The following is a 134,802-nucleotide window of genomic DNA, read 5'->3' as shown; positions in this document are numbered from 1 at the left end:
CAAGAAGGTAGGGGAGAGGTGAGTATGGGCATGTTCTGTCAGTCATTATCAAGCCAGAAATCCAGCCTAGCTACTGTACCGTGATGCAGAGTCAAATCAAATCAAATCAACCGTGATGCAGAGTGACATCAATGTAATGCTGTTGTATACAGCAGCCAGAGACCACATGACACATTACACACATCTTGGTGGCAAATGAAACTAGGTAATGAAACTCACACAGATTAAACATATAGTCCATAAACTGTCTGCTTTCTCTCCCTGTGTTGGTGAGTGAGTTGAGAGTGAATAGAGCTGCATAGTAAGAGGAGACAGGCAGTGATTGGGCAAACCCCACCCACCAACTGTAGACATCCTTCCCACCTTTCTTCCTTCCACCTCTCCTCCTCCACCAGCTGCGTGGGAGGTGTTCTCTCAGAAGCAGGGAAATTGTGAAATGATCTTGAATAGAAACACACTGTATATTTGGGAGAAATCAAAAGGAGACTCAAAGTTAACGTTCTGTTTCTCTGGAAACTGAGAGAGGCTCTTCGACACGTGGGCGTACCTACCCTCTAAGGCGCCAATTCTTTTCGTACCTCCAGGTCAGTGACGTACTCTACTTAAGCGTTGGCAGTTTGAATGGACAGTGAGTAATCTGGATGTCTAGCAAGCGCTCATTATGGACTGACTGCACATTGTCAGGGAGTTTATGATGGGACAAGACATTTGAGAGAGAGTGCACTGCAAAGCCTCACAGAGGAGAGAGGAACCCCCAACCTTGCAGCTCCCACTTAGCTCAGGGGAGGGGTCAAGAGCCCTGACCTCACTTCCTGTTGGGGCTACTCACAAGCATTCCATTGTCTGTGAGAATGTGACTGGGCTCTTGAGACTCCCCACATCTGGCAGCTGTTATTACGGCCCCAGCATGGTGAAACATCTGTCGATGTGCCCTTGAGCAAAGCACAACCCTAATTTCTCCTGAAAGTCACTTTGGATAAGAATGTCTGCTAAATGACTAAACAAATGTGAAGTGCCTTTCTTGTAAGTGAACATGGATTGTTGTGACACAGTCTGTGGTGACCTGACTTGTCTCTAGCCCTATGGAGTTATGTGAAAGTGAGCGAGAGCGAGAGACAGACAGACATTTAGAGAAACAAAACTATTTCTTGTAATGTCTAGCAAGCAGACCTGGCCAGAAAAAGTAAGTTTGTATTTTGTAGTTTATTAGAAAACACCAACATTTCAAATAGTTGAGGTAGTCCAACAGTAGTCAGATATAGAAAATCAACTACAGGCAATTATTTCCTTTGATATTCAAATAAAGGTCTCAGAAAAACAAATCACCTTTGACAGTATTTTGAATACCTCTCAGAAAAACACAATATTGAAAGGTATTTTATATGCAAGGTATTAAAAATATATATACTGAACAAAAATATAAACGCAACAGCCAACAGTTTTACTGAGTTACAGTTAACATAAGGAAATCAGTCAATTGAAATAAATACATTAGGCCCTAATCTATGGATTTAGCATATTTAAAACTATAGTTATCCCAGGACTGCTAGCAAGCAAAATGTCCCATTGAGTAAGAGCAGATATTGTGACTCCTCAACTCATCTCCATACCTCATCTCAGACCCAACAAGGCAGAGTGGTATTAGAGGGTCTGAGGATCTGAGTTTCCTTTGTATCTACTTTTAGATGCTGGCCAGCCTTCACTAGGGAAGTCATCACAACAGTCAAGCGTAACTGTTCTCATGCTCTATTTCAGTGAAAGGGGACTTTCCATGGCTAAATGGTATACATTTAACCTATTTTCTATGCTGTTTACAGATGCAAGGATGTTGTCAACGTCATGCACAGGGATTTCAATTAGGGTTAAACCGGTTAAGGGGGACCATTATTTAGTGTACACTGAATGCACAAGGTCTAGGTTTCCTCCTTTGCACAAAGATCAGGCAAGACAATACTAAGAAAATATTCTGTTACTATTCTGCATGAGGATTGCTGGGTGAAATCCACTGTGTATTCCTATTAATATGACCTTGTTTGGATTTGAAAAAGAGATGTAAAGAGAAAAGCAGGGGAAGGATCTCTTACTCACATCACTTCCTCTTCTGAAGTCAGAGAACAGCTCCACAAATCCTGGACATAAGCCTTCCTCTTTCCGCCACAGATGCTTCAAAGTACCCAAAGTTAGACTTTATATTTTTAGCACTGTGAATGTTCCTTAAGTCATGTGCATCTGTAATCCATTATTGTGATACGATGAGATCTGATGGTCACAATGACATGAATAATGAGTGTTACTCTGAGTGTTCTCATTCAGGTCAAAGGATGTGGAAATTATTTTGGTTATGTAACACCTTTGTGACCATTCGTCTCCAGAGCGACATATTTCTCACCAACTGATGATTGAGACAGAAGGGGCACAGGGTTCATTTTAGCATTAGCTCATAGCCTCATTTTAGTTTAGGTTTACCAGTAACTTTTCTAGTGCAATTTTCTAGCGCAAATATGCTTTACCACAAAGCGGTTATACTACATACAATACTCCTAATTTGGTTCTATCTTGGTACTAGGGTAGTGCTGCAAACAGTCAGAACATAAGAGAACAGGACACAGCTAAAGGGGCTTTGCATGCTTGCATGTGATCGTGGTTCAGCACCATATTCTACACTCTATTTTATGAATACAGCATAGGGCATGTTCTGAGAATTGTCAATATGAGTTCTGGATGTTCAAATCAATAGTGTTACTGTAGATGAACAGGCATCCCAGTCAGAGGCCTCAGCTACAACTGCTTCCAGCCACTCTGAAAAATCACTAAAACCTGTGCTTTTAACCATCAGTAAGTATCCTGATGCGCTGTGTGATTCAATCAATGGAGCAATGGGACCGAGTGGCGCAGCGGTCTAAGGCACTAGTGCTAGAGGTGTCACTACAGACCCGGGTTTGATCCCGGCTGTATCACAATCGGCTGTGATCAGGAGTCCCATAGGGCGGTTCTCAATGGTGCCAGCGTCGCCTGGGTTAGGGAATGGTTTGGCCGGGGTAGGCCGTCATTGTAAACAAGAATTTGTTCTTAACTGACTTGCCTAGTTAAATAAAAGTTCAATAAAAAAATAAAGACAGCAGGCTGTGTGTGCTGCTGGTTGTAGAGGAGGTGTTTGTGTGTCATTGCCGGGTGTTTTTGTTCCCCCCATACCCCTTAAAAAACAGAGTAAACATTGTCGCTTGGACGTCTGCTGATCTTCTCCTCTCACCAAATCACCCATTAGTGGCTTAAGTGTTGGTCATGCCACATGTCTCTCTCTCTCTCTCTCTCTCTCTCTCTCTCTCTCTCTCTCTCTCTCTCTCTCTCTCTCTCTCTCTCTCTCTCTCTCTCTCTCTCTCTCTCTCTCTCTCTCTCTCTCTCCTCTCTCCCTTTCTCTCTCGCTCTGTCTGTCTGTCTGTCTGTCTGTCTGTCTGTCTGTCTGTTTGTCTGTCTGTCTGTCGTTCACAGGTTATGTGGTAAAACAGGTCCCCCTGCTCCCCCTCCTCCAAAATAACCTCTAGTGTTACCTTCCACTCTTATCTCGAACCTGATCTTCTAGCATTCCCTTACCTACACAGGAGACTTATAGTTGTTAGAAACATTTGATCTCTTCGTTGTGGGGTGAGGTTCACCTCATTGTCCACACCACATGGAGGGCGCTTTGTTTCCCCCCACACAAATGAATCCGTATATGCTTTTGTTAGTTATGTACATGATGGGTACATGAAGCCATGTGAAGCCACTTATAACACCAAATTTTATTACAGGCACATTATTATTATAAATATTTTATAACTGCCAGGCCTTGTTGTACCCATCTTCTGTTTGCTTCCTGTGTGTCCTTTGTTAGTGTTTTCTCTGTGTGTCTTTGTATTTTCTCTCTGTGTGGCTGTGTGAGGGGAGTCTCTTTGAATGTATATGATCTGTCTATTTATTTTTCTAGCAGAGCTCTCTGTGTGTCTTTGTATTTTCTCTCTGTGTGTGTCACACCCTGGTCGAAGTATTTTGTGTTTATCTTCATGTATTGGGTCAGGCCAGGGTGTGGCATGGGGTTTTTGTATTGTGGTGTGTTTTGTCTTGGGGTTTTGGTGTGTATGTATTGGGATTGTAGCTAGTGGGATGATCTAGCAAAGTCTATGGCTGTCTGGTGTGGTTCTCAATCAGAGGCAGGTGTTTATCGTTGTCTCTGATTGGGAACCATATTTAGGCAGCCATATTCTTTGAGTTTGTTGTGGGTGATTGTCCTTAGTGTCTTTGTAACTATCTAGTGTTAGTGTGCACCAGTTTAGGCTGTTTCGGTTTTCATTATGTTTATTGTTTTTTGTATTGATTCGTGTTTACTTTGTTTTTATTAAACATGGATCGCAATCTACACGCTGCAGTTTGGTCCGACTCACCACATGAAAACCGTTACAGTGTGGCTGTGTGAGGGGAGTCTCTCTGAACGTATACGATCTGTCTATTTATTTCCCTAGCAGAGCTCTCTGTGTGTCTTTGTATTTTCTCTCTGTGTGGCTGTGTGAGGGGAGTCTCTCTGAACGTATACGATCTGTCTATTTATTTCCCTAGCAGAGCTCTCTGGGTATGAGTGAGATGTTTCCGTGGTGCAGTGGATCTCAGTGTGTAGTCAATGTTAAAGGGCTCCACCCCTTCTGCCCAGGAATCTCTCTCAGGAGTATAGAGTTATTATAGCCTGGACTCAATAGACTGTTCCCATGTTCAACTTTATTCATGTGTGTGAGTGTGTGGATGTGTTGTTGTGTCTCTGTGTGTTGGTTACTCTACTGGTGTATTGGGCCATATCTATTATGTTCCATTTCCGTGTGTGTGACTCTGCCATCACCTCTCTCCCTCTGACAGGGTGGGGAAAGAAATGAGGAGGGCAGGGAGGTCCAGAGAGCTCCATGGTGAGGGACGGTATGGACACAGGGATTGGGAGATGAGGGACACAAGGTAGGGGTTGGGGGCCATGAGTTTTGAGGCTTCCTGGAGCTTAGGCCCTGTGTTTCCAGAGCCTTGCTGAAGTACCAGTATGAAAACACATTCTCATCTGCACATTCATTATTAAACTAGGCTCTATGAACATGATAACTCAGAGATAATGTTTTCCTAAACAGGACCTGTCATTTGTGCTGTCATACAACTCTTGTCAGTCATCTTAGATCACCTTCTCTGTGTAGTGTCTGGTTGAAAGATAAATACACGTACATATCAGAGGCTGGTCATTGGAAACATTTAACATTTTTAGATACATCAATGAGAAATATCTGTTTAAAAATACTGTTCTGAAATGGTCTAATCTCAATAGCGCCCCCCTCATTTGAGGACGGATTGAATAATCTCTCATACTGTAGGCATGTGCGATTTGGACGTTTTTGATGAACTGGTTAACATTTCCAAGGCCAGATATAGCAAGCATGTTTCACATTATTTATTAACTACCAAAAGGGAGGCCTTTGTGTTTTTAATTGTGGTTCCACTATGCCCACATGAGCTTGTCAGCTATCTTCTAGCCAGCTCTGATCCAGGGCGTTACTTACGTGCGAGATGTAAACAAATCATTTCTAACAACTGGAATAAAAAAATTGAGTTATTTCCCCAGTCATTTTCACCAGGCAACTTCTAAAGTCTAAAACAGGCATGAGCAGCAAGCACAGTTAAACAGGAACAACAGACTGAGTTTAGGAGTCAGTTAAGCGTGAGAGGTGACAGTCATGGATGGGGCTCTATTATATTCAGAAGCATCAGAGAGGACAAGGGCAAAATCTGAAAGCACATGGCAGCCATCAGCGTCTCCCCTTGTCATTGGTAGAGAAACCCAACATAGAGATTTACAGATCATTATTTGACCTGTGTGTGTGTGTGTGTGTTTTTGGACATATGGGTGGATGTAGTGTGTTTGAGATGTGTAAGATTGTCGCCGAATACTGTTTTGCATGTTCTCCCGCTCCAGCTGTGGAACATCTGGACCCATAGGTTGACCTGCAGTATGTAGCCTACTAACTGGTTGGGCAGTCTTAGAGACAGCTACATGTGTACTCAGATAAAAGAGAAAGAAATTGGAGCACAGATGTTTCACAGCGTTGGCACAGCTCAGCAGGACACCCCGAAGAAAGGAACGCTTGGGCTCTCAAATGCACTCATGCAGACTGTTACTACCCTGAAGATTTTTGGAAGGAAAGGGTGGGGGGTGGGGGTGTTTTGGAGGATAGTAAATGATGTGTGAGGATGGGGGAGCTGAGGGAGTTGGGTGAAAATAGGGTAAGGAAATAGAGGAAGGATGAATGGATGGATGGATGCAGAGAAGTTGAAGGAAGTGAAGTGTGTCAGTAGAGGGTAAAATAAGCTTTCAGTAAGCAGGTCAAGCGTGAGCCTATTGGAATCTCACCTCCAGGAGATTGTACACACACTGCCAGTTGTTTACCTGAGAGATCGAGCAGAAGATCAGTGTGTGTGTGTGTGTGTGTGCGTGTGTGTGTGTGTGTGCGTGTCTTACTCACTTTGTGTATTTGTGACAGGGATGACTGTGCATGCAGGATTTGTTTGTATAAGTGTGTTTACAAAAGAGTGTTTGTGCAGACTCATGTGTCAAACACACATCTCTCCCCTCTCCACTTCCTTATCTTCTAATCTCTCAGGGCAGGATTGGCTGGTTGACTGCAGGGGTCAATGTTGGGGTCATCAGATAACAAGGATCAGGGTCAGGCCATAACAAGAGCACAGCTTTAATATCTCTCTCTCTCTCTCTCTCTCTCTCTCTCTCTCTCTCTCTCTCTCTCTCTCTCTCTCTCTCAATTAAATTAAATTAAATTAAATTCAAGGGCTTTATTGGCATGGGAAACATGTGTTAACATTGCCAAAGCAAGTGAGGTAGACAACATACAAAGTGAATATATAAAGTGAAAAACAACAAAAATTACCAGTAAACATTACACATACAGAAGTTTCAAAACAGTAAAGACATTACAAATGTCATATTATATATATATACAGTGTTTTAACAATGTACAAATGGTTAAAGGACACAAGATAAAATAAATAACCATAAATATGGGTTGTATTTACAATGGTGTTTGTTCTTCACTGGTTGCCCTTTTCTCGTGGCAACAGGTCACAAATCTTGCTGCTGTGATGGCACACTGTGGAATTTCACCTAGTAGATATGGGAGTTTTTTTTAACTGGATTTGTTTTCGAATTCTTTGTGGATCTGTGTAATCTGAGGAAAATATGTGTCTCTAATATGGTCATACATTGGGCAGGAGGTTAGGAAGTGCAGCTCAGTTTCCACCTCATTTTGTGGGCAGTGAGCACATAGCCTGTCTTTTCTTGAGAGCCATGTCTGCCTGCGGCGGCCTTTCTCAATAGCAAGGCTATGCTGAGTCTGTACATAGTCAAAGCTTTCCTTAATTTTGGGTCAGTCACAGTGGTCAGGTATTCTGCCGCTGTGTACTCTCTGTGTAGGGCCAAATAGCATTCTAGTTTGCTCTGTTTCTTTGTTAATTCTTTCCAATGTGTTAAGTCATTATCTTTTTGTTTTCTCATGATTTGGTTGGGTCTAATTGTGCTGTTGTCCTGGGGCTCTGTAGGGTGTGTTTGTGTTTGTGAACAGAGCCCCAGGACCAGCTTGCTTAGGGGACTCTTCTCCAGGTTCATCTCTCTGTAGGTGATGGCTTTGTTATCGAAGGTTTGTGAATCGCTTCCTTTTAGGTGGTTGTAGAATTTAACGGCTCTTTTCTGGATTTTGATAATTAGTGGGTATCGGCCTAATTCTGCTCTGCATGCATTATTTGGTGTTCTACGTTGTACACGGAGGATATTTTTGCAGAATTCTGCCTGCAGAGTCTCAATTTGGTGTTTGTCCCATTTTGTGAAGTCTTGGTTGGTGAGCGGACCCCAGACCTCACAACCATAAAGGGCAATGGGCTCTATGACTGATTCAAGTATTTTTAGCCAAATCCTAATTGGTATGTTGAAATTTATGTTTCTTTTGATGGCATAGAATGCCCTTCTTGCCTTGTCTCTCAGATCGTTCACAGCTTTGTGGAAGTTACCTGTGGCGCTGATGTTTAGGCCAAGGTATGTATAGTTTTTTGTGTGCTCTAGGGCAACAGTGTCTAGATGGAATTTGTATTTGTGGTCCTGGTGACTGGACCTTTTTTGGAACACCATTATTTTGGTCTTACTGAGATTTACTGTCAGGGCCCAGGTCTGACAGAATCTGTTCATAAGATCTAGGTGCTGCTGTAGGCCCTCCTTGGTTGGTGACAGAAGCACCAGATCATCAGCAAACAGCAGACATTTGACTTCGGATTCTAGCAGGGGGAGGCCGGGTGCTGCAGACTTTTCTAGTGCCCGTGCCAATTCATTGATATATATGTTGAAGAGGTTGGGGCTTAAGCTGCATCCCTGTCTAACCCCACGACCCTGTGTGATGAAATGTGTGTGTTTTTTGCCAATTTTAACCGCACACTTGTTGTTTGTGTACATGGATTTTATAATGTCGTATGTTTTACCCCCAACACCACTTTCCATCAGTTTGTATAGCAGACCCTCATGCCAGATTGAGTAGAAGGCTTTTTTGAAATCAACAAAGCATGAGAAGACTTTGCCTTTGTTTTGGTTTGTTTGGTTATCAATTAGGTGTGCAGGGTGAATACATGGTCTGTTGTACGGTAATTTGGTAAAAAGCCAATTTGACATTTGCTCAGTACATTGTTTTCATTGAGGAAATGTACGAGTCTGCTGTTAATAATAATGCAGAGGATTTTCCCAAGGTTACTGTTGACACATATTCCACAGTAGTTATTGGGGTCAAGTTTGTCTCCACTTTTGTGGATTGGGGTGATCAGTCCTTGGTTCCAAATATTGGGGAAGATGCCAGAGCTAAGTATGATATTAAAGAGTTTTAGTATAGCCAATTGGAATTTGTTGTCACCACAGGCCTTTTTGGGTTGGAGGGTTTTTATTTTGTCCTGAAACTCATTCAATGTAATTGGAGAATCCAGTGGGTTCTGGTAGTCTTTAATAGTTGATTCTAAGATCTGTATTTGATCATGTATATGTTTTTGCTCTTTATTCTTTGTTATAGAGCCAAAAAGTTTGGAGAAGTGGTTTACCCATACATCTCCATTTTGGATAGATAATTCTTCGTGTTGTTGTTTGTTTAGTGTTTTCCAATTTTCCCAGAAGTGGTTAGAGTCTATGGATTCTTCAATTGCATTGAGCTGATTTCTGATTCTGATTTCCTTCTTTTTCCGTAGTGTATTTCTGTATTGTTTTAGTGATTCACCATAGTGAAGGCGTAGACTCAGGTTGTCCGGGTCTCTATGTTTTTGGTGGGACAGGTTTCTCAATTTCTTTCTTAGATTTTTGCATTCTTCATCAAACCATTTGTCATTATTGTTAATTTTCTTCGGTTTTCTATTTGAGATTTTTAGATTTGATAGGGAAGCTGAGAGGTCAAATATACTGTTAAGATTTTCTACTGCCAAGTTTATACCTTCACTATTACAGTGGAACGTTTTACCCAGGAAATTGTCTAAAAGGGATTGAATTTGTTGTTGCCTAATTGTTTTTTGGTAGGTTTCTAAACTGCATTCCTTCCATCTATAGCATTTCTTAATGTTACTCAGTTCCTTTGGCTTTGATGCCTCATGATTGAGTATTGCTCTGTTTAAGTAGACTATGATTTTGCTGTGGTCTGATAGGGGTGTCAGTGGGCTGACTGTGAACTCTCTGAGAGACTCTGGGTTGAGGTCCGTGATAAAGTAGTCTACAGTACTACTGCCAAGAGATGAGCTATAGGTGTACCTACCATAGGAGTCCCCTCGAAGCCTACCGTTGACTATGTACATACCCAGCGTGTGACAGAGCTGCAGGAGTTGTGACCCGTTTTTGTTGGTTATGTTGTCATAGTTGTGCCTAGGGGGGCATATGTGGGAGGGAATGCTGTGTTTCCAGGCAGGTGTTTGTCCCTCTGTGTGCTGAGGGTGTCAGGTTCTTGTCCGGTTCTGGCATTTAGGTCGCCACAGACTAGTACATGTCCCTGGGCCTGGAAATGATTGATTTCTCCCTCCAGGATGGAGAAGCTGTCTTCATTAAAATATGGGGATTCTAGTGGGGGGACATAGGTAGCACACAGGAGGACATTTTTCTCTGTTAGGATAATTTCCTTTTGAATTTCTAGCCAAATGTAGAATCTTCCTGTTTTGATTAATTTAATGGAGTGAGTTAGGTCTGCTCTATACCAAATTACCATACCCCCTGAGTCCCTTCCCTGTTTCACACCTGGTAGTTTGGTGGATGGGACTACCAGCTCTCTGTAACCTAGAGGGCAACCAGTGGGTCCGTCTCCTCTATACCAGGTTTCTTGCAGGATGACAATGTCTGTATTACCGATTTCTTTGGTGAAGTCCGGGTTTCTTCTCTTTAGGCCAAAGGCAGATGACCTCAGGCCTTGGATATTCCAGGATAATATAGTGAAGGCTTTTTGTTCCATAGAGTGTCCAATGTTGTTGGTCGTGGTTTGGCCTCAGGCCAGTAAGTGTGAGCAGAGCCTGCTGAGCATCTGGTACATGCCATTGGCTTGGGCGAGTGTGAGAGTGGGGGTTGGGACTGTTTGCCCGCTCACTACCTGGGCGTATCTCACTCTCACTCTCACTCACTCTCACTATTGTGCCGTCCTGAATCGTACTGTGCTGGCTCAGATATTTTCTTTCCACTCTGTCCTTTCCAGCACAGTTACAGCAACTGTGATGGATGGTAACCAGGCCAGTGAAGTACAGCTCATCTCAACTCAGTAGGTTAAAAAGAGTACTTCAGTTAAGAGGGAAAACGAATGTGAAGATGACTAAGGGATATCTGTGAGTGTGTATGAGTGTGTGTCTATGTTTACTTGTGTGACAGACAGAGTGACAGGGTGGTGGAATGTCCGTATCTTAAAATAACAAAGGCTGTGAGAGGAGATGACTGGGCGAGAGTGAGGGTCTAGATCTCACTCTCTGCCGACACAGCCTGGAGCAGTGCAGTCTACAGACATCTCAGACACTCTGCCGACACAGCCTGGAGCAGTGCAGTCTACAGACATCCCAAACACTCTGCCGACACAGCCTGGAGCAGTGCAGTCTACAGACATCTCAGACACTCTGCCGACACAGCCTGGAGCAGTGCAGTCTACAGACATCCCAGACACTCTGCCGACACAGCCTGGAGCAGTGCAGTCTACAGACATCTCAGACATACTGCCGACACAGCCTGGAGCAGTGCCGTCTACAGACATCTCAGACACTCTGCCGACACAGCCTGGAGCAGTGCAGTCTACAGACATCTCAGACACTCTGCCGACACAGCCTGGAGCAGTGCAGTCTACAGACATCCCAGACACTCTGCCGACACAGCCTGGAGCAGTGCAGTCTACAGACATCTCAGACACTCTGCCGACACAGCCTGGAGCAGTGCAGTCTACAGACATCGCAGACACTCTGCCGACACAGCCTGGAGCAGTGCAGTCTACAGACATCTCAGACATACTGCCGGGGCGGGACACAACACCAGACATTCACAATCACCTAGACAAGAAAATGGCCATAAAGGACACCAATTGTGCAGCTGAGACCATCCATGACACAGCTATTTCAGTTTTACCATCCATGTTCATGATCAGTTGATATATACAATTTTGCCTTCTTTTCAGTGCAGACTTGTCTTTTCTTGTGCATGTCTCGGCACTTAGCCGTTTGCAATGAAAGGGACCATGGCATTAGTTAGCCTCCACCAGGGATCTGTGAGTGGTGTTGTTATTGTAAATCACACTTGAAAGACACTTGAAGTTGAGCAGAGATTTACTGACTGTGCAGCGGTAGCTCCCCTGCTGCACCACAACACACCATCACCACCACCCTGAGGTCTGGTGCTTTGATCTCCTACACACTCTACACATTCTTCCCTTCTTCATGTCACTTCACTTCCCTCTCCCATGTTTACGAGGGCTGGCAGACAGGAACTGAACACTTCTCCAGTCCAGTTGCCCAGACCTCTGTCTTCACGGTCACCAGGGTCACCACAACGGTCACCCTGACAAACCACCGCTGCTGTTGGCCAAATAAGTGAAGATCTTTTCCGACTCTCGTTTTCATTTCACACCTTTACGCAATCACAGGAGGGCGGGAAGGAGGGAACGTATTGTGCAACAATGGAATCATCACACGGCGTTGTAAATGTTTCATGGCCACCCATTTTCCATCTCACATGAGATAGCGGCTATTTTCATAGTCAATAATGGCACTGTTTATTTTTTGCACGAAGGTCAGGAGTTTTTATAGCATGGGACGGTGGGAGATAATCTCTCTCTCTCCCCCTCTCTTCCTCTCTCCTGCACTCTCTCTCTCTCTCTCTCTCTCTCTCTCTCTCTCTCTCTCTTTCCCTCTCTCTCTTTCCCTCTCTCTCTCCTGCACTCTCTCTCTCCCTCCTGCACTCTCTCTCTCTCTCATGCTATCTCTCTCTCTCGCCTGCTTACTCTCTCTCTCTCTCTCGCCTGCTTACTCTCTATCTCGCTATCTCTCTCTCTCTTTCTCCCTCCCCCTCTCATCAGGTTGGGTCTGTTGTGTTGATTCTCCTCCTGGTTCCTGCTGCTGCCTCCACTGCTCTTTCCTTCCCCTGACCTGTAAACTGGGTGTTGAGACAGTGAGCAGGGAGCAGAAAGGCCTCGAGCAGGAAAAGGCTCCTCTGTGCTGCAGATCAGAACAGGCCAGACCAGGGGAGGGGAGACCAGAGTGGAGGACGGACGAGAGGGATGGATGGAGGAGGGGAAGGAAGGTTTTGGCGAAGTTTGGTGATGCTGATGCAGCTGTGCCGTAATTACATTATGACCTCACCGGTCACATCCAATCAAAACTGAAATAACACAGCGGTTGGTATTCAAAGGAAAGGGGTGAAAGACTAGGAGCCCAAAGAGAATAGAAAATTGAATGGCAGCACCCTTATTGCATACACTATAGACACTACTGTATAGACACAATGTTAACTGTAAACACTCACCTATTACACAGTGTGCTCTAAATACTCAAAGCTAAGATTCCACCCACACATGGTCTACTTAAGCAATAAGGCCTGAGGAGGTGTGGTATATGGCCAATATACCATGCTACGGGCTGTTCTTACGCACGGCGCAACTCGGAGTGCCTGGACACAGCCCTTAGCCTTGGTATATTGGCCATTGAACCACAGGGTTAAATTCTCGGGCCGACTCTTTTCTCTGTGTATATCAATGATGTTGCTCTTGCGGCGGGCGATTCCCTGATCCACCTCTACGCAGACGACACCATTCTGTATACTTCTGGCCCTTCCTTGGACACTGTGCTATCTAACCTCCAAACGAGTTTCAATGCCATACAACTCTCCTTCCGTGGCCTCCAACTGCTGTTAAACGCTAGTAAAACCAAATGCATGCTTTTCAACCGTTCGCTGCCTGCACCCGCACGCCCGACTAGCATCACCACCCTGGATGGTTCCGACCTAGAATATGTGGACATCTATAAGTACCTAGGTGTCTGGCTAGACTGCAAACTCTCCTTCCAGACTCATATCAAACATCTCCAATCCAAAATCAAATCTAGAATCGGCTTTCTATTTCGCAACAAAGCCTCCTTCACTCACGCCGCAAAACTTACCCTAGTAAAACTGACTATCCTACCGATCCTCGACTTCGGCGATTTCATCTACAAAATGGCTTCCAATACTCTACTCAGCAAACTGGATGCAGTTTATCACAGTGCCATCCGTTTTGTTACTAAAGCACCTTATACCACACACCACTGCGACCTGTATGCTCTAGTCGGCTGGCCCTCACTACATATTCATCGCCAGACTCACTGGCTGCAGGTCATCTACAAGTCTATGCTAGGTAAAGCTCTGCCTTATCTCAGTTCACTGGTCACGATGGCAACACCCACCCGTAGCACGTGCTCCAGCAGGTGTATCTCACTGATCATCCCTAAAGCCAAAACCTCATTTGGCCGCCTTTCCTTCCAGTTCTCTGCTGCCTGCGACTGGAACGAATTGCAAAAATCCCTGAAGTTGGAGACTTTTATCTCCCTCACCAACTTTAAACATCTGCTATCTGAGCAGCTAACCGATCGCTGCAGCTGTACATAGGCCATCGGTATATAGCCCACCCAATTGACCTACCTCATCCCCATACTGTTTTTATTTGATTTACTTTTCTGCTCTTTTGCACACCAGTATCTCTACCTGCACATGTTCATCTGATCATTTATCAATCCTGCTCAATTGTAATTATTCACTCCTATGGCCTATTTATTGCCTACCTCCTCATGCCTTTTGCACACAATGTACAGTGCCTTGCGAAAGTATTCGGCCCCCTTGAACTTTGCGACCTTTTGCCACATTTCAGGCTTCAAACATAAAGATATAAAACTGTATTTTTTGTGAAGAATCAACAACAAGTGGGACACAATCATGAAGTGGAACGACATTTATTGGATATTTCAAACTTTTTTAACAAATCAAAAACTGAAAAATTGGGCGTGCAAAATTATTCAGCCCTCTTAAGTTAATACTTTGTAGCTGTAAGTCGCTTGGGGTATGTCTCTATCAGTTTTGCACATCGAGAGACTGACATTTTTTCCCATTCCTCCTTGCAAAACAGCTCGAGCTCAGTGAGGTTGGATGGAGAGCATTTGTGAACAGCAATCTTTCCACAGATTCTCGATTGGATTCAGGTCTGGATTCAGGTCTGGACTTTGACTTGGCCATTCTAACACCTGGATATGTTTATTTTTGAACCATTCCATTGTAGATTTTGCTTTATGTTTTGGATCATTGTCTTGTTGGAAGACAAATCTCCGTCCCAGTCTCAGGTCTTTTGCAGACTCCATCAGGTTTTCTTCCAGAATGGTCCTGTATTTGGCTCCATCCATCTTCCCATCAATTTGAACCATCTTCCCTGTCCCTGCTGAAGAAAAGCAGGCCCAAACCATGATACTGCCACCACCATATTTGACAGTGGGGATGGTGTGTTCAGGGTGATGAGCTGTGTTGCTTTTACGCCAAACATAACGTTTTGCATTGTTGCCAAAAAGTTCAATTTTGGTTTCATCTGACTAGAGCACCTTCTTCCACATGTTTGGTGTGTCTCCCAGGTGGCTTGTGGTAAACTTTAAATTACACTTTTTATGGATATCTTTAAGAAATGGCTTTCTTCTTGCCACTCTTCCATAAAGGCCAGATTTGTGCAATATACGACTGATTGTTGTCCTATGGACAGAGTCTCCCACCTCAGCTATAGATCTCTGCAGTTCATCCAGAGTGATCATGGGCCTCTTGGCTGCATCTCTGATCAGTCTTCTCCTCGTATGAGCTGAAAGTTTAGAGGGACGGCCAGGTCTTGGTAGATTTGCAGTGGTCTGATACTCCTTCCATTTCAATATTAACGCTTGCACAGTGCTCCTTGGGATGTTTAAAGCTTGGGAAATCTTTTTGTATCCAAATCCGGCTTTAAACTTCTTCACAACAGTATCCCGGACCTGCCTGGTGTGTTCCTTGTTCTTCATGATGGTCTCTGCGCTTTTAACGGACCTCTGAGACTATCACAGTGCAGGTGCATTTATACGGAGACTTGATTACACACAGGTGGATTGTATTTATCATCATTAGTCATTTAGGTCAACATTGGATCATTCAGAGATCCTCACTGAACTTCTGGAGAGAGTTTGCTGCACTGAAAGTAAAGGGGCTGAATAATTTTGCACGCCCAATTTTTCAGTTTTTGATTTGTTAAAAAAGTTTGAAATATCCAATAAATGTCGTTCCACTTCATGATTGTGTCCCACTTGTTGTTGATTCTTCACAAAAAATACAGTTTTATATCTTTATGTTTGAAGCCTGAAATGTGGCAAAATGTCGCAAAGTTCAAGGGGGCCGAAAACTTTCGCAAGGCACTGTATATAGATTCTTTTTTTCCTACTATGTTATTGACTTGTTTATTGTTTACTCCATGTGTAACTCTGTGTTGTTGTCTGCTATGCTTTATCTTGGCCAGGTCGCAGTTGCAAATGAGAACTTGTTCTCAACTAGCCTACCTGGTTAAATAAAGGTGAAATAAAATTTAAAAAATATACCACAAACACCCGATGTGCCTTATTGCTATTATAAACTGGTTACCAATGTAATTGTATACACTACCGCTCAAATGTTTGGGGTCACTTAGAAATGTCCTTGATTTCCATGAAAACATACATGAAATGAGTTGCACAATTAATAGGAACTAGGCAAGAACTTATTTAACTAGGCAAGTCAGTTAAGACCAAATTCTTATTTACAATTACAGCCTACCAAATGGCAAAAGGTCTCATGCGGGGACGGGGGCCTGGGATTAATATAAATAAATAAATACGCCCTGATCTGTCTCACCTGTTCTTGTGATTGTCTCCACCCCCTCCAGGTGTCACTTATTTTCCCCAGTGTATTTATCTCTGTGTTTCCTGTCTCTCTTTGCCAGTTCGTCTTGTATGTTAGTGAAGTCAACCAGCGTGTTTTTCCCATTTTCTCCTTTTGCTATTCTCTTTTTGATAGTCTTCCTGGTTTTGACCCCTGCCTGACTCTGGACTACTTTCCTGCCTGCCTGATCATCCTGCCTGCCCTGACCTTGATTCTGCCTGCCTGATCATCCTGCCTGCCCTGACCTTGATTCTGCCTGCCCTTTGGTACCTTTTGGACTCTGAACTGGTTTTGACCCTTTTCCCTGTCCACGATCATTCTCTTGCCTTAACCTATTGGATTAATAAATATTGTAAGACTCCAACCATCTGCCTCCTGTGTCTGCATCTGGGTCTCGCCTTGTCATGATCGTACGAACTGGCCATGACAGACCCAGCAGACTTGGGCCAGCTCCGCCTAGCTGTCTCCCTGCAGGGAGCCAACATTGGGAGACATAGGGAGTTGCTACAGGGCCTTTTGGAAGGGCTCAGTTCCTTGACGGCACGCCACGACCATGGGTTAAAGGCTATTATGGTGCAAATCAGGGAGTTAGCTCAGACTGTCTGCCACCTCTGAAAAAACCCAATCACCCAGTATTTTTTTCCGTATCTGTGGTGAGTGAGTTATCCCCACGGAATACCATGACCTCCTGGAAGTGTTTAGCAAGGCACGTGCTACATCCCTTCCCCCGCACCGTCCTTATGATTGTGCCATTGATCTTCACCCAGGCACTACACCACCTCGGGGTCAGTTGTACTCTCTGTCCCGACCAGAGACCATTGCTATGGAGGAATACATAGTCTCTGGCTACTGGGGCCGTCCGTCCGTCTGCATCTCCTGCTGGCACAGGGTTTTTCTTTGTGGAGAATAAGGACAAGACCCTGCGCCCATGCATTGACTACCGGGGACTTAAAGATATCACTGTCAAAAATCGTTAACCCCTACCTCTCCTTTCCTCAGCGTTTGAATCTCTCCAGGGGGCTACTATGTTTTCCAAGTTGGACCTTCGGAATGCCTCCCACCTGGTTTGCAAACATGAGGGGGATGAGTGGAAGACAGCCTTTAACACAGCCAGTGGACATTATGAGTGCCAGATCATGCCATTTGGACTCCCCAAAGCCTCCGCTCTCTTCCAGGCTTTGGTCAATGATGTGCTTTGGGACATGCTAAACCGGTTTGTGTTCGTAAAACCTGGACGACATCCTGTTTTGTCCCGATCTACCCAAGAACATGTACTCCATGTCAGATAGGTCCTTCAGCACCTCCTGGAGAACCAACTGTTTGTCAAAGCCTAGAAGTGTGAGTTCCACCACTCTTCTATCACCTTTCTGGGATATGTCATTGCTGAGGGCAATGTTCAGATGGATCCTGGAAAGGTGAACGCAGTGGTGGATTGGCCTCAACCAACATCCAGGGTTCAGTTGCAACGGTTTCTTGGTTTTGCAAACTTCTACAGCCATTTCATTCAGGATTACAGTACCCTGGTGGGCCCCCTCTCGGCACTCACCTCCCCCAAGGTACCATTCAAATGGTCTTCAGCTGTTGACAAAGCCTTTGTGGACCTGAAGCATCGGTTCACAACAGCACCCATCCTCATCCATCCGGACCACTCACGTCAATTTGTGGTGGAAGTGGATGCTTCGGATGTTGGAGTGGGGGGCCATCCTGTCCCAGCGATCTACCCAGGACCAGAAGCTTCATCCTTGTGCTTTCCTGTCCCATCGTCTCAATCCTGCTGAGAGGAATGATGATGTTGACAGCTGAGAACTCCTGGCAGTGAAGATGGTGTTGGAGGAGTGGAGGCACTGGCAGGAAGGAGCAGAACAGCCATTCCTGGTCTGGACCGACCATAAAATGTGGAATATCTCCATTCAGCCAAGTGCTTCAAGGCAGGCCCGGTGGGCCCTCCTGTTTAGCCGATTCAACTTTACCATTTCCTACCGTCCTGGGTCTAAAAATGTGAAGCCTGATGCTCTTCCGCCTATACAGTTCCTCTGCCACACCCTCGACCTCTAAAACCATTCTCCCTACCTCATGCTTTACTGCCACTGTGGATTGGGGTATTGAGAACTTGGTTCGCGAGTGTCAACGCTCCCAGCCTGGACCTGAAGGGGAACCTAACCCAGTCCGGTCCTGGAATGGGCTCATTCCTCCAGGCTGACCTGTCATCCAGGGACCCGTCGTACACTAGCCTTCCTTCGACAATGTTTCTGGTGGCCGACAATGGTCTCTGACGTCTCTGCCTTTGTCGCCGCTTGCACAGTCTGTGTTCAAAACAAGACTCCACGGCAAGCTCCTTCTGGCCTCCTGCAGCCACTACTGGTTCTTTATCGTCCCGGTCTCTGGACTTTGTCACTGGGCTCCCTCCGTCTGATGGCAACACTGTCATTCTGATGGTAGTCGACCGGTTCTCCAAGGCCGCCCATTTCATCCCTCTCCCCAAACTATCTTCTGCCAAGGAGACGGCCCAGCTTATGGCGGTGTCCACTCAGGGTTCTCGTCTCAGTTCTGGAAGACATTCTGCACCCTTATTGGGTCATCGACCAGCCTGTCATTCGGATTCCATCCCCAAACTAATGGTCAGTCGGAGCGAGCCAATCAAGACCTGGAGACCACCTTAAGGTGCCTGGTCTCAACCAACCCCACTACCTGGAGTGGTCAAGTGGTCTATGTGGAGTATGCCTGGAACACTCTTCCCAGTTCTACTACGGGACACTCCCCTTTCGAGTGCTCCATGGGGTTATCAGCCTCCACTCTTCCCTGAGCAAGAGGTCAGCGTACCCTCGGCCCAGATGTTTGTCCGCCTCTGTCGACGTACCTGGAGAAGAGCCAGGGCGGCTATTCTCAAGACCAACTTCAGGTTTCGTCGACAAGCGGACTGCTGCCGGACCCCAGCTCCCCGCTACCGCATTGGGCAGAAGGTATGGCTTTCCACTCGGTATCTGCCCCTTCGGGTAGAGTCCCACAAGCTGTCTCCCCGGTTCATTGGTCCTTTTTCCAGCTCTAAAGTCCTGAGTTCCACTGCTGTCCGTCTTGTTACCCCGTACCCTCCGTATTCACCCTACCTTCCATGTGTCTAGGATTAAGTCTGTGTCTCACTGTCCTTTGTCTTATGTCTTCAGGCCCATCCCTCCCCCGGGTTATCGGTGGCCAGCCAGCTTATACGGTGAGACTCCTCCTGAAGGTTCGACCACGGGGTAGGGGTTTTCAGTACCTGGTTCACTGGGATGGTTATGGCCCAGAGGAGAGGTGCTGGGTCCCTGCTCAAGACATCTTGGACCCGGCCCTCATTGCCGATTTCCACAGCCGACAACCCGGTCAGCCAGGTATGTGCCCAGGTAGGACGCCAGGTGGCGTCTCTAGGAGGGTGGGTACTGTCATGCCCTGATCTGTTTCACCTGTTCCTGTGATTGTCTCAACCCCCTCCAAGTGTCACTTATTTTCCCCAGTGTATTTATCCCTTTGTTTCCTGTCTCTCTTTGCCAGCTCGTCTTGTATGTTAGTCAAGTCAACCAGCGTGTTTTTCCCGTTCTCCTTTTGCTATTCTCTTTTTGGTAGTCTTTCCCGGTTTTGACACCTGCCTGACTCTGGACTACTTTCCTGCCTGCCTGATCATCCTGCCTGCCCTGACCTAGATTCTGCCTGCCTGATCATCCTGCCTGCCCTGACCTTGATTCTGCCTGCCCTTTGGTACCTTTTGGACTCTGAACTGGTTTTGACCCTTTTCCCTGTCCACGATCATTCTCTTGCCCTAACCTATTGGATTAATAAATATTGTAAAAATCCAACCATCTGCATCTGGGTCTCGCCTTGTGTCATGATAAACTATAAATATAGGACAAAACACTACATAGAGACCTAAGATAACATAGCAAGGCACCAACACATGACAACACAGCATGGTAGCAACACAACATGACAACATGGTAATAACACAATATGTAACAAACATTATTGGGCACAGACAACAGCACAAAGGGCAAGAAGGTGGAGGCAACAATACATCACACAAAGCAGCCACAACTGTCAGTAAGAGTGGCCATGATTGAGTCTTTGAATGAAGAGATTGAGAACTGTCCAGTTTGCGTGTTTGTTGCAGCTCGTTCTAGCTGCAGCAAACTGAAAAGACGAGCGACCCAGGGAAGTGTGTGCTTTGGAGACCTTTAACAGAATGTGACTGACAGAACAGATGTTGTATGTGGTGGATGAGGGCTGCAGTAGATATCTCAGGTAGGGGGGAGTGAAGCCCAAGAGGGTTTTTATAAATAACCATCAACCAGTGGGTCCTGCGACAGGTTTACAGAGATGACAAGTTTACAGAGAAGTATAGAGTACAGTGATGTGTCCTATAAGGATCATTGGTGGCAAATCTGATGGCTGAATGGTAAAGAACATCTAGCTGGTCGAGAGCACCCTTACCTGCCGATCTATAAATGATGTCTCCGTAATCTAGCATCGGTAGGACGTTGACAAGGTTATAAAGAACTATTTTTAATTGAAATAATTGTGTCCTTCAAACTTAGCTTTCGTCAAAGAATCCTCAATTTGCAGCAATTACAGCCTTGCAGACCTTTGGCATTCTAGTTGTCAATTTGTTGAGGTAATCTGAAGAGATTTCACCCCATGCTTCCAGAAGCACCTCCCACAAGTTGGATTGGCTCGATGGGCACTTCTTACATACCTGCTATTACATACCTGCTCCCACAGTTCAATAGGGTTGAGATCCGGTGGCCCCTCCATTATAGACAGAATACCAGCTGACTGCTTCTTCTCTAAATAGTTATTGCATAGTTTGGAGCTCTGCTTTGGGTCATTGTCCTGTTTTAGGAAGAAATTGGCTCCAATTAAACGCCATCCACAGGGTATGGCATGGCGTTGCAAAATGGAGTGATAGCCTTCCTTCAAGATCCATTTAACCCTGTACAAATCTCCCATTTTTGCACCACCAAAGCACCCCCAGATCATCACATTGCCTCAAGCATGCTTGACAGGTGGCGTCAAGCACTCCTCCAGCATATTTTAATTTTTTCTGCGTCTCACGAATGTTCTCCTTTGATCAGAACACCTCAAACTTAGATTTGTCTGTCCATAACTGTCACGCCCTGGCCTTAGTATTCTGTGTTTTCTTTATTATGTTGGTTAGGCCAGGGTGTGACATGGGTGATTTATGTGTCTTGTTTTGTCTAGGGATTTTATAGTCTATGGGGTTGTGTTCAGTTGAGTGTTCTAGGTAAGTCTATGGTTGCCTGGAGTGGTTCTCAATCGGAGGCAGGCGTTTATCGTTGTCTCTGATTGGGAACCATATTTAGGCAGCTATATTCTTTAGGCATCTTATGGGTGATTGTTCCTGTCTCTGTGTTTTGCACCAGTTAGGACTGTTTCGGTTTTTCCACGTTTTCGTATTGTGTATAGTGTTCACGTTTTCATCTTTCATTAAAGATGTTTATAAATAACCATGCTGCATTTTGGTCCGCCTCTCCTTCCCAGGAAGAAAGCTGTTACAATAACACTTTTTCCAATCTTCCTCTGTACAGTGTCTGTGTCACGTTCTGACCTTTATTTTCTGTGTTTTGTATTTAGTTAGTATGGTCAGGGCGTGAGTTGGGTGGGCAGTCTATGTTTGTTTTTCTAGGTTTTGGGAATTTCTATGTTTCGGCCTAGTATGGTTCTCAATCAGAGGCAGGTGTCATTAGTTGTCTCTGATTGAGAATCATACTTAGGTAGCCTGGGTTTCACTGTGTGTTTGTGGGTGATTGTTCCTGTCTCTGTGTGTGCACCAGATAGGACTGTTTTGAGTTTTCACATTTCTTGTTTTTGTTAGTTTGTTCATGTGTACCTTAACGTATTAAAAAGTACCATGGACAATTACCACGCCGCGTATTGGTCCTCTGATCCGTTTCGCCTCTCCTCTTCGGAAGAAGAGGAGGAAATTCATTACAGTCTGTGTTCTTTTGCCCATATGAATCCTTTATTTTTATTGGTCAGTCTCAGATATGGCTTTTTCTTTGCAACTCTGCCTAGAAGGCCAACATCCTGGAGTCAACTCTTTACTGTTGACGGTGAGACTGGTGTTTTGCGGGTACTATTTAATGAAGCTGCCAGTTGAGGATTTGTGAGACATCTTTTTCTCAAACTACACACTGTAATGTACTTGTCCTCTTGCTCAGTTGTGCACCGGGGCCTCCCAGTCCTCTTTCTATTCTGGTTAGGGCCAGTTTGCGCTGTTCTGTGAAGGGAATAGTACACAGCTTTGTACGTGATATTCAGTTTCTTGGCAATTTCTCGCATTGAATAACCTTAATTTCTCAGAACAAAAATAGACTGACGAGTTTTCGAAGAAATGTATTTGTTTCTGGCCATTTTGAGCCTGTAATCGACCCCACAAATGCCGATGCTCCAGATACTCGACTAGTCTAAAGAAGGCCAGTTTTATGGCTTCTTTCATCAGCACAACACATCTCAGCTGTGCTAATGTAACAGTATAGCTTCCGTCCCTTTCCTCGCCCCTACCTGGGCTCGAACCAGGTACCCTCTGCACACATCAACAACAGCCACTCTCAAAGCATTGTTACCCATCGCTCCACAAAAGCCGCGGCCCTTGCAGAACAAGGGGAACAACTACTTTGGGATCTCAGAGCGAGTGACGTCACCGATTGAAACGCTATTAGCGCGCACCCCGCTAACTAGCTAGCCATTTCACATCGGTTGCACTAACATAATTGCAAAAGGGTTTTCTAATAATCAATTAGCCTTTTAAAATGGTAAACTTGAATTAGCTAACCCAACATGCCATTGGAACACAGGTGGTTGTTGATTATGGACCTCTGTACACCTATGTAGAAATTCCATTAAAAATCAGCCGTTTCCAGCTACAATAGTCATTTACAACATTAACAATGTCTTTGTCACTGTATTTCTGATCAGTTTGATGTTATTTTAATGGACAAGAGAGACAACACAACACTACAGAAAGAGAGACCTAAGACAACAACAAGCTAGGCAGCAACACATGACAACACAGCATGGTAGCAATACAACATAACAACAACATGGTAGCAACACAACATGGTAGCAGCACAAAACAACATTATTGGGCACAGACAATAGCACAAAGGGCAAGAAGGTAGAAACAACAATACATCATACAATACATCATGTTGCAGCTCGTTCCAATCGCTAGCTGCAGCGAACTGAAAAGAGGAGCGACCCATGGATGTGTGTGCTTTGGAGACCTTTAACAGAATGTGACTGGCAGAACGGGTGTTGTATGTGGTGGATGGGGGCTGCAGTAGATATCTCAAGTAGGGGGGAGTGAGGCCTAAGAGGGTTTTATAAATAAGCATCAACCAGCAGTAAAAAATATTTTGTCTTACCCGTCATATACTGTCTGATATACCACGGCTGTCAGACAATCAGCATTCAGGGCTTGAACAACCCAGTTATTAATCAAAACTAACACTCTGTCCGTCTCACAATCTCACAACATTGATGAGGAAACCTGACTCTGGCCATATTGTATTAATACATTGAGCCGACACTTTTCCAGCTTAAGTAGATGATGACAGATGAAAGGAGTGTGCCGCCACATATTGGATTTCTTATGAAATAATATGATGGGAGTCACTGTGTCAAACAGAGCTGCCTGCCTGGCATACACTGAGACTGTGACTGAGGTTTCTACATGATGACGACTGTAAAGTAGTTTCATTTGTGAACCCACTTTCAGCCTCCAGGCCTGCCAGATGGACTCACTGGGTAATTCCTAGAGATTTAGTATGATGTGAGTCATGCCATTAAATCCATGGCAAACAAAAGTCAAAGCTAATCTAGGGCAGCAGATAGAACAGTCACTGCAACACAAACACATCAGGAACACTGGTTTGTTAATGAGAAGAGAGCAGTTGACACATGGGACAGAGTTCATTGTGAGGAGGGCAGGCCGAGCAGAGCAGTCATCCCTCCAAGGAATTATGGGAACTTCCCTCACTAGGAATTAGGGGTGGCCTATGGAAAATGTAAGAGACAGGGGCCATATTACATCCCTGTTAGAACCAAGCCTGTACAGCCTCAGATCCCTACTACACTACCACATGAGCGGGAGGTGTGTGTGTGTGTGTGTGTGTGTGTGTGTGTGTGTGTGTTTGTGTGTGTGAGTGTGAGTGTGAGTGTGAGTGTGAGTGTGAGTGTGAGTGTGTGTGTGTGTGTGTGTGTGTGTGTGTGTGTGTGTGTGTGTGTGTGTGTGTGTGTGTGTGTGTGTGTGCGTGTGTGTGAGATTAACAAGCTGTGGTGGTATGGAAGTGTTTTGTGACCATGGACCGAGCTGTAATGCTGGAAAACATCCCGTGTTTATCTTGAAAGTCAGAGTTTGGCAACAGTGCAACTGTCCTGAAGAATGCTCCATAAAGTGACGAACATCGCTGCTAGCTAACACAAAAGAAAGCTGGCTTAAATTAAAGGCTCACACGAACCCCTCTTCCAGGGCTATCAGTGATCATGTTAAATTGACGCAGATTGGTTGAGATGGTTCTGATAGTTTTACGACTCCATGGTGAAACTATAATAGCAATGCTATAATGCTAATACGCTGTGGGTCTGTGTGGGTGTTGGTAACTTGCTGGAGGGTTTGTACTCTTTCTGTTGCATAGGAGGCATTGGTGCTGACAATAACTTATTAGGCCGTTGGTTTGGCTCATTGAGAAACTGGTTCAAAGGGCAGAACAGTACACTAATAGAGATAAACTCTGGTCCTTTTTATTATTACACTAACAAACACACACCTACAGGTGCATGCACAAACACGCACACACAGAAACACACAAGTCACACACACACACACACACACACACACACACACACACACACACACACACACACACACACACACACACACACACACACACACACACACACACACACACACACACACACACACACACACACACACACACACAAACTCATATGCAGTTGCTCAAGAGACTCTATATACGTATAAGGTTACACATGCTTGCCTCTACGTGCATGTGCATCCACAGCCAACAGAACAACAGTGTGGCTGATTCGTTGTCTCAATGTGCATACTGTTCAGTCTGAACTATTGTAATCAGTTGGACTGTTACAAACCAGTCCACGTATCCTCTACAGTCTTCAGCTGACTACTTGAGCCAGGGAAATACTATAGTTACCTAATCATGTGCAGTGTTGACCCCTTAGCTCAAATAACAAAGTTGAACTGTAGGGTTCCATCTTTGAGAAACAGATCTACCCTATAGGGATAGACAGGGTGAAGTGTGTAACTCAATGCAATAGACAGGCAGGGGGAAGAGATTGTTCATTAGCTTTCAACCTCCTGAAACCCATCTGGAGGAGAATTGATTTAACGGCCATGGGTGAAATATAGCTCCTTTCATTGGCCTTCGGACCACACTCACCCCTTAACACCCTGCTCCCTCTCCCACCAAAAGGCTTCGAATTCCAGGAAAAGTTGGAGTGAAGTTTTGGTCTGGGCTCTATAAATCAGTGCTACACACCCCCAGCCGGTCCTTGTTTCAGAGGAACCAGGAGTGAAACATCACCACTCCCTCCACTCCTTAACCCCAACCTAACCAGGTGTCTGTTTAGCTTTGATTCAGACACTCTAACCAAAGATGGTGGATAAATGAAGATAGTTCACTCAGGCCGTTTACCATTGGAAAAAATGGTCAGTACTGGTCTACTTCACAACAAAAAAATGATTTAACCTTTATTTAACTAGGCAAGTCAGTTAAGAACAAATTCTTATTTACAATGACGACCTACCCCAGCCAAACACAGATGACGCTGGGCCAATTGTGCACCGCCTGATGGGACTCCCAATCACAGCCGGATGTGATACAGCCTGGATTCGAACAAGAGACTGTAGTGACTGTAGTGACACCTCTTGTACAGAGATGCAGTTCCTTAGACCGCACCACTCGGGAGCTTAAGGTTTGGCTCTCCCATAGACACCAATGCGATAGCAGCTGGGTCTGGTCTACCTAGTTCATTGACTCACATTGAAACATTGAACAATTGAGGGAGTGGGATGTCTTGCTTCCTATTCTGTCTCTGCTCTAACCACAACTGTTTCTGGTCCCGTCTGTCTGTTGCACCATAGTTGAGTCAGAGTCATTCTGCTCCAATCAGACTCCTTATTAACCTATTAATGCTATTAATGCTACTGCGTGTTAGTCATAGTGTCCTTTATAGGCCACAATCAACAGTGATGCTTTCCATTCATCCCTCTGCACCTGAGGCTGTTGCTATCTCTAACCAGGAGGGAAAAGAGAGAAACAGTTAGGCCACAAACACCAAGGAAACACCAAGGAAACCATTGTTGTCATGGTGAAAATAACACAAACTATGGAGATGGTGGTCAGCGGAGATAATGAATGACCTGGGGATGACCTGGGGATGCAATATAACAGCTGTCAATAATAGCACCAAAAGACATTTAATGGGTGACATAAGAGGCATTTGTTATGATTCATGACATGGTGGAAAATCACATCAGTAATTAATTGGCCTGTAATTATAATGTGTAAAAGGAGTGTGTGTGTGTGTGTGTGTAACTGGTCCTGATACAACTCAGCCCATGGGCCATGTGAGTGATAGACCTGTCTGCACATGCCCATTAGACGGCAGTGAGGCAGGAGGCTGATTCATCTGCAGGGCTAGGTTGGTTCGTTCACAGGTGAATGACACATCCGTCAAAGGGCAGCAGCAGATGATCCTCTGTTCTGGGCCAGGCCAAGGAGAAGAGGAGTCATGACAGGAACTCTCAGCTCAGCTCTCATGAATAACACACAAACAGAGAACATCCGTAAACAGTTTAGAAGTTAGCCGTTTGTTTCAATTCTTTCCAAATGGGTGGGTGGGATGGAGGGATGAGGGGATTGGAGGGGTGAGAGGGTGAAAGAGTGAACCAGAGCAGTTGATATTCCCTCTGTAGGGGCCCAATAGGGCTGAGTGACATCATCAGCCTTCCTCTGCCTCCCCTGCTCCTATGGGACGTTCTGCCTGTACAAACAAACCCACCCTCTGGGCCTCTTGTTTAATGGGAACCAGACCTGCCCAGGCACTGAACCCTCCCTCCCTCTGTCTCTCTTTCTTTCTCTCTATTTATCTGCCTTTCTCCTTCCTCCTTTCTCTCTTTCTCCCTTTCTCTCTTTCTCCCTTTCTCTCTTTCTCTCTTTCTCCCTCTCTCACTACACTCCCACACTCCACAAGCAACTACAGCTGAGGGATGCACTTCAATTATCCCAAACAGACCTGAAACTATTTCCTCTCTCTCTCCCTCCTTCTTTCCCACATAGCAATGAGTCATGACGTTCCACCTTTCCTCCGCTCTGACTGACCTCTGTGACCTTGGAGCCACCAGACGCCCACCAACCTTTGCTTATCTCTCGCTCCCAATCTTCCCCTTGACCCTGCTCCTCCCCTCACAGTTACATGCTCTCTTTCTTGCCCTCCCTCCCTCCCTAACCCACTCACTCCCTCACCCTTTTCTCTTGCTGATTATTTCATCCCTGTAACACTTTAGTGTCACTCTGGCCTTTGGCAAGCTCTTCATCTTAGGTGCTATTTTTCCTTGACCTAGTTTTGAGGTAACGCTTTTCAGCTTGTGAGATAATGCGCTCAGCGGTCTAAGGCACTGCATCTCAGTGCTAGAGGCGTCACTACAGACACCCTGGTTCGAATCCAGGCTGTATCACAACCGGCCGGGACTGGGAGTCCCGTAGGTCGGCGCAATTGGCTCAGCATTGTCCGGGTTTGGTCGTGGTAAGCCGTCTATGCTAATTGGACAATCTCATGTCAGTAACGGCATCATTAGATTTCTAACCAATGAGGTAAGCACGTACTAATCACAGACTCTCCACTTGGCCAACAGTGGACGAGGCACCATCTTGGACTGAGTGTCAGTGAGTGAGTGCAGTTCCTCTCTGAATGCAGCTCTGAATGTTCTTATTGTGTAAGGAGTATGTTCATAGTATATCTGTGAATGTCCTCCCGGTCTCCTAGCAGGTCTGTTTCACTACAGCAGGAATCATGGCACAGAGAGAGAGAAAGAGAGAGAGCGAGAGAGAGGGAAAGGGAGAGAGAGAGAGGGGGAGGAGAGAAATGCTATCAAACCACAGGGACTCCACATCGAGTACAATGCAAAAAGGGCTGGTTGTGAGCGTAACGGATGACATTCACTTCCTAAGACATGAGGCACTGTTTTTATAGTACTTCCTTATCACTGGTCGACTGTGTCACTGCTCATTAGCATATCTCTGGAAGATAGAGGACGACAGAGTATGTGTTGCCGCTGCCTTCTGTTCCACTGACTCGCTGTGTGTGTGCGTGCGTGGTGTGTACTAAGAGTGTGTGTCTAACACTATAATATGTGAGAAGGCCCTAAGGGGGTGTGTGCCAGAGTCAGCAGCGGGTGGGGAATGAAATGTCCTGGAAGCATAACAGATTTGTTGTAGAGGCAGTAGAGCAGCACCATGAGAATGACTGGAGGGATTGGCAGGGATTCAGACACACTGGATCTTACTGTCACTTCTGTGTCCATCCATCCATCCATCCATCCCTCCATCCATCCATCCATTCATTCATCCATCCATCCCCTCCCTCACATCTGGGCACAGACTCACCAATGTCCCTGCAGGCAGAGTGCTCAGACTCCACAGCCTCCTCAGTGAATTCACCCCCACCCCTCGCCTCTCTGCCCCCCTCTTTCCCTGGCCTGCTCTGTCTGTTTTTCTCCTTTTCTGTGGAGCTGCTGTGTGTTTCTTTCTGGCAGCGCTACTGTCTTTGTGTCGTGAGGGCCGGGAGTGGCCAGGCCCCAACACACCCCCCTGGAGCAACAGTGTGTGTTTGTGCACCGTTAGCAGAAAGCCAGACCTGGCGGTAACAGACATGTACAGACTCACTGGGGATGACTGTCCTGGAGACTGAGGGAAGGAGGGAATGCAGGTGTGTCTGTGTAAGTGGTATAAATGATAGGTGAGTGTATGTGTCAGTTTGACTTTGTTCTTGTGAGTGACTGTGCGTGCAAAGTTTAACCTCAAAATCCTATGCTTGCGCCCCCAGTGCTGAATCGATCTGTCGTGAATGTCTGCTCGCAGCTCTCACATGCCAGCTGGATGAAACACACTGTAGGCATTGATCAAAAATGTGCTTTCTCACTACTCTCTCTCTCTCTCTCCTGATCCATTTCTCTCTCTCTTTCTTTTTCACTCTCTAATCTCCTTTCTTAGATAAAACTTATTGTGAGAAATTGAAAAGGAAAGGTCGTCTTGCAGGGCTTGACCTGATGATAAGGTAACATTCAATGAGTCTACAAAATATTAAGAACACTCTTGCCATGATATAGACTGACCAGGTAAATCCAGGTGAAAGCTATATTAGGAAGGTGTTCCTAATGTTTGGTGTGCTCTGTTATTTAAATAGGCCTAACCGTTGCAATGTATCTATTGATACTTCACATCAAAAATAAACACTATCACTAATGTAATCGTAGCCAAAATCATAATAACCAATGACTTTGATAGCCTTTACAGACAGTGTTTATTCTAATCTAAGAGTTTGGTAGTGTAAATGTCATGTTACGAATAATCTGTTCTTCTCTAATCTAATGTGCACACTGGTGAGGACCCACTCAGGTACTTTCCATTCCTTCTTTAGAATCACTTAGAAATTGGAATGGATTGGAATGATCTTCCTTTTCACAGGTCGAGCGTTTCTCTAAATGGGGAACGGTTTTCTTGTCCAGAAGACAGAGGTTCTATCCAGAATGCAGTAAAAACACTCACATTGTCAAAGGTGTGTGTGTGGTGTGTGTGTGTGTGTGTGTGTGTGTGTGTGTGTGTGTGTGTGTGTGTGTGTGTGTGTGTGTGTGTGTGTGTGTGTGTGTGTGTGTGTGTGTGTGTGTGTGTGTGTGTGTGTGTCCATGTGCACGTGCATATATGTTTGTGCGTGTGTGCACGTATGTGTGTGATTTTCCTAGTCTACAGTAGGGCCCCCTGAGAGAAAGAGCTGATGCCTGCCCCCACACCTCCTCTGTGTAGAAGGCAGTAGGCCAGGTGGATGTGTTCCTGTTGCTGCTGCCTGAGGAGAAGCAGCTGTAGAGTTGAGCTCTGCTACAGCCTTGCCTAGGTGTTTCCTTGATGTCATCAGAATACAGCAATAGCACCCTGGCAGCAATAAACCATCAGTCAAATTCATTGACTCACATCAGGGACAAAAGTTTCCAATCAGTTTGTCTCTCTGTCTCCATGTTTTTACGACATATTGACTTGGGTTTTTATAGAAAGATACAGTAGCCTACAGCATGTGTCTAACCAATCAGACTGATCGGTTCTCCATTCCTTTTGATATTTTGTGCTTCATTTACAACTTTTCTTTGTCGAATCTTTCTTCTCTTTGTCAAATCTTGTCTTTGTCGAATCTTTCTTGTCTTTGTCGAATCTTTCTTCTCTTTGTCAAATCTTGTCTTTGTCGAATCTTTCTTCTCTTTGTCGAATCTTTCTTCTCTTTGTCGAATCTTTCTTCTCTTTGTCAAATCTTTCTTCTCTTTGTCGAATCTTTCTTCTCTTTGTCAAATCTTGTCTTTGTCGAATCTTTCTTCTCTTTGTCGAATCTTTCTTCTCTTTGTCGAATCTTTCTTCTCTTTGTCGAATCTTTCTTCTCTTTGTCAAATCTTGTCTTTGTCGAATCTTTCTTCTCTTTGTCGAATCTTTCTTCTCTTTGTCAAATCTTGTCTTTGTCGAATCTTTCTTCTCTTTGTCGAATCTTTCTTCTCTTTGTCGAATCTTGTCTTTGTCGAATCTTTCTTCTCTTTGTCGAATCTTTCTTCTCTTTGTCGAATCTTTCTTCTCTTTTATTTTCTGTGGCTTTTCTGTTTCAGTCCTTCCTCTTCCACAGTGTTCCACTGCCACATTGCAGTCCAGTCTAGACCAGTTGTAAAGTTAAGCCACCTGGACCTGGATCTAGAAATGCTTTTCACAGAGGATCTCTTGGTTCCTGGTGGCACCTTCATTGTGGGAGACAGGCTCATAATAATGGCTGGAATGGAATAAATGGAACGGTATCAAACACATGGTCCATGTGTTTGATACCATTCCATTCACTCCATTCCAGACACTATGATCAGCCGTCCTCCCCTCACCAGCCTCCTGTGGGTTCATTGCAGTTAAAGCTCTAGACTATAAGTAGAGACGTGCGACCATGATGATGTGGCATGAGCAGTGAGCACTAATGAGAATCAACTGAGTCAGGGGCCTCCACACCCCCTCCTTCCCTCCGTCAGACCTCTCTCCACTCCACTCCCTCCTGAATAAAATATTGAGTGTGGGATTACTTTCACAAAAGGAGGAACACGAACCCCTGACTTCCTGCCCAGTGATGAGGTCACTGGTCTCTAAGGGAGTGTCTGTGAAATACATGCTCAATATCAGCCCAAGCGATGGATGGCAGGGAGGAGAGGAGAGAGGGAGGGTGTGGAGGAGAGAGGGGGGGGTTGAGAAAAGAAGTATGTGGAAGAGGGAGGGGGTGGAGAGTGAGGCGGGGGGGGTCAGAGAGTGAGGGAGTGGAGGAGAGAGATGGGCAGGGAGAGGTAGAGGACTAGAGTACTCTGGGGATGTGAGGTGGTAGTGGAGGGTGGCTGGGGAATGAGCTGGTGGTGCCGGGGTAGGGCGGAGGTAGGTTTTAACGTCCAGTTATTGTCTCTAGCGTGCCGCGGGCACTTGGCCTAGTACAGCATGTACTCATGTTATGGAGAAGGCTTGGCTAGCTCTTAAAAAATTACTCTGGGGGGGAGGGGGGGGTGTGAACGCTCCACAGCCAGGAAAATCTCACGAAATGGGGGAGCGAGTTCCAGAGTTGGCCAGAGAAACCCTCTTCTTTTAATTTATCACAGATGGCTCTATAACAGTCAATTGCTCTGTGAGTGGAGACTAGGGGAGTATTTGCTTTGTGATCAGTCTTATGACCTATGGAGAGAGATATGGATCAGTATACTCCAATACCCAGCATGCTCTACTTCTCCCTGGGGCCTGCTTCATTCGTATCTGACAATGTTGAACCTTTCACCAACCTATAATATCTTCCTGACAACCCCCAAATCCCAACAATAGCTACTTTGGGGAAAAGGAACTATGAGTATTACATCAAGTGTCCCTCCCTGTCTCATGTAACCCCTATGTAACCTGTTGTATCACAATCTGTTCTGAATCAGCTGGCTTCCTCTTCTCCCTGAAATTCTAGATTATATAAGTGTGTGCTGCTGATTGGAGTGGGACCTGCTCTGTGTCTGCATGTGTCTCAGTGAAGGTCATGTGCTGTGTGTGAGCCATTAGCTACTCTGTTCCCTCTCCCCAAGCCCAGGGCAGCTGGCTGGGCCTGGGCTGCTGGGACGACTGATGAGGGGGGAGCACCTCGTGTACCCTGCCTGAGGCTGGGCCGAGCCGGCTGGGGGTGAGGATGGGATAAGGGTGTCTCTCTCTAACACACTCACACAAAGCCATTTCGTTTCTAGCCCAGGCCCAGATGGAACTGTTCTGTTGCCAAGGTTCCTGATCTCTACATCCTGCCTTCAAACGACTAGCAGGAACAAAGACTCATACAGCACACTGCATGGCGCTAGGTCACACACTCACACATTCCCACTGCCTATGTACACACTATCACTCTGTCCCTTCACCCTTATCTCCCCTCCCTCTCTCCGTCTCAGCCTCCTCCATCGCCCTCTCTCTCTCTCTCTCTCTGTGTCTTTTTAAAATTGAGACAATATAACATTTTAAAATGAAATTTTAACAAAATGGTGGGCTGGGCCAAGACTGATCAGCTCAACTAACCATTAAAAAGAATAGTTTCAGTCAATGTACATGGACACATATATATACACACACACACACACACACACACACACACACACACACACACACACACACACACACACACACACACACACACACACACACACACACACACACACACACACACACACACACACACACACACACACACACACACACACACACACACACACACACACACACACACACACACACACACACACACACACACACAGACACACACAGACACGCACACAGACACACACAGACACACACACACACACACACAGACACACACACAGACACACACACACACACACACACACACACACACACACACACACACACACACACACACACACACACACACGCACGCACGCACGCACGCACGCACGCACGCACACACACACACACACTTTACTATCCTTATGGGGACCAAACAATTAATTCACATTCAAATTCCTATTTCCCCCGACCTTAACCCTAACTCTTAACTTTAACCCTACCCCAAAATCCTAACCCTAACCCTAAAACTAAACCTAACCCTAAACCTAACCCCTAAGCCTAAAAAAGCGGTCCCCACAAGGATAGTAAAAACCAAACCACACACACACATTGAGACACACAAACATTCTCCCTGCTCTTATTCCTCCTATGTCTCACCCCTGGGCAGTAACAGCATAATGCTTTCCAGATGCTGTATATTCTCCACCTCTACCTAACTTTGGAAATGCCCCCCTCTCAAGGCGTTAATGGTGCCCAGGAGGCCTCTGAGAGGGGGAAGGGGTCAGCAGCCCTTTCATGCTCCCATTGAGCTTTTAAAACAGTTCCCTTCCCTCCTTTCCCTTTCACAAAGTAATCCCTGACCTGTCGTCTCTTTGCCCTGATCTGCAGGGTTACATACAGTAAATGGCTGTGACGGAGTTGAAAGACATTCTGACAGTATTTCAGTACACAGATAAGCTCTAAAGCATATGTGAAAAGTCCACTGCTGTCCTTTCTCCAGATGGTTAGTGATGTTCATATTGGGTTTCCAACTGTCTGCAGCCACTGGATGATGGGCTTAGGTTATTGGCTGTAACCATGGTGCGGTATCTGGTGTCGGTGGTCTGCTGTTCAGCGAGGTGCCTTGCTCCCTCTGTCTTCGTTCCTCTTACCTTATCGCCCAGTCTGAATGATGAACATCTATCCACTGTAGAAAATCAATGGCCAGTCAGTTTAGTCTCAAAAGCTGGTTTGGTTTACTGCCCTCTCTCCCCACACCCTGCTAATGGGAGAGGATCATAAAACCAGGATGATTAAACCTCCGTCTTAGATCTCTGTGTGTCATACAGGGATACATTCTGTAACCTCATAAGGGCCACAATGTATCCAGCCCCAGTCCCTTCTGCCCCAGAGCCCCAGTCCCCCCAGGACCAGTCCCTCCTGTCACAGAGCCCCCAGTCCCCCCTGCCACAGATCCCCAGTCCCCCCAGCCCCTCCAGCCCCAGTCCCTCCAGTCCCCCAGCCCCAGCAGTCCCTCCTGCCCCAGATCCCCAGAACCTCCAGTCCCAGAGCCCCAATCCCCCCAGCCCCAGACCCTCCTGCCCCAGACCCTCCAGTCACAGAGCCCCAGTACCTCCTGCCACAGAGCCCCAGTCCCTTTTGCCCCAGAGCCCCAGTCCCTCCAGCCCCAGTCCCTCCAGCCCCAGAGTCACAGGCCTTCCAACCCCAGAGCCCCAGTCCCTTCTGCCACAGAGCCCTAGTCCCTCCAGCCCCAGAGCCCCAGTCCCCCTGCTACAGAGCCCCAGTCCCCCCTGCCACAGAGCCCCAGTCCCCCCTGCCACAGAGCCCCAGTCCCCCCTGCCACAAAGCCCCAGTCCCTCCTGCCACAGAGCCCCAGTCCCTTTTGCCCCAGAGCCCCAGTCCCTTTTGCCCCAGAGCCCCAGTTCCTCCAGCCCCAGTCCCTCCAGCCCCAGAGTCACAGGCCCTCCAACCCCAGAGCCCCAGTCCCTTCTGCCACAGAGCCCTAGTCCCTCCAGCCCCAGAGCCCCAGTCCCCCTGCTACAGAGCCCCAGTCCCCCTGCCACAGAGCCCCAGTCCCCCCTGCCACAGAGCCCCAGTCCCCCCTGCCACAAAGCCCCAGTCCCTCCTGCCACAGAGCCCCAGTCCCTCCTGCCCCAGAGCCCCAGTCCCCCCTGCCACAGAGCCCCAGTCTCCCCTGCCACAAAGCCCCAGTCCCTCCTGTCCCTCCTGGAGACTCCACTATAATGAGTGTTTTATTCATGTTGTTGTGCTAGACAACCTTAGGGTGGTTGGAAGAGGAAATATGAATATGAATGGTACAGAACTGAAATCAAGGATGGCTGTGGCACATACGCACACACACACATGCAGGCATGCAGTGCACACACACCCACATATACACACGGGGAAAATGACTAAGTCTGTAAGTCTCAGGCACACCGAGGTGGAGAAAAAGAGACAACACAGAAATAAGACGGTATACAACTGGGGCACGGAGACATGATACTAGACAACACAAGTAGTAGTCCAGCGGCTCTAGCGGCTCCAGGGGGCATGAGCATGGCTGGGGCCACAAACCAGACGAGACGGACTGGAGGGCGGAGGGCGGAGGGCGGAGGGCGGAGGGGGGAGGGCAGAGAGCGGGAACAAACTCCAGTCTCCAGACCGAGGAGCTGTTCTGTGAGAATGTGTCCATCTGCAGCATACGCTGGAGCCCGCCCAAAAGAAACAGACTAAAATTAAACCACAGCAAGACAGCCAAGCTCCATGTTTAAAGTACTCACAAACAGAGGATTACTGTGTTATACCGTCTGTAAAGCTCTGAGAAATGGCTAATAATGCTGTCTAAATCCTACCACAATACAGCCAATGGTCTTGCTAAACAGTCTGTTGTCATGTACTGTAATAATACACTATTGTTGAGTATCTATCATAGAGTAAAAATGGGATTATATCGGGTGTTTCTGGTCTGGACATAATGTAGATTGCATTTCAGCTCAGACTTTTGATCTTGATGTCTAGGACTTGTTGGGGGTATACATTTACTCTGACAGGTGGTGGCTTTTTCTTCAACCACCCATCATCACCATATGTACAAACCACCCAACAGCACCATATGCACAAACCACCCAGCAGCACCATATGTACAAACCACCCAGCAGCACCATATGTACAAACCACCCAGCAGCACCATATGTACAAACCACCCAGAAGCACCATATGTACAAACCACCCAGAAACACCATATGTACATACCACCCAGCAGCACCATATGTACAAACCACCCAGAAGCACCATATGTACAAACCACCCAGAAGCACCATATGTACAAACCACCTCGCAGCACCATATGTACAAACCACCCAGCAGCACCATATGTACAAACCACCCAGCAGCACCATATGTACAAACCACCTAGCAGCACCATATGTACAAACCACCCAGCAGCACCATATGTACAAACCACCCAGAAGCACCATATGTACAAACCACCCAGCAGCACCATATGTACAAACCACCCAGAAGCACCATATGTACAAACCACCCAGCAGCACCATATGTACAAACCACCCAGAAGCACCATATGTACAAACCACCTAGCAGCACCATATGTACAAACCACCTAGCAGCACCATATGTACAAACCACCCAGCAGCACCATATGTACAAACCACCCAGCAGCACCATATGTACAAACCACCCAGCAGCACCATATGTACAAACCACCCAGCAGCACCATATGTACAAACCACCCAGCAGCACCATATGTACAAACCACCCAGCAGCACCATATGTACAAACCACCCAGCAGCACCATATGTACAAACCACCCAGAAGCACCATATGTACAAACCACCCAGCAGCACCATATGTACAAACCACCCAGCAGCACCATATGTACAAACCACCCAGCAGCACCATATGTACAAACCACCCAGGAGCACCATATGTACAAACCACCCAGCAGCACCATATGTACAAACCACCCAGAAGCACCATATGTACAAACCACCCAGCAGCACCATATGTACAAACCACCCAGCATCACCATATGTACAAACCACCCAGAAGCACCATATGTACAAACCACCTAGCAGCACCATATGTACAAACCACCCAGCAGCACCATATGTACAAACCACCCAGCAGCACCATATGTACAAACCACCCAGCAGCACCATATGTACAAACCACCCAGAAACACCATATGTACAAACCACCCAGCAGCACCATATGTACAAACCACCCAGCAGCACCATATGTACAAACCACCCAGCAGCACCATATGTACAAACCACCCAGGAGCACCATATGTACAAACCACCCAGCAGCACCATATGTACAAACCACCCAGAAGCACCATATGTACAAACCACCCAGCAGCACCATATGTACAAACCACCCAGCAGCACCATATGTACAAACCACCCAGAAGCACCATATGTACAAACCACCTAGCAGCACCATATGTACAAACCACCCAGCAGCACCATATGTACAAACCACCCAGCAGCACCATATGTACAAACCACCCAGCAGCACCATATGTACAAACCACCCAGAAGCACCATATGTACAAACCACCCAGGAGCACCATATGTACAAACCACCCAGCAGCACCATATGTACAAACCACCCAGCAGCACCATATGTACAAACCACCCAGCAGCATCATATGTACAAACCACCCAGCAGCACCATATGTACAAACCACCCAGCAGCACCATATGTACAAACCACCCAGCAGCACCATATGTACAAACCACCCAGGAGCACCATATGTACAAACCACCCAGGAGCACCATATGTACAAACCACCCAGCAGCACCATATGTACAAACCACCCAGCAGCACCATATGTACAAACCACCCAGCAGCACCATATGTACAAACCACCCAGCAGCACCATATGTACAAACCACCCAGCAGCACCATATGTACAAACCACCCAGGAGCACCATATGTACAAACCACCCAGGAGCACCATATGTACAAACCACCCAGCAGCACCATATGTACAAACCACCCAGAAGCACCATATGTACAAACCACCCAGAAGCTTTCTAACAACTGTTTACATCTCTATCTCTCTTTCAGGTGAAATATGTCACCGAAAATATCAGTCATGTTTCCTGTCCTGTGTCCTGTTGAACCAATATTCAGAGATTTCTTTATATCAGTGAAGTGTTTGATGACAGGAGAATAATTGTGTATTGCCTAATGGTTTCAGTTAGAGGGAGAGATTAAGAGACCACAACAGAGACTCTTTCTCATTATCCTATTCCTCTGCTAATAGTAATGAATGCAAGGTGAATGTGAGAAACAGGAACATCATGTTAGTGTGTGTGTGTGCGTGCGTGCGTGCGTGCGTGCGTGCGTGTGTGTGTGTGTGTGCGTGTGTGTGTGTTACATACATGACAGTGGGATTGTCTGTGGTCTATGTCTTCGCCACTGTTGAGTTTTTCCAAATCCATAAGATACATGAGACTGTTGGCTGTGAGAACCACCTTCCCTCTTCCCCATACTCACCACGACAACCCCTTCTCAACTAGTAGAACAGCTTGCTGACACAAAATAAGAAACAACATGAATCTTTCTCCAGAATAAACAAACACCCTAATGGCAAAGGTTTTTAGCTTCTGGTTAGCTGTGGTCTTTGATATGATAAGAGACTTCCATCTAGTGGTTATAGACACACTACTACAATGTCTGAGGACATGACTCTAAACCAGGAGAACTATTGTTCAGTCTTGATTTGCACTATTGTTCATCTACAGCAGTATACTGCACAATATGTGCATCACTTACAAGGTGAATGTGAGAAACAGGAACATCATGTTAGTGTGTGTGTGTGTGTGTGTGTGTGTGTGTGTGTGTGTGTGTGTGTGTGTGTGTGTGTGTGTGTGTGTGTGTGTGTGTGTGTGTGTGTGTGTGTGTGTGTGTGCTCACGCGCTCGTGCATGTGCGTGTACAAGTGTGTGTGCTCGGGTCGGAGTTGTGGGCTGCCACTAGGGGGCCTGGCCCGCCCTACCGTACCTCCTTGCCCGTCCAAATAAAATATTGAAATATTGATATTTTATTTGACCGTGATGCTCACTGTCAGAAAGAAGCATCAATCTCAGATAACATTTCAGAGCGAGCGAAACAGCACCCCCCTATCTCCGTATGTATAGACCATGTATCTGATGCTGTCTGGAATAAATGAGCATGGCATGTCATACATTTTCTGGCCAGACAGACTCAGATACATGGGCTAGATGTAGTAATACAGGGCGCTTTTGCTCGCTAGTTTCACCAGAGAGGAAGAGGCCAGGCGAGAGGGCTCACTCTCGCCAAAATCTGTCCTTAATAAGCCCAATGCGTTTCTATGGGCATTTTATGCAGAAAAACGGGACGCCAATAGAAATCAAATGCCCATCTTACTGATTCATTTGTGCGCTGGCTGTGGCGTGTGCGTGCTTGTTTGTGCACCTGGGTGCTTGTGTGCCTGTGAGTGAAGTGTAGTGAATGTAAGCATATATTATTTCAAGCAACAGGGCTGGAATTTCTCCTAGGAGCAGCATCATCAGATGATATTGAAAGGTCTCTTGACTGAAAATAATTACCACTTTATTATCCCTAATGCATTACACAACCTGTTATAATTCCTCCACAATCTCACATAACACAGCAGAGGACCCATACATATCCGTACATACAGTGCCTTGCGAAAGTATTCGGCCCCTTGAACTTTGCGACCTTTTGCCACATTTCAGGCTTCAAACATAAAGATATAAAACTGTATTTTTTTGAAGAATCAACAACAAGTGGGACACAATCATGAAGTGGAACGACATTTATTGGATATTTCAAACTTTTTTAACAAATCAAAAACTGAAAAATTGGGCGTGCAAAATTATTCAGCCCCCTTAAGTTAATACTTTGTAGCGCCACCTTTTGCTGCGATTACAGCTGTAAGTAGCTTGGGGTATGTCTCTATCAGTTTTGCACATCGAGAGACTGACATTTTTTCCCATTCCTCCTTGCAAAACAGCTCGAGCTCAGTGAGGTTGGATGGAGAGCATTTGTGAATAGCAGTTTTCAGTTCTTTCCACAGATTCTCGATTGGATTCAGGTCTGGAGACAAATCTCCGTCCCAGTCTCAGGTCTTTTGCAGACTCCATCAGGTTTTCTTCCAGAATGGTCCTGTATTTGGCTCCATCCATCTTCCCATCAATTTGAACCATCTTCCCTGGCCCTGCTGAAGAAAAGCAGGCCCAAACCATGATGCTGCCACCACCATGTTTGACAGTGGGGATGGTGTGTTCAGGGTGATGAGCTGTGTTGCTTTTACGCCAAACATAACGTTTTGCATTGTTGCCAAAAAGTTCAATTTTGGTTTCATCTGACCAGAGCACCTTCTTCCACATGTTTGGTGTGTCTCCCAGGTGGCTTGTGGCAAACTTTAAACAACACTTTTTATGGATATCTTTAAGAAATGGCTTTCTACTTGCCACTCTTCCATAAAGGCCAGATTTGTGCAATATACGACTGATTGTTCTCCTATGGACAGAGTCTCCCACCTCAGCTGTAGATCTCTGCAGTTCATCCAGAGTGATCATGGGCCTCTTGGCTGCATCTCTGATCAGTCTTCTCCTCGTATGAGCTGAAAGTTTTTATTTATTTATTTTTTATTTTATTTTTTTATTTCACCTTTATTTAACCAGGTAGGCTAGTTGAGAACAAGTTCTCATTTGCAACTGCGACCTGGCCAAGATAAAGCATAGCAGTGTGAACAGACAACACAGAGTTACACATGGAGTAAACAATTAGCAAGTCAATAACACAGTAGAAAAAAATGGGCAGTCTATATACAATGTGTGCAAAAGGCATGAGGAGGTAGGCGAATAATACAATTTTGCAGATTAACACTGGAGTGATAAATGATCAGATGGTCATGTACAGGTAGAGATATTGGTGTGCAAAAGAGCAGAAAAGTAAATAAATAAAAACAGTATAAAAACAGTATGGGAATGAGGTAGGTGAAAATGGGTGGGCTATTTACCTATAGACTATGTACAGCTGCAGCGATCGGTTAGCTGCTCGGATAGCTGATGTTTGAAGTTGGTGAGGGAGATAAAAGTCTCCAACTTCAGCGATTTTTGCAATTCGTTCCAGTCACAGGCAGCAGAGTACTGGAACGAAAGGCGGCCAAATGAGGTGTTGGCTTTAGGGATGATCAGTGAGATACACCTGCTGGAGCGCGTGCTACGGATGGGTGTTGCCATCGTGACCAGTGAACTGAGATAAGGCGGAGCTTTACCTAGCATGGACTTGTAGATGACCTGAGCCAGTGGGTCTGGCGACGAATATGTAGTGAGGGCCAGCCGACTAGAGCATACAAGTCGCAGTGGTGGGTGGTATAAGGTGCTTTGGTGACAAAACGGATGGCACTGTGATAGACTGCATCCAGTTTGCTGAGTAGAGTGTTGGAAGCCATTTTGTAGATGACATCGCCGAAGTCGAGGATCGGTAGGATAGTCAGTTTTACTAGGGTAAGCTTGGCAGCGTGAGTGAAGGAGGCTTTGTTGCGGAATAGAAAGCCGACTCTTGATTTGATTTTCGATTGGAGATGTTTGATGTGAGTCTGGAAGGAGAGTTTGCAGTCTAGCCAGACACCTAGGTACTTATAGATGTCCACATATTCAAGGTCGGAACCATCCAGGGTGGTGATGCTAGTCGGGCATGCGGATGCAGGCAGCGATCGGTTGAAAAGCATGCATTTGGTTTTACTCGCGTTTAAGAGCAGTTGGAGGCCACGGAAGGAGTGCTGTATGGCATTGAAGCTCGTTTGGAGGTTTGATAGCACAGTGTCCAATGACGGGCCGAAAGTATATAGAATGGTGTCGTCTGCGTAGAGGTGGATCAGGGAATCGCCCGCAGCAAGAGCAACATCATTGATATATACAGAGAAAAGAGTCGGCCCGAGAATTGAACCCTGTGGCACCCCCATAGAGACTGCCAGAGGACCGGACAGCATGCCCTCCGATTTGACACACTGAACTCTGTCTGCAAAGTAATTGGTGAACCAGGCAAGGCAGTCATCCGAAAAACTGAGGCTGTTGAGTCTGCCGATAAGAATATGGTGATTGACAGAGTCGAAAGCCTTGACGAGGTCGATAAAGACGGCTGCACAGTACTGTCTTTTATCGATGGCGGTTATGATATCGTTTAGTACCTTGAGTGTGGCTGAGGTGCACCCGTTACCAGCTCGGAAACCAGATTGCACAGCGGAGAAGGTACGGTGGGATTCGAGATGGTCAGTGACCTGTTTGTTGACTTGGCTTTCGAAGACCTTAGATAGGCAGGGCAGGATGGATATAGGTCTATAACAGTTTGGGTCCAGTTTAGAGGGACGGCCAGGTCTTTGTAGATTTGCAGTGGTCTGATACTCCTTCCATTTCAATATTATCGCTTGCACAGTGCTCCTTGGGATGTTTAAAGCTTGGGAAATCTTTTTGTATCCAAATCCGGCTTTAAACTTCTTCACAACAGTATCTCGGACCTGCCTGGTGTGTTCCTTGTTCTTCATGATGCTCTCTGCGCTTTTAACGGACCTCTGAGACTATCACAGTGCAGGTGCATTTATACAGAGACTTGATTACACACAGGTGGATTGGATTTATCATCATTAGTCATTTAGGTCAACATTGGATCATTCAGAGATCCTCACTGAACTTCTGGAGAGAGTTTGCTGCACTGAAAGTAAAGGGGCTGAATAATTTTGCACGCCCAATTTTTCAGTTTTTGATTTGTTAAAAAAGTTTGAAATATCCAATAAATGTCGTTCCACTTCATGATTGTGTCCCACTTGTTGTTGATTCTTCACAAAAAATACAGTTTTATATCTTTATGTTTGAAGCCTGAAATGTGGCAAAATGTCGCAAAGTTCAAGGGGGCCGAATACTTTCGCAAGGCACTGTATCATCCCCACGCACATAGTTACTGGATCTATTTAGTCACATGATAACATGATAAGAGCAAGTCAGCCAGCAGCTACAGTTTACGATGGAGTGCTTCCTCTACCACACAGGAGGTGCAGGCTGGATCTGCTTGTTGTCAGTGAGGAGGAGAGGAGGGAGGAGAAAAAGGAGGAGGGCTTACTCCTACGTGGGAAAGTGAGAGCAGATTCATCATGCAGGAGTGCTCATTCTCCCATGACTCAGCAGAGAGAGAGAGAGAGGTCCTGTGAAATCCAGTCCCTCAACAGCCATCACTACCCCCATCGCCAGCTCCTCCTCATGAGAGGCAATAATAAGAGAAGAGAGGGAAAGACCAGAAGCAAAGAGGACAAGAGAAAGGGTGAATGAGCCTCTGATTCATCAAGCCAATGCTTACCTCATGCTGGTGTTCCAGACATGTATTCATATTCAGGGCCCGGTCCAGAATGAATCGGTTGGAAGTGCGTTGGAATTTGGTTTCTATAGGCAGGTCTGTTTTCATGGGACATCCTGTGTGCATGAGCTTGCTAATTAGTGGGTGTTATCAGTGGTGATTTTAGCATGTACATCTTGGTGGGGCAAACACTAAACGATACATTAATTGCACTATAATGGTGACAAACGGTGCCCACAAACTGTTAGGGCCTACATAAAGCTGTCCCAACAGCCGTCCCAACATCTTACCACTGCTACACCTGGCTATCAGCGGAGCCTTGTCTGGCAGCGAAACAGTTCATTCAGCCTCATTAACCGCCATTAAAAAAACATAGCTGATATGGCTGACTTGCTTAAACAAATGTGGTTTCGAATGACAATTGAAATGTACAAACTATGGGGATGACAAGCAGATAAGAGGCAATTAGTAATTTAGAATAAGACAATGAGCGAGCTAGGACGGACGAAACATTAGTTAATATAACTATTTGTTTAGCACCTTTTAAATATACAGCGACAGAATTCAGAACATGGGCCGTTCTTACAGTGTTCTCCCTGTACACCAAGTAAGAACTTGGATAACTGTAGGATATAAAAGGGGGCATATAAGCAGACAATGAAAGCTCTTACAATATGCATTGATTACATTTCTCTAAAACAGGTTATAGGCTACAATAGAACAGTCAGAACAGTAGGTAAAATTAAGAGGGGTAAATAGCTTACTACACAACATACACTTACTACTACTTTCTTAGCTACAGTATATTTTAGCTACATATCTCCCCGGCATATTACATCATCTATGAAGCAGCATACAATACATTTTTGGACTCACTTGAACGGGAAGGTGGAGCGGCGGTCCTCCGAGTTAACAGTTGTTTTGAGAACGGCACAAATCATGCTTCATTGACAGCATGGCCAATGTTGAATGTTTTTCATTTTAAACTTGGAAAAGAGCCCCTTAATCCCAGATTTGGGACCACACAACTACTGTAACTGATTCCTTCCAAACCACTCGTTGAATTTGCGATTTCCAACTTGTTGTGTAATGTTTATGTACAGTGGCCGATGAGCACCGATATGTTTCATCTATAATTTCTCTTCATTATTTCTCTTCATATGACAAGGATTAAAAAAGAATTACAAGTAGATTGTCGACTTGATTCATGATGATGACTGCTAGCTAAGATTGTGAAAGTATGATGTTGACATGATCAGTCCAATCAAAGCTACTGTACATATAACGTGACCTGACATAATTTTATCTGTGGCTAATGACCTTGAGCCTTCTTGGATGGGCACTTCTATGGTAGCAGCTGAAGGGCTAGAATTTTCAATGTCTCCTCTTACACTTGGCAGTGATGCAAAGTCCCCATGAGTGACTAAACACTGAGCCAATCACGGTGCAGCGCTCCGTATTTTCTGCTGGCTTGCCCCACCACCGCAGTCGGCACTGAGCAAGGCTGAAACACCTGCATTTTGGAGCTGCCTTACTCAAGAAAGCAAAAAAATACCATGTTTGTATGTGGCGTTATTACTTAACTCAATTATATGTATTATTTTTACATTGTTTGCAAACTGATATGTGATGCGTATTAATGCCAAAATAACATGCAAAACAGGCAAGCACCCCAAAAATAAAAAATACAATTATTTTCTATTATTTTGCTAAAAATGTTGGGTGTTATAATAAAGACTATAGGTGTCACACCCTGATCTGTTTCACCTGTCTTTGTGCTTGTCTCCATCCCCCTCCAGGTGTCGCCCATCTTCCCCAGTATCCCCAGTGTATTTATACCTGTGTTCTCTGTTTGTCTGTTGCCAGTTAATCTTGTCTTGTCAGGTCTTACCAGCGTGTTTTCCAGTCTGCCCTGACCCCAAGCCTGCCTGCCGTCCTGTACCTCCCTGACTCTGACCTGATTACGAACCTCTGCCTGCTCTGACCCGGAGCCTGCATGCCATCCTGTACCTGCCTGACTCTGATCTGATCATGAACCCCTGCCTGTCCTCAACCTTCCCTTTGCCTGCCCTTTGTCTGCCCCATTTTTACAATAAATCATCTGAGAACTGGTCTATCCACCTCCTGTGTCTGCATTTGGGTCATATCCTGAGTCGTGATAGTATGAACTAGCCATGACTGAACCAACAGACTCAGACCAGCTCCACAATGATGTCTCCCAGCAAGGAGCCACCATTGGATGACACGAGGAGTTATGGAGGGATTCCCTACCCTGGCAGAACGCCATGACCAGGTGTTCAATACATTGCTGGAGCAATACCAGATTCCCTACTAGGCAGTGGGCCACACCAGTAATCCCCCAGACTCAGCAACCCAGCCACCAGTGGAGTTTCTTCCCAGCCTACAAATCTTTCTAGGTGCTCATTGACTCTTGGACCGGCAAGAGCTTTATGGATGATACCCTGGTGTCGAAGCTGGGAATCCCCACACAACACCTCTCCATTCCCATGGGCATCAGAGAGTTGGATGGGCGCTCTATTGGCAGACTCACCCATATTACCTTTCCCAATTACCTGAGAGTGTCGGGCAATCACAGTGAGAGTATGCAGTTCCTTCCCATTGAATCCCCTCATGCACCCGTGGTTTTGGGGTTCTCCTGCCTCCAGAGGCACAATCCTCTGATCGACTGGGCTACTGGTTCTATCCTGGGTTGGAGCCCGTTTTGCCATGTGCATTGCCTGAAGTCGGTGCTGCCTGCCCTGTGACTTCTTCCTGCAGGCTTGGGAGAAGCCCTGAAGCTCTCCGCCATTCCTGCGGAATACCATTACTTCCGGGAGGCTTTCTGCAAGGCTCGCTTCCTCCGCATCGGCCCTATGACTGTGCCATCGACCTTCTCCCGGGCACTAAACCTCCTCAGGGGTGACTTTATTCCCTGTCAGGTCCAGAGACCAAAGTGATGGAAGGGTATGTTGAGGACTCTCTCACTGCTGGATTTATGCATCTCTCTTCCGCAGCTAACCAGATGTTGGTGCCGGACTCTGCCCGTGCTCCTGTTCTGGAATGGACATATTCCCCGAGACTCACCTGTCATCCTGGCTCCCGTCGAACCTCTGATTTTGTCCGACAACGTTTTTGATGGCCCACCATAGTTCCTGATGTATCTGCATTTGCTGCCGCCTGAACTGTGTGTGCACAGAACAAGACTCAGTGGCAAGCTCCGGCTGGCCTCCTTCAACCACTTCCTGTCCCTGTCCCATATATCCTTGGACTTCGTCACGGGCCTCCTGCCGTCTGATGGCAACACCACCATCCTTACGGTGGTGGACCGGTTTTCCAAAGCCGCCCATTTTATTCCCCTTCCAAAGTTGCCCTCAGCTAAGGAGACGGCCCAGCTCATGGTGCAGCACGTCTTCTGGATCCATGAACTGCCGGTTGCGGTCCTCAGTTCTCGTCCCAGTTCTGGAAGGTGTTCTGCACTCTTATTGTGTTGTCGGCCAGCCTGTCCTCTGGTTTTCATCACCAGTCCAACGGCCAGTCGGAGAGAGCCAATCAGGACCTGGAGAAGACTCTTCGCTGCCTCGTCTCCACTAATCCTACAACCTGGAGCCAGCAACTTGTGTGGTTGGAATATGCTAGAAACACCCTTCCTTGTTCTGCTACGGGTCTCTCGCCTTTTGAGTGTTCCCTAGGTTATCAGGGTCCGCTCTTTCCGGAGCAAGAAGCAGAGGTCCACACACCTTCTGCCCAGGTGTTCGTCCGTCGTTGTCGCCGTACCTGGAAGAGAGCATGGGCCACCCTCCAGGTACCGACGACAGGCGGACCGCCACCGGACCCCTGCTCCCCGCTACCGTCTTGGGAAGCGGGTATGGCTGTCCACTCGGGACCTGCCCCTCTGGGTGGAGTCCCACAAACATTCCCCCCATTTTATTGGTCCTTTCCCGATCTCTAAATTCCTTAGCCCCTCTGCTGTTCGTCTTCTGTTGCCCCTTTCCCTCATTATACATCCCACTTTTCATGTGTCCAGAATTAAACATACAGTATGTCTCACAGCCCTTTGTCTCCTGTTTCCCCGGTGTATTTATATCTGTGTTCTCTGTTTGTCTGTTGCCAGTTCGTCGTGTCTTGTCAGGTTTTACCAGGGTGTTGCACATGTGTATGATTATTATGAAATGACATTTTCATGGAACAGTTTCATTTCAATAACAACATGGTTAATCATAAAAAAATCTTACTAAAAATTATAAAAATCTAAAAAGTTAAAATTCAACTGAAGCAAGAGCACCATTGCTTTTTTTTCAAATAATCTTTATTAAAGTTTGATCTCACATTTTTCAAACATAACATGAATTAATATGAATACAAATCTGTTTTCACATCAATACATTCATTATTAGGCTACTTAACATGATTTACATATTTAATAGTGTGCATGGAAGTTTTTGTATGTCAACTTGTTTTTTGGAGTCATAGTACATGAGAGTTTTGTTGAATCTAACAGGGCACACTTCCTCATACCAAAGACTATATCACTCACTTCCTCTGAAAACAATGTTAATGTACTCCTGTCAAGCCCTGACCTTAGAGAGAGGTTTTATTTCTCTATTTGGTTAGGTCAGGGTGTGTTTTGGGTGAGCATTCTATGTTTTCTATTTCTTTGTTTTTGGCAGCGTGTGGTTCCCAATCAGAGGCAGCTGTCTATCGTTGTCTCTGATTGGGAATCATACTTAGGCAGCCTTTTTCCCCACCTAATGTTGTGGGTAATTATTTATTTTCTGTGTGTGTTTGCATGCGCCACAGTTGCATCACGGTCTGCTCACGGTCGGTTTCTGTTTGCCTGTTTTTGTGTGTGAAGGTTTCACTTCATTAAAGATGTGGAATTACATGCACGCTGCACCTTGGCTCATCTATGACATGGAGTTTGAAGACAGTGAACGTGACAACTCCTTAGTGCTTAGAAGAGCCAATTATATTTTCACGACAAGCAATGTAGTTACTGTATATTAGACTGTACCTTATACTGTGCTTTTAGAAAGTATTCACACCCCTTGACTTTTTCCACATTTTGTTGTGTTGTTGAATTTACACATACCGTTATCTGTAAGTTCCCTCAGTCTAGTTGTTTTCCAATGCCTCGCAAAGAACGGCACCAAGTGATAGATGCGTAAAAAAAAGAAAAGACTCCCTTTGAGCATGGCGAAGTTACCAATTACACTCAGGATGATTTTTCAATATACCCAGTCAAATGTTCTTTGTCACATTCGCCGAATACCTTACAGTGAAATGCTTACTTACAAGCCCTTAACCAACAATGCAGTTCAAGAAATAGGTTTAATAAAATATTTACTAAATAAACTATATTTTAAAAATCTAATCAATCAATAGGTAAAACAATAAATGTACACAACAATAAGGAGGCTATATACAGGGAGTACCGGTACCGAGGGGTACAGGTCAATCGTCACTACAAAGATACAGACATTCTTCCTAACTCAGTTGCAGGAGAGGAAGGAAACCGCTCAGTGTTTTCACCATCAGGCCAATGGTGATTTTAAACAGTTACAGAGTTTAAGGTCTGTGATAGGAGAAAACTGAGGATGGATCAACAATGTAGTTAATCCACAATACTAACCTGAATGACAGAGTGAAATAAGGAAGGGGGAGATCACAAACGTCAATTCTTTCCAGTCTGATACTGACATGCAAACGGTAGGTCACATTCTGAAATAAAGCATTACGTGTACGGTACCTGTTAAATGTTGGGGGCTTCCTTGGATGTGCTTTTGTGTTTTATGTTAATGCTTTTTAAGCAAGTTAGATAGCATGCTCTAATTAGCTCCCTGCTAATTCACAGTTATTTCCATGCTAACAGACGAAACAGAAATCTACAGCCATCAACATACTGTTGTCCTGCACATCTGATGTGCTTCAATCACCTAGTACTGCTCGCTGGACAGGCCTTTTTTTTAAAAACACAACGCAAGAGAGTTACAGAGTGTGATGACATCTGTTACATATGTATATAATGACATGTTTGATGTCGATGTCGAAGAGCTAACCCTAACCTTATTTGAAGAGGCATTTGGATTTCATTGAATTGAATTCTATTTCCTTTCATTCAAATTCTGTATCGTGTTTACTACTTACATTTTTTATTTTTGTTGACATTTTTTTGCTGACGCTCTTCTCCAGAGCAATTAGGCTTAAGTGCCTTTCTAAAGGGCACGTCAACAAATGTTTCACCTAGTCAACTCAGGGATTCAAACCAGCAACCTATTAGTTATAGGCCCAACACTCTAAACCGCTAGGCATCCATGAATTAAATGGGAATTTATGAGGCATTCTGATTTCAATTCTGAATTGAGCCCAACCCTGATACAAATAAGAGTAGGAAGAGAGCTGTATCCTCCATCAGTGACATCAACTATCACTAGACTGTTTCTGCTGCTCATGACTTAACTCCTGATTTGACTCTGGTTGGAGGAGACTCTTTATGCTCCATGGCTCCTATCCTCCCTATCCTTTGTTACAGGAATTAAATTCCTTTATGTTTTATTAAACCAATTCAATTCAACACTCTGTCCACTCCTAAGAATTTGTAAGACCCTTATTTGCATAAAATGGACAGAGACCAGTCTCAAAATCAATCAGTAGTGTTTATTCTCGAGAGTACTGAACATGATACAGTTTACCACAGGTTATAAACTGAAAATGACGTCATTAGTTTTCGAACTGTCCCGTCTCTTCTCTACCCGGTACAATGACAGTATAGTTCTCCCACCAATAATTTATGACCGAGCCAAGGTCTTCCTGTGTAGATAAGCAATCTAGCCAGTCTGACGATAAGTTCATTAATTTCTACCAAGGAACAGACAGTCATTGTTCTAATTCTTGATTATAATTACACAAATTATATTCAGTACAAGGATTAAAAGAAAATTCATACATCTATACAGTAACATAATAGTATTCCGACTATTCAGTCCTGATTGAAATGTATACATAATTAGTCATTATTACATTACAATATCCTCATAAAGTACAGTTGTGGCCAAAAGTTTTGAGAATGACACGAATATTAATTTTCACATAGTCTGCTGCCTCAGTTTGAATGATGGCAATTTGCATATACTCCAGAATGTTATGAAGAGTGATCAGATGAATTGCAATTAATTGCGAAGTCCCTCTTTGCCATGCAAATGAACTGAATCCCCCCAAAAAAATTCCACTGCATTTCAGCCCTGCCACAAAAGGACCAGCTGACATCATGTCAGTGATTCTCTCGTTAACACAGGTGTGAGTGTTGATGAGGACAAGGCAAGAGATCACTCTGTCGTGCTGATTGAGTTTGAATAACAGACTGGAAGCTTCAAAAGGAGGGTGGTGCTTGGAATCATTGTTCTTCCTCTGTCAATCATGGTTACCTGCAAGGAAGCACGTGCCATCATCATTGCTTTCCACAAAAAGGGCTTCACAGGCAAGGATATTGCTGCCAGTAAGATAACACCTAAATCAACCATTTATCGGATCATCAAGAACTTCAAGGAGAGCGGTTCAATTGTTGTGAAGGAGGTTTCAGGGCGCCCAAGAAAGTCCAGCAAGCGCCAGGACCGTCTCCTAAAGTTGATTCAGCTGCGAGATCGGGGCACCACCAGTACAGAGCTTGCTCAGGAATGGCAGCAGGCAGGTGTGAGTGTATCTTCATGCACAGTGAGGCAAATACTTTTGGAGGATGGCCTGGTGTCAGGAAGGGCAGCAAAGAAGCCACTTCTCTCCAGGAAAAACATCAGGGACAGACTGATATTATTTAAAAGGTACAGGTATTGGACTGCTGAAGACTGGGGTAAAGTCATTTTCTCTGATGAATCCCCTTTCAGATTGTTTGGGGCATCTGGAAAAAAGCTTGTCAAGGAGAAGACAAGGTGAGCGCTACCATCAGTCCTGTGTCATGCCAACAGTAAAGCATCCTGAGACCATTCATGTGTGGGGTTGCTTCTCAGCCAAGGGTGTGGGCTCACTCACAATTTTGCCTAAGAACACAGCCATGAATAAAGAATGGTACCAACACATCTTCCGAGAGCAACTTCTCCCAACCATCCAGGAACAGTTTGGTGACGCACAATGCCTTTTCCAGCATGATGGAGCACCTTGCCATAAGGCAAAAATGATAACTAAGTGGCTCGGGGAACAAAACATCGATATTTTGGGTCCATGGCCAGGAAACTCCCCAGACCTTAATCCCATTGAGAACTTGTGGTCAATCCTCAAGAGGCAGGTGGACAAACAAAAAACCACACATTGTGACAAACTCCAAGCAAGAATGGGCTGCCATTAGTAAGGATGTGGCCCATAAGTTAATTGAAAGCATGCCAGGGCTAATTGCAGAGGTCTTGAAAAAGAAGGGTCAACACTGCAAATATTAACTCTTTGCATCAACTTCATGTAATTGTCATTAAAAGCCTTTGACACTTATGAAATGCTTCTAATTATACTTCAGTATTCCATAGTAACATCTGACAAAAATATCTAAAGACACTGAAGCAGCAAACTTTGTGGAAATTAATATTTGTGTCATTCTCAAAACTTTTGGCAGTGACTGTAGACATTTCCTGTTTGTTATCTGGTTCCAGTTTTTTGCTTGTATTTCCTTATGTACCTTGACCATTAGAGGTGTCATGACGTTGGCCTGGGGGTAGGTTTATGACCGTCATAAATACCTCTTCCCCCCTTTTTCCTCTCTCTACCTTACTGATGTTACATTTTCAAAACCCTTGGTTAACATAGAGATTCTGGGAACATCAGAAGGTGGAGGGAAATTAACTATATTCTGGTAATCCGACCAACTGAACATATGCAGTGGTCCTTAATGAATATGATGTCAGTTCGGTTGTCATCTGAGACATTCTCATCAATGATAAGATGACATAAACTCTATAGTGGAAAGTCTACACATCAGAGATTCACATGGAACTGTTGTTCAATTTAAATGTTTGAATATGAAATTATTTGTGATGGGATGAAATGTGATTTTAGCTTCTAAAATGTGAGATTTGGGTTTTCATAAGATAGGGCTCTGCTCAATCAGTGGCCCACCTCTGTGAAGGTACATGGGTTATAAAACTTTTCAAACACACCCTCTTCTCCCTTCCTATATAAGCCCTTGACGACAATATAACCTCCTGTTCCGAGGACGTGAGGACGACGGTCCGATGTCAGAATGGTTCAGATAATAACTACAGAACGAAGCCAACATCAGCATGAGTTTTGGTTGCGAATGGTATGAACTTTGAACTCTTATTCACTACAGAAGTGATACCTCCTAGCCGTTGAGTTAGCAATAGCTGCTGCAAACGAGGGTGAGAAAGGAACAGACAGTGTATCCCGTCTACCACACAACGACGTTACTACAACGTATTCAATTTACCAGCAGAGACCTTCTTCAAAGGACAAAGGACAAAGGACTCGGTTGGGCAACATGGCCATCCATCTACCACCAAACTACCGAAGGGCAGCTCAGTGTAAATATTTATTGCATTTTCCTTTTCCAAATGGGCGGTCATTTAGAATGCATAGGATACTGTATTTACGATTGCACAGCTTCACCCTTTGTTCCTCAGTCTTCCCGCTCTTTCACTCAAACCCAGCCCCATTTCTTTTGTGTAACCAGCTGTCATATCTGTTCCGCCCGCTAGGGACGTTTTCCTTTATGACGTAATTTGTAATCAAGTTATGATTTAAATATGTGTATGTGTAATTCTGTGTGATTAGTTAGGTATTTAGTAAATAAACAATTAAACCCAATTTTGTATTGCTGATTCAACTTGTTAGCTAGGGTTCGTGCAGATTAACCCAGGATTTACAACTTTCAGATGAGACTGAATTAAGATGACGATTAATATTGACTGCTATTGATGTAAAATATTACTAGGTCTTTAAGAGTTTATTCGGAAGATAACAGCTCTATAAATATTATTTTGTGGTGCCCGACTCTCTAGTCAATTACATTTACATGATTAGCTCAATCAGGTAATATTAATTACGGAGAAATTATTTTATAGAATAGCATGTCATATCACTTAATCCGGCATAGCCAAAGACACGACAGAGGGTAGGAAGTTCCCCACCCATCTATTTAATGTACTGTCACGTTCTGACCATAGTTCTTTTGTGTTTTCCTTGTTTAGTGTTGGTCAGGACGTGAGCTGGGTGGGCATTCTATGTTGTATGTCTAGTTTGTCTATTTCTATGTTTGGCCTGATATGGTTCTCAATCAGAGGCAGGTTAGTCATTGTCTCTGATTGGGAACCATATTTAGGTAGCCTGTTTTGTGGGTGGTTGTTTCCTGTCTCTGTGTTTAAACAAAATAAAAAATAAAAAATGTTAATGGAAATCATGTTAACTTTGAATAAGAATATGGCCATGTGAATCATGTAGACCTACTGGACATTCATGTATGTGACTGATTTGAGCTAGGATTAGCTGATATCTATCACACCATTGCAGATGATCGAGACTGCAGTTCTGTTGTCATCATTATTGCCTGGCTACCCAAACTCCTTGCTCCAGTCAAATGATATGCCCACTGATGTTAGTTTCTTCTCAGTTATGAGTCTGGATCTGAGTACCTCCCCAATGATTTCTAGAATGCACTCACATTCTAACCGTTCTGATTGGTCCCAGAATCCAATGGGTCGAGCCAGAGTCGTAACACACGTGGGCAAAGCGGCGTTTTGAAAATGCTGTATGTAGTACTGTATGTAGCAAACATAGAGCAGCGGAGAATTCAGTTTGAGTCTTCAGGCAAGAAACATTATGGAAGTAGTTATAGTCCTCTGGGCAGCCATCTTTCTGCAATCTGGTCTCAGAGCATTTCATATCATTCTCTATGTAAATCCGAGACACTCCATTTAGTATGCTATGTTATATTTCGTATGGTAAGTATTCATTTGTGGATGTCCATCATCCATTTCATATGATAGTTTACGAATTACAATTGGTTTGATATGTTACGAATTGCAGTTCATAGAATATGTACGAAATGCAATTCGTACAATATGTTATACATTTGCTAAATGTATGATGTGTTATGAATTCCAATTCCAATCCAATTTTAGCTAGATGGCTAGGCAGCTAACACTACTTTAGCTCACTCTATGGGTTAAGGCTTAAGGTTAAGGTCAAGGTTAGGAGTTAGGTTAAAGGAAGGGTTAGGTAACTAAAAAGTAGTAAGTTGATGCAAAGTGATGATATTGGAATGCCCAACCTTTGGGTTGCGAGACGTTTGCGTTATACGCTCACCTATCATCCTTTCGTTTTTGTCATAAGTAACCTACAATCTTATGTAACCGTACCAAACGTAAAATATCATAGTCATTTGAGTGTCTTAGCTTTGACGTTAACTATGTTACGTCTAGTCTATGAGACCAGTCTGGGGCAGCTGACAGGTCAGGGTTAAATTGGGAGGAGAATTCCCTTGAAATGTTTTTATCTTTCTAAAACTCAGGACTCAACATAGAGCATGAGTAGACGTGTTTGTGAGTGTGTGTTCTGAGAATAATGTGCGTTTCACAAACCCTGATTCATTGTTGTAGTTGTTTAGTTAGAAACCTTTTCAATTGTATACCGAGGGAGTGAGTGGCAAATGCTCTATATAAAATCTACTCTAAATACTGTTTGGGAAAATATCCCCTATTCAGAGTGTACCCAACCCACTTACTCACCAGGCCTTATTCTAATTGGCAAGCTATGGGAATGGCTTCTAAATTCCAGTAGCCCCATGAAGAATGTGTAGACACAGAGGGGCATTTGTTGAGCTCATGTATTCTACATGATCATATTTCAGAGGTTTGCATCAGGGATTAAACGAACAACAACCATATTGTTTTAATGTGCTCCACAAAATGAAACCCTTTTTTACTTGCTATCTTTTACACTTTTAAACAGCTTACTGAACTGTGTTAACAACGAGACTGTTGACTGTACTCAGAAGTGTGAGAAAATACAGTCTGGTCACCAAAGCTGACGTGGTTATTAGTTTGTCAACAGGGTACAAGGTCACGCCATCAGTGTCCTGTTTCAAAGCATTACAAAGCTATCAGAGGCTGGCCTTGGAGTGGGACACACACTGACTGTGCGCACACACGCACGTGCATGCACGCACACACACACAGACATGTAGATACTGAGGGGCACAGAGAGCAATGAAACAGTGAGGAGAGAGAAATGGAATGGGATAGGCCTGCAGAAGGGTGAATAGATGAATACACTGTCAGAGGGACACAAGGGACAAGGGGCCACATTCTACATTTCAGAAACAGCGTAAAGAGGGTGCCAACATTTTCCTTTTCCCCAATTTCTACCTTCTGGAACACACTGTACTGTTTTCCTCTGTGTTAGTGTATTCTGGTGCATTCTCTGTTCTTTTTATGTTGCCAGCAGGGATGTACTGTCCTGCAAATGCTGCACTGTTTCCACGTGTTCTGGTGTCAAAGTTGCTAAAAGAAAGGAACGAAAGTGTCATCTTAAGAGGAAGTCGTGTGGGATGAACACTCAAAGAAAAGCTACTGTGTTTCAAATCCTCTAGTGTATTTGTGTTGGTTTGACATGTCGCTCTCTGAAACATCTGAGTACACTGAGGAGAAAACTGAACCTTCGCTCCACAGGAAACGGAACTGTTTGAGGTCTGACCCAAAATGCAACATGTCAACTCCCTCCAGGTCTCTCTGCTTTAACGTACATACGGGGGAGCTACAGTAAAGCTGAGAGTTGGTTTGCTTTTTTTATTTTACCTTTATTTAACCAGGCAAGTCAGTTATTAAGAACAAATTCTTATTTTCAATGACAGCCTAGGAACAGTGGGTTCAGAGGCAGAACGACAGACCTTGTCAGCTTGGGGGTTTGAACTTGCAACCTTCTGGTTACAAGTCCAATGCTCTAACCACTAGGCTACCCTGCCGCCCCACAGCTACAGCTCTGAAAATGTCTGTCCCATTTGGTAACTATTTACTTTGCCTTTGACCTTGTTGCTTAGATACGCAGAGCCCCTGTGTAGAGATTAAAGTTTCCTTTTGGCTGGTGGTCAATAACAATATCTTTGATCTGTCCATTTACATTGAATACTATTGTTCACATTGAGTGTCTATGTATTTGGACATTGACTAGAGACTTTACATGTGGATTTAGGACATATAACACAGACTCAGAATGTCTTGAGAGCACTACAGTATGAGAGCACTATTGAATAGGGAGTGTGTCGGAGACATGACTGGAATTCAAACACTTGTTTTTACAACAAGAACACACTGTTTGTTCTTATGGGGAGTCCAGTCCTCCCCTGTATATAACTTTGTCTCTCCTCTCCCTTCACCTCCCCTTTCTCTGACAACTAGCTAGAACAGCCTCTGACCCTAACTCAAGTCTAGAACTCTGCTTAGAAATAGCAGCAGCTGGTATTTTGTAAATACTCCTCTTGTTCTGATCCCCGGGTATGACTTATCCTCACCGTATCTAATAAACACAGACAAAACCTGGGCTGATGGATGATGTAGGGCTAATAAATCATCTAAAAGGCTTGAGCTTTAGCTAAATAATTCCATTGTACTAGTCCAGACGGCTACTGTGACTAGACAGAGGGACCCATTCAGACGTGTAGCATATACACCTTTTGATTGGATGGAGCTCTTGAGTGTCTTCCCACCTGCACTTGCCCACCTGTGGGTTGCTATAAAGCCTGTATAGTGTATCAGATAGTGAGGCATTTCTGTGTTCTCAACATCTCTATTCTAACTAAATATCAGTCTAAGTCAACAGAGATGTTATTTGTGGATGGAGCCATCCCACCGCCCACTACCTCCCCATCATCTGATGACTTATTATATCATCACCACTTCACCACTCAGTTCTGCATCTACTCTACCAGAGCACACATCACATGACCAAGATATTCAGTACTTTCCACGAGTCTCATAAATAGACAGGAAAGTGCAGAGAGAAGCTGGAAATAACAGTTAATTCTAGAATGCACACAGATTCCGCACTACTGTGCTAATTTCAACACTATGAAAAATGATAATAAAAATATGAATATAAATATTCTGAAATGAAATCGATGCAATCAATTGAGCGACTGTTCCCCTGAAATAAACAATATACACAACCAAATTAAAAGACAAATGACTTATTATGTCAATTTGATGGAACTGTTCATTTTGTTTGAAATGGAAGAACACAAACACTGCATCACAATGCTAGTGAGTGGGTGTCAAACTGTGAGCTGGTGACCTCAGATGCTTAGACATTTTTTTTCAGAAAAAAATTAATATTCCTATTTAAATCTCTAACTTGTCATATTTCATAAATCTTTTTAGTTTGGGCTCAATTATATGCCTATTACTGGTGTAGTTCTCTGAATTGTTTCATTTCTTTCTGAACAGACAACAGTAATTCTATAATTTTGGCAAATGTATTTCAATGTATCAGCGGTGAAATAAATGATGAAGAGCAACACTAGAGAGATGACAGTTGCAGGCTCATGCCTGTCAGAGCAGAGGGAGAGAGATCACAGAAAGTGAATGTCATTCTAGTTCTATGAGAGATACAGGCGCAATTATTTTTTTAACCACAACAATGGCCACGCGTTGGTCTATAGGCGATACAATGTTGCGCAAACCATAAACTCTGTCCGGCCCTTTTTTTAGATGCAGTATAAATACACAGCAGGCAACTTGAATGAACTATGATTGCTTTTACTATCATTTTTACATCGCAAACAATGGAAATTATGTATGATAAAAGAGAGCTAACGCATCCTTGCAAATGGGTTCCAGAATGAAACAGTCCAAAACGAGGTTCCGGGTCCTGTTCCATGGAAATTCCCTAAAGTTACATTGATCGGTTTCTTGCGCTTGATGGTTGAAATCGTTCAAAGGGGTCTTCCAGTAAAGAGCACGTGACTTCTCACGATTTTTCGGTCCTGTTCTTGTAATTCAATACAGAGCCAAAATATAATGTGAGACAACTGACCGCTGCGCCTGTTGAAGAGTTGGGCTGTATGCATGTGGGGACTGGACATTTGGACATCAGACACTGACCACAAGGAATACCTACATTTTTCTACGTCTTTCTGGGAATGAAACATTAGTTTAATATAAAATGTGTGAAATAATATTTAGTCGGATTTTTCTTGGGTTTCCGTTACTTCTCTGGATGGCAGGTAAAGTTCGTTTTGTTATACCGTTATTGAAAAATGTAAGAATTTCAAGCAGAATAGGAACACAGATAACGCTAAAATATTTGACATTCCAGTTTTAAGAGGGATAAAAACAATAGTCGCCTTGGTTCGCTTTAAAATCCGCAATAACTGGATCGTATTTCATAGTGGCCAAAGAGATAAACTAAGAACCAATAACACGTTTTGGAATAACCAGGAGAGGGCAATGTAGTAGCGGATAAAATCTGTATGCTCGCAGTAAAGATTATGTGACGTGACACAAAATGTCCATTTTTTGTCTTAACGGTTATGTCTTTGTACAATATACTACGTTGTAAACTTTTTTTTCCTATATTTTGATTACTGATTAGAAACTGCCTTCTGAAAAAGGCAACTAATTTGAACCTCTTGTTAGTTTACCATTCTGCATTCTAGGCTTAGACTTGGAATCGTTTATGTTTAAAGAAACAGTATGTCTGCTTGAGAATGCAAATTAGCTGATTATGGTCTCTGTCATGTGGTCTGACCTGTAGGTGGGCCTACACATGCCGCCTGTCCTATTGAGCTCAACCCTCTCACATTGGTGGTGAGATATGGAGACTCAGTCTCAGTCAACTGCAGCACATCATCCACAGACTATGAGGGGATGGGCTGGGAGGCCACATTAGGAGGTACAGCTTTAGAAGAGGTCAACTATGTCATCTGGAATGTGGAGAATTTGACAGACTGGACAATACAACCTGTATGCTACCTCACACAAAAAGATGGAGAGCAGTGTTTGAAAAGGTTCCCTGTCATTCTATACAGTAAGTTGTTTTTCTTTTGCGTCTTGTACTGAGTTTGGTCAGTGAAAACAATTGTTTTTTTCTCTCACTATATACAACTATTTTGTCTCTAGAGACTCCAGGCAGCGTCTCCGTCTCTCCTCAGAGCCACTCTGGTCCCATGGTGGAGGGGACAGAGTACCAGCTGCAGTGTGACATCCAGAACGTCGCTCCTTTACGGAGCCTGGTTGTGAGGTGGTACAAAGGGAATGAAACTGTAAAAACTGAAACATTTCACAACTCCACAAGGATCCCAGTGGATGTGTTCTCCACACTTAACATCACCCCCAGGAGATTTGAGGATGAAGTAAAGTACAGATGTGAGGCAGAGCTGGACCTGGGACCGAAGGGACCACTAGCTTCTGTCCTCTCATCACAGACTCTTCATTTTGCTGTTTACTGTAAGTCTTTTTGTTTTCTTTTTGGGGTTGGTGGCCCTGCGGGGCTGTTCAATGTTGGTCCTGGAGTGCAGAAGCACTTCTGGTTTTCATCCTCTCCTTCTAACAAGGGACTAATTCAGACCTTGGACAATTTACAGGTGAGTGCAACCAGGTAGAAACAAAAAAATTGAAGTGTTTTGTGCCTAAGGGACTATTTCATTTCACATTCTTCAAACGATCCTAAAGTGATGTCATTGACCCTTTTGTTTGATGTTAACTTCAGTCTGCAGTGCCTGTAGTCTGTATCAATTGCAAAACTGTCATCAGCCCAAACAGCTGTGAAGTCCTTGGTTGCTGCACCCATTGCAACTAGCGGCAGGATGTGGGGAGTGCTGACTGAGGGGAACTGTAGTTCTGCCTGGGTGACAGCTTGTGGTGGCTCATCTTAAAGGGGAAGGCAGCCATTATTTTTGTCTGCGACATATTGCCTGACAACTCAAACTGAATTCTTCCACTGCTCTATGTTCGCTACAAACTTCCATCAAAAACTGCCATTGTTGAAGTCGTTTGTAGTGATGTCAAAATGAGGGGTATTCTACAAACAAAGTAATCAGCGATTGGATCAGCTCTAACCAATCAGAGTATCAAAGCCAATGAACAATTTTCAAAACACCGCTTTACCCATGTGTTGTTCTGGCTCTGGCCCAACCCATTGTTCTGGGACCAATCAGAATAGTTAGAATATGTTTGCGTTCCTCAAATCGTCGGGGAAGTAGTCAGATCAATACTTATTGCGGAGGAGAAACTAACATCTGTGGGAGTGGTGTAGCATTTTGGGTAGTCAGGTACGGACTATTAGTGTGTTTTTCCAAAATTCCAAACGATCACAACAGCAATTTGCATGTGTTTTTGTCTCTCCTAACTTTCTATTAGCCTTCATTGTACTGTTAATTTAACAGCCTGCTGAAAGGTCTCTGTCATTTTCCCCAATACTGTTACTATACTTATTGAATGCCCAAAATATTACAGCATAGCTGAGTACACAACCCATAACCTGAGCTGCACTGTTGAGGGTTATCCTGTACCTGAGGTCATTTGGTACAATACAAATAGTATTTAACATCTTTGAATTGATTTAGCTGTGCTTGATTGAGCTTATCTGTGCAATGGAATCAATGTAATAGTCCCAAAAGTCCAAACCCCACCCATGTAGCAATCCAGACAGGCCCAAGCAAATATGCAAAGTATTTTAATGAAAATGTAAAATACTCTTTGAACCCAGGTCTTCTGTCCATATTTGTATTTTCTATATCATTGTCTGTTGTATTTTGGTCTTATTATGCTCATGTCACTCTCGTGCCTCCAGTCCCACCACAGAACATTCTGGAGCTGAGGGACACAGAAGTTGATGTTGGTTCCCCTACTGGGCTGAATTGCTCCTCAGATGGGAACCCCCGGCCAGAATACTCCTGGACTTATCACCGGGCTCCCAACGTGAAATTGAAGAACAATGATGGGGGGTCCCTACTGACCATCGAGCAGGCCACAGGGGAGAACATTGGGACTTACACATGCCACGCCAGTAATACCCTGGGAAAGGTCTTTAAAATAGCCAGGGTCTCTGTCAGAGGTAAGACCTTCACCAATTATAATGAATTATTGGATTTTGCCTGTCCGGATGCTTAAAGCGCTTTACATAGTAAGGGGGGACACTCTATGTGCTGTATTCACAGTTGCATTTGTCATCTTTGCTTATGCCTACTGGACATTATGTCATTGTTCAGTGACGCATTTGGATATGATAGTCTATTATAATATGATACTATCACAATTTCGTGACAGCAAATATGATGAGGAACATGCATTGAAATCAATATTACTGGACTGTCCCTTTAATACCAGGAATAAAACTGAGCTCAACCAGTATTTTACTGGAGAAAAAAAACAGTATGCCTACAGCTTTGTTTTCCCAAATTAATCTCTGCTTTCTGAAATGTCGTTATGTATAGCCTATCTAGGCTATTGATGTGGTTTCTCGTTCCATAATTGAATAACACATTTAGAAACGGCCTGGTGCTTGTGGGGGAGGGTTGTTTTCCATTATATTTAAGAGGGAGTGGAGTTGAGGGATAGAGTGAATGTGCTGTGCTGGCTGCACTTTCGTTAAATAAGTCAACAATTCGGCGCCGCTCGGCTGTAACTTCCAATGAACTAGAGAAAAGCACTCGAATATATATATTCAGAGGCTGCTAAATAACGGGCCGATAGACATTCAGGCGGCGTACAAAGCCTCTAGCTCAGGCAATGAAGGATTTGTACCTAAATCGCCTTATTTCATTGGCTTTGACTTTGGAACTGTTGTCGCTGTTGCATGGATCAGAATCAAGTAAGTTTTTGTAGCGCACTGAACGGGAAGTGATCGGTGGTGTCCACTATAGAACATGTTAACGTGCTCATCGTCATACAAATTGCCTGACAACGTTATTTTGTTTATTCTAAAATATGATGGGAAAAAATACCACACTAGTAGACGCACATTGTTGAGATGAAATAGGCTACAAAGGTAGACATTGGCTTATTTGCCATAACCTGGCTATAACCTGGCTCTGTGCTCTCTGATTCTAAAAGTCAACATCATGTATAGAAATACTATTCCTAGGTATTTTAGTCATATTCCTTAATCCAGCAATAGTGTTAAAGAACCAGGGAAATGCGTGCGCAAATACAACACACGCGCAAACGTGCAAACACACACGCACACACACACTAAACCCCAGTTCATTGAATAAATAATTGCTTAACTAGTTGAAGTTACATTGAAGTTATGTAGAGATGTGCTTCATGTGAAGTATGTTATTTAGTTGTGAAGTGGGTTACATTATTGATGGAGCTTATTAGGGGAAGGGAGAGTGACATAAAAGCTCCACTAAAGAATGAGATGCAAAAAAAGGTCAATTTTTGTGAAGGAAGTGTATCCTTCCTGGCTCATTTTCCTGTATTTTGGTCTACTGAGTCACTAGCGGCTTTCAGCTGTATGTGACATTTGACCACCCTTTACCTTTTTTGCTGCTGCTCATTGAAATATGATGTGATTTATTGTTAGATATTACCAGGTATTTAAATGATGTAATTCATTATCTCTCTTTTCTCCTAACTCTGTAAGGAGCGGAGCCGGTATGTCCTATCAAACTGATCCCTGAGAGTGTGGTGGTGAAATATGGATCTCCAATCTCAGTGTCGTGCAGAAACACAACCAGTGTTGAAGAGATCTACTGGACCACAGGTCCAGAAGTTGTCAATGACACTACCTGGAGTGTTTTGGAACTCCTAGACTGGGACATAAGGCCTGGTTGTAAGGCAACCTTTCAGGGGATTGGAAGATGCAGTAAGCCTCTGCACATCACAGTATACAGTAAGTGAAGATGCTGTCTTCCTCATTCTCTATGTCAGAAGAACAATGTCTCTATATGTAAGGGGTATCCTCTCTATCTGGCTGGTATAATATATTATACTGTATATTGTATTATATGAACATTGTGAATGGCATTTCATGTTCCTGTTGTACCGAGAAAAAAAAACAATCTGTGACCCCAAAACCGCAACACCTACCGAGGGGGTTTGGTGAACCGTTACACCATTATTATTCACCATATGCTCTTACACATATTTACAGTCTCTTTTTTACTGTTTTGTATGAACTTCTAGTTGTTTTTAAAGGTCAGTTTTTGTCTTGAAACACTAATAAGTCTGAAAATTGTCTTCCACAGAGACTCCAGACAGCGTCTCCATCTCTGTTCTGAGACACTCTGGTCCCATGGTGGAGGGGACACAGTACCAGCTGCAGTGTGACATCCAGAACATCGCTCCTCTACAGAACCTGGTTGTGAAGTGGTACAAAGGGAATGAACCCTTAGATAATGTAACTTACAGTACTGTCAGTAAGACACCAGTGGATGTGTCAGATACTCTTATGATCAGCCCCCGTAGAGATGATGATGGAGCTCAGTATAGATGTAGAGCAGAACTGGACCTGGGACCAGAGGGACCACAGCATACAGTGACATCAGAACCTCTCAGGATTACTGTACACTGTGAGTTGCTGAGAACTGTTCATATATACAAACCATGCTAACGTTGTATAACGTGTGATAATACGTTAGCTCTATGCACATTCCGTAAGTGCGTAATGTTCAATGGTGAAGTCTCACTCCACTGTCTTTTAAAATAATCAAACTTACAATTGTGTTTGTTTCCTTCACTGCAGTAATTTATTCAAGAAATGTGTTTTCATATTTTCACCACCTGCGTTTTTACTCCCTCTCTCTCTCTAAGATAAGCCATGCATCAATGCATCTCGACTGCCAGTGAGGATACCTGTGTTCAGGGGCTATCCTGAGGAGTTAGTGTGTGAGGCTGAGGGTTACCCACAGCCCAGGATAAAGTGGGTCTATGACCCAGCGAAGCATGTCAGTGAGGCGGGAGGTAACCTGACTGTCTTTGAGGCAGGGCTCTACAACTGCACCGCCACCAACATTGTTGAGACGAGCTTCATTGTGGTAGAGGTGGTTTTAAATGGTAATGGAACCTTTATTAAACTGTATTAAACCCTTTATTTACTGTTTATGAATGTCTTGTAGACGTTTTCTTCTTGCTGGTCTGCTTCCTCCTCCCATCTATCTGGTCTCCTTTCTCTCTCTGTGTCTGTTATTCTTTGGTTGACTGATTAATGTTCTCTGAACAAATTGTATTAATAGCTTTTAACTATGCAGTTTTTCTCATATGTCCTTTACCCGTTGACCAATCCAAAACCTCTTAGTTACTGGTTTCTGAACTGCTCTCCTCCTAGATATATAAGATATATGCCATTTAGCAGACGCTTTTATCCAAAGCGACTTACAGTCATGTGTGCATACATTCTACGTATGGGTGGTCCCGGGAATCGAACCCACTACCCTGGCGTTACAAGCGCCATGCTCTACCAACTGAGCTACAGAAGGACCACTCCTGCCACATTCTGTAGTCCGATACATGTAGTACATCTCTGTTGTGTGAGGGAGTTTGAACCAAAGCTGCAAAACATGAGATGAGGGGACAGTATATTTTTGTGCACATATAAAATCAGGCATGAAACAAACTCCTTGGGAAGGGCACCTGGTGAGGGTAGGTAGAACTGAGCATCATCCATCGTTCATTGAAGAGTGTTGGGTAAAGTTGTTGAATATTTGGCAGTTTAGCTCAGTACTGACTTTCCTTGTAGAAGACTATTTCAAGGTTAAAGTTGAGCAATGTCCCCACTCTTACGGTATGTTGTAGATCTACTCTGACTGGTGGGATCATGTAATATTATGTTAAGTAATACGAGCTTATTCTTTCCTGTTGAAAGAAGTAGGAATAAATCAGTGTATTGACACTTCTCTATTTGATGGTGAAAATGGTTCAGTCTGAGGTGGAGCCAGAACGTTAACAGAGTATGATGGATTAATGGGTGTTTGTTGTTTTGTCTCTCTTGTCACAGAGGACTACCTGCCCCTCATAGCGGGCTTCGTGGCCTTCATGGTCGTGGTCATCTCGGTCATTTTCGTCTTCATCTACTCCATCTACTACAAGAACACCAAGATGGGCCGCTACAGCCTGAAGAAGGCCAAGCTCAGCAGCACGCCCAACGGCAACGTGGCGCAGAACGGCGGCCGGGACACTCCGCTCCCGATGACTAAACTGTCTCAGCCAAACATCAACTTTTAAGAGAACGAGCTTTATTGGGATGAGCCACTGTTTCCCCGCTGAGAGACTAAGTGACTAAGTGAGAGACCAAGTGGTTGAGGTGGTTGCGGGGCTGGTCACAACTCATTCAGCTGGCAGACGCCGGTCTGGATTGTGAATGTTGGGAGTGTCTCCTGACTCTCCTCCAACCTCCCTATGCTTCATATGCACTCCCTTTCCTCTTTAGCACTAAGATTTTAAGTACAGATCAGTCTCTCTGTTTCCCCTTCTACTGAAGAACCTGATGAGGTAGAATAACCTCTGTTTTTAGTGTGAGCTTTATGATCTATTCTACACATTCAAAGTGTAGCTGATGTTCTCTCTGAAGGACAAGAAGAAGTAGCAGCGAATGGACAAGTTGAAATCCCTCTTTGGAAATTGGCTCAATTGAAATGTATTTTTTATATGACTGGTTTTGGAAAAACTGGTTTGTATTGCATAAGCACCAACAAGGACATTGTTATGTCATTTTGAATGTCTTTTTTTAGTTTGGTCTGATGACAATGTAATTGCTGTCACATTATGCAATTGCTTGAAGAGCAGCACATGATTGAAATTGTGAGAATGTTCCCTTTGCCTGGATGTGATGTCTTGCTCGTGACAAGAAGCTTGGAGTGTAACCTGCAGTACAGTGGAGGCTGCTGAGGGGAGGACGGCTCATAATAATGGCTGGAACGGCGTGAATGGAATGGCATCAAACACAAGGAAACCATGTTTGATGTATTTGATACCATTCCACTAATTCCACTCCAGCCATTACCACGAGCCCGTCCTCCCCAATTAAGGTGCTACCAACCTCCTGTGCTACAGTATATGCACACAACTTATTTAGGTTGTGAGCACAATGATCACTGAAACCAATTAATATAGCCTACATGTGAAAAGTATTATTTCCCCAGAGTGTGAATTATTCCGTTACATTCAGGGGTCTTTATTTTTTTCGACTTCCTAAAAAAAGAAAATTGGTGAGGGGGCCCAATAGTAAAGATATATTTTTACAGTAAACATGTGTTACCTTTTAATGTGGCATGAACACTTAACAGTCATGATGTTTTCATCTGATTCTCAAACAAATCACTTCAAAAAGTATTAAGCTACCTGTGCACTTTTGTCCACAAAATAATTCCAGCTTCCAAACAGTGCAACTGCCATTTCACAAAGGGAAAGAGACATCTGTTACAAAAGACCAAAAAGTGTACTGACAGTCAGTGATTGTAAGGAAGCCTACACTTTTGTAGCCTGAATTCATTGATGAGTCTTGCTGACAAATGTACATTAAAAGAAATTCTGGACACCTGAAAAGTGGCTGAAATACGGGACACAACTACAGCTGTCTGTCCCAAGCTCATGTGAGGGCCTAGTTGAAACAATGTTGCAAAGCTCAAAACAGACATCAGAGAGGCAGACAGGTGGAGAATGAATGCGCTTGAAAGAACCTGAACCAGGTTAAACCAGCAGTGAGCTCATTTAGGGGAGCTCATGTCTCATTTGAGGGTCAGAGCTACTCTGTTACTACTCTACACTGTTCCACTGCATCTGGAGTGTTCAGTGTTTTAACTGCATCACTGTAATACCTGACTGCATGTGAGTTCTGAAGGTGTGGAAGGGGCAGATGGTGTGTGGTTGCCTCTTCCTGTAAGCAGATTGAATCAAGCCATTCAAATGCAGGAGTCAAGAGAAAGCCTGGAGCTCAAGAGTAATGTCAATACTTTTTAGGTCCTACTGCACATTGTGGCTTAAAACCCTTGTAATTACATGGTAGTTACATTGTTACATAGTCCTTACAGCTGATATACCGGTTTGTTATACAGTTACAGGTATGTAACACTTTGTAATTACATGGTAGTTACATTGTTACATAATCCTTACAGCTGATATACCGGTTTGTTATACAGTTACAGGCATGTAACACTTTGTAATTACATGGTAGTTACATTGTTACATAATCCTTACAGCTGATATACCGGTTTGTTATACAGTTACAGGCATGTAACACTTTGTAATTACATGGTAGTTACATTGTTACATAATCCTTACAGCTGATATACCGGTTTGTTATACAGTTACAGGCATGTAACACTTTGTAATTACAAGGTGCCCATATACACTCACCGGACAGTTTATTAGGTACACCACCCAATTCACGAAAATGGATCACTCCTACAGACAGTTAGTCACCTGGCTGTGGCTTGCTATATAAATCAGGCAGATGGGCATCAAAGCATATAATTAATGTTCGATTGAACGTTAGAATGGGAAAAACGAGTGACCTAAACGACTTTGAGCATGGCACACCAAATCCAGTATCTCAGAAACGGGCGCCCACGACCCATCCTGCCTGGTGTCAACAGTACAGGCTGGTGACGGTGGTGTATCACCGTCCAAACTGCAGCAACTGCGTGATGCCATCGTGTCAGCATGGACCAACATCCCTGTGGAACATTTTTGACTTGTCGAATCCATGTCCCGAATAATTCAGGTTGTTCTGGAGGAAAAGTGGGTCTGACTCGGAACTAGATGGGTGTACCTAATAAACTGGCCAATGAGTGTATGTAACTGCAATGTAAATGCATACGTTTTAGGCTACTTCATGTAAACTCAAAGCCTTTTGTGTATGTAATATAAAATATAGAACTGTATATTTAATAAAGTCTGTAAAAATGAGTGCCTCTACATTTAAGGGCCCATAGAGTATGTGGAGAATAGATTGCAAAGGGGGGACTTATAGGGAAGAAGACAACCATTAATATTGTACAAAGGGATGGTCAATGTAGATTTTCTACCAATATTGGTCCTTTAGTTGTTAGGAGAGTGAGTTTCTCCCCTGATCCCCTTTCACCACAGTATGTAGTCTACACAAACGTCTGTGGAGATCTTTTGTTTCACAATCCTCTCATGTAAATACTCCTGAGTTAAGAAATGTATTTGTATTAATCTTTTGTATAATATTGCTTTGAGTTATCATTAAAATATTGAGTTTTTTATGATGATAATTATTGTTGTATTGTGAAAATGACTGAACAAATAATTGAGCAAAATGTGTTTAATATTTCTAAAAAATAATTTCCTTTTCAGAAAGTAAATTATATATATTTTTTTTAACTGTTACATTTCTAGCCACAAAATGTAAATTAGGCCCTATGGCTTTTTATAGCCCCAATAGGCCTAGAGAATACCCCACATACCCCATATTTCTTTTGTAAATTGTGTATGCTCCCTGGAGATCAATTTATGATGCTCTGAGTCAGTGGTTCCTTTTTATAGTCCCGTACCCCTTCAAACATTCAACCTCAAACTGCGTACCCCCTCTAGCACCAGGGTCAGCGCACTCTCAAATGTTGTTTTTTGCCATCATTGTAAGTCTGCCACACACACGATAAGATACATTTGATTTATTTATTAATAATTTTTTACCCCTTTTTCTCCCCAATTCTCGTGGTATTCAATTGTTTTTTTTAGTAGCTACTATCTTGTCTCATCGCTACAACTCCAGGGGGGGCTCGGGAGAGACGAAGGTTGAAAGTCCTCCGATACACAACCCAACCAAGCCGCACTGCTTCTTAACACAGCGCGCATCCAACCTGGAAGCCAGCCGCACCAATGTGTCGGAGGAAACACCGTGCAGCTGGCAACCTTGGTTAGCGCTCACTGCGCCTGGCCCGCCACAGGAGTCGCTGGTGCGCGATGAGACAAGGATATCCCTACCGGCCAAGCCCTCCCTAACCCAGACGACGCTAGGCCAATTGGGCGTCGCTCCACGGACCTCCCGTATAATAATACACTAATTGAAAGACATCTGTGTTGTCCTTGTTAATGCAGACAGAGAAGAGCTCCAACTTCTTAATCATAGCTTCAATTCTGTCCTGCACATTGAAAGTCCATGTAATCCTAGATTCAGATCATTCAGGCGAGAAAAAATATCACCCAGATAGGCCAGCCATGTGAGAAACTCGTCATCATGCAAGCGGTCAGACTGTCACGCTCTGATCTGTTTCACCTGTCCTTGTGATTGTCTCCACCACCTCGAGGTGTCGCTGATTTTCCCCAGTGTATTTATCCCTGTGTTTCCCGCCTCTCTGTACCAGTTGTCTGGTATGTTCCAAGTCAACCAAGTTCTCAACACCTCCCCGAGCACTCTTGCGTCTACCCCGTGAGAGCTCTTCCACTCGTCTCCCTCCCGGATACGCACCAGGTTGTAAGCGCTCCTGAGATCTAGTTTGGTGAAGAAGCGCGCACTGTGCATTGACTCAATCTGGTTCAGACCCTGATAGTCAATACACAGGCGCAGACCCCCTCCTTCTTCTTCCCCCCCCAAAAACTTGAGGAGCCGGGTGAAGTGGAGGACCGAATGTACCCCTGATGCAGGGATTCGGAGACATACGTTTCCATAGCCTCCGTCTCCGCCTGTGAGAGGGGATACACGTGACTCCTGGGAAGTGGAGTGTCTACCAGGACATTCATCGCGCAATCCCCCCGTCGATGGGGTGGTAATTGAGTCGCCTTCTTTTTGGAGAAATCTGTAGCCACATCGGCATCAGAGAAAGTGACATACACAAACATATGTGCGACAGAGGGCTCTGGGTGAGAATGGTGCCGGCACACCTGGGGTGACACCAGAGCGCCCTGTCTGCAGCCTTGATACCGAGAGGAACCAACCCGGCACTGACCGGCAGTGTGACCTCTGTGGCCACAGATGGTGCACGAGCTGGCACCCCCTCCGGTCTCCCTGCGCACCGCCCCTCCCAGCTTCATGGGTATCGGAGAGGGGGTGCGGGGGGTGGTGTCTCTGCAGGCCAACTCCCGACGGACGTCCTCGCGCAAACTGCAGCGATAATGGTCAATCAGGGCCCTGTCGTTCCATCCCGCGCTGGCAGCCAGGGTCCGAAACTCCAGGGCGAACTCCTGGGCGCTCCTCGTCCCCTGTCTCAGATGGAATAGGTGTTCACCCGCCGCTCAACCCTTGGGCGGGTGGTCGAAGACCGCCCGGAAACGGCAGGTGAACTCCTCAAACTGGTCCAACGCCACAGCTCCCTCTCTCCATACGGCTTTGGCCCACTCCAGGGCTTTCCCGGTGAGGCACGAGACGAGGGCGGACACTCTCTCATGGCCCGAAGGAGCCGGGTGGATGGTTGCCAGGTACAAGTCCAGCTGCAAGAGGAACCCCTGGCAGTTCGCAGCCGTCCCATTGTATTCCTGGGGAAGGGAGAGACGAATCCCACTGGGACCAGGAGAAAGAGGGGCGTGTATTGGAGATCCCGGCTGTGCTGGTGGAGGCGCTGGGAGAACTCCCTGTCTCTCCCAGCGGTCCATTGTCTGGGCAACGTGGTCCATCGCGGTGCCAAGATGGTGGAGCATTGCTGCGTGCTCCTGGACGTGCTCATCCACCCCTATACCCAGGGTACCTGCTCCTGCCTACTCCATAAGTTTGGTCCGGTATTCTGTAAGGGGTGCGTACTGGCGGCAGAGAAGTCAGACGCAGGAGAGAAAAAAACTGTGTTTCCAACGGCGCAGTTTAATAATAAAAACCCACCGGAAAACAGAACAATCAATAACCAGACATAACGTGCACAAGCACTTACAATTAACAATACCGGACAAGGACATGGGGGGAACAGAGGTACGAATACACAACATTTAATTGATGGAACTGAAACCAGGTGTGTGGGAAGACAAGACAAAACAAATGGAAAATGAAAGGTGGATCGGCGATGGCTCGAAGACCGGTGACGTCGACCGCCGAACGTCGCCCGAACAAGGAAAGGGACCGACTTCGGAGGAAGTCGTGACAGGTTTCATCAAGATGTGAGATAGTACTTTTGCACATATAACACACTGTGACTGAGGAAAGGCACTACTCCCACTATAAGTGAACCCCAAATCAATGTAGTTCTCATCATATTTGTGCCTCTTCGATGGTCCAACGTGACAGGTGCAGGTGTATTACTGCTTGTAGTAGCAGTACTACCAGTAGAGCTGGTATGTGTCTCTATTGACGTGGGCCTTACTTTTTTTTTAACCATTTATCCATTTTCGAGCAAACGGAATGAGCAGCAGCAACTCTTGGCTACATACAGACCGCTAGTGGTCTAACTGTATATCAGCATTGAGGGGTTTTTACATTGTTGACCTCCTCTACAGAGACACCAGACAGCGTCTCCATCTCTGTTCTGAGACACTCTGGTCCCATGGTGGAGGGGACACAGTACCAGCTGCAGTGTGACATCCAGAACATCGCTCCTCTACAGAACCTGGTTGTGAAGTGGTACAAAGGGAATGAACCCTTAGATAATGTAACTTACAGTATTGTCAGTAAGACACCAGTGGATGTGTCAGATACTCTGATGATCAGCCCCAGTAGAGATGATGATGGAGCTCAGTATAGATGTAGAGCAGAACTGGACCTGGGACCAGAGGGGCCACAACCCCATCCTACAGTGACATCATTAATCAGCATTACTGTGCACTGTAAGTTCCCTCTAGTCTTATTTTCAATCATTCCATTCATGTTTACAGCGGATCATTTAGTTTGATCTGATACCCTACTATGATATTTAACAGATTCTTCCCTCCCCAGACACTGAATCTTGTGGAAACAGTCCATGTTGATTGATTCTTATTTCTCCTCATTCTTCAGACCCCCCCAACCTTTTCCAGACCTGCAGCTGAGACCCTGGACATCAGAGTGGGGGAGGAAATCACCTTAAACTGCACGGCTACTGGAAAAGCCCACTCCTCTGTACAGCTGGCAGTCTTCACATGTGCAAGAAGCTCTTTTCACACCCGCCTTCAAGCTCCCAGGAACCTACACCTGCACTGCCTCCAGTCAGATAGGCAAGATCGGCAAGACTTTCACTGTGAATCCCAAACCTATAGGTAGGATCATGTTTCTAATTAGTACCTAGTCTTATCTTTCCCACAAATGCTTATATTCTCTCCTACTACCCCTCCCTCTTCTTCCCTCGCTCCCCCTTCACTCACTAGTGGCATTCATGTTACCTTTTACCTGAATGAGACTGTCCATTGGTACGGGTGCATCATCAGGTGACCACAAGTACTTTGTTACTTTGCAATTATTACATTGTTACTACACTGTACATATGAAACGAACTACCATGGAAAAATGTTTTTCAGGACACTTCATGGGACCCATTCTTTCCGTACCATGTACATGTGTTACTTTCTTAATATTTCCCATATAGACTGCTCTGTGAAATATCTCCGTTGACAGTATATTTAAATGTTTAATATTGCCAAATTGCTCCTGTTTCTCCAGGCAGTCGTGGAACCACTGCAGGGATAGTAGTGGTCGTGCCAGCTTTCTTTGCTCTAGTGTCTGTCTGCGTGGTGCATCACAAACAAATAAACTCTGCTGTTGCTGGGGCTGAGGAGCTTGGGACGGTCAGCTGATCAAACCCTCATTAACCACACCCTCTTCCCACACGGGGCAGAACAACGTTCTGGGTCATCATAGGATCGGGCCTGGGACTGAAATTTGTGATCGTGATTGTCTATGTCGTTGTCAAACAGAGAGTAGGTCCCATCATCTGACCAGGCCAGAGGAAGAGAATTTCTATCGTCAATGTGACCAGCAGGACTTCCTCAACAGACACTGTATGAATAAGAATATGGTTGTTTACTGAATTATTCTGATGGAACGCTCCAATCCTGCATGGTTTATAAATCCAAAGAGTGCTTTCTATTAGCCTACTCCAACCAATAGCTTTGTGCCATTTGTATGTGGTGTTGTTTTGAATGAGTCTTGGGCTGTGTCGATGTGAACATGTGGCGCGACACTACAAAGCATTAATTCACAAATGAAATCAATCAAATTTTATTTGTTACATACACATGGTTAGCAGATGTTAATGCGAGTGTAGCGAAATGCTTGTGCTTCTAGTTCCGACAATGCAGTAATAACCAACAAGTAATCTAACTAACAATTCCAAAACTACTGTCTTATACACACAAGTGTAAGGGGATAAAGAATATGTACATAAAGATATGAATGAGTGATGGTACAGAGCGGCATAGGCAAGATACAGTAGATGGTATCGAGTACAGTATATACATATGAGATGAGTATGTAAACAAAGTGGCATAGTTAAAGTGGCTAGTGATACATGTATTACATAAAGATGCAGTAGATGATATAGAGTACAGTATATACGTATACATATGAGATGAATAATGTAGGGTATGTAAACATTATATTAGGTAGCATTGTTTAAAGTGGCTAGTGATATATTTTACATAATTTCCCATCAATTCCCATTATTAAAGTGGCTGGAGTTGAGTCAGTGTGTTGGCAGCAGCCACTCAATGTTAGTGGTGGCTGTTTAACAGTCTGATGGCCTTGAGATAGAAGCTGTTTTTCAGTCTCTCGGTCCCAGCTTTGATGCACCTGTACTGACCTCGCCTTCTGGATGATAGCGGAGTGAACAGGCAGTGGCTCGGGTGGTTGTTGTCCTTGATCTTTATGGCCTTCCTGTAACATCGGGTGGTGTAGGTTTCCTGGAGGGCAGGTAGTTTGCCCCGGTGATGCGTTGTGCAGACCTCACTACCCTCTGGAGAGCCTTACGGTTGTGGGCGGAGCAGTTGCCGTACCAGGCGGTGATACAGCCAGCCAGGATGCTCTCGATTGTGCATCTGTAGAAGTTTGTGAGTGCTTTTGGTGACAAGCTGAATTTCTTCAGCCTCCTGAGGTTGAAGAGGCGCTGCTGCGCCTTCTTCACGATGCTGTCTGTGTGGGTGGACCAATTCAGTTTGTCTGTGATGTGTATGCCGAGGAACTTAAAACTTGCTACCCTCTCCACTACTGTTCCATCGATGTGGATAGGGGGGTGTTCCCTCTGCTGTTTCCTGAAGTCCACAATCATCTCCTTAGTTTTGTTGATGTTGAGTGTGAGGTTATTTTCCTGACAGGCATGTGTGTCCTGTTTTATTATTTGTTTTACTATCAAGCATGTCTGAACGTAGTCTCTCTTCTCACGGCCATTGTGTCTCTGTCACGGATGTAAAGCGGCTGGGAAAACAGGCTAGCCTGATCGCTGTAGTCTAATGACAGCAACAAGTGATCTTAAGTGACTGTACAGTGAGAAATGAGTCATGCAATGCATCACACATATTATTATTATTATTATATTACTTCCTATCTAATGCTTTTTTAATTTTCTTGTTGCTCTCAATTGGTGCTACCAGAGCCTTTTAACCGATTTAAGTTTACTATTCCAAGAGCCACAGGAAGCTTCTATTCACTATTGCTAATTTTGTTCTCTGCCCACACTCTTCCATTTTATCTCTCTCTTTTACCTTCACAGCACCCTTGATTCTCAGTATTGTCAGTATGTTTGATGATAGCTTTAATCGCTTGTCTTTCACTTTCTCAACCTACATCCATGGACCATAGGGAAGTGGACATGCATACCGACATGAACCCCATGGACGCAGTCTCAGGGCTGTGAGGAGAGAAAGGCCACTAATGTGTTTAATCTATCTCAGGTATTTTAATAGGCTACACAGTCATATCTCACCATAGGTGGCTCACATGGTCCTTTAAGAAGTTGCTCAACTGTGTTAAGTAGAAACAATTCCCTGATGATGATTTTGTTACTTGCCAATTCTTTCTGTTTTGACAAGAGTGCAGTGGCACAGTTCTTCAATAGTTGTCTTTTTTGGTTGAATCACAATCAGAGATTTGGGTTTATTTTTTATAACAATTTTTTAAACCAATTCATGCTAGATATTTCAAGGTATGTTTACAGTGTTAAGTGCAAAGTATGTTCTGTTCACATTGCACAGGGCTGGAATAGCCTTGGTACAGTTGGAAATGGTGCTTGTAAGGTGCACAGAACACTATCTGAGTTGCCCGATGTAAACTAGCTTTTTACATGTGATGTTTGTGTATTGTGTCGCTAACTAACTATGTGTATATTGTCCATTTGATTTCAGCCTTGAATGTTGTTATATGCCGTATTTAACAGCCACTAACACTCATTCTCTACTTTATTTAGACATTTTTGTCAGATTGCTTATGTTTATATGACCTGTGATGTGTGTGTTTCCATCTGACTGCTCTTCCGTTCAGACATTTAGTTCTCTCTTCGGAATGTCAATACTGTCAGGCTCAGCAATGTGACAGAGATTCCGTTTCAGGATGTGTTCTACTGCAACCTATTTAGGTGAGAATGATGCTGTCTTTCATTTCAATAGTGCTGCATCATTGGTTGAAAGTTTTGCATCGACATTGCAGGTGATGCATGCATACACAGCATTCACTGGTCAAACATCAACCAGTTATGCTCATTGAGTTAAAGCTTTGAAAGAATCACTGTGACATTTTCCTCTACTGTATTTTGTATGCCATTGGGAACCTTTCTCTCATACATCACTGTAACACTGACACCTCCATACTAATCAGTGCAAACTAAGGTCAATTTAAAGAGAAGCATGAAAGTCCCTCTGTTATCCTGCCTACAGTGGCTCATATAAATACTTCCTTTTTCAGAATTGAGTGTGTGTCCTTTTTGTGTCACTCGGGTTTATCCTGGCGAAGGGGACTTCTGCCTTGCCAAGAAACACTTTGTGTGTGCAGCCTGACTGTTGCTATAACAACCTGGCTGCAGTGTAGACTTATAAGGGCAATTTGCCAGCACATTTAGCCCTTGAGGAAAAACATTTTATATTATACACACATGATCATTGTCAGAAACAAGTGTACAGTAGTGTACTTCCACAACAAACTAAGGCACAGGGTAGAAACACAAAACAGAGTCGACATACTGTAGACACTGAGGATTGGCAGCTGAGCCTTCTATAAATACACCCAATAAGCATCCAATTACTGAGCAATGTTTCTGGCAGACTGGTCACGGACGGTGCTGTTGTGCAGTGGTGGTACATTCTGATCACAGTGTGAGGCCTACACACTACATGCCGGAAAACTCGAGTCCAACAATCCAACCTGCTGAGTCTTGACAAAGCATGGGGTCTCCAAGCAGTGTGCATATGGGAATCAAACATGCCCTGCAGAAAAGAGAGTAGAACTGCATTGTGAGTTCTCTCAAACCACCTATGTATATGAATCCACAGTCACACGGGAACTGTTTAGTTTGAGGCAAGTTAACACAGGTCATTGGGGTTTAATTTCAGATTAAAGAACTGAAAATTGTAACCGTAGCACCCTTCTGAAGTCATAGAACTCTATATGGGTATTTTCTAAAAACAGAACAGAGATGTCATCTGAATAGCTTGGGGTTGTGCTGCTGTAACAATACATGACAGCAAACAGAACTACAAAAGACCTAGCCTGTGATTCTAAGAGTAGGAATACATTTTGGGCTGAAATATATAATGGGTCTGATATATTAACTCTCATTGAACATGAAAATACAGATTCTAACTAAACCACAAATAATGATTAAAGGAAGAATTTGGGATGTAGGCCTAATGAGTTACCATTGAGGAGGTCTGGCCTTGATGCCTGTCAAACTTCCTTAGCCCCCTCTTCTCTCCCTCGGGGCCCTGCAGTCAGACACAGACTACGGTATGAGAGCCCTCGTTTGGTGAGGGAGGGCTTTTGTTAGTAATCACAGTTCACTTTGGAGTTGCCAAGCAGGACCAAGTCGGAATTCCACTCGCCTTTCAACTCCGACCATAGTGGACTTCAGCAAAGTCTGCAAAAAGATGGAAAACTACTTTCTAAAATGGATCCTAAACTTTTGCATGTTCTGCACCGGTAAGATGTTGCAAGAGACAACATTTTATTATTCATAAGATTTGCTTATTCTCTGTGGAGTCAAGGTTTATGGGACATCTGCAGTAGAGGCCCCCATTGTATCGACGAGTTTGTAGTTTGAAGACGTGTTTGGCAATAGAATCGGTCATAAATGGTTTTAAAGCTCTTTGGCAAAATACTCTTATATAATATTACAAGTATGACTGTGTGAACTATTTACCTGTGCTTTGTCCACTGAAATTAAACTTGCAACCCAGAGAGGATGGCAAAGTGGAACCTGCATCCCACCCAATCTTACATCCACAGTGATACAAACAGATCATAAACACCTGCTAAAGTCACACAATCAAATCACTGCAAGCAACATTTTCTTTGTATTTGTAAATGTGATTTTATTTAACAAATATGAATGTTGCGGATATGCCAGCAATAATAGAACTCTCTAATTAGATTACGTGATGATCATGATTATAATGAAAAAGATTGTGAAAAGGATGCGGATGAAGACAATGTAACGATGATGATATTGTCCATGTCTCAGTGTCAGGTGAAGGATGCTCTCTGGAGCTGAAACCCTCCAGGGTGGTGGTGGGGTTTGGGGAGCCTGTTTCCGTCAGCTGTGAGGCCTCTCGCCCGGTGCGTGTCTTAGGCTGGGAGTCAGCCATCGGGGCAGCACACACCCAACAGGACCGTGCTGTCCAATGGAAGGTGGACAGTCTGATCGACTGGATCGAGGAGCCTATCTGCTACGGAGTCTTCTTCACTGCACCCAGACAGTGTGAGGAGAAACTCAACCTCATTCTTTACAGTGAGTCAACCTGGCCTAAATAAAGCTGGATTTTTATCTTAGCACAATTTAAGGCAGAGCATGGCTGTTATACATGCATCAGGCCATACTTCATAATAATGAATTCTATTTGTGACGACTACTGCTAAATGTACGTGTTTTGCTTGACACACTAACCAGCTGATCTTTCACAGAGACTCCAGACAGTGTCACTATCAGCTCAGCGAACCACACTGGCCCCATGTTGGAGGGGAAAGAGTACCAGCTGCTCTGTGATGTCCAGAACATTGCCCCTGTTCAATACCTCACCCTGAGGTGGTACAGAGGGCAGACTGAAGTTTACAACCACTCTTTCTCTGATCTGACCCCAGCCTCCCCTGTCCAAGTATCCTCCATCCTCCTGATCACCCCAACCAAAGCTGATAACGGAGCCCAGTACAAGTGCGTGGCTCAGCTGGACTTGGGACCAGAGGGACCACAACCGCCTCCTTCAGTGACATCAGAGCCTCTCAACGTCTCTGTGCACTGTGAGCCTATCCACTCAACCCAACCATTAATAGTTTCATGAGAAACAATGAAATACAATTGTGTTTGTGTATTCGTTTTTATGCAATATCCATCCCTTTCCCTTATTTTCTCAGACCCCCCATCCTTCCTCAGTCCTGAGGCTGAGACCCTGGACATCGGTATGGGGGATGAAATCACATTAAACTGCACGGCTACAGGAAGCCCCAGTCCTGTGTACAGCTGGCAGTCTTCAGATCCCAAAGATAAGATGGAGGACCTACCTCTTTTTACCTCTTCCTCCTTGCTTCCAGGGACCTACACCTGCATTTCCTCTAATAAGATTGGCAAGAAGAGTAAGCAATTCATCATCAAGACTAAGTCTTAAGGTAGGAAGACACAGTGAAGGGGGCATTGTTAAATGCACACATTTAGAGGATAGAACTAGCACTCTCTACCATCACACTTGTTATAGAAGCCATTGTTCTTATTTGATTTTTCTATGGTATGTAATGTGAGGAGTCTCTTTGAGGGCCACATTGGAGTTGTGACTTTTCCCTCAGTGGAGTGTTGGCTTTACAAAACAAAAGTCCAAGTTTGGGGGATTAGCAGAGGGAAGATATTGTCTGTCTCTAATATCAATTGCATGGTTTTGTTACAGGTGTGAGAATGTCATCATTGTCAGCCAGACCATCGCACAGAAAAAAAGGAATCGCCTTACATTCTTAAAGACTTTGGTCATGTAATAGTTTATAGTAGCATATTGTGTTATGATTGATTATTGTTGTTGTTATTGCAACATAACGTATACTTTGATGTGTTTAAATATATATGTAGGGTATACAGTTCACTTTCAGTGTGGAGAACCCTAGAACGAGAGGTAGTGTGAATAATTATATCCATTAATAAGCTATCCATTAACTTTATTTTGGAAATCTACGTTGTTTATGTTCTCTTTTTTACATGCATAAAAACACTAATAAAATGACAAATGTATATTTATATGGCCAGTTGGTTTTATTATTATCAATGATGGTAGGCTATTATTATTTAAACTACTAAATAATCTTTATATTTATTTTTTTATTATAAAAATCTCATGCCCCACCCACATGCCTTTGCCTTCACGTTCTTCAATAACGAGTTTACGTAGAGACGTGGAAAACGTCTAAACGGAAATGTCTAGGGTTTCCTCCATAGCAAGCTAAAGCTACATTGTGCACTATTGTTATTTAGCAATAGTAAATATATTAGCTACCAATATAATTTCTAACAAGGTTTGAAGTTAGATAGTTACGTTGTATCATTAGACTCACATCTGTTATTTTCACTTTTAACGTGCTCTTGCTGCAAGCAACGTTTTAGTCTGCTAGCAAGAATGACAAGTAGGATAGACTACAGCGTGTGGGACCACATTGAGGTTTCAGATGATGAAGATGACACTCATCCAAACATCGATACACCCAGCCTTTTCAAATGGAGACATGAGGTAACGTTATGTCGAACGTTTGGGGCGGCAGGTAGCCTAATGGTGAGAGTGTTGGGCCAGTAACTGAAAGGTTGCAAGATCGAATCTGAGCTGACAAGGTAAAACATGTGTCGTTCTGCCCCTGAACAAGGCAGTTAACCAACTGTTCCTAGGCCGTCATTGTAAATAAGACCCTGTTCTTAACTGACTTGCCTAATTAAAGGTAACAAAAATAAAAAAAATACAATTAGATAGCTAAATTACAGAGACCAAGTAGCTAAGTATCACATTATTAGCTAGCTTTCTAGATTTGCAGATGCGTTATGTAAACAGCCTCCAATCGCAGATAAACGCAATGGAAAGATATACAACGTCAAATGTTGTGTAGGTAGTTATCCTTGATGAGATATCTTTGTCCTGACCCCTCTCCCCACCATCACATAGGCGCGTGTGGAACGAATGGACCAGTTCATAAAGGCTGGGGAGGACCTGGAGAAGGGGCTAGCTGAATCTAAGCGCAAGTTGACTGAAGCACAGAAGAAGACCAAGAATCTGTCCAGTTCAGTCACGGACGATGCCAAAGCCGAGCTGAGCAAGGCACAGGCCGAGGAGAAGAGGCTGAAGAAGGAGGAGCGGGAGTGGGAGAAGAAACTGGAGGACCACCGGCGGGAAGAGAAGAAGATGCCATGGAATGTAGACACACTCTGCAAGGAGGGCTTCAGCAAGGTGGGTTTAGTGTGTGGAACCACTGGTGCACCCTGGCTGCAGGTGATGGTTATTTGCTGATGCCACTTGACTTGCCCCCACTTCGATCTCTCTCTCACTCCTTCTGTCCCACTCCGATCTCTCTCTCACTCCTTCTGTCTCTCCTAGAGTGTTATGAATGTTAAACCAGATGTGAAGGAGGAGACCGAGGAGCAGAAAGAGCAGAAACACAAGACCTTTGTGGAGAAGTATGAGAAAGAGATCAAACACTTTGGTGAGTCATTTTCCCATTCTTTGTTGTCCCCATTCTTTGTGGGTAGTTGTCATGGCCATGGTATCTGTCTCTGTTGTCAGGTATGATGAAACGCTGGGACGACAGCCAGAAGTACCTATCAGACAACCCTCACCTGGTGTGTGAGGAGACGGCCAACTACCTAGTCATCATGTGCATTGACCTGGAGGTGGAGGAGGTGAGTGCAGAACCGTAATACGACAAACCTCACCACTAATAACCCATCGGGGATTTCATCCGCTATACATTACCCCCGAGACCACTCATCAGGGTAATGTTCAGTAGGGCACAGGGTAGCAAAATGTTTTGAAACAGAAAATGATAGTGTTTCTTGTTGAACAAGTCCAGGTAGTCCCTCCCTGTTTCTGTCCATTTTCTTACATTTGGTACATAATTAACACAATCCTGGTGTAGTGAAGGTTATGAAGTAGGTTAGTAAGTGATCGTCTGATCCTCTTTATTTGCCCAAACATGCCTCAGTACGAAGTACACATGCAGTTTCCTTTTCTTGATACAGATGAGCATAGACAAGGGTTAATGTCAGTGTCCTGTTGATGTTTTCCTCCTGTAGAAGAAAGCGCTGATGGAGCAGGTGGCCCACCAGACCATAGTGATGCAGTTCATCCTGGAGCTGGCTAAGAGCCTGAAGGTGGATCCCCGCGGTTGCTTCCGTCAGTTCTTCGACAAGATAAAGGTTTGTTTGTGTGTAAAGGTGATACATTTCCCACTTGCACTCAATAGCAAAGCATATAGCCTAACAGTTACATTTCCCTCTCAGACTGCAGATCAGCAGTATCAGGATGCCTTCAATGATGAGCTGGAGTCCTTTAAGGAGAGGGTGCGCGGCAGGGCCAAGATCCGCATCGAGAGGGCCATGAAGGAGTACGAAGAGGAGGAGAGACAGAAACGCCTGGGGCCCGGAGGACTGGATCCTGCCGAGGTGTATGAGTCCTTACCTGAGGTACAGGACATCTAATGCTGCACCTCCTCCATTTTACACCGTCCTTCCATCATCATCCCTAGCTCTGTTTTTGCAAGTTAACGAAGCCATTTATTTTGTCCTTTTTGTAGGAGATGCAGAAATGTTTTGACGAGAAGGACATTGCCATGTTGCAGACTGTCATCACGAAGCTGGACCCAACGGTAGGTTACATAACAATCCATTCCTGTGTTTCTTTTGTTATATTGTTTTCCACGTGCTCAGGGCAAGCATACGACAACACACATTGTTTTACAAATGTAAAGGCACACTGAATAGTGACGTCATTGTTCCCACCCGTCAGGAGGCTAAGGTCCACATGAAGAGATGCATCGACTCTGGGCTCTGGGTCCCTAACTCACGGGCAGAAGAGGGAGATGACAAGGAGGAGGACGCTACTTATGAAGAGCTGAATAAGGAGATGGGCGAACAGAAGATAGAATGATTGACATGAATTGACTTTACGATGATGACATTTTCATCTATGTAGTCACTTCTATTGCTACTCCCAATGTTTTTTCATGAATTTCTCCTTAAGGCTTTGGAACAGTGTAACCTCTCTGTGTTGATGTCCACTCTTTGTGGACAACAATATCACACCAATATCACTTGCTGAATGCTCTTTTTTTTAAACAATTCTTGCTTGGGCCTTATTAGTAAAGCTGTATTCTTAAACATGTGTGTGCCTGTACATAGTCTCTTTGTATGTGTGTCTGTACACTGTGTGTCAGCCAGCCAATCTGTCGTCTACCTTGTATTTGTGTGCTTTCAGTTGCTGGGGAACAAGTTTCTCTTTTTCATTCAATACTCTCACTACTGGTTCTACATGTATAGGGAAGGCAAGGCAGGATTTCAGTTCATGATGTGATAGAATTATACATAGTGATGTAATGTGGAATAGCCTAGTAACTGAGGTTGAAATTGGATCATATCTACATGTGACATTTTGAATCCAGTCTACTGGCCCCTTATGTCCTTTTTGCTCATTGTTTTCTCTCCTTAATTTGACCAGCAGGTGTCACCCCACATCAACTTTTAAGTTGATGAAGAATCACTTTTGAGTATTATTTGCTATTAAAAATAACACTGGTTTACATGTGTCAGGATAGGGTGTTCTTAAATTTTGATTTATTAGAAATATTGTTAGATTGTTTCACCTGTCTTCCATTGCATAATAATGTGCAGTAAACTAAGTGCAGCAAACTATTATGGTCCAAACACACCAAGACAGTCGTGAAGAGGGCATGACAACACCTTTTTCCTGTCAGGAGACTGAAATGGTTTGGCATGGGTTCGTAGATCCTCAAGTTATACAGCTGCACCATCGACAGCATGGCCTCGTATGGCAACTGCTCGGTATCTGACCATAAGGCGCTACAGAGGGTAGTGCGTACGGCCCAGTATATCACTGGGGCCAAGCATCCTGCCATCCAGGATCTATATACCAGGCAGTGTCAGAGGAAGGCCCAAAAAATTGTCAAAGACTCCTGTCACCCAAGTCATACTGGAGCACCAAGTCTAGGTCCAAAAGGCTCCTGAACATCCCCAAGCTATAAGACTAATGAACAATTAATCGAATGACCACCTGGACTATTTACATTGATCCCCCACTGCTGCTACTCACTGTATCATCTATGCATAGTTCCTTTCCCCTACCTACATGTACAAATTACCTTGACTAACCTGTACGCCCCCCACACACATTTACTCAGTACCGGTGCCTCCTGTATATAGCCTTGTTATTGTTATGTAATTCTGTGTTACTTTATTTTTACCATTTTATTTAGTAAATATTTTCTTAATTCTTTCTTGAACTGCACTGTTGGTTAAGGGCTTGTAAGTAAGCACCTACACTACCTTTCAAAAGTTTGGAGTCACTTAGAAATGGCCTTGTTTTTGAAGGAAAATCACATTTTATGTTCATTAAAATAAAATCAAGTTGATCAGAAATACAGTGAAGACATTGTTAATGTTGTAAGTGACTAAGTAGCTGGAAACAGCTTATTTTTTAATGGAATATCTACATAGGTGTACCAAGGCCCATTATCAGCAACCACCACTCCAGTGTTCCAATGGCACGTTGTGTTAGCTAATCCAAGTTTATCATTTTAAAAAGGCTAATTGATAATTAGAAACCCCTTTTGCAATTATGTTAGCACAGCTGAAAACTGTTGTGCTGATTTAAAGAAGCAATTCAATTGGGTTCAATTACAGGCTCAAAATGGCCAGAAACTAAGAACTTTCTTCTGGAACTTGTCAGTCTACTGAAGATCTCATACTATGCTGTGTACTACTCCCTTCAAAGAACAGCACAAACTGGCTCTAACCAGAATAGAAAGAGGAGTGAGAGGCCCTGGTGCACAACTGAGCAAGAGGACAAGTGCATTTGAGTGTCTAGTTTGAGAAACAGATGCTTCACAAATCCTCAACTTGCAGCTTCAATAAATAGAACCCGCAAAACACCAGTCTCAACGTCAACAGTGAAGAGGCGACTCCGGGATGTTGGCCTTCTAGGCAGAGTTGCAAAGAAAAAGCCATATCTGAGACTGGCCAATAAAAGATTAAGATGGGCAAAAGAACAGACACTGGACAGAGGAAGATTGGAAAAAGTGTTATGGACAGACGAATCTCAGTTTGAGGTGTTCGGATCACAAAGAAGAACATTCGTAAGAAGCAGAAAAAATGAAAGGTGCTTGACGTCATCTGTCAAGCATGGTGGAGGCAATGTGAAGGTCTGGGGGTGCTTTGGTGGTGGTAAAGTGGGAGATTTGTACTGGGTAAAAGGAATCTTGAAGAAGGAAGGCTATCACTCCATTTTTCAACACCATGACGTACCCTGTGGACGGCGCTTAATTGGAGCCAATTTCTGACCCAAAGCACAGCTCCAAACTATGCAATAACTATTTAGGGATGAAGCAGTCGGCTGATATTCTGTCTATAAGGAGTGGCCAGCACAGTCACTGGATCTCAACCCTATTGAGCTGTTATGGGTGTCACTTGACCATAAGGTACTGTAAGAAATTCCCATCAAGTAGTGATGGGTCGTTCGCCAACGAGTCGGCTCTTAAGATCCGGCTCTTGTAGGTGAATGTTGGGAGCCGGCTCGCATATCAGAAGAGCCAAATCCATTTATAAAAATCTACAAAAATTAAGATATGAATAATAAAAATATTTAAATAATGAGAATTAACTAATTCAAAAAACGAAATAAAATAATATAGGCCTAAATGCTCAAGCGCACACACATTTGTTTTGACTGTCTGCTCAGACTAACAGCCTCACCTGTTGTTCCTGACAATCAGACACACAGTGTCAACCAATGAACCAAAGATGCGTGAGGGAGGCTCGAGCCAACTCACAGTCACACACTTAGCTGCCGAGAAGGAGAGAGAGGAAGGATAACTGAAAACAGCTGGGAAATGAGTCGGAAGCACAGTAGCATTTGGATGCATTTTAATAATGTCGACAATGTTAGAGCATGGAGTAGAACTTTCCAAACCAAATCTCATATAAAGCCGGTTAAATACACAACCTACACCGGCATATGCGACTTTACACTCAACTGTGAAGCTGTAGAGGAGCGTCGAGAAACTAGCAGGCCTGCTAGTGATAGTGGTGGAGCCAGCACCTCCACAAGTGGAGATGTTTCCACTCAGTCAAGTAGGCCCACAGCAACGCAGTTTTCTATGGACCAGTTTATGCCAAAGTCTATGTCTGTAGCAAAACAAGGCCAAATAGATATTGCATTGGCTAAAATGATTGTCCTCCAGCCATTTTCAATCGTGGAGGACAGAGGTTTTAGAAATTATAGCAACAGTCTAAATCCAATGTACACAATTCCAAGCAGGAAAACCCTTTCAAAATCACTTATTCCACAACTGTATGAGAGCACACAGGCTTCAGTGTGGGAAATAGTCCAAAAAGCTACTGCAGTTTGCCTTACCACTGACTGCTGGACATGAAGGGTAACCACTTCTTACATGTCGGTAACATGTCACTTCATTGAAGATTCTTCAATGTCGAGCTGTCTTCTGGACTGCTTTGAGTTCAGCGACAGACACACCTCAGAGAATTTGTCAGAGGAGTTGTTGAGAGTGGCAAGTAGATGCAAAAGTGGTCTGTTGTGTTAGCGACAATGCAGCGAACATAACCAAAGTCGTGAAAATGTTTAAATGGACCGACCCATCATCCATGTCTTTCCCACACAATCAACCTGATTGTAAGAGATGCTCTGAAGATGATGCAGCCCACTGTGGACAAAGTGAAAGCAGCTGTGGAATAATTCCACAGGAGCACAGTAGGTACCGAAAAACGAAATTCTACACAACGCCAGATGAGGATGCCTGAGCAGAGGCCTGAACAAGACTACACTACAAGGTGGAATTCAACATTTTATATGTTGAAGCAGTTTCCTGAGTCCAAGGATGCCATCATCTCTACCCTGGTCATTGTCAATGCACCTGTTGATGCTCTGATCAAAGAGGAATGAGAGGTGGTGGACAGAGTCCTGGAACCCTTTGAGCAGGTCACTGTGGAGATCAGTGGAGAGAGGTACAGTAAGCAGTTATTACTACATCATTATTTAATCCAGTATTGTATATGTAGATGAGAATGTAGTATCAGTAGACAAAACGTTAAACTGAACTAATACGTTACTTTTTCTCTGTTTTCAGCTATGTGACAGCCTCAAATGATACTCCTGTGTAAGGGTCTTCAGTGAATTACAGCCAGCCGACAGAGAGAGGCAAATGTAACCAAATCAAATTGATTTATATAGCCCTTCGTACATCAGCTGATATCTCAAAGTGCTGTACAGAAACCCAGCCTAAAACCCCAAACAGCAAGCAATGCAGGTGTAGAAGCACGGTAGCTAGGAAAAACTCCCTAGAAAGGCCAAAACCTAGGAAGAAACCTAGAGAGGAACCAGGCTATGAGGGGTGACCAGTCCTCTTCTGGCTGTGCCGGGTGGAGATTATAACAACATGGCCAAGATGTTCAAATGTTCATAAATGACCAGCATGGTCAAATAATAATCACAGTAGTTTTTTATTTTATTTTATTTTTTTTACCTTAATTTAACCAGGCAAGTCAGTTAAGAACATATTCTTATTTTCAATGACGGCCTGGGAACAGTGGGTTAACTGCCTGTTCAGGGGGAGAACGACAGATTTGTACCTTGTCAGCTCGGGGGTTTGAACTCGCAACCTTCCGGTTACTAGTCCAACGCTCTAACCACTAGGCTACGCTGCCGAGGGTGTAGCAAGTCAGCACCTCAGGAGTAAATGTCAGTTGGCTTTTCATAGCCAATCATTAAGAGTATCTCTACCACTCCTGCTGTCTCTAGAGAGTTGAAAACAGCAGGTCTGGGACAGGTAGCACATCCACGGGACATGTGACAGAGTTGATGGACACCCCATGTTCATTAATGGACAGAAAGTTCCACAGAATGGAATATAATCACATGCTATCAGAAACCGCTGCACTTGACCCCAGGTATAAGAAGTTAGCCTTCAGTGATGCCAGAGCGATCTTCAAAGAATAACCTCAGCAGCAGGGAGGGACAGCCCCAGCAGTCAGCTGGCTCAGGCACCAGGAAGAAGAGGGATCAGAAGCACCAGCAGCAGTAGTGCCACAAACGTCTGCTAGATGCTGTTTGAAGAGAGAGCAACTGGGGATGCAGCACGAAGGAATCCCTCAGCAGATGCCATAAATGGAGGTCCGATCCTATTTGGAGGAGCCCCTGAGCTGGTGGAAGAGCAAGGCCTCTGTCTACCCACAGCTTACTAGTCATGACAGGGAGACTCTGCAGAGAGGGTCTTCTCGAAAACGGGACAAATAATTACAGAGAGAAGAAACCGCATCAGCCCCTCAAAAGTGGGGCAGCTTGCATTTCTGAATGAAAATGTCTCATAAAATAACAATATGGTCAGCATTGCTGTGTGCTGCTGGTTATAACATGGCAATAAAGAGAGAGAAAAGCGGGACCAGTTTAATGTTTTAAGTGGGATGCTGCAGTTTTGCACATTGTTATTTATTTTTCTTTGATATGGTGTAATATATTATTCTGTTCAGATTGTATTCGTTTTGAATGGTTCGATTTATATGCACTTTGTTATTATACATTAAAAATGTATACTTTAAATGCAAATGTTTAATTGCATTCTTTTACATAACAAAACATGCATTTTTAAATACATTGTGGTTAAGGTAGAGTATGATTTCATTTCATAATTTAATTCGAATTGTTTTAACAACAATCATAGTCAAACTATAGCAAACTGTTTGACTTGGAAAAAATACAAAACATGTTTTTAAAAGAGCCGTTTGTGAGCCAAAAGAGCCGGCTCTTTTTGGTGAGCTGATCCGAACGAGCCGGCTCACTGAAAAGAGCCGGAAATGCCCATCGCTACCACCAAGCCAATTTGTGAGAGGTGCTTCAGGAAGCATGGGGTGAAATCTCTTCAGATTACCTCAACAAATTGACAACTAGAATGCCAAGGGTCTGCAAGGCTGTAATTGCTGCAAATGGAGGATTCTTTGATGAAAGCTAAATTTGAAGGGACACAATTATTATTTCGATTAACAATCATTATTTATAACTTTGTCAACGTCTTGACTATATTTCCTATTCATTTTGCAACTAATTTCATGTATGTTTTCATGGAAAACAAGGACATTTCTAAGTGACCTCAAACTTTTCGAATGGTAGTGTATTTCTTGAACTGCAATGTTGGTTAAGGGCTTGTAAGTAAGCATTTCACGATAAGGTCTACAACTGCTGTATTCGGCGCATGTGATAAATAGAATTTGATTTGATCTATCCCACAAGCCTACTGTAATACAGCTGGTTCTAGGGGAGTGGCCAAAAGTGGTTTCGGTGTTTTCATTTTGAAGCTGACTTCTCCATCTATGCGCTTCACGGGAATGCGTAGGAGTAGGGCAAACACGCATTAGGAAATCATACGAAGAGTGGACTTCGGTTCAACCTGCATTGGGTTTTCTAACTATACGTTTTAGGGACGCAACTAAATGGTAAGAAATCTGTAGTTTGACAAATGTGCAGTACAATTTACAAATACCCGGGTTTATTCCAGCATTCGCGGGTAAAGCATGCTATATCAGTATTATAGGAAGTGTGCTTTATGCCACTGGTTTACAATTGTTTACAGTACACAGTAGGCTATATGCCACCATATCCGCGAGCAATCAGTTCGATGACGAAGTGATTCATTTATTGGTGAGAATAGATTTTTAAAATGTGGAAACATTGGATAAATTATATCCGGATTGTCATGTCATGTTATCTTTAAATTTGCGTCTTTACTGATGTTCATGTGCAATACCCGGAAGGCCTTACTAGAAAATATTGAATCATATCGCGAGTTCTCAGAACATGGTAATAATGCCGATCAATTACATGGTAACAAATCTATTTGATCCAGATGTGTTTACTTGCTACAATAAGGCTTACTTTGTAATTGAGTATAATTTTTGTTGTCGATATTAACAAAACCCATGTATAAAACGTATGTCCTTAAATTGTTATCTAATTTCCTTTTCAATGAGTGATTCTGCACCGCAAGACACTATTGAATTACTGCTTGTGGTAAATGCTGGATTACAGTGAAATACTTCTCTTACTTCCTACCTGGGACAGGTGTTGTGACCCAGCCTGGTCCATGATGTCTCGACGGGGCCGCTCCAAGAGTACCAGGACAGGGTCATCCACAGGCCAGTGTGAGCCTCCTCAGGGACCAGGCGTCCATGTCTATCTGTTTTGGACCAAGGCAGGGGAGCGCTATCTGACCCACACAGAGGGTAAAGTGACAGCTGAGGAGCTTTCCATCTCTGCAGCACAGACTGTGGGTAAGAACAAGTGCCATTTATTTTTTTCATGAAACAAACAATATTTTGTATGAGTATTGAGAAAGAATTTAGGACTCTGTTCTGTTACCTCATGTTTGAGGACATTGGCAGCCTGCCACATAAGGGTGTGTTTGGATTGATTACCACAGGAATCTGGGTTTTACAGGGCGTTCAGGAAAGTATTCAGACCCCTTCACAATTTCCATTTTTTTTTACGTTACAGCCTTATTCTAAAATTGATGAAATAGTTTATTTTCCTCACACATTACCACATAATGATTAAGCAAAAACAGCTTTTTAGAAATGCTTGCAAATGTATTAAAAATTGAAATATTTACATAAGTATTCAGACCCTTTACTCAGTACCTTGTTGAATTACCTTTGGCAGCGATTAAAGCCTTGAGTCTTCTTGGGTATAACGCTACAAGCGTGACACACCAGTATCTGGGGAGTTTCTCCCATTCTTTTCTGCAGATCCTCTCAAGCTCTGTCAGGTTGGATGGGGAGCGTTGCTGAACAGCTATTTTCAGGTCTCTCCAGAAATGGTAGATCGGGACATACAGAGACTTGTCCTGAAGACACTCCTGCGTTGTCTTGGCTTTGTGCTTCGAGTTGTTGTCCTGTTGGAAGGTGAACCTTCGCTTCAGAGGTCCTGAGTGCTCTGGAGCAGGTTTTCATCAACGATGTACTTTGCTCTGTTCATCTTTCCCTCGATCCTGACTCGTCTCCCAGTCCCTGCCGCTGAAAAACATCCTCACCGCATGATGCTTCCACCCCCATGATTAACTGTAGGGATGTTATTTGCCAGGTAATGAGAGGTGCATGGTTTCCTCCAGACGTGACGCTTGGCATTCAGGCCATAGAGTTCAATTTTTGTTTTGATCTGACCAGAGAATCTTGTTTCTCATGGTCTGAGAGTCATTTAGATGCCTTTTGGCAAACTCCAAGTGGGTTGCCATGTGCCTTTTAATTTAGTGGCTTCCATCTGGCCACTCTACCAGCAAGGCCTAATTGGTGGAGCGCTGCAGAGATGGTTGTCTTTCTGGAAGGTTCTCCCATCTCCACAGAGGAACTCTGGAGCTCTGTCAAAGTGAACATACAGTTCTTGGTCACCTCCCTGAACAAGGCCCTACTTCCCTGATTGCTCAGTTTGGTCGGGCGGCCAGCTCTAGGAAGAGTTTTGGTATTTCTAAGCTTCTTCAGTTTAAGAATGATGGAGGCCACTGTGTTCTTTGGGACCTTCAATGCTGCAGAAATGTTTTGGTACCCTTCCCCAGGTCTGTGCCTCGACACAACCCTGTCTATGTACAATTCCTTTGACCTCATGGCTTGGTTTTTGCTCTGACATTCACTATCAACTGTGGGACCTTATATAGACAGGTGTGTGCCTTTCCAAATCATGTCCAATCAATTGAATTTACCACAGGTGGACTCCAATCAAGTTGTGTAAAACTTCTCAAAGATGATCAATGGAAACAGGATGCACCTGAGCTCAATTTCGAGTCTCATCGCAAAGGATCTGAATACTTATGTAAATAAGGTTTTAGAGGTTTTTTTGTGTTTTTTACATTTGCAAAAATTTCTAAAAACCTATTTTCACTTTGTCATTATGGGGTTTTGTGTGTAGATTGATGAGGACATTTAAAAAATGTAATCCACTTTAGAATACGGCTGTACCGTAACAAAATGTGGAAAAAGCGAAGGGGTCTGAATACTTTATGAATGCACTGTATGTCATTGAAAGGGTGAATCCAAGGTGTGTGTGACCTATATATCTGTCCCCCTAGGTATCACTCCACTGTGCCATGTCCTGTTTTCCCTGTATGACCCTGAATCCCACTGTTGGTACAGTCCTAACCATTTCTTCAACTCAGAAGAGCAGACAAGACTGACACTCCATTATCGCATGAGGTTAGTTTGTGTGTGTGTGTTTAAAAAAAGGCCATCCGTCCCCTCCTCTCTACCTACATTTCCCTCACACTCCCTTCAGTTTCCCTTGAGTCCCGTTAGTTTGGCTGTTCAGTCTACCATAGTTATCAAGAGAAGCATTAGCATTGTTCTGAACGGAAATCCTGTGTAGGACCAGAACCCAGAGAAGTATCAGCATTGTTCTGAACGGAAATCCTGTGTAGGACCAGAACCCAGAGAAGTATCAGCATTGTTCTGAGTGGACATCCTGTGTAGGACCAGAACCCAGAGATGTATCAGCATTGTTCTGAAGGACATCCTGTGTAGGACCAGAACCCAGAGATGTATCAGCATTGTTCTGAAGGACATCCTGTGTAGGACCAGAACCCAGAGAAGTATCAGCATTGTTCTGAGTGGACATCCTGTGTAGGACCAGAACCCAGAGATGTATCAGCATTGTTCTGAAGGACATCCTGTGTAGGACCAGAACCCAGAGAAGTATCAGCATTGTTCTGAGTGGACATCCTGTGTAGGACCAGAACCCAGAGATGTATCAGCATTGTTCTGAGTGGACATCCTGTGTAGGATCAGAACCCAGAGAAGTATCAGCATTGTTCTGAGTGGACATCCTGTGTAGGATCAGAACCCAGAGAAGTATCAGCATTGTTCTGAGTGGACATCCTGTGGAGGACCAGAACCCAGAGATGTATCAGCATTGTTCTGAAGGACATCCGGTGTAGGACCAGAACCCAGAGAAGTATCAGCATTGTTCTGAAGGACATCCTGTGGAGGACCAGAACCCAGAGATGTATCAGCATTGTTCTGAGTGGACATCCTGTGTAGGACCAGAACCCAGAGATGTATCAGCATTGTTCTGAGTGGACATCCGGTGTAGGACCAGAACCCAGAGATGTATCAGCATTGTTCTGAGTGGACATCCTGTGTAGGACCAGAACCCAGAGATGTATCAGCATTGTTCTGAGTGGACATCCTGTGTAGGACCAGAACCCAGAGAAGTATCAGCATTGTTCTGAGTGGACATCCTGTGGAGGACCAGAACCCAGAGATGTATCAGCTTTGTTCTGAGTGGACATCCTGGGTAGGACCAGAACCCAGAGAAGTATCAGCATTGTTCTGAGTGGACATCCTGTGGAGGACCAGAACCCAGAGATGTATCAGCATTGTTCTGAGTGGACATCCTGTGTAGGACCAGAACCCAGAGATGTATCAGCATTGTTCTGAGCGGACATCCTGTGGAGGACCAGAACCCAGAGAAGTATCAGCATTGTTCTGAAGGACATCCGGTGTAGGACCAGAACCCAGAGAAGTATCAGCATTGTTCTGAGTGGACATCCTGTGGAGGACCAGAACCCAGAGATGTATCAGCATTGTTCTGAAGGACATCCTGTGTAGGATCAGAACCCAGAGATGTATCAGCATTGTTCTGAAGGACATCCGGTGTAGGACCAGAACCCAGAGAAGTATCAGCATTGTTCTGAGTGGACATCCTGTGGAGGACCAGAACCCAGAGATGTATCAGCATTGTTCTGAGTGGACATCCTGTGTAGGACCAGAACCCAGAGAAGTATCAGCATTGTTCTGAGTGGACATCCTGTGGAGGACCAGAACCCAGAGATGTATCAGCATTGTTCTGAAGGACATCCTGTGTAGGATCAGAACCCAGAGATGTATCAGCATTGTTCTGAAGGACATCCGGTGTAGGACCAGAACCCAGAGAAGTATCAGCATTGTTCTGAGTGGACATCCTGTGGAGGACCAGAACCCAGAGATGTATCAGCATTGTTCTGAGTGGACATCCTGTGTAGGACCAGAACCCAGAGAAGTATCAGCATTGTTCTGAGTGGACATCCTGTGTAGGACCAGAACCCAGAGATGTATCAGCATTGTTCTGAGTGGACATCCTGTGTAGGACCAGAACCCAGAGAAGTATCAGCATTGTTCTGAAGGACATCCGGTGTAGGACCAGAACCCAGAGATGTATCAGCATTGTTCTGAAGGACATCCTGTGTAGGATCAGAACCCAGAGATGTATCAGCATTGTTCTGAGTGGACATCCTGTGTAGGACCAGAACCCAGAGATGTATCAGCATTGTTCTGAGCGGACATCCTGTGGAGGACCAGAACCCAGAGAAGTATCAGCATTGTTCTGAGTGGACATCCTGTGGAGGACCAGAACCCAGAGATGTATCAGCATTGTTCTGAAGGACATCCTGTGTAGGATCAGAACCCAGACATGTATCAGCATTGTTCTGAAGGACATCCGGTGTAGGACCAGAACCCAGAGAAGTATCAGCATTGTTCTGAGTGGACATCCTGTGTAGGACCAGAACCCAGAGAAGTATCAGCATTGTTCTGAGTGGACATCCTGTGGAGGACCAGAACCCAGAGATGTATCAGCATTGTTCTGAGTGGACATCCTGTGTAGGACCAGAACCCAGAGAAGTATCAGCATTGTTCTGAGTGGACATCCGGTGTAGGACCAGAACCCAGAGATGTATCAGCATTGTTCTGAGTGGACATCCTGTGTAGGACCAGAACCCAGAGAAGTATCAGCATTGTTCTGAGTGGACATCCTGTGTAGGACCAGAACCCAGAGATGTATCAGCATTGTTCTGAAGGACATCCTGTGTAGGACCAGAACCCAGAGAAGTATCAGCATTGTTCTGAGTGGACATCCTGTGTAGGACCAGAACCCAGAGAAGTATCAGCATTGTTCTGAAGGACATCCTGTGTAGGACCAGAACCCAGAGAAGTATCAGCATTGTTCTGAGTGGACATCCTGTGTAGGACCAGAACCCAGAGATGTATCAGCATTGTTCTGAGTGGACATCCTGTGTAGGACCAGAACCCAGAGAAGTATCAGCATTGTTCTGAGTGGACATCCTGTGTAGGACCAGAACCCAGAGATGTATCAGCATTGTTCTGAGTGGACATCCTGTGGAGGACCAGAACCCAGAGAAGTATCAGCATTGTTCTGAAGGACATCCTGTGTAGGACCAGAACCCAGAGAAGTATCAGCATTGTTCTGAAGGACATCCGGTGTAGGACCAGAACCCAGAGAAGTATCAGCATTGTTCTGAAGGACATCCGGTGTAGGACCAGAACCCAGAGAAGCATCAGCATTGTTCTGAAGGACATCCTGTGGAGGACCAGAACCCAGAGAAGTATCAGCATTGTTCTGAAGGACATCCGGTGTAGGACCAGAACCCAGAGAAGTATCAGCATTGTTCTGAGTGGACATCCTGTGTAGGACCAGAACCCAGAGAAGCATCAGCATTGTTCTGAAGGACATCCGGTGGAGGACCAGAACCCAGAGAAGTATCAGCATTGTTCTGAGTGGACATCCTGTGGAGGACCAGAACCCAGAGATGTATCAGCATTGTTCTGAGTGGACATCCTGTGTAGGACCAGAACCCAGAGATGTATCAGCATTGTTCTGAGTGGACATCCTGTGTAGGACCAGAACCCAGAGATGTATCAGCATTGTTCTGAAGGACATCCTGTGTAGGATCAGAACCCAGAGAAGTATCAGCATTGTTCTGAGTGGACATCCTGTGTAGGACCAGAACCCAGAGAAGCATCAGCATTGTTCTGAAGGACATCCGGTGTAGGACCAGAACCCAGAGAAGTATCAGCATTGTTCTGAGTGGACATCCTGTGTAGGACCAGAACCCAGAGATGTATCAGCATTGTTCTGAAGGACATCCTGTGTAGGATCAGAACCCAGAGAAGTATCAGCATTGTTCTGAGTGGACATCCTGTGTAGGACCAGAACCCAGAGATGTATCAGCATTGTTCTGAAGGACATCCTGTGTAGGATCAGAACCCAGAGAAGTATCAGCATTGTTCTGAGTGGACATCCTGTGGAGGACCAGAACCCAGAGAAGTATCAGCATTGTTCTGAAGGACATCCGGTGTAGGACCAGAACCCAGAGAAGTATCAGCATTGTTCTGAGTGGACATCCTGTGTAGGACCAGAACCCAGAGATGTATCAGCATTGTTCTGAAGGACGTCCTGTGTAGGATCAGAACCCAGAGAAGTATCAGCATTGTTCTGAGTGGACATCCTGTGTAGGACCAGAACCCAGAGATGTATCAGCATTGTTCTGAAGGACATCCTGTGTAGGATCAGAACCCAGAGAAGTATCAGCATTGTTCTGAGTGGACATCCTGTGGAGGACCAGAACCCAGAGAAGTATCAGCATTGTTCTGAGTGGACATCCTGTGTAGGACCAGAACCCAGAGATGTATCAGCATTGTTCTGAAGGACATCCTGTGTAGGACCAGAACCCAGAGAAGTATCAGCATTGTTCTGAGTGGACATCCTGTGGAGGACCAGAACCCAGAGAAGTATCAGCATTGTTCTGAAGGACATCCGGTGTAGGACCAGAACCCAGAGAAGTATCAGCATTGTTCTGAGTGGACATCCTGTGTAGGACCAGAACCCAGAGATGTATCAGCATTGTTCTGAAGGACATCCTGTGTAGGATCAGAACCCAGAGAAGTATCAGCATTGTTCTGAGTGGACATCCTGTGTAGGACCAGAACCCAGAGATGTATCAGCATTGTTCTGAGTGGACATCCTGTGTAGGACCAGAACCCAGAGAAGTATCAGCATTGTTCTGAGTGGACATCCTGTGGAGGACCAGAACCCAGAGAAGTATCAGCATTGTTCTGAGTGGACATCCTGTGTAGGACCAGAACCCAGAGATGTATCAGCATTGTTCTGATGGACATCCTGTGTAGGACCAGAACCCAGAGATGTATCAGCATTGTTCTGAAGGACATCCTGTGTAGGACCAGAACCCAGAGAAGTATCAGCATTGTTCTGAGTGGACATCCTGTGGAGGACCAGAACCCAGAGAAGTATCAGCATTGTTCTGAGTGGACATCCTGTGTAGGACCAGAACCCAGAGATGTATCAGCATTGTTCTGAAGGACATCCTGTGTAGGATCAGAACCCAGAGAAATATCAGCGTTGTTCTGAGCGGACATCCTGTGTAGGACCAGAACCCAGAGAAGTATCAGCGTTGTTCTGAGCGGACATCCTGTGTAGGACCAGAACCCAGAGAAGTATCAGCGTTGTTCTGAGCGGACATCCTGTGGAGGACCAGAACCCAGAGAAGTATCAGCATTGTTCTGAGCGGACATCCTGTGGAGGACCAGAACCCAGAGAAGTATCAGCACTGTTCTGAGTGGACATCCTGTGTAGGACCAGAACCCAGAGAAGTATCAGCGTTGTTCTGAGTGGACATCCTGTGGAGGATCAGAACCCAAGTCCCAGTCAGCATAATTGTGCTAGCGGGAGCCGACCGCTCAGACTGGCTAGGGCATACCAGCCAACTGTTTTCATAGTGTGTATGTGTGTGTTTGTGAGAGAGAGTTAGTATTTGTCTGTATGGGGAGACGATGCACTGTATGCTTTTGCGTACAGGCATTTTTATATAGGGAATTTTCTCTTTCTGTTCCCAGGTTTTACTTTCGGAATTGGCATGGGTTGAGTGAGAAGGAGCCGTCAGTGTCGCGATATGCCCCACGGTCAGGGACAGAGGACAGGGGCTCACCTCTACTAGAAATGACCTCCCTGGAATACCTCTTCTGCCAGGTGAGTTTCAGAATGAGGCGTGTTTTATCCAAAATGTGTTTGTATTCATATATTCCTGTGGAAGTGTGCATTAACATAATATTCCTGTGTCACACGAATGTTTTCGTATTGTGAAATAAGTCATTTCCCTTTTGTTTCGCTTAGGCAAAGTTTGATTTTGTGAATGATGTCACACCGATGGAGGATGCTCAAGGAAAGGAAGAGTTGAGTCGCTTTAAGAATGAGAGTCTGGGGATGGCTGTGCTGCACCTCTCTCACCAGGCCCTGCGCTCGGGCTGCACGCTACAGGAAGTGGCCAAGTCTGTCAGGTAAGCCATGAGTCAGAGGGGATGGGTGCATTGCTTCAGGAAGGGCTTTGACAAGGTTTCAGACATTACTATAGTCTGAGGCTGTGTTGAAAATGACACCTTATTCACTATTAAAAACTAGTGCACTATATAGGGAAACTAGTGCCATTACAAACGCAGCCGTAATGTTTTGATTGACTTCCATATTCCCCTTGCCATACTGTAGCTTCCTGCGCTGCATTCCGAGATCCTTCTCCAAACATATAGCGAAGGACAACTTCCTGACCAAGATCCGTATCCGGCGTGTGTTTGCTGACTTTGTGAAGACCTTCCAGGAGCACACTGTGGACGTAGGACGCCTGGGCTCCCAGGAGGTCATGTATAAATACCTGTCTACTCTGGAGCACCTAGCCCCCCGTTTCGGTACCGAGACCTTCCTCGCGGCCCAACTGGAGCTGAGGAAGGACGGGGCCGACGGGAGCGGCTCCTACCTCAACACCAGCCACGCCCATGGGGCCTCTGACCCTGAGAACGTTGGCCCTCGGGTCATGCATGAGGTCATGGTGTCTGGTACCAAGGGGATTCAGTGGAGGAAGATGACAGTGCAGAATGTATGTCTGTCCCATTGGATGTTTATCAGGCTCTTTGACTGCTAGTTAGAACTGTGCCTTTGTGTGTTTCTCGTAGTATGCCTTTTGTAGGATGCTCTGTAAGTTGTGTCTATCTGTTCTAGCCTCAGGCCAACAGTTACTTTGGGAACGATTACTTAGGGAATCGGAAAAGTGTGAAGCAATCGCCCCTCCAGCAAGAACCCAAATCCTCTGACACATGGACATCTTTCTGCGACTTCCCTGAAATCTCCCACATCACCATCACTGGAGCCAACGTCAGCATCATTAAACAGGACAACTTATCTATGGTTCGAGCACCTGCCTCTCAACTGCTTTCTGTTGGGCCCCAAACCTATCTTGAGATACACACACGTAGCTCCATGTTTTGTGCAAATCCCCCATTGACAACATTGCATGATTTATGTGAAAACCTAAGTCAAGTGTGCAGATCTCAAGTTAGGTTTGTGTGTGAAGTTGCATCTTACTATATGATGTCTGTATGGAAGCAGAGTATCTGACTGCGAAATGCGTGTAGGTGGTGTTTTCTGAGGATGATATGTTTATATGTGTGCAGGAGGTTCAAATGAATTCCAGCCTTGAGGCTCTGTCTTTCGTCTCCCTGCTGGACGGCTACTTCCGGCTTACTGCAGACGCACACCACTACCTGTGTCACGAGGTGGCTCCGCCCAGAGTAGTGCTCAGTGCCACCAATGGCCTCCATGGACCAATGAAGTGAGTAACACACACACACACACACACACACACACACACACACACACACACACACACTGCCCTGGCTCCCACTGTAATTCTGACGGTCTTTTTCAGTGATGACTTTGTGCTGCAGAGACTGAGGAAGGAAGCAGTTGAAGAGGGAGCCTTTCTTGTGCGCTGGAGCGTCCTCGACTACCACCGCATCATATTAGCTGTTCTAAACAAGAGTCAGGTAAACACGCCTCCGCACCAAGCCCTGAAGGACGAGGCACATGGAAAATGTCCAGTCCAAAAATATAAAAAGAAATACAATGTCATTAGAAGTTATATATTTGGATGCATGTGTGTGTCTTTGCTGGCTTCCTATAGAATGGACAAGCTGCAATCCACAAGCAGTTCAGGATCCTGCATAGTGGTTCAGTGTTTTCTCTGGAAGGCTGGGACCGGGAGTTCTGCAGTGTCAAGGAGCTCACCGACAGCCTCAAGACCTTTGTGCTCAAGTCTGGCACAGACAATTTCACTGTGAAGAAATGCTGCCTACCCCGACCTGCAGGTTAGCCTGTGTGTAAATGTGTTTTTTTAAATAGATGTGCATTGTTGTTGTTCTGCCCCTAACATACGACAGCTCAACATATGTACAGAGATGTTATTCTGTAAGGTTGTGTTGTGTGTCCATGTTTTCCTATACTGTATTTAAATGAGTGTTTGTGTGCTGCAGAACTGTCCAACCTCTTGGTGATGAGGCAGGGTGCGGACCAGTGTGTTCAGCCTGACTCTGGGGCCTTGTGTCTGACTCAGCTGAGGTTCCATCAGATCAAAGACAAGGAGATCACCCAGGTGAGAGAGAGGGCATTCTTCTCTTCTATACATCTCTCTGTCAGCACCCTCTTTTGTGTATTTTTCACCTGGGTTATATTCAGTAGGGCACAACGTAGCGAAACACTTTGCAACAGTACCTCCCAGTTTCACTAAATTTTTCCCTACTGAACACTGATGCTCTTCTCTATCTTTGTCCGGTTTGTACCCAGTACTTCTAAAATGGCTGTTTGTCCCTGTGCTCAGGAGCAGCATCTGGGCCGTGGGACCAGGACCAACATCTACTCTGGCAGTCTGTTGGTGTGGGGTGGAGCAGAGGAGGAGGATGAGGAGGACAAGTGGAACAACAATCTTACTGATCGCAAAGAGATCCGAGTGGTTCTTAAGATCTTGGACCAGAGCCACAAGGACATAGCATTAGTGAGTTACCATTACTGTATCATTATCCTCTTACAGGAATTGATTGCGTGATGAGTAACCTTACCTGAGACCTGAAGACTTTAGCTCTGTGTGATAATGCCTGGGCTTTAGCTCTGTGCGATAACACCATCCCAGGTTCCAACCCAGTTTGCCACAATCACACAACGTTTTCTTAAGTACCTTGTTGGTTCTAAACTACCGTTTTCACCAATTCAACTCTGTTGAATGTGAACCTTTGTTTACAATGTCATGATAATCCTTCCTCTTTCCTGTCCTCTCGTAGGCGTTCTTTGAAACAGCCAGTCTGATGAGCCAAGTATCTCACAGTCACCTGGTCTTTGTACACGGCGTGTTTGTCAAAGGATCTGAGAGTAAGTCACCATGGCACTACTCAACCTCACACTTCCTCATTCAGCTGTGCAACTTCCTTCTTCAGCACTGACACTTCCCTCTCAGAAGGTTAATTGTATTGGTTGTTTGAATTACTAGGCAACAGGACTGGTGTACAGTGCAATCACAAGCCTGACTCTCAGCCAAACCATAGCCCTTTAATTAGAATCAATACATTGAAGTGTCGCTCACCTCTAACAGTAAGTGGTGTGATCCTTGATAATAATCCTTGTCTTTGACCTGTGCAGACATCATGGTGGAGGAGTTTGTGGAGTTTGGGCCTCTGGATGTGTTCCTGCGAAGGGAAAGGGCACTGGTCACTCCTCAGTGGAAATTTACTGTAGCCAAACAGCTGGCCAGTGCCCTGAGCTACCTTGTGAGTCAGCCTGATACCCTCACATCACAACAAACTAAGATTACTCCTCACTCATTGTATGAAACAATGACCTTTTAGGATGTTGATCTCCTGTCTTCTGTGATGGTCCCTCCGTTTCAAACTCTAAACCCTTGTGTTCATAGTTAATGTATTGCCAACCCTCATCTCCCACTATTGAGTGTCCTGAATGTACTTTATGTTGTTACCTATACCACCTGGTTACTACAGGAGACTAAACAACTGGTACATGGTAACGTCTGTGCCAAAAACATTCTGGTGGCTCGCCGTGGTCTGGAGGAGGGCACCTTTCCCTTCGTCAAGCTGAGCGATCCAGGCATTGCCCTCAACGTGCTGTCCAGAGAAGGTTAGTTCCTACTTGACCAATAAAACAGTTGGTTCCTACCAGACCACATCAATGTTGGGCAACACTCACTACATGAGAAATAGAATCTCTCCACAGTGAGTTATTTTGTCAACCCTCAATTTCCGTCTCTGGTGATTTTGTTTGATCTTCATTCTTTTAGATCAGATTGAGTCACAGGAAGCCCTGTGTAAACCACTTCCTGGTTGCTGTGAGGCCCACTTCCTGGTTGTCTTGTACTTATCATCATATTGACACTTAGCAGGAAGGCTTTAGAGGTTATTTAGTTTGTGCTGTGAGACCATGTGATTCATGAACCTACTGAATGTAGTGGTATTATATAGCCTGGTCTGACTTAGACTCTCTGTATGCCCTACAGAGCGTGTCGAGCGAATTCCATGGATCGCCCCGGAGTGTGTGCCAAGTGGTGCCCCATTCGGCAGAGCTGCTGACCAGTGGAGCTTTGGAGCCACACTGCTGGAGATCTGCAACAATGGAGATTTGCCCATGAGTGGCAGCACGCTCACTGAGGTACACACAGCCCTATCATCACTGCCCTTCAATTCTCCTCCCTCTAATCATAACTCATTTTTCTGCCATCCTCTTACCATTCCTGTGATTCATACTGAACCCTGACGTCTAACCTGCCAACAGAAAGAGCGTTTCTATGAGACGCGGAGTCGCCTCACCGAGCCCTCGTCGCAGGAACTGGCCAGCTTCATTAGCATGTGTTTGACCTACGAACCCCGGGAGAGGCCGTCCTTCCGTACTGTGCTTCGAGAGCTCACTGAACTACAGATCAAGAGTATGTCCTCTCCTTTTATTCTTTGGGTCACAGTCTGTTTCTCTCCGTTTCCTCTTCTAGCATTTAGATTGACCACATTTTCGTGATTGATTAGTGTTGCTTTAATGTTGCTCTCCTGGTTTCTGATCAGATCCTGACATATCCCCCCTGGAGTCTCTCCCAGATGCTGACCCCAACGTTTTCCTCAAACGCTACTTGAAAAAGATCCGGGACTTAGGGGAGGTGAGTTAATTTCCCCGCAGGACAACATGACTCTTATAAACCCCTCTGTGCTCTTCATCCTCTGTTGTGCTTTGTGATCTACTAGCGTTATGGAAAACATTATTCCCTGGCCTCCTTCTAAATGAGAGAATGCTTTGTGCTCTCTCTCTGTCTCCAGGGTCACTTTGGGAAGGTGATGCTCTATGTGTATGACCCAGCCAACGACGGGACAGGGGACTATGTGGCAGTGAAGGCCCTGAAGCATGAGGGAGGCAGCCATCTCCATGAAGGCTGGATGAAGGAGATTGAGATCCTCAAGTCTCTTTACCACAGCAACATAGTCAAGTACAAGGGCTGCTGCTCTGAGCTGGGTGAGTGGCATGTGATCCAGTCAAGCTCACCTGTCTGTCATCCACCTGCTGTATATGACTAGCTGTCTCATTTTCATACAATGCTTGTTTAGTACGTTTCTTGCTTGGCTCCTTCCTACATATGACATGTTCGTGTGTGGGGGGTTTCCAGCATCTGTTCACATATACATGTGTAGGGTAGTGTCTGTATGTATGAGTGACTGCTGTAAATGCCTGTTTCGTTGTCTCCACAGGAGGGCAGACGGTGCAGCTGATTATGGAGTTCCTACCTCTGGGCAGCCTTAGAGAGTACCTAGCCAAACACCGCCTGGGTGTGGCTCACAGCCTCCTCTTTGCACAGCAGATATGCCAGGTGAGACAGGAGCACTGCACGGGGGGCTGGTAATATAAAGATACAGTTGAAGTTGGAAGTTTACATACATCTTAGCCAAATACATTTAAACTCAGTATTTCACAATTCCTTACATTTAATCCTAGTAAAAATGTCCTGTCTTAGGTCAGTTCGGATCACCAATTTATTTTAAGTATGTGAAATGTCAGAACAATAGTACAGAATGATTTATTTCAGCTTTTATTTCTTTCATCACATTCCCAGTGGGTCAGAAGTTTACATACACTCAATTAGTATTTGGTAGCATTGCCTTTAAATTGTTTAATTTGGATCAAATGTTTCGGGTAGCCTTCCACAAGCTTCCCACAATAAGTTGGATGAATTTTGGCCCATTCCTCCTGACAGAGCTAGTGTAACTGAGTCAGGTTTGTAGGCCTCCTTGCTCACACATGCTTTTTCGGTTCTGCCCACACATTTTCTATAGGGTTGAGGTCAGGGCTTTGTTATGGCCACTCCAATACCTTGTCTTTGTTGTCCTTAAGCCATTTTGCCACAAATTTGGAAGTATGCTTAGGGTCATTCTCCATTTGGAAGACCCATTTGCGACCAAGCTTTAACTTCCTGACTGATGTCTTGAGATGTTGCTTCACTATATCCATAGAATGTTCCTCCCTCATGATGTCATCTATTTTGTGAAGTGCACCAGTCCCTCCTGAAGCAGAGCACCCCCACAACATTATGCTGCCACCCCCGTGCTTCACGGTTGGGATGATGTTCTTCGGCTTGCAAGCCTCCCCCTTTTTCCTCCAAACATAACAATGGTCATTCTGGCCAAACAGTTCTGTTTTTGTTTAATCAGACCAGAGGACATTTTTCCAAAAAGTATGATATTTGTCCCCATGTGCAGTTGCAAACCGCAGTCCGGCTTTTTTATGGCGGTTTTAGAGCAGTGGCTTCTTCCTTGCTTAGGGGCCTTTCAGATTATGTCGATATAGGACTCGTTTTACTGTGGATATAGATACTTTTGTACCAGTTTCCTCCAGCATCTTCACAAGGTCCTTTGCTGTTGTTCTGGGATAGATTGTAACTTTTCGCACCAAGGTACTTTCATCTCTAGGAGATAGAACGCATCTCCTTCCCACGGCTGCGTGGTCCCATGGTGTTTATACTTGCGCACTATTGTTTGTACAGATGAACATGGTACCTTCAGGCATTTGGAAATTGCTCCCAAGGGTGATCCAGACTTGTGGAGGTCTACAATTTTTTCTGAGGTCTTGGCTGATTTCTTTTGATTGTCTCATGATGTCAAGCAAAGAGGCACTGAGTTTGAAGGTAGGCCTTGAAATACATCCGCGGGTATACCTCCAATTGACTAAAATGATGTAAATTAGCCTATCAGAAGCTTCTAAAGCCATGACATAATTTTATGGAATTTTCCATGTTGTTTGAAGGCACAATTAACTTCTGACCCACTGGAATTGTGAGACAGTGAATTATAAGTTAAATAATCTGTCTGTAAACAATTGTTGGAAAAATTACTTGCCATGCACGAAGTAGATGTCCTAACCGACTTGCCAAAACTATAGTTTTATTAACAAGAAATGTGTGGAGTGGTTGAAAAAACAAGTTTTAATGACTCCAACCTAAGTGTATATTAACTTCCAATTTCAACTGTATATGTAATCTAGATTATTTCTAGGGTTCTGTTTAGGTCTGTAGCTGGTACACTGCTTGGGTTCAAGTTGAAGATTTGCTATCCAATATTGGAATATTGTTTTATACAACAATAGATTAAAGTACTCTATTTTCTTCTCTAACCACTACTCTCTTTCACCTTGGTCTCCCTCATCGCTCCTCCTGCTCCTTCTGCTTTTTTTCCTTTTTAAGGGGATGGATTACCTGCACTCGAAGCGATACATCCACCGGGACTTGGCTGCCCGGAACGTACTGGTGGAGAATGAGTATCTGGTGAAGATCGGGGACTTTGGCCTTACCAAATACATCCCAGAGGGAGATGTTTACTACCGCGTGCGTGAGGATGGAGACAGTCCTGTGTACTGGTGAGTCCTGGAGCCATTAGTTCCCTGCTGGGCTCTTGGCTGCTAATTTAGAGTCCAGATGTGTGCATTAAAAAGGTGTTTGACTTATTTTACAGGTATGCGATTGAGTGTCTGAAGGAGAGCAAGTTTTCCTTCTCTTCAGACATTTGGTCCTTTGGCGTGACGCTCTATGAGGTCCTGACCCACGGTGACCATCGTCAGAGCCCTCCAGTGGTACGAAATGACACCCTCCATCTCTCTCAAACTAGCTCAGTCTAAATCTGCATGATCCATTTAATCAAGGACACCAACCTTTTGCATAATACTGATACAGTCAGTGTGTGGTTTTGAGTGTATTAATTGTGACTTGTGCGTTTTGTATGTTTTTTTATAGAAGTTTGTTCAGATGATGGGTAACGTGCAGGGTCAGATGACTGTGATGGTGCTGATTAAGCTGCTGGAGAAACACAATAGGTTGCCCTGCCCCCGAGACTGTCCTAGCGAGGTCAAGCATACAGCTAAACACTCTCACACAGTCTTCATTACTTCTGTAAGCCAAATGCACCTAGGGAAACGAACCTGTCTTGTTTTCAACAGGTCCACATGTTGATGCAGCATTGTTGGGACTTTGACCCCGCGAGACGGCCATCTTTCAAATCCCTCATGGAGTCCATCGAAGCGATTCGCAAGACATACGAACGGCAACCCAATATGTGGCTGGCCCAAATTAGCCAATGAGAACCGTGCCTTTTCACAGGCCAGCTAGCCTTACTCCTGTATGCCTCAGCACTTTGCTACAAGTCTACTCTAGAGTCTACACCACACCCTGCACCACGGTGCCCTCTGTCTGTTCTGAAGGAGTACACTGCTCTTTGTATTAATGAATTGGAACTCAGGTTTTTAGTAATTCCCATCTATTCATTCATATAGATGAGCCCTTAGTGATGGCACTTGTTTTATTTTGATGCGACAGATATTGTTTTTTTAGGTGTGAAATTCCCTGAATGGCAGCTATAGTGCTGTCTCGGGAAGAGAACCGGGTCCATGTTCCATGACTGATCCAATTAGGTGCTACATTTTAGCCCGAGTTGGAGGATCCCTATCATATGAAATATGATTTGTCACTCATAATGTTCACATGATTAATATAACACTTTAATTGAGGCATGTATATTACCAACCGTTTCTCTTTATTTCTGTATTGATGTAGATATTAAACATTTGCTGTTTTTATTGTATCATATGTTTTTCCTTATGTCTGTATGTATTAAATGTTTGAGTGGGCGAATGTTGAAAATTAAGCATTTGTATCCCTGTGTATCACTGTGTTTAATCAATTTGACCAAAGTCCAAAAAATGCAGGTTGTAAATGGTTAGCTCATCATTTATAACACTTTCACTGAATGTAAATGACCAGTTGTGTATTTATTTTTAAAAAGGGTGTTGAGTGCAAAGCAAAGGGTAGTTTTCTTGTGTTTGTCAACTTGAGCAAACTGCCTACTCAGGTCGTGTAAGATAAAAAATGCTAAGGTCCAGTGTGCCAAGAGGCGAAAGCTAATTTGATTTTATGCCTAAATATTTTCCCAATGAGTTGAGCTTTTCTAAAATAAAGTACATATTTCTCTGTCAATCATGGACATACACAGCTGAATATAATGAAAATACCTAAACTTCTATTGAATCAGAAATTATATAGTGATTTTCTCCGTATTTTCATACCGGTAATTCAATTCAATGTACTGGATCATGTGGGTTTGTTGAACTTGCAGTGGGCATCACTGGTTTTGATATATGACAGGCAAGCTACAGTACAACTACCCGCCCCGCTCATGACGTATTATAAAAATAATGCATCCTCTCGTCCAATTAGAAACCGAGTTGCGCCCATGTGTGTATTGTTTAAACTGCTCAAATCTGACGGTGTTGTCAGTTTCAGAAAACTTCCCAAGCAAAAGTGATGGAGGCCGCGGCGTCCGTTAGCGAAGTTGCCAGAGAAGAAAATCCAAATGCAGGGCCCAATTTCGCTAGCCGTCCATTTCACGAAAACTATGACCCCGCTGTCGAACACGAGAATTGGGTGTCCAGGGATCCCGAACTCGAGCCCAGTGATGGGGGTGCATCATCGGACAACAAGTGTCAGCGAAGGGTCGATGAAGAGTTGACGACGCTTAGTCCTGAAGAGATTGAGAGTCGCTTGGACAGAACTCGTCGAGAGTTTTACAATCGCCGGAAAATCATAATTAAAAACCTGCCATCCGATGTTAGCAATCAGGTAAGTTTCCCAAACTTCCTTTTAGTCTTCACAAGCGTTAGAAAAAGCTAACGCGGGTCAGTAATTGCATCAGATCATGTCAAGCCCAGGCTGCAGCTGTTGAATCTAATAAATATAAAAAATAAATTACCATACCCTTGCCATTAAATTGACATCTAGCTTTTTTACCAGTAATTTAACTGGGTTCGCTGGCTTTTGGTGATTTCTATATTTCTAGCTAGCTTCTCTTACCGTTAGCTAGCATAGTTTCCTAGTAACTAACAATGCTTTGTTGACTAATTGTCTTTCCTAATTATGTCGCGAATAAACTTTGAGGTCTCAACGTATCTGGGACGTGGTAGGTGATGTTTGGTGGTTATTCACGGCCTGGCTGCAATTGCCCACTCCAGCATCACGCGTGGTTAATGGACAAGTTGAAAGTGCAGAATTAAAATCCTCGTGCGGAAAGGCAATGCTAGTTGCTAACGTTAGCAAAACTGTTTGTTTTGTTTTGACTAGTAATTGTCAGGCTATGGATTGACATGCATTGTATGTGACTGGTTCAAACGTGTCGTGTTAAAATATTTTCAGTTAATTTCCCTCATTGAAACAAACTTCATGTCCCTGGAAATAAAAAGTTGGAACATGCTTGACTCGTGGGGAACTGTGGCCTGTGCGCGTTTCATTGTTTGCCTGGGTGCATATTGGGAGTTCGAGATGGGAACGTGAGTAGCAGTGACAAAGGGTTGAAGGTGTAGAGGGAACGTAGCCGTTTTCAGAAAATGCTAGACAGCATTGCGATTCGTTTGTGGAACAGGCAAAGCGTTGTGGAACAACCATTTCTCCTATCACAGTGACTGGGCAACTGTTTTCCACCATTGCCCAATAGCTAGGGATGACTTTGCTTTTGTTACATGTTGGCAAAGACACCTGTTGTAAGCAAGCAATCATTCTATTTAAAAAAAAAAAAAATATCAATACCGATGAGCATTTAGGCACTACAGATGGTGTATACTCGTATATTGTTGTGGAAAGCACTTGCCAATATCCCACTATCCCTAATTGGACATTTAGAAAAACTGATAGCAACATGTTTCGGACCCCCCCCCAATAATAATAATGGAAAGCTGGTCAGTGAATAAAAGTATACATGTAGATGGAGCTACACAACAGATGCTTTGGATTAGGGATGTTAACACATCACATTCGTTTGTCATGCTCTCAAGTGATTTTAGTGTTTAACACTTAATTTTAAGCTTAATTTATGCCTACAATACTACACCATTGTATGGTTAAAAGTAGACCTGTACTAATCTGGGAATATCACATTTGAAGTGTTCTGTGGTAATTGGAGAAGAATAACACATTAATGTATTAATGTAATGGTATTCATTTAGGGTAAGTTATTAGTTTAGCAGCGGTGGGCTATCACTGCTAAATTGTTGCTTCCATGCCCAAAAATGTGATAGAACCAACAATCACAAAAGTATAAACTAGATGGGGAGAATGGCATAACACTGCATAAGCCCAGGCAAGATGTGTACAATTGCAAGGGGGAGAAAAAAAAAAAGCGAAATTATCTCTGGCCAAGGAGGGCTTTTAAAAATGTTGGCTGGAGAATGCTGTGGTAAAAAATATAACGCTGACTGTAGCTAACCACACTTTCTCCCTTTCAGGAGGTTCATGAGCTATTGCGCAACTATGATTTGAAGTACTGCTTTGTGGACAAATACAAGGGAACAGGTAAGTAAAATATAAATTCCAGTAAGACTACTTGGATGCAGCAGGCTCTCTGACCGAGCTAGACAGATTCCTCAACTCTCTTCCTATTTTGAGCAATGTAACCTTCCACATATTTCTTCACGAGGTCTTAGCTCATGTTCTCCTCCCCCAGCTTTCATCACACTGCTCCATGGGGAGCAGGCACAATGTGCCATCAAAGAGTTCCACCAGCACATGCTCCGGGAGAGGGAGATCTCTGTGCAGCTGCAGCCCACCGACGCGCTGCTGTGCATCGCCAACCTGCCCCACGCTTTCTCCCAGCAGCAGTTTGAGGAGCTGGTGAGACCCTTCGGCAACCTAGAGCGCTGCTTCCTTGTCCACAGCGCCTCCACTGGCCACTCCAAGGGCTACGGCTTTGTGGAGTACATGAAGAAGGACTCTGCTGCTAGGGCTAAGTCTGAGCTGCTGGGGAAGCAGCTGGGCTCAAGGATGCTGTACGTCCACTGGACTGAGGTGGGCTCCCTCACCTACCTCCTGCTGCACTCCAGGTGTCTCTGTGTGGACCGTCTGCCCCCCAGCCTGCTGACTGCCCAGGACCTCAGCAATGCCCTGGCCGACACGCACGCACCCATCTTCTGCCAGGTCAGTCACATGCGGACAGGAACTCCAACGCCCTCTCATACAAACTTAACCTGATATTTTCAGAGGATTTAACATGTGTATCTGACTCTCATGAATAGTGTATATCTAGTAGCTTTTCTCAGTTCAATTTGTATCTGTGGCTCCAGTATACTCTAGTAGCAAGCAGAACATGCCTGCTTGTACTTTTGACACTACTTTTTACTTTTGTCATGAAAGCTGTTCCAACTGTTTCCCTCTAGGTTTTTTTTAAGCAGTGGTGGCAGAGTTAGCGTGGGCATGGCTAATGGCACGGTATTAGAGGCCCTCTTGGCCTCAAACACCATTTTGTTTTAAGCTAATGTCCTGCAGTTCTACACATTTTGCCATTGGGCAGAGAAAATTAGCAGTTTTAGAGCTATTATACACTTTGCCATAGCATAAGAAAATTGTAAAAGCAATCTGGATGACTCAAACGTATAACAAAATCAATGGAATGCCAACACCATGACATTTTTTGGAATTTTAGATTGTCCTGGACTGTTTTTACTTTGCTTGTTAGTTAAAGATCTTGGTTTTATATACAGTGGGGCAAAAAAGTATTTAGTCAGCCACCAATTGTGCAAGTTCTCCCACTTAAAAAGATGAGGCCTGTAATTTATCATCGGTACACTTCAACAATGACAGACAAAATGAGAGAAAAAAAATCCAGAAAATCACATTGTAGGATTTTTAATGAATTTATTTGCAAATTATGGTGGAAAATAAGTATTTGGTGAATAACAAAAGTTTCTCAATACTTTGTTATAAACCCTTTGTTGGCAATGACAGAGGTCAAATGTTTTCTGTAACTCCCTCCAAAGATTTTCTATGGGGTTGAGATCTGGAGACTGGCTAGGCCACTCCAGGACCTTGAAATGCTTCTTACGAAGCCACTCCTTCGTTGCCCAGGCGGTGTGTTTGGGATCATTGTCATGCTGAAAGACCCAGCCACGTAACATCTTCAATGCCCTGGCTGATGGAAGGAGGTTTACACTCAAAATCTCACGATACATGGCCCCATTCATTCTTTCCTTTACACAGATCAGTAGTCCTGGTCCCTTTGCAGAAAAACAGCCCCTAAGCATGATGTTTCCACCCCCATGCTTCACAGTAGGTATGGTGTTTTTTGGATGCAACTCAGCATTCTTTTTCCTCCAAACACGACGAGTTGAGTTTTTACCAAAAAGTTGTATTTTGGTTGTCATATGGTCAGATGAATTCTCCCAATCTTTTTCTGGATCATCCAAATGCTCTCTAGCAAACTTTAGACGGGCCTGGACATGTACTGGCTTAAGCAGGGGGAAGCATCTGGCACTGCAGGTTTTGAGTCCCTGGCGGCGTAGTGTGTTACTGATAGTAGGCTTTGTTACTTTGGTCCCAGCTCTCTGCAGGTCATTCACTAGGTCCCCCTGTGTGGATCTGGGATTTTTGCTCACCGTTCTGCTGATCATTTTGACCCCACGGGGTGAGATCTTGCGTGGAGACCCAGATCGAGGGAGATTATCAGTGGTCTTGTATGTCTTCCATTTCCTAATAATTGCTCCCACAGTTGATTTCTTCAAACCAAGCTGCTTACCTATTGCAGATTCAGTCTTCCCAGCCTGGTGCAGGTCTACAATTTTGTTTCTGGTGTCCTTTGACAGTTCTTTGGTCTTGGCCATAGTGGAGTTTAGAGTGTGACTGTTTGAGGTTGTGGACAGGTGTCTTTTATACTGATAACAAGTTCAAACAGGTGCCATTAATACAGGTAACGAGTGGAGGACAGAGGAGCCTCTTAAAGAAGTTGTTACAGGTCTGTGAGAGCCAGAAATCTTGCTTGTTTGTAGGTGACCAAATACTTATTTTCCACCATAATTTGCAAATAAATGCATAAAAAATCCTACAATGTGATTTTCTGGATTTAAAAAAAAATCTAATTTTTGTCTGTCATAGTTGAAGTGTACCTATGATGAATATTACAGGCCTCATCTTTTTAAGTGGGAGAACTTGCACAATTGGTGGCTGACTAAATACTTTTTTGCCCCACTATATATGTGTGTGTGTGTGTGTATATATATATATATATATATATATATATATATATAGCGCTCAAAAAAAATAAAGGGAACACTTAAACAACACAATGTAACTCTAAGTCAATCACACTTCTGTGAATTCAAACTGTCCACTTAGGAAGCAACACTGATTGACAATACATTTCACATGCTGTTGTGCCAATGGAATAGACAACAGGTGGAAATTATAGGCAATTAGCAAGACACCCCCAATAAAGGAGTGGTTCTGCAGGTGGTGACCACAGACCACTTCTCAGTTCCTATGCTTCCTGGCTGATGTTTTGGTCACTTTTGAATGCTGGCGGTGCTTTCACTCTAGTGGTAGCGTGAGACGGAGTCTACAACCCACACAAGTGGCTCAGGTAGTGCAGCTCATCCAGGATGGCACATCAATGTGAGCTGTGGCAAGAAGGTTTGCTGTTTCTGTCCGCGTAGTGTCCAGAGCATGGAGGCGCTACCAGGAGACAGGCCAGTACATCGGGAGACGTGGAGGAGGCCGTAGGAGGGCAACAACCCAGCAGCAGAACCGCTACCTCCGCCTTTGTGCAAGGAGGAGCACTGCTAGAGCCCTGCAAAATGACCTCCAGCAGGCCACAAATGTGCATGTGTCTGCTCAAACGGTCAGAAACAGATTCCATGAGGGCCCGACGTCCACAGGTGGGGGTTGTGCTTACAGCCCAACACCGTGCAAGACGTTTGGCTTTTGCCAGAGAACACCAAGATTGGCAAATTCGCCACTGGCGTCCTGTGCTCTTCACAGATGAAAGCAGGTTCACACTGCGCACGTGACAGACGTGACAGAGTCTGGAGACGCCATGGAGAACGTTCTGCTGCCTGCAACATCCTCCAGCATGACAGGTTTAGCGGTGGGTCAGTCATGGTGTGGGGTGGCATTTCTTTGGGGGGCCGCACAGCCCTCCATGTGCTCGCCAGAGGTAGCCTGACTGCCATTAGTTACCGAGATGAGATCCTCAGACCCCTTGTGAGACCATATGCTGGTCCGGTTGGCCCTGGGTTCCTCCTAATGCAAGACTATGCTAGACCTCATGTGGCTGGAGTGTGTCAGCAGTTCCTGCAAGAGGAAGGCATTGATGCTATGGACCGGCCCGCCCGTTCCCCAGACCTGAATCCAATTGAGCACATCTGGGACATCATGTCTCGCTCCATCCACCAACGCCACGTTGCACCACAGACTGTCCAGGAGTTGGCGGATGCTTTAGTCCAGGTCTGGGAGGAGATCTCTCAGGAGACCATCCGCCACCTCATCAGGAGCATGCCCAGGCGTTGTAGGGAGGTCATACAGGCACGTGGAGGCCACACACACTACTGAGCCTCATTTTGACTTGTTTTAAGGACATTACATCAAAGTTGGATCAGCCTGTAGTGTGGTTTTCCACTTTTATTTTGAGTGTGACTCCAAATCCAGACCTCCATGGGTTGATGCATTTGATTTCCATTGATCATTTTTGTGTTTTTGTTGTCAGCACATTCAACTATGTAAAAAAAAAAAAAAAAGTATTTAATAAGAATATTTCATTCATTCAGATCCAGGATGTGTTATTTTAGTGTTCCCTTTATTTGTTTTCGCAGTGTAGTTTAGCTCCATTGTCTTGTCTACATACTTTATGTCTGGTTTAAGTTTACACTGAATGTTTTACTGTCCTGAAGTATTTTTATTTGTTATATATTACATTTTGTCAGTGGTGGCCACTTTTAAAAATGGTGGTGGACTGCTGCTAAGTTCATGTAGGGGAAACACTGGCAACTGCTTTTGTTTTACACTGAGCCAGTGTGTTTGACACATCTGTTTGAGGTAACCATCTGAACCTTGTAGCAGAGCTGTGTTATCATGTAACATGGGGCATCCGTAGTGATGTCAGGGTCTTGAAGTTCACATAAAGGAGGTGGATATGGATTGAGTATTTTTGTATGAATCTGGCTTTCGAGCCCTCACCTTTGACCTGCTTTTCCTGTGGCCACTCTGTTTCTTTAGCAATGAGCATTGCTGGTTTCTATGGTGATGACCACCTGACTCCCAGGTGGTGTCAGTCAGCAGGCCTCTGGCCCTACAGGCTTTTCTGGAATGAGACCGCACTGTCCTTTTGGCACCGCATACACTCATTCATATACCTATAGGGCACAGTAGTTTGAGGTCTGGCAGAACACTGTTGTGTAATAGTGCGAGTGAGGCAATTTAATTATTGGACAGGCTAACTCGGGAATATGAAGCTCATGATTTTTTCCATAGCTCACTTGGTCTTGATACATTGTTTATTACTTATTGTTTTAGATCATTGATTGGTAATTGCTTTTAAAAGTTGAGACTCCAGTCGTAGCTGTGGCAAACTAGAGAAATTTGGACATGAAGTCTGAAGTATTTTCTCTACTTTATATTACAGGATGCCGCTGGGCATGATTCAGTTTAATCCCACCTACTGTCTATCATTGTATCAAATACTCCTTTCTACGAATTGCTGTATGGAAAGTTATCATTGTGTGGATGGTGTTTTTAACAATGTCAAGAAGTTTAATATTACTGAATTCTCTGCGTAAACCTATTTCAATGGCAAACAGAATGAAGTGAATGTAGTGAATTTGGCAGAACCAAGGCATAGTCATTAGTTTTGGACTGATTTGCATAAGGAATGCATATTTAACTGAATGTTCCTTTATTCAGTTGGCTCAGGGCCAGGATGACAGTTTCCGGCGGTTTGCCGTGTTGGAGTTCTCCTCGGCAGAGATGGCTGAGCAGGTGCAGAGAGAGGCTGACGGCAGGGCGCTAGGTGGGACCCACATCCGGGTCTCCTTCTGTGCCCCTGGACCCCCGGGACGGAGCATGCTGGCTGCCCTCATCGCTGCCCAGACCATGGTAAAGACTTCTTGGTTGCCACACCAGACGTTTGAACTATTACTCCCTTATGTTACTGTGGTAAAACAACTGTTCTGAATGGCTGTCCTCCTCTTCCCTCTCCACAGGCCCTGAACCGTGGGAAAGGTCTCCTCCCTGAGCCCACAGCCATGCAGATCCTCACAGGCCTCAGTAACCCTGCCACCCTCAAGATGCTGCTCAACCCCCTCACCCAGGGCAGGAAACAAGGTGATTAAGATCATGCCATTTCCTAAAGGATGACAATGTATGGTATGAGTCTCTTACCCTGGTGTTTATGCTTTAAAGCAGGGGTGTCAAACTAATTTCATGATGGGCAGAGTGTCTGTTTTTCCTTTCAATTAAGACCTAGACAACCAGGTGAGGGGAGTTCCTTACTAATTAGTGACCTTAATTCATTATACACGTACAAAGGAGGAGCCAAACCCTGTAGATATTCTGTGGAATGAGATTGACACGTGCTTTTAAGCTGCAATGGATAACTTTTTCGGCGAACCGACCAAATTCACATAGAATGTGAGTTAAAGATCTGTCATTCTCATTGTAAGCAAGGCTGGGAAATGAAAGGTTTTTTCTATGTGCACAATTTCTATGCTTCTCAGTTTTTTTTTCTGTTTTTATTTCACAGCGGTTTAGGTCACACAATGATTCTCTACACTTGCTTGTTTTGTGACAAACTGAAATTAGGCAAATTATTAGAATTTTAGCAAGAAGGATGCATATTGCACCTTTAATGCGTGGTGAAATAATAGGTTGTCAGGTCCTAAGGTCAAATGGTCTCTGCAGGTCTCCTTGGTGCTGCTCCCACCATGCCGCTGCTGGCTAACCCCGCCCTCTCTGCTGCTCTGCTCCAGCTCCTCCTCCAGAACCAGGCCCAAGTTCAACAGGTACCCTGCATACCATACCCTGCATACTCAACACCTCTCACCTCCAGCTCCTCTCCCCTCTTATGTTGGTTCATTAGTCTCTCTCATCCACACTTCTCCTACTTTATTCTCTCCTCTACTATCAGCAAGCCTTTTTGGGAAATCATCTTCTCTGGGCTCAGGTGCTGCACAATAAAGAGAATCGACTACTTCCCTGTGTGAGTGATCACTGAGCGTGTGTGTGTAGATGTGCGTGTGGTTGATATAGGTTTGTCGTGAAGGGACTGCTCCCTAAACCAAAGCTGGTAAATGCTCTTCCTCTGGGAAGTGTTTCTTTCTGCTGTGTTCTTTTTGAGGTGTTTTTCTAGTAATATTAATGGTTTGGTTTTACTGTGTATTCTGTTGACTGACATAATTCTTAAATGTGATATTTTTGGTTCAGTAAATATCTGGTATGTAGACTGTTTGTTTTATCCTCTTGTGGGTCACTGAGGTGTGTGTAACTCGTGTCTCCTACAGGCAGGACTGATGGGGGACACCCTTCTGGCTGCTATGCCTCTCCAGCAGGGAGTCCATCTGCTGGGAGACCTGCCTCAAGGTTTGGCCTTCCATTCATCTCATTTTAAAATACTTTATTGGCATGTCTAAAGTCTATTTTGTATTGCCAATACAACTCACTAGTGGCCGTTTCTCTAGTTTGAATTATTTATCACATACAGCAATGCCCTACATTGATGCATGCTCTGCTAGCCCTGCTGGTCTGTTAGTGATTTACATTAAAGATTCTTTACACATGTAGTGGCTTTGGGCAGTACGTATTACATCTAGGTTATTTACTGTGTTAGTGTTGTATTGATTTTCAGTGCATTGATTTTGTGTGATCTCAGGGCTCTCTACAGTGTAGTGATGGGGTGTTTGTTATATTAATAAGGTGTTTGTCTCCTGTCCCCAGGCGCTGTGGTTCCATCCCTGGGCCTCCAGTCAGACCTTATGGGACCCATAAACCCCCACTCTATGGGTCGACCCTCGGGCAGAGAGTCTCCCACCAGCTTCTCCCAGAACCCCTCCCCCACTCTCCAGGGCATGTCCATCTCCCACCTGGGTGGAGTGATGGGGGCAGAGGGGCCTACAGCACCTGGGGTATGATTAAAATACTCTGTATACTTTTCTAATATTGTCCCTCCTAGGAGGGATGCTCAAGTCATTGTGCCTCATTACATAACATCAAGTCCCCTGATTTTAATTTAATATTTTTTTTATTTTTGTGACTTCTCCAATAGTTGTCCATACTAGGACACCCTCCCAACGATGTGAATCTTCCCCAGCACCCCTTCAATGTCCACAGCCTGTTCCCATCAGGTGAGCTGCCCCTCCTACTGTCTGCATACTGTGAAGTTTGACTCTGATTCCTTCCCAGTATTGACCTGTAGGGTTTTTGACATTTTCCATTCCTGCCGTCCTTCACTCAGGCACCAACTGCAGGCCCCACCCTTACAGGAAGAGACCAGCGCTAGGCAACTCATCCAACCAGCGCACACAGAACATCCACTGTAACTACAGGCTGCGCTACCAGGAGTCCTACACCCCAGACTACCCCCCAATACACCAGGTAGGTCCCCCTTATCCTCTAACCTTTACTGTCCAGGCCTACTGCCTGGCATGGCTGATGTTGTGATAGAATGCCTGGTCATTGATGTTTATTTGATATCCGAGGACACTGCTGTCTTGGTTAAGGTCATTGTGACCACCGGTGGGTTTTCTAGCTCTGGCTGCCCAGTGGTCAGTGCATGGACTTTTCTAGTGTGACGGAACAAAGTGGGCCTGCTTATCAGCACCACTTTCTCCCTGTCTAGCAACCCTGTCCTCACAATGGTTTGAACCTAGGGTCTTCTGCCTCACAAACACGGGACTGCCCTCTTGACAATGTACTAGCCAGATGTGCCACCAAAAAGCTTAAAGCTGTGGTTTAAGTGTACAGTACAGTCTTAACTTGGTTATATGAGCAGTAGGTTTAATGGCGTCTGGCTCCTCTCTTCCCAGGATCCTCTGGGCCATCTGTATGAACAGCAGGAGGCTCTGGACACGGGAGCTCTGGCAGGGTTCGGACAGCAGGTAAGACACTAAACCATCTCCACTATTCACATCCAGCCTTCAAACTGAGGCAACTCTTGCCTTTTCAATCTCTACTCCCCTTTGTAGTCTTTAATTTTTTTTTATATGCATGTAGAACTGTACATGCAGCATAGAATAACATGATGAATGTCTCTAGCGGTTTGGCCACCCCGGCTACAGTGAGCAGGCCTCCTCCCACTATAGTTACCCCCCCAGCCCGCCCTCGTCTTCCTACTACAGCTCGGTGGCACCCGCCCCCGGCAGCCTCCCCTCCAGCCATCTCAACAAGGTAGGCCCACACTGATGCCCACCCCCAATGCTGCTTAGACTTTCTCTCTGCCTCTTCCCAATGTAATCAACCGATCTAATGATGATTGAGTGTGATCAAAATATAAAGGTTGACGTCTGTTATTTAGACTTAGCGGAGAGGTCGACCGATTAATCGGAAAGGCCGATATTATTTTTTATATACCTTTTATTTAACTAGGCAAGTCAGTTAACAACACATTCTTATTTTCAATGACAGCCTAGGAACTGTTGATTAACTGCCTTGTTCATGGGCAGGACGACAGATTTTCACCTTGTCAGCTCAGGGATTTCAATCTTGCAACCGCACAGTTAACTAGTCCAACGCTCTAACCATTGCACTCCACAAGTAGCCTGCCTGTTACGCGAATGCAGTAGAAGCCAAGGTAAATTGCTAGCTAGCATTAAACTTATCTTATAAAATATGAAAAAATCAGAATCACTAGTAAAACTAATCCAGTTTAGCAGGCAATATTAACCAGGTGAAATAGTGTCATTTCTCTTGTGTTCATTGCACGCAGAGTCGGGGTATATGCAACCGTTTGGGCTGCCTGGCTCATTGCAAACTAATTTGCCAGAATGTTATGGTCCTTCTGTAGCTCAGTTGGTAGAGCATGGCGCTTGTAACGCCAGGGTAGTGGGTTCGATCCCCGGGACCACCCATACGTAGAATGTATGCACACATGACTGTAAGTCGCTTTGGATAAAAGCGTCTGCTAAATGGCATATATATATATATATATATATATATATATAATTCAAATCAAATTTTATTTGTCACATACACATGGTTAGCAGATGTTAATGCGAGTGTAGCGAAATGCTTGTGCTTCTAGTTCCGACAATGCAGTAATAACCAACAAGTAATCTAGCTAACAATTCCAAAACTACTACCTTACAAGTGTAAGGGGATAAGAATATGTACATAAAGATATATGAGTGAGTGATGGTACAGAGCGGCATAGGCAAGATACAGTAGATGGTATTGAGTGCAGTATATACATATGAGATGAGTATGTAAACAAAGTGGCATAGTTTAAAGTGGCTAGTAATACATGTATTACATAAAGATGCAGTAGATATAGAGTACAGTATATACATATGATATGAATAATGTAGGGTATGTAAACATTATATTAGGTAGCATTGTTTAAAGTGGCTAGTGATATATTTTACATTTCCCATCAATTCCCATTATTAAAGTGGCTGGAGTTGAGTCAGTGTGTTGGCAGCAGCCACTCGATGTTAGTGGTGGCTGTTTTAACAGTCTGATGGTCTTGAGATTGAAAAAAAGCTTCTGTCTCTCGGTCCCAGCTTTAATGCACCTGTACTGACCTCGCCTTCTGGATGATAGCGGGGTGAACAGGCAGTGGCTCGGGTGGTTGTTGTCCTTGATCTTTATGGCCTTCCTGTGACATCCTGTGACATCGGGTGTTGTAGGTGTCCTGGAGGGCAGGTAGTTTGCCCCCGGTGATGCGTTGTGCAGACCTCACTACCCTCTGGAGAGCCTTACGGATGTGGGCGGAGCAGTTGCAGTACCAGGCGGTGATACAGCCCGCCAGGATGCTCTCGATTGTGCATCTGTAGAAGTTTGTGAGTGCTTTTGGTGACAAGCCAAATTTCTTCAGCCTCCTGAGGTTGAAGAGGCGCTGCTGCGCCTTCTTCACGATGCTGTCTGTGTGGGTGGACCAATTCAGTTTGTCTGTGATGTGTATGCCGAGGAACTTAAAACTTGCTACCCTCTCCACTACTGTTCCATCGATGTGGATAGGGGGGTGTTCCCTCTGCTGTTTCCTGAAGTCCACAATCATCTCCTTAGTTTTGTTGACGTTGAGTGTGAGGTTATTTTCCTGACAGGCATGTGTGTCCTGTTTTATTATTTGTTTTATTATCAAGCATGTCTGAACGTAGTCTCTCTTCTCACGGCCATTGTGTCTCTGTCACGGATGTAAAGCGGCTGGGAAAACAGGCTAGCCTGATCGCTGTGATCTTAAGTGACTATACAGTGAGAAATTAGTCATGCAATGCATCACTTCCTATCTAATGCTTTTTAAATTTTCTTGTTGCTCTCAAACTTAACTTACTACCCTCTCCACTACTGTCCCATCAATGTGGATAGGGGGGTGTTCCCTCTGCTGTTTCCTGAAGTCCACAATCATCTCCTTAATTTTGTTGACGTTGAGTGTGAGGTTATTTTCCTGACACCACACTCCGAGGGCCCTCACCTCCTCTCTGTAGGCCGTCTCGTCGTTGTTGGTAATCAAGCCTACCACTTGTGGTGTCCGCAAACTTGATGATTGAGTTGGAGGCGTGCGTGGCCACGCAGTCGTGGGTGAACAGAGTACAGGAGAGGGCTCAGAAGGCACCCTTGTGGGGCTCCAGTGTTGAGGATCAGTGGGGTGGAAATGTTGTTGCCTACCCTCACCACCTGAGGGTGGCCTGTCAGGAAGTCCAGTACCCAGTTGCACAGGGCGGGGTCGAGACCCAGGGTCTCGAGCTTGGAGGGCACTATGGTGTTAAATGCCGATCTGTAGTCGATGAACAGCATTCTCACGTAGGTATTCCTCTTGTCCAGATGGGTTAGGGCAGTGTGCAGTGTGGTTGAGATTGCATTGTCTGTGGACCTATTTGGGCAGTAAGCAAATTGGCGTGGGTCTAGGGTGTCAGGTAGGGTGATATGGTCCTTGACTAGTATCTCAATGCACTTAATGATGACGGAAGTGAGTGCTATGGGGCGGTAGTCGTTTAGCTCAGTTACCTTAGCTTTCTTGGGAACAGGAACAATGGTGGCCCTCTTGAAGCATGTGGGAACAACAGACTGGGATAGGGATTGATTGAATATGTCCGTAAACACACCAGCCAGCTGGTCTGCGCATGCTCTCAGGGCGTGGCTGGGGATGTCGTCTGGGCCTGCAGCCTTGCGAGGGTTGACACGTTTAAATGTTTTCCTCACATCGGCTGCAGTGAAGGAGAGTCCGCATGTTTTAGTTTTGGGCAGTGTCAGTGGCACTGTATTGTCCTCAAAGCGGGCAAAAAGTTATTTAGTCTGCCTGGGAGCAAGACATCCTGGTCCGTGACAGTGCTGGTTTTCTTTTTGTAATCCGTGATTGACTGTAGACCCTGCCACATACCTCTTGTGTCTGAGCCGTTGAATTGAGATTCTACTTTGTCTCTATACTGACACTTAGCTTGTTTGATTGCCTTGCGGAGGGAATAGTTACACTGTTTGTATTAGGTCATGTTTCCAGTCACCTTGCCCTGATTAAAAGCAGTGGTTCGCACTTTCAGTTTCACGCGAATGCTGCCATCAATCCATGGTTTCTGGTTTGGGAATGTTTTAATCGTTGCTATGGGAACGACATATTCAACGCACGTTCTAATGAACTCGCACACCGAATCAGCGTATTCGTCAATGTTGTCGTCTGACGCAATACGGAACATATCCCAGTCCACGTGATGAAAGCAGTCTTGGAGTGTGAACAGACCTCAGCGTGGGAGCTTCTTGTTTTAGTTTCTGTCTGTAGGCAGGGATCAACAAAATGGAGTCGTGGTCAGCTTTTCCGAAAGGAGGGCGGGGCAGGGCCTTATATGCGTCGCAGAAGTTGGAATAGCAATGATCCAAGGTTTTTCCCGCCCTGGTTGCGCAATCGATATGCTGATAAAATTTAGGGAGTCTTGTTTTCAGATTAGCCTTGTTAAAATCCCCAGCTACAATGAATGCAGCCTCCGGATAAACGGATTCCAGTTTGCAAAGAGTCAAATAAAGTTCGTTCAGAGCCATCGATGTGTCTGCTTGGGGTGGAATATATACGGCTGTGATTATAATCGAAGAGAATTCCCTTGGTAGATAATGCAGTCGACATTTGATTGTGAGGAATTCTAAATCAGGTGAACAGAAGGACTTGAGTACCTGTATGTTGTTATGATCACACCACGTCACGTTAACCATGAAGCATACGCCCCCGCCCCTCTTCTTACCAGAAAGATGTTTGTTTCTGTCGGCGCGATGCGTGGAGAAACCCGCTGGCTGCACCGATTCCGATAGCGTCTCTCCAGTGAGCCATGTTTCCGTGAAGCAAAGAACGTCAGTCTCTGATGTCCCTCTGGAATGCTACCCTTGCTCGGATTTCATCAACCTTGTTGTCAATAGACTGGACATTGGCGAGAAGAATGCTAGGGAGTGGTGCACGATGTGCCCGTCTCCGGAGTCTGACCAGAAGACCGCTCCGTTTCCCCCTTTTACGAAGTTGGTTTTTTGGGTCGCCGGCTGGGATCCATTCCGTTGTCCTGAGTGAAAGGCAGTACACAGGATCCGCTTCGCGAAAGTCATATTCTTGGTCGTACTGATGGTGAGTTGACGCTGGTCTTATATTCAGTAGTTCTTCTTGACTGTATGTAATGAAACCTAAGATGACCTGGGGTACTAATGTAAGTAATAACACGTAAATAAAACTGCATAGTTTCCTAGGAACGAGAAGCGAGGCGGCCATCTCTGTCAGTGCCGGAAGTACATTGAAGGTTGTGCAATGTAACAAGAATAATTATACTTAGGGATGCCACCCGTTAGATAAAATACCAACTGGTTCCGTATTTCACTGAAATTACAAACGTTTTGTTTTTGTAATTATAGTTTTTGGATTTGATCATATTAATGACCAAGGCTCGTATTTCTGTGTTATAATCAAGTCTGATTTGATAGAGCAGTCTGACTGAGCAGCAGCAGGCCTGTAATCATTCATTCAAACAGCACTTTCGTGCGTTTTGCCAGCAGCTCTTCGCAAGCACAGGCTTGAAGTCATAAACAGCGCTATCAGCCTAATGGCTGGTGTAACCAATGTGAAATGCCTAGCTAGTTAGCTGGGTGTGCGCTAATACTGTTTCAAACGTCACTCACTTTTAGATTTGGAGTAGTTATTCCCCTTGCGCTGCAAGGGCCGCGGCTTTTGTGGAGCGATGGGTAACGATGCTTCGAGTGTGGCTGTTGTCGATGTGTTCCTGGTTCGAGCCAAGGTAGGGGCGAGGAGGGGTACGGAAGCTATACTGTTACTGGCAATACTATAGTGCCTATAAGAACATCCAATAGTCAAAGGTATATGAAATACAAATGGTATAGAGAGAAATGGTCCTATAAATACTATATTGACTACAACCTAAAACCTCTTACCTTGTAATATTGAAGTCATGTTAATAGGAACCACCAACTTTCATATGTTCTGAGCAAGGAACTTAAATGTTCGCTTTTTTACATGGCACACATTTTTACATGGCACATATTACTTCTACAACACTTTGTTTTTGCATTATTTAAACCAAATTGAACATGTTTCATTATTTATTTGAGGCTAAATTGATGTTATTGATGTTTTATATTAAGTTTAAAATAAGTGTTCATTCAGTAATGTTGTAATTGTCATTATTACAAAAGAAATGTAAAAAAATCGGCTGATTAATCGGTATCGGCTTTTTTGGTCCTCCAATTATCGGCATCGGCGTTGAAAAATCCTAATCGGTCGACCTCTAGTCTTGACGTGGTTAGATCATTGGACAAGTAATCGGAAGGGTGCAAGTTCAAATCCCCGAGCTGACAAGGTACAAATCTGTCGTTCTGCCCCTGAACAGGCAGTTAACCCACTGTTCCTAGGCCGTCATTGAAAATAAGAATTTGTTCTTAACTGACTTGCCTAGTTAAATAAAGGTTACATTTAAAAATAAAGTCTGTTGGCTCGCGTAGCACCCATCATGTTGGGGACAATCTAAGTTCTAAACGTTATGAAACAGTTGGGCTGCAAATGTTAATCGAAATGATTGGCTTAGTCTGTCTGTCCGCATTCGTCTGAGTGGACCAAGGACAACACATTATCTGATATGCTTGAAGCCACACATTTGTTGCATAACCACAGTAGCCATGCTGGCAGAACAATGACAAACAATGGCGGAGAATTGCCCTGCAGAGATTTTGTAGCGAAATCCTGTGAAGTCAATGCGGATATTCGATATTGCATATTTGTGTTTGAGTGGACAAAGTTGAAGGGATAGATCAGGCTTTACTGTGCCTGTTTGTTCCTTTTTTTTTAGTTTTACACTCACAAAGACCCAAGCTGGCCGTCTTCACTGGTAATCATATTGTGCCTTTTTAGATGAGACCAATGCTTTGTGGTTCTGTTTTGATCACTGAACACTGTTTGTCTGTTCAGGCTGTGGGCATGCCTCCGGTGATCCACTCTAACACACACCCATCTGATCTGGGGATGAAGGTCAGTGTGCCTCTTTGTCATTGTAAGTTTGTCTGCCATTTCCTGTTCTGTCCCCATTTCTCACCATGGCATTGACAGTGGTTATGTCTCTGCCCCCTGTAGACTCCCGTTGGTGGTCACAAGCGTCTGATCCCGTCTCCAGAGCCCAGCCCAGAAGGGGGCTACGTGGGTCAACACTCCCAGGGCCTTGGGGGCCACTATGCTGACTCCTACCTGAAACGCAAGCGTATCTTCTAATGTAAACCAATCAAAGCTTCTTGTATGAGTTGCCAATTAACAGCCAGGATGTGGCTCATGGCTCCATTTCACCCCGGAGCTCCTCCAATCAGCTTTTAGGTTTGGGCTTGGTGGTCCAGTGGTCTCTCACTTGTGTTCCTGCCAGCGACCCCTGGAGGGCGCTGGGGTTGCAGCCTGTTGCTAATCAGGACATAACAATGCGTGCCAGTGTATGGGAGTTTGATGTTTTTCTTTTTTTTGTAAATATGATTTCAGTGTGCTTGTAAATTTAAGTTTTATCTTTTTTTAATGTAATTTTTTCATTCAGGAAATCCTTTTGTTTAAAACTGGGAGTTACCTTGTACTATAAGAAAATAATTGTCAAATCTGATTTCAGGTCTTTTCTTCTGTGCATTCTCTTCATTGGTTGGCTGAACACTATTTTTTAAATCTTAGTTTTTAAAATCTTTTTGCATTAGCTTTTTCTTCCTGTTGTGATGGTGTCAACGGGTTTCTATTTTAAAACGTTTTGCCTCCCAATATTTTTGTATATAGTTCATTAGTTTGTTTGATTGGATGGTGTTTTTCCTGCTCCTTCCTCCTACAGGGGTTATGTACTGACTGTCTGGACAGGATTCAGGCCTTTACTTGGATTCACGTAGATCTGTGTAGCAGTTCTGTCTTTCGTCCTTTGGAACAACTGTCACCTTACCAAAAACTAGTCTGGAATATGCTGTTTCCAACCCTTCACTCTTCCACTCCTCCATCTCATTTGGGAGCCTGTTCTCTGCACTGAGTGTTTTAGTGTTGCACTTGGAGGACACGGGTGGGTCACAATTCTCCAGTTTTGTTGAATTTCTGTTCTCACTTTTTTAATTTCTTTTTTCAACCTGTGCTCTGCCAAATGGGTGTATTCTGTGTTGACGTGAGCTCTTTGAGTTAGTATTTGCATCTCAACCACCATGGCACCTGACTTGCGCTCATTTGTTCGGAGGGGATGGTTGCTGTGCCTTATCCCGACTTTAATATCTACAGATTATAACAGTAAGCAGGGACACCTGTGGCCTCTATCCACTCAGAGCCTAAACATGAATTAACTGCTGTCTTTTATTAATGAGCCATGGCTAGGTTGGCTCCCATGTGGCTGTCCCTCTCCTGTAGACCAGCAGGGAGGGCTGTTTATCCTCAGGGGCTAAACTGATATTTAATCAAGCTTGACAGTTGTAGAATTTTCATCCAGTGTACCAGTCCAGGAGAAGTTGACTTCCTATCTGAAGTGTTACTGTGATGGGAGTGTCCAGTGACTCTTAACAGGTGTTTACTCTGTCTGCCTCGGGAGTTTGCATGGATATTAAGCTTATAATTGGTCAGTGATTGAGTTCTTAGTCTGTGAAGAATAATCTGGTTGACATTTTGATTGTGATCACCATTACCTCTTGACTTCTGATGGGAACTGCAATTACACTTGCGCCTTAACAGTTTTTCCCTGTCATCTCATCTTCCCCCTCTGGGCTTTTTGACTACACCCCCCTTTTTGTTTTTTGCCGTGTACATACTTTAAAGCTTGAACATTTCCTCAGAGTCCTAAACTCTTGTTTTCTCAATCATATCTTTGGCTTCTGGTCTGTTTTAAGATTGAAACTGCTGCTCAATACTTAGTGTATATTTTAGTGACCATTATCAAGTGCAGCCACATGGCAGATTTCCCCATGTTCTGTATAGACCCAGATGTGCTGCTGGATGACATGAATACAAGCTCATCTCTTCTGTCATCTGTACTGCCATATGTCTGTTTTGGAGCAAGTAAATGTTATTTAATTCATCTTTTTGTGGTCAATTCATTTCCATGGTCAATACGTTGACTGTGTTAGACAGCAGTTGTTACATTTTGATGCTGTTAACTCAGGACATCACTGACTTGCAAAGTTTGGTTGACAATGTTGCCATGGATGCAGCCACCACACCTGAGACTCCCTGCCTCCTCTCATAAGTGAGGAACACAGATCAAACTTATAAGTAAATTATTGTTACTCTTATGGCTCTCTACAATCCCCCTTTTGGGTTCATGTTATTTATAACAATACCTCCATAAACCTTAACTGTCAAATGAATACATTTGGAGTCCGGTACTCATGCAAATGGGTTATAATAACTGGCCAAAAGCAACCCCCATAATACCAATTAGTTGGCACTCATTTTTGGTTATAGGTCTGCACAAGGACTGCTTTTCAATAGTCTTTTGTAAACCACAAATTCTGCTATTCATCAACTGACATTTTCATTGGCTGTCTTTGAAACCACTGTCGAGGTGAATCAATGATACAATGGCTTCAGAATACAGATACAAACTGACCAAGTATGGCTTCTGCTGTTAGGAGAGAGGATAGTTGTTTGTCTAGTTTCTGGATCTGTTATGCTTTATGGCCCAAGGCACCTCTCGCACATGCACAATACAGTCCCAGAGTTCGACATGGAAAAGATGTTAGTCTACTTTAGACTCGGTGAACGTGGCGCTGGCAATTGATACTGGCTGACACAGCTTGACTCCAAAGCCATGGCCATTTGTGGCGAGGAGGATAAATGTCAATATGATGAAATGGAGGGAAATTCCAATGGAGAGACTGACATGAGTGAAAATGTTAACTCTCTTAGAGGGAGAACTGGACAACTGAGTAGTTAGTGGGTGATAGGAGGGGAAGTTGACTGGTGTTTAGGGGACATGGTTGTGTTCAGTAGGGTGAAAATGTTTCGAAACGGACGTATGACTACCTGAACTTGTCCAATTAAAAAAAAATCAAGTTTTGTTTCCTTGCATCTTATAGCCGAAAAAGCGCTAATGAGGTTCAGGGCACCAGCACTGGGATTTGTGGAAACCGTGGTCTTAGGGCACACTGTGGTCAAATGTTTTACTGTTGGTGCCCTTCAGCTCCTCTACTGTAAGAAACGAGGGGGACTGAAGAGGCCGGTCCTCCTCCATCCTGTAATCAGGCTACAAGGTGACTTTGGTTGGCTGTTACTGTCTCCTGGTCACAACTGCTAGAAGCAGCAGTGTTCTTGACTGGGGCACTGAGATGAAACCAATTAGATGCTATGTAGAGAATGTTTGCGTTACATTTAGGCAGGGAACGTTGGCTGAACACCATTTCTCATATGGTTTAAATGGAACGTTCATATCAATTTTATGGCGACGGAAACAAATGTTACCATAGAAATGGAATGTTGCTCAGATGGTTGTCATTTTAGCATATTGGAAACAAATCTGCTCACCTCCATTTTGTGTATTTGATACTTTTAGTGCCTTTAATCTCTCTTGAGGTGCCTGCTGTCTGTAACCAGAGCACTCTGGGGGAATCACCAAACGCGGCTCAGTGGACGGTGTGTCAGACACATTTAGATTTCTGCCTTTCATATTTCCACCCACGCAGTCACCCTGCACACAGTTGCTGCAGAAACCTGTGATTTTCCAAAATACCATAGGTTGGGAGAAGCGCTGAGGACTGCACTGTAAATATCAGCAGCAGAGATGTTCTCCCTGTGCTACACTTAGACATGAAGTGTGCCTATTCTGCAGGATCAATTCGCTTTATAATCAGTTTAGTGAAATGACAATTGAACACTTAATCAACCAGAGACTTTGGGGGGTCTACATCACTCTTAATCACATTCAAATAATGGTGCTGTTTTTAGCATGAATACCTCTTAAACCGCCCTTTCCACTTGCATCGCTGACTGTATAAAAGCTTTGGTAGGCGATGTGAAAAATGTAAGGCTGCCTGCAATGTTTTATTAATCAGGAATCTATGTGGTGGCCAATGGGTCCAGCCCCTCTGTTTCCTAAGTTAAAATAAGCAACTGCTTTGCCATGTACTCCCCATTTCAGTGGTGTCACATCCGTGGTGTCCAATGTCCATGTTCCATACAGACGCATTATCAGCATCACTGCTAATTGTGTTTGAAACAGAAGCCATGGCAGTGGATGGGGAGATGGGAGCGCGGCAGTGAGGAAATTGGACAGCCTTGCGGAAGGGTCAGCAACTGGATCTTGCTCTCAGATATCCTCTCCAGCCCTTCGGCCTCATCAATATGGTCTTAAGAAGCTCCGAAATCTACTTATCTGGACTTTAAAGTCATAACTGTTGCTCAGCTGGTCCCCAAAGTAAACCACAATCTCAAGGTCTCCCATTCCTAATACATTAGATCACGTCATCTCTCTCTCTTTCCTACCTCAGCCCTGGAACACAAACACACACACAGAGACACTGCAGTGCAGTTTCAAATGGAGTTTAAAGGAAGATGCCGTTCGGTAACGGGCTCATAGCCAATATGAACACGCTCCTTCACTACCACTGCAGAAAAAGAAAATGTAGACACAGGTTATTTCTAGGTTTATACAAATGACATCAGATACCCTGCTGGAAGAAAATCCATTATTGCATTGTTATGCATGGCTGCATTGACATGGTGGCATATGAGCATGTACCACCCATTGTCCTACAGTACAAATGAACAACCACATATTTACTGATACACACAACACACACGATACACATACACACAGTGGCCAGGCAAGATTATTCTTCACTGTCAGAAAAGTGGTGTGGATTAATGCTTCAATGTCCTCCATAAGAGGACGTCCAATTCCCAGAATTCCCTGGTGCTTACACTACACTACACACAGCTTGGGACAGAGGCCAGACAGACACAGGGCTTTTCTTGTCATTATATAAATAGAGGAGACTTTCATGTGTTGGTGATGCATCAAAGAGCGAGAGAGTGCGCTCCTTTACCGGAATCATCTTAATATCAATATTCCAAAACATCAAATACCCAGCAGGCACAGGTTTATGTTGAGCGCTCACTCTCACAGAGAGACAGACAGACATGCATACACTATATTCAGAGGACTAATGTGCGATTTCTACAGGGGGCTAAATGTGAATAACCTTCGTGGTATTTCGCCAGCAGCAGGTAATATAGTTTACGAAAGTTCAGTCAGTAAGGCTGGTCTGGATGGATCGTCACTTATCATTAATCTATTAAACTCATATAATTCCCATGGCTTCCTATCTCACTTACCAGCAGGTTATTTATCGATAAGGTAGTGTCCTCATATAACGTTACCTCATCAGTATAGCCGGTATTCATATGGTAGTGTTTATAATGGTACCTCATTAGCACATCCAGCATTTATATGCTAGCTTTTATAAGGACACCTCATCAGCCTAACAGGTATTTATATGGTAATGATTATAACATTTCCTCATAAGTGTCGTGTCTTTACTATCATTAACTTTAAGACTTAGTTTTTTATCAAAGATTCTCTGTAATTAGTATTACGCGATTAAACTGATTAATCATGTAACTAATTAAATAGGAAGTCGGGGCACCAAGGAAAATATTCAGATGACAAAGTTATCATTTCCTTAAATAACTTTTCAGATATTTTATATCTGATCAATTAGTCTTCAAATTATTTATTTATTTTACCTCACCTTAGTCTCATTCCAAACGTCGTAAATTGTTGGTTATCTGCACGAACCCAGTCTTCACTGAGTCATCCATACATCAGTTGTCTTAAATCATGTATTTATTACTAAGTAATTCGCAGAAATGCATAAACAAAAAAACAAAGTCAATATAGTTACAAGAAATGATCGGGAAATGTGCCCTAGTGGGCTAAACTGGCATGGCGGCTTGTTAGACAAAAGGGAAGTGGGGTCGACTGAGAAGTCACTACAGAGTTAATAATTATAACAATTGAAATGCCAATCCTTTGCACATGAACACTCACTCATTCGGGAACAATCGCAATCAATATATATATATATATATATATATATATATATATATATATATATATATATATATACGCTCAGTGTGTTGTCTTGATCGCTGTTGAAAAGCTTGTTTCTTTTGTAGAATTGTCCATCTCTCTCTCTCTCTCTGTCTGTTAGAGGGGATACTTCAGAGCGACATTCATTCATGTTGTAGAATAGATGTTTCGGCGGTTGTCGTTGATACCGAATTCCTCGCTGTAGACTAGTAATTAATATCAAAGACTTGTTCTTATTCTGTTGGTATCGATAGTCTAAGAGTTTAACCACGTGGTATGGTGGTTAAAAGATTCAGCAATGGTCTGCAACCTTTGTCCTCTCGTAATGGAGAAAAACGTGGTCTACTGAGAATTTCTCAAAGTTGGGTTTTACTCGGAATTGCAGAAAAGGGTCTGTCCCAGGATGCCTGACCCCAACTGGGCTCATGGGCGGTCCTCTGATTTAGTTAAACTCAAAAGGGAATTGGAGTTTCCTTCATTAAACAGTCCAAAATCACATTACACCATTTTACAAACAGGATCATTCTCACTCATTCATCTTATACAACAATTGGATGTAAACCTCATATCTGAGGCTATTATATAAACATGGTAATGTGGTCGCACCGTCTCCCATGAGCTTCCCCAAGTTGTAACAAACGGACCAGTTCGTAGCTGGATTCTTCACCGATCTTTTATACCTTCTCCGGAACATGACATTTGTTCGGACCTCAAGTTCTGTGAGGTGGAAGAAATTCCTTTGTTCTCTATGAAACTTCACTCTCTCTCTATACTGTGTGGCCATATGGCAGGGTCTTCCCTAGGAATTTACGACCTCACTCTGACCACAGCCATCTGGTTGTAGAAGCAGAGAGCGGGGGATGGTGCTTGCTGTACCCAAAGAGGGAAACGTCATGACATAAGTATATCAGGTATCTATGGTAGTGTTCATAATGTTACCTCATCAGCATAGCAGGTACAGTATTTAAACTGAGTACACAAAACATTAAGAACACCTGCTCTTTCCAGGTGAAAGCTATGATCCCTTATTGATGTCCCTTATTGAATCCACTTCAATCAGTGTAGATGAAAGGGAGGAGACAAGTTAAAGAAGGATTGTTAAGCCTTAAGACAATTGAGACATGGAAAGCGTGTGTGCCATTCAGAGGGTGAATGGGCAAGACAAAATATTTAAGTGCCTTTTGAATGGGTTATGGTAGTAGGTGCCAGAGGCACCAGTTTGTGTGAAGAACTGATACTGTGTGGGTCAGTTGGTAGAGAATGGCACTTGCAACGCCAGGGTTGTGGGTTCGATTCCTATTGGGGATAAGTATGAAAAATGTATTCACTCACTACTGTAAGTTACTCTGGATAAGAGTGTCTGCTAAATGACTAAACTGCAACACTGATGGGTTGTTCGCGTTCAATGACTGCTTAACAGTTTCCTATGTGTATCAAGAATGGTCCATCACACAAAGGACATCCAGCAATGGTAGGAAGCATTGGAGTCAATCTGGGTTAGCATCCCTGGGTAATTATTTTGACACTGTGTAGATTCCTTGTCCTGTGGTTACAAGGCTCAGGTATCTTGGTTATGATTTGGAGAATGCATTGTGAAAATAGAATGCATAAAGAATGTGAAAATACAAGGTTTCATTATTTTTTAATTAAAGGCCCAATGCAGCTGTTTTTATATCAATCAGTGGCGATTTTTAGCATGTAAATCTTGGTGGGGCAAACTCCTCCCACATTTTTTAGATGCTTGCCAGCCAAGCCACTACACAACACAACACTAAACAATACATGAATTGCACTATAACGGCAACGATCGGTGCCCACAAACTGTTAGGACCTACATAAAGCACTCCCTATAGCAGAGCTTTCTTTCCAGCACAATGGAGTGAATCCTTACCACCGCTACACCTGGCTATCAGCGGAGCCTTGTCTGGCAGCGAAACAATTAATTCAGCCTCATTTACAGCCTTTTTTTAAAAACATAGCTGATATGGCTAACTTAGCTTAAACAAATGTGGTTTCTACTGACAATTGAAGGAACAATGAGTGGATAAGAGGCATTCCATATTTTCAATTAAGACTAACATGCGAGCTAAAACGGACATGGCACATCGGTCTAAGACTAGAGGCGTCACTACAGACAGCCTCCAGGCAATATCACAACCGGCCGTGATTGGGAGTCCCATAAGGCGGCACACAATTGGCCCAGCTTTGTCCGGGTTTGGCCAGGGTGGGCCGTCATTGTAAATAAGAATTTGTTCTTGACTGCTACTTATTATCATTTTAAGATGTGATATGTTTTATGACTACTGCAAGATGAATGGCCTCTGAGGACATTAAAAGTGATCTGAATCTGTAAATGCTGTTATTGTGTAGTGGAATTGTCTAGGAGCAACAACGGCTCAGCCGCGAAGTGGTAGGCCACAGAAGCTCACAGAATGGGACAGGCGAGTGCTGACGCTCATAAAAATCGCCTGTCTTCAGTTGCAACACTCACTATCAAGTTCCAAACTGCCTCTGGAAGCAACGTCAGCACAATAACTGTTTGTCGGGAGCTTCATGAAATGGGTTTCCATGGCCGTGCAGCCGCACACACAAGCCTATGATCGCCATGCGCAAAGCCAAACGTTGGCTGGAGTGGTGTAAAGCTCACCGCCATTGGACTCTGGAGCAGTGGAAATGTATTCTCTGGAGTGATGAATCACGCTTCACCATCTGGCAGTCTGACAGATTAATGTAGGTTTGGCGGATGCCAGGAGAACGCTACCTGCCCCAATGCATAGTGCCAACTGTAATGTTTGGTAGGAGGAATAATGGTCTGGGGCTGTTTTTCGTGGTTCGGGCTCGGCCCCTTAGTTACAGTGAAGGGAAACCTTAACACTACAGCATACAATAGCATTCTAAACAATGATGTGCTTCCAACTGCAGATTAAAAATCTAATTGTTTAATGCCTTTATGGGTAAGTAGACGTGCTCATATGTGATATTACAAATACTTAATTCTATGGCCCACGGTGCCATAGCATTGCCCGGAGATTGAATAAAAAGTGGAGCTGAGAATCCCTGATCATTATGCATCAGCAGATGAGACGATATGATACGATAATATGATTAACGGAAGGTTGTAGAAATGCAGTTGTGAAAGCGCTCTACAAACGCATCTTGCATTGAGACTGCTCTTGGTTTCAACCCTGCGTGTCCACATATGATCCAATTATGCTGAAAACGGTCAGAGAAATCTAAGTGACACCTCGCATCAGTGGAACGACTGCGACAAATAGCGAAAACGGATACAACAAATAGCGCGTTTTGTGAGAGGTGGTTATCCATTTACTACGGCTTACACTTTTGACCACGTCGGCAGTGCACTAAAAGCAGACAGTGGTGAAAAACGATTTAGTAGCCTATTAAAATACATCAGTTATTTAGATTTTATGTCGAGGGCTTTTCAGGAGAATACCGTCAAATGCGCTTGCATTGACTGCCGAGAAAAGAAAGCAACACGAGGGAAATAATAATTCATTATTAAATTCCTTTCAATCCAAAGAGATAAACCAACTGGACCCGAGCCGCGGGTGTGGGCTTGCTGGAGTGAAAAAAAAGCGAGCGAGAAAGAAGAGAGAGAGAGCGGTGGACTGGAGGGGTTGATGATGCGTTATAGTTAATGTAACATTTGTCAATCTGGAGTTCAGACGTGACAATGGATAGATAATGGAAGCAGCGACTACAGGACTTCGACAGTCAATGCTTTTCTGGTAGCCTTTTATTTTGATAATGCATTGTGCGAAGAAGAGCGGCAAAGAAAATAACATCGCGTGGGTTTTGGATACAGGCACAACCACAACTCCAAAGGCAACCAAAATGATGTAATTAATGGAGATGTTCTAGTGTTCGAAGTCTAATTTAATCTCAGACTGAAATAATTGGATCAAACATTTGAATAGAGGGGAAAGTCGAGACAGTGGGCTCCGCGCGTGCGGCTCAACCTATGTAGTTCCAGATGCACAACGGTATTATGTTACTTTTTATGGCTACAGTTGGAGACCGAGCGGTTACGAGCGAGCTTTAACAGACATGTGCAGTCGGGAGCAGCAATAATACCCCGCATCGCACAGGAGCCAGCGGTCTGTGAT

General features: G+C 44.4%; 5 protein-coding genes across 6 annotated transcripts in view; all 5 read left to right on the top strand.

The window, feature by feature from the left end:
• The first annotated feature begins 58,493 nt into the window (after window positions 1–58,493).
• On the top strand, window positions 58,494–79,950 carry LOC118384162 (muscle M-line assembly protein unc-89-like). The gene is made up of 18 exons (XM_052518308.1): window positions 58,494–58,962; window positions 59,493–59,765; window positions 59,858–60,184; window positions 61,530–61,793; window positions 63,327–63,575; window positions 63,931–64,254; window positions 64,496–64,738; window positions 65,679–65,902; window positions 70,985–71,102; window positions 71,226–71,321; window positions 72,062–72,357; window positions 72,558–72,659; window positions 72,715–72,796; window positions 77,490–77,657; window positions 78,199–78,465; window positions 78,639–78,971; window positions 79,086–79,337; window positions 79,610–79,950. Exons 1-17 carry the CDS (start codon window positions 58,902–58,904, stop codon window positions 79,334–79,336), a joined length of 3,678 nt encoding a protein of 1,225 aa, XP_052374268.1. The 5' UTR covers window positions 58,494–58,901; the 3' UTR covers window position 79,337; window positions 79,610–79,950.
• Window positions 79,951–80,102: 152 nt separating this feature from the next.
• Window positions 80,103–83,486, top strand: LOC118384541 (hsp90 co-chaperone Cdc37-like). The gene is made up of 8 exons (XM_035771152.2): window positions 80,103–80,437; window positions 80,861–81,142; window positions 81,290–81,395; window positions 81,476–81,591; window positions 81,985–82,107; window positions 82,192–82,374; window positions 82,485–82,556; window positions 82,697–83,486. The coding sequence occupies exons 1-8, from the start codon at window positions 80,327–80,329 to the stop codon at window positions 82,835–82,837; spliced, it is 1,134 nt and encodes a 377-aa protein (XP_035627045.1). The 5' UTR covers window positions 80,103–80,326; the 3' UTR covers window positions 82,838–83,486.
• Window positions 83,487–88,917: 5,431 nt separating this feature from the next.
• On the top strand, window positions 88,918–106,815 carry LOC118384540 (non-receptor tyrosine-protein kinase TYK2-like). Its single transcript, XM_035771151.2, has 24 exons — window positions 88,918–89,424; window positions 90,050–90,258; window positions 92,046–92,169; window positions 97,660–97,792; window positions 97,937–98,100; window positions 98,306–98,690; window positions 98,813–98,998; window positions 99,265–99,422; window positions 99,519–99,636; window positions 99,774–99,957; window positions 100,123–100,241; window positions 100,467–100,640; window positions 100,924–101,011; window positions 101,279–101,406; window positions 101,635–101,770; window positions 102,147–102,298; window positions 102,422–102,572; window positions 102,703–102,794; window positions 102,952–103,144; window positions 103,378–103,496; window positions 105,363–105,535; window positions 105,631–105,748; window positions 105,909–106,019; window positions 106,112–106,815. The coding sequence occupies exons 2-24, from the start codon at window positions 90,072–90,074 to the stop codon at window positions 106,250–106,252; spliced, it is 3,534 nt and encodes a 1,177-aa protein (XP_035627044.1). The 5' UTR covers window positions 88,918–89,424; window positions 90,050–90,071; the 3' UTR covers window positions 106,253–106,815.
• A 577-nt stretch (window positions 106,816–107,392) lies between these two features.
• On the top strand, window positions 107,393–126,664 carry LOC118384539 (ribonucleoprotein PTB-binding 1-like). Of its 2 annotated transcripts, XM_052518821.1 has the most exons (15): window positions 107,393–107,786; window positions 109,442–109,508; window positions 109,660–110,129; window positions 114,879–115,070; window positions 115,178–115,298; window positions 115,875–115,975; window positions 116,474–116,552; window positions 116,907–117,094; window positions 117,235–117,313; window positions 117,424–117,563; window positions 117,995–118,066; window positions 118,224–118,355; window positions 124,448–124,486; window positions 124,567–124,626; window positions 124,729–126,664. In XM_052518821.1, the coding sequence occupies exons 1-15, from the start codon at window positions 107,472–107,474 to the stop codon at window positions 124,861–124,863; spliced, it is 2,190 nt and encodes a 729-aa protein (XP_052374781.1). In that variant the 5' UTR covers window positions 107,393–107,471; the 3' UTR covers window positions 124,864–126,664. The 2 variants fall into 2 exon arrangements, with proteins under 2 accessions (XP_052374781.1, XP_035627043.1); XM_035771150.2 differs by lacking the exon at window positions 124,448–124,486 and having other exon boundaries at window positions 107,394–107,786.
• A 7,400-nt stretch (window positions 126,665–134,064) lies between these two features.
• LOC118365370 (cAMP-specific 3',5'-cyclic phosphodiesterase 4C-like) overlaps window positions 134,065–134,802 on the top strand; it is an 82,896-nt gene continuing 82,158 nt past the window's right edge. Inside the window, exon 1 of the mRNA XM_052518819.1 lies at window positions 134,065–134,802. This exon is cut by the window's right edge and continues 813 nt beyond it. The gene's annotated coding sequence lies outside the window, so the exon portion shown is untranslated.

The sequence above is a fragment of the Oncorhynchus keta genome, chromosome 5, assembly GCF_023373465.1.
Source record: "Oncorhynchus keta strain PuntledgeMale-10-30-2019 chromosome 5, Oket_V2, whole genome shotgun sequence".
Lineage (NCBI taxonomy): Eukaryota > Metazoa > Chordata > Actinopteri > Salmoniformes > Salmonidae > Oncorhynchus > Oncorhynchus keta.
This window is presented reverse-complemented; position numbering and strand designations above follow the sequence as displayed.

Coding starts and splice junctions, on each gene's coding strand:
- LOC118384162 (XM_052518308.1), top strand. CDS start 58,902: ATGTGTGAAATAATATTTAGTCGGATTTTTCTTGGGTTTCCGTTACTT. Junction 64,739..65,678: donor GGTAGAGGTGGTTTTAAATG/GTAATGGAACCT, acceptor CTCTTGTCACAG/AGGACTACCTGCCCCTCATA. Junction 65,903..70,984: donor CTCAGCCAAACATCAACTTT/TAAGAGAACGAG, acceptor GGCCCACTCCAG/GGCTTTCCCGGTGAGGCACG.
- LOC118384541 (XM_035771152.2), top strand. CDS start 80,327: ATGACAAGTAGGATAGACTACAGCGTGTGGGACCACATTGAGGTTTCA. Junction 81,396..81,475: donor GAAAGAGATCAAACACTTTG/GTGAGTCATTTT, acceptor CTCTGTTGTCAG/GTATGATGAAACGCTGGGAC. Junction 82,108..82,191: donor AGTTCTTCGACAAGATAAAG/GTTTGTTTGTGT, acceptor TTTCCCTCTCAG/ACTGCAGATCAGCAGTATCA.
- LOC118384540 (XM_035771151.2), top strand. CDS start 90,072: ATGATGTCTCGACGGGGCCGCTCCAAGAGTACCAGGACAGGGTCATCC. Junction 99,423..99,518: donor GGCCTCCATGGACCAATGAA/GTGAGTAACACA, acceptor GGTCTTTTTCAG/TGATGACTTTGTGCTGCAGA. Junction 105,749..105,908: donor ATCGTCAGAGCCCTCCAGTG/GTACGAAATGAC, acceptor GTTTTTTTATAG/AAGTTTGTTCAGATGATGGG.
- LOC118384539 (XM_052518821.1), top strand. CDS start 107,472: ATGGAGGCCGCGGCGTCCGTTAGCGAAGTTGCCAGAGAAGAAAATCCA. Junction 117,314..117,423: donor CCACAGCCTGTTCCCATCAG/GTGAGCTGCCCC, acceptor TCCTTCACTCAG/GCACCAACTGCAGGCCCCAC. Junction 118,067..118,223: donor TGGCAGGGTTCGGACAGCAG/GTAAGACACTAA, acceptor GAATGTCTCTAG/CGGTTTGGCCACCCCGGCTA.